Source organism: Arvicanthis niloticus, chromosome 17 (assembly GCF_011762505.2).
Source record: "Arvicanthis niloticus isolate mArvNil1 chromosome 17, mArvNil1.pat.X, whole genome shotgun sequence".
Lineage (NCBI taxonomy): Eukaryota > Metazoa > Chordata > Mammalia > Rodentia > Muridae > Arvicanthis > Arvicanthis niloticus.
In genome coordinates, this window is record NC_047674.1 from 51,192,388 (window position 1) to 51,336,566 (window position 144,179).

General features: G+C 43.4%; 1 protein-coding gene across 1 annotated transcript; it reads left to right on the forward strand.

Annotated features, from left to right (window-relative positions):
* The first annotated feature begins 17,214 nt into the window (after positions 1–17,214).
* Positions 17,215–89,134, forward strand: Tnfrsf21 (TNF receptor superfamily member 21). The gene is made up of 6 exons (XM_034521679.2): positions 17,215–17,790; positions 38,670–39,318; positions 40,811–41,305; positions 66,392–66,657; positions 85,128–85,356; positions 87,641–89,134. The coding sequence occupies exons 1-6, from the start codon at positions 17,695–17,697 to the stop codon at positions 87,868–87,870; spliced, it is 1,965 nt and encodes a 654-aa protein (XP_034377570.1). The 5' UTR covers positions 17,215–17,694; the 3' UTR covers positions 87,871–89,134.
* The last annotated feature ends 55,045 nt before the right edge of the window (positions 89,135–144,179 follow it).

Genomic DNA, 144,179 nt, shown 5'->3' on the forward strand with positions numbered 1-144,179 from the left:
ACACACACACACACACACACACAGACACACACACAGACACAAACACACACACACAAGCCCCTACACAAATACACACATACACATAAGCACACACACACACACACACACAGACACACACACACACAGACACACACACACACACACACACACACACACACACACATACACACCCCAAAACTATGGTTTGAATTACTTTTGTAAAATCCAGGTCTGAGTTGCTACTCTAAAAGGTATTATTTACTTGTTTTTACTAGCCAGTAGTTCAGTCAGGTAGGGCAGATTTAAAAAGAGAATGTTTCAACAAGGCAAGCTGTCACGGCTTGTGTGAAATTCACATTGAAAGGGAAAACAAAGTAAAACATGGTGGGCCAAAGTCTGTAAGTTCTGACATGTGGTCTTTGTGGTACCTTCTGCTCACGAAAGCATAAAGAGATTTCTGAAACTTTCCCAGACTGGGTTGGATTGTCTCCACAAAGCTGCCTGGGAAAGACCCTGTGGCACTGGGTCAACAGTAGAAACAGTAAGGGAAGAAGGCATGAGTAGACTTCTTCTTTATCTCAGTGCTTCTCTACAGCAGTCCCCAAAGCATGGGACAAGGGGGCTTACCCTTCCAAGCCAACAGGTCAAACTATTTTTCTCTTACCCAACTGTAACCTGGGATGCTTCCAACTTTATTTTATTATTATTATTTTGGTTTTTTGAGACAGAGTTTCTCTGTATAGCCTTGGCTGTCCTGGAACTCACTCTGTAGACCAGGCTGTCCTTGAACTCAGAAATCCGCCTGCCTCTGCCTCCCAAGAGCTGGGATTAAAGGCGTGCACCACCACCGCCCGGCTCCAACTTTATTACTACCCCACACCCAACTCCTAACAATTCTCCAGCTCTCACTTCAAATCCAAGAGAGTGTGGACTGAGTGAGGGTACCAGAGACAGGCGCATCTGGTAGAAAGCTATGCTCAATTAACTAACTAAATGAGTTTGCATGTGGTTTTAATTCCACTGTGCAGCAATTTCCTGAGTAAAAGGAAGAGATTATATCTAGTTTTTGAGTCACTGTAGGAATTAAATAAACTAAGCTCTCAATCAATATTTTCACATTATTATTCCTCGTGGTCCTTGATTTTTTCTTATCCCTGACCATCTGTCCCATCTTGGAACTTCCCCAGCCTTCAGAAGTCCAGCCCCATAATTTACTGTCCAGATTGCAATCTCTCTTCATGGCATGAATTAAGTCTTATCTTAGCAGGAAGTGCTCTTTTCTTTCTTCTGACCCCTCTCTCCCTCTGGCTCTCCTCTCCGTTTCTTCTCTACACTGTTCAGGGAATGAGGTTTTTAGCAAATCCTCATTTAGACACACTGACTAGTGGGCTTTCAGGAAAGTCTCAGTCGTGTGTGGGAGTTCTGCACTGAAAAAGCCAGAAAATGAAGCAAGGTGTCCTGGCCAGGACTGTGAGTGCGGTATACTGTAACAAGTATGTCTGTGTTTCCAGAGTTGCTCCTGTGTCCTGACAGTGCCTACCGAACACAGGCAATGGGAAGTCTTTCTGATATGGTCTTTCCTTTCTCCTTCCCTCATGACAGATTCTTCCTGGGACACGTGGAAAGTACTTTCTGGCATTCAGGGTGGTCCCAGAGCTTCCCTGTGTACAACTGAAAGTGGCTTTAACTCTTCCATGTTCATCCGAGGGGAGCATCAGAGCCCAACACAACATCTCCATTGTCAATAGAGAATCCTGCTCAGCTGACAAGGCCCTTGCTTCTGTGTTGAAGGATAATAGCAATGGCCTCCTGTTTATTGACGTCACTCCTAAACATATGAGGCATGCATATTACAGTTTATTTCTCCTACTTGGCAACTGAAAATACAGAAGTGAGCCACAGGGACTCTGATTGCTCTCATAGTCTGTGTCTATTGCTTAATCAAAAGCTTCCTTGCTACCAACCCATAACTAAATAAGGATGGAGGAAAAGGGATATCCATCCTCCATCCCACACGATGCTGTGTGGAAATGCCTCCTTGCAAGGTTCTTCAGACTTCTCAGTGATTAAGTAGAGAGCATAAGGGTCTTACTTTTCTGGTGCCTAAAGAGGATGGGATGGGATTAGGTCTCAGCAAGAATCTCTCTTCTTATGTGGTCAGTGAAGAGCCCAGAAATCGTAGGCTTTTCCATAAGGATGTCTTCAGGAAGCTTCCTAACCAAGTGACCTGGTTATTACCAAGCTAAGAGAAAAGGGTCATATGACATGAAGTATGAAGGAAAGCCTTCTGTCTCTGGGAGGCTGTTCAGTGGGAAACTGAGGATCTGAGCTGAGATTTCTAGAGCCACGTGAAGTTGGGCACAGAAGTGTTTGCATCCTCAATTCTGGTGCGCCTGTGGGAAGAGAGGGGGTTGAGAGAGGAGAGTCTCCAATAACCGCCCAGCAAGCTAATTGGCATGTGAATTGGAGGAACAAGAGACCCTGCCTCAAACCAGGCAGACATCCAAAGTTGTCCTCTGACCTTTGTTCATGTGTCATGACACGAGCATCCTTGAATCCACATACAAAAGTGAGAAGCATGTGTACACACACAGAGAGAGAGAGAGAGAGAGAGAGAGAGAGAGAGAGAGAGACAGAGACAGAGACAGAGACAGAGACAGAGAGAGACAGAGAGACAGAGAGACAGAGACAGAGAGATTCAGAGAGTGGCTGGAGGGAGAGGGAGACAGAAATAATTTTAAAAAAGGAAAAACATTTAAAACATTTCAGGCCTGCCAAGATGACTCAGTTGCAAGCAGGAAACCCTGAGTTTGGAGTCCCAGAACCATCTAAAGCCAGGTGTAGAGCGTGTTCTAAATCTCAGCACTGGAAGACCTCACCATCTATCGCCAATGGGCTGCAAACCCAATAAGGACTGAAGAAGCCCTGCTTTTCACATAAAATACCTCATAGAGAAAACAAGTGGGAAGGGGAGAGAATCGTGCTTTTGCCAAATCTTGTAGCAGCCCTGCTCTTAGAGGCCTGTGTGACTTCAACTTTTAATTCTACAAAAAAAGTTGGCTTCATCCCATTATTCTCAATCTGGAAACAGTTTGTTTTAACGATGGATGGGTGATATTACACTTAGAACCAAACTGTTAAGCCATGTGGATGAATTTATGGTCACATCATCTGGAAGCACCTCCTCTTCCCCAGTGCACTGGGAAAAGAGGGGCTTCCTGCTTTCCCAGGACAAGGAGCTGTGGGCTCTGCTGGGAAAACAAACACTGAGGGTCTTTCAGTTTCAGCATCCTTCCCAAGAGCATCACTGAACAGCTCTAAGATGCTCAAACAGGACATACATGTCTGTGTGTCTTATGTAAAGCCGTTGTATTCTGGTTATTATGTGGAGGGTACTTGTTTCAATTCAGCTACAAGTTGATTTGTGTACCTAGTATCTGCTGAGCAGCTGCTGGGACCGGCTCTCAGGCCGACCCTCCTTGCTTTCTGAGAGGCAGAGGGTTGGATATCGTGGGGGGCTTTTCTTTCCCTTTTCAGCAGCCATGTTAAAAGATTCATATACATGCAAAGCCACTTTCTGCTCACGTTCCCTGATGGTTTCCCCCAAAATGCACCGGGGAAATTTCAGTAAATAATTCAATTAGTCTCAAGAAATCTACAAACTGTGAAAAACGTTTTGAATCAACTTTTAGAACATTTTTATTACCACAAAAGCTGACGGAAGAGAAGAAAGAGGGAGGGGAAAGGAGAGGAAGAAAGGAAACAAACAAATTCAGTTTCACTTCAGATGGACTATGTTAGAGGGTTGTTTTGTTCTGTTTTTAGAGAGCGGTTCATCTAGTCCTGGCTTGCCTCAAATTCTCCATGTAATGGAGGCTAGCCTATAACTTCTGGTTCTTCTGCCTCTACATGGAATTACAGTTGAGTATCATCATACTTGATTATGTCAGAGGGTTTGTATGTGTGTGTGTGTGTGTGTTTTAATTTGGTAGTGGGTGGAGTGCGAGGTGGGGGTGGATGACCCCAGCAGCTTCCCGAGAGGATCAGCCTTGCAGGCTGTCCCTGGAAGGGCAGTTTTAGAGGATTCCGCATGAAAGCGGCTAGCTACGGCTCTTAGGGAACCTGTTATCTATAGGGAAGGTTTCTCAGCTTTGGTAACATTAGCTAATTTGTTGTCATGGGGACCTGCCATGTGCACTGTGCACGTGTGGGGTATTTACAGGCATCCCTTGGCCTCTCCCTGTAGTTGCCCAAACCATCTGTAGATATAGATAAAGATCTTCTGGGGCTAGGAGATATTCCCGAATTGAGAACCATGGATCAGCACTCTCTCTATCATGACTGCAAACAAGTTGAAAACTTGAACAATTAAACAAACATTAAGACTATAAGAAACTCAGAAAACACCTTGATAGTATTTTCTTTGAGATGGGGTCTCATGAAACACAGAATGGACTTGACCTTGCTATATAGCTGTACTAGCTTTGACAAAAGCTGGAGTTATCACAGAGAAAGGAGCCCCCCTTGAGGAAATGCCTAGGGGGGCCCATTGTGGGTGGTGCCATCCCTGGACTGATAGTCTTGGGTTCTATAAGAAAGCAAGCTGAGCAAGCCATGAGAAGCAAGCCAGTAAGTAACATCCCTCCATGGCCTCTGCATCAGCTCCTGCTTCCTGACCTGCTTGAGTTCCAGTCCTGACTTCCTTTGGTGATGAACAGCAATGTGGAAGTGTAAGCTCAATAAACCTTTTCCTCCCCAACTTGCTTCTTGGTCATGATGTTTGTGCAAGAATAGAAACCCTGATTAAGAGAGTAGCCAGAGATGATGTTGAGCATCTGTTTCTCCTGCTTCCACCTTCCTAGTACTGGAATTACATAAATGAGCTGTCACACTCAGCTTCTATGGTGCTGGGATCAAACCACAAAGGCTTCCTGCATGCAAGGTAGGCATTCTCTCTACTGAGCTACAGCCTCAATTTCAGCAATGTAAAAAAGAGAAAAAGGATGGGGGGAGATATTACATATATTTTAAAGTGTTGTAGTGGTGAGATGTTGGGTTTGTGGTAACCAGGCCCACTGCTATCCTGGTTCTTCAGGCTTTTTGATCTTGAACACCATAGCTCCATTTGGCGAGTCTGTTTCCTCAGTAATTATTGACTATGCCTTAGTCCAGTGCTATCTGCAGAATGAAGAAGGTATCTCTCTCAGTGTACCTTTGGCAAGGGAAGATAGTCTGCCTAGTATCATCACTTGCACTGATTAGGCGTTTCCTCTGTGACAAGTAGTCCGGTAAATGCATTATTTCTTATTGCACCCTCATGGCAATCCTACCAAATGTTAAAAATTATTATTATTATTACTATTATTATTTTTTTTGGTTTTTTGAGACAGGGTTTCTCTGTGTAGTCCTGACTGTCCTGGAACTCATTCTGTAGATTAGGCTGTCCTCGAACTCAGAAATTCACCTGCCTTTGCCTCCAAAGTGCTAGGGTTAAAGGCATGCACCACCACTGCCCAGCTAAAAATTATTTTCAAATTGTAGATAAGAAAACCAAGACTTTGATACATTAAACGACTGTCTTAGTTAGGATTTTGTTGCTGTGAAGAGACACCATGACCAAGGCAACTCTTATAAAAGGTAAACATTTCATTGTTTCTTTAAGCACTACTGTCTTCTAGGATTCTACCAGAATGGCCCTTTCTGTTCTGCATACAGCACTCAAATGATTTTTTTAGTACAAAGTTCCAAGGTCTTTCACATTCTTTCAAAAAGCCACACAATCAGGTTCTTCACAGCAATGGCCATTCTTTAATATCAATTTCTGTATTAGTTAATCTTCTGTTGCTGCAATAAAATACCATGGCAATTTACAGAAGGAAGAGTTTATTTGGGCTTATGGTTACAGAGGAATAAGGGTCTATCATGGTAGGAAGATACGAAGACAGTGGGGCCTGACGGCTAGGGCAGGAAGCAGAAAGATCACATCCTTATTATGAGCAGGAATCAGAGACAGCAAACAGAAAGTGGGTTCAAGCTAAGAAGAGAACTCTCAAATCCAACCACCAGTGATGTGTTTCCTTCAGCAAAGACACTAGCTCTTCAACAGCACCACCATCTGGGGACTAAGTGTTCAAACGCATGAGCCTGTGAGAAATATGCTTGACCATAACCAAGCTAGGGAAATGTGTAGAACCCTATACACAGCTGGAAGGGGGAAAGGGTTGACAGGTAGTTCAAAGTCTCTTCTCTCCTTGAAAAAGTTTCTAAAAAATTATATAACACACTCATATCTTCTTAGGTGTTACAATTATACCCTTATCTTTAGTCACATTGTTTCTGTGTATTTGTTTGTTTGAGATTTTATTTATTATTATTATTATTATTATTATTATTATTATTATTATTATTATTTTGGTTTTTCGAGACAGGGTTTCTCTGTGTAGTCCTGGCTGTCCTGGAACTCACTTTGTAGACCAGGCTGGCCTCGAACTCAGAAATCCTCTGCCTCCCAAGTGAGATTTTATTTTTAATTATGTGTGCATCTGTATGTGGCCTTGAGCACATGAGTGTAGAGCCCATGGGGGCCACAAGGTGGCATCAGATCATCTGGAGCTGGAGTGAAAGGCCTTTGTCAGCCTACTGAGTGCTGGAAACCAAACTCCCCATTCCACTGTAAGAGTGACAAACACTCTTAAAGCCTGAGCCATTGCTACTGTGGTTTTGTTTGTTTTGTTTTGTTTTTCTTCTTTTGTTTTGAGACAGGGTCTTATACAGCCCATGATGGACTCAACCTTGCCATGTAGCTGAAGATGGTCTTGAACATTTGATCCTGCTCGACTTCTCTCCCATTGCTGGCATTGCAGGCATCCAGACCCACACTTAGTTTTATACATCCTAGGCAAGCACTCAACCCAACGATGAACTCTTCTAGCTGCACATACTGCCGTTAAAGTTAAAAAGGATATGTGGGAAAGCAGAGCCAGAGGCAGGGACATCTGGCAGAGATTAGAGTGGATATGGCCAGACAGAGCTAGGCCATGTGGGGAGACTGGGAGAGAAAGGGAGAGGAGGGAGAGGGGGACCAGGTGTGGCAGCCAAGAGAGCAAAAATAAGACACACACACACACACACACACACACACACACACACACACACACACTGAAATCATCTGATACACAAATAGACCATGCAAAAATCAAGTCAGGGTGATTGGCATTTCCAGCTGTTAAAAGTTTTTAGCACTTGTTAGTATTGTGAGCCCTCCCCCCACCTCCGAATTCTACCACTTTCCAAAAATACAGTAAGTTGTTTTGGGGATGTTGGTGCATTCTTTAATCCCAGTGATGCAGAGGCAGGCAGATCTCTGTGAGTTGCAGGCCATCCTGGCCTAATATAGTGAGTTCTGGGCTAGCTAGGGCTACCAGTGAGATTGTCTCAAAAAAAAAAAAAAAAAAAGTCAGTAGTTATCCTCCTGTATTGTTTATTCCTTCTCTCTGCCTTCCCCTTTTTCTACACGTGTCTTCTCCTTCATTGGTCAATGTATATGAGTCCATGGAAATAAGCCTGTTAATTTGTTTGAGCAGACATGTGCCAATATCACTTGGAGAAAAGGTGGTTCACTCATAACACACGCATCAAACATGATTAGGACCAGTTTGAAAGCAGCAGTCTTGTGTCTTCCTAATCCAGACCTGACTGTCAGGACTCTACATTGTTTTCTTAGCTAACTTGCTCTTCCTGTCTCTCCACCTCTTCCCCACACTGACACACATATACACACAAAAGATACACACACACACACACACACACACACACACACACACACAGACATACACAGAGTGAGGGGGTGATAACTACAGTATATGTCTTTAACCATCTGTCTCTCCTTAGTTCTGAATGCAGGTGAGTCTAATCTTAATCCCTTCCTATCATTATTAAACTCATGGAATCCTAATGGCCAGAGTGTCTAGATGCTGTCTTAGGAAATTCAACTCTCATACAAAATTCAAAGTATCAGTTTCAGAGAAAGTTATTTGAAAAAGACTGGAGCTGAAAGCACTTGAGGTTTATTCTGCTTCTCTTACTCTGTGTGTGTGTACACATGTGTTCATGTGCGTGTGGTATGTGCACGTGTGTATGTGTGGGGAGTGTGTATGTGTGGTGTATGTGTGTATGCATGCATGTGTGCATAGGGTATATATGTATGTGTGTGTTCGTGTTTGTGTGGTATGTGCATATGTGTGAGGTATGTATATGTGTGTGCGGTGTTTGTATGTGTGTATGTATACATGTGTGCATGTATATTTGTGTGCATGTGTGTGTATGTGCACAAGTGTGTATGTGTGTGTGTGTGTGTGTAGTTCATTCAGAGACAGAATGTGCTGAAATACAGACATCAACTACCAGTAGATCTTCAGCTGGGGGTAGTAGCTTGTGACCCTCTTCCCTCTGCATGCTGAAATGCATGCTGAAATGTTGACTGGCTTGATCTTGTGAAGGTCTTGTGCAGGCAACCACAGCTGCTGAGAGTTCATGCATGCAGTAGTTCTCAGTTTTAATGTAGTTCTACCCAACTCTGGTTCTTATCATCTTTCTTTCCAGTCTTTGATGTTCTCTGGGTCTTGCAGGACAGACCATAATGCAGATATCGAGTTTTATTGATGCCACTGATCACTGTGGTAGCAGCATTACTGACTCTGGGATAGATGCTGTTAAATCAATGACAGTGGCTTTGTAAGTTATACCCAAAGGTCAGATAGGAATAGAAAACTCAGAAATAGCACTAAGGCTTACCTCTGTGTTTTCTATTTTAAAATACTGTGTGTACATGAGTATGTTGTATGCAGGCATGGTTATGCACACGGATTTGTGTGGTTGTGTGATCTTGTGTCAGAGGTACTTGGATGTCCTCCTTTGTTACTACCTATATTATTTCTTTGGAGCAGGGTGTCTCTCTGGACATGGGCTTCCATTGTAGCTGGATATCTTCCCACTACATTTGTATAAAGCTTGGTGATTGGGCTGTATGAGGGGTAGGTGGAGTGAGAGGAAGAAGGAAAGGAAGAGGAAGGAAAGGAAGAGGAGGAACTAGGGAGAGGAGAGAGGTAGCAACCATGGAGAACTATGGATGGATCAAGAGCAGCCCTGGGTAACAATGTATATCTAAGGTTAGGTATTGGGTAGCAACTCTAATTGTGTGGGCATCTTGTTAGTTGAGCATTTCTAAATATATGAGCCAATTGGATACCTTTGAGCTTTGAAAGTCTTCATTCTACAGGCATGGGAGGTATTGTCTGGGGTTCAGTTGGGCTTTAAGGAGACAGTGTGGTGGATTGGTGGGGCCCCTCTTGACCTCTGACCTCTTCTAGTTGGGAAAATGGCGGCTGCTTAAGAACAAGCCAGACTGGGCATTAGTTTTTTTTTTTTTTTTTTTTAAATTGTACCTGCAACATTCATTTCTGTTTGCCAGGAAGTCAGCAAGCTCCAGGGATCCTCCTGTCTCTTCCTCCTTAACTTCTGGGCTCATGTAAGCATGATCAAAACCACACCTGGCTTATTAGCTGGACACTGGGATCTGAACCCTTGATCGCATGGTCACACAGCAAGTGTTTTTAACTGATGAGCTCCTGAATTTTTTTGTTTTATATTATGCTATTTTATATTGTATTATATTATTTTGGTGTGTGTGTGTGTATCGTGTACACTGGCTTGTACCATGGAGTATGTGTCAGTTAGAAGACAACTTTTGGGAGATAGTGCCTTTTACCCATTGAACCATTTTTCTGCCCAACACAAATTCTTTAGATTAAAAATAGTAAGAGGTTTTTTTTTTTCGCTTAATGAAACAAAACCTTTATTTTTTCATATTTAAAATATAGAAGACTATTTCAAAATTTCAAAAATCAGTCCCTTGAGTTAACATCCAAGTACCTGCTTCTTCACATCTCTCTCTTCTTTTGATGTAAGTACTTATATTGATCTAAACTCACTTCTTAAAAACTCTGAGCATCTAACAGGCTTCGCTATGTTGCCTCTCCACTTCCATTTGCCTCAAGATAACTCTTAATTTCTCTTTTAATTATTTCATTATCCTATTGGTTATTGAGGAGCATGTAAAATTTCCTGGGTTTCGTGGTTTTTTTCCCCCCAAGATTTTGAAAGAATATATATACTGCAAATGACAACCAAGTCTCTTGAAATATATTAATTTCTTTATGCGTATGTATATTTTGAATTTATTTTTGTTGTTTTGCTCAGGGTTTGTCATTGTTCTAGTTTCCTTTTTGTTGCTGTGATAAAACACTCTCATCAAAAGCAACTCTGAGGAAAAAAGGACTTGTTTAGTTTGCTCTTCTGGGTCACAGTACATAACTGAAAGAAGTCAAGGTAAGAACTCTAGTCCAGATGCAGGAGCCATGAAGGAATGTTGCTTGCTGGCTGACCTTATATAGTTCAGACCCATTTGCTTAGGGGTGGTGCCGCCCACAGTGGGCTGGGTCCTCCTATATCAGTCAGTCATGACATTCTCTATGAGACATGGCCACAGGCCAATAGAATTGAAGAGATCTCTCAGTTGAAAATGGAAACTTCCTCCTCAGGTGACTCTAGGTTGTGTCAAGTTGACAACTTGTAGAATAGTACTAAGTAGGGTAATCATCTTTAATCAGAGAGATGAAAAGTATAAATTCTCTTACTGTATGGGTTTGTGTTGAGACACCTATGACGACAGACAGATTAAGTCTTCCTGCATCTGCTCAGAGCCGCTGTTCAAACAGTTCTTTCTTTACTCTTGTCTCTCCTCCTTCTTCAGGCACGATTCATAACCAGGAGAAAACATTCATAGGATGGTTTCCAGTTAGTGTTCTAGAATTTCAGTAGTAGAAAGGATATTAAAAAATGACTTAGGATCAGGAAGTACTCAGTGGCAGAGTGCTTGCATGGCATGCATGAAGCCTTGGGTTGATCACCATCCCCACCCCACCCCACCACACACACACACACACACACACACACACACACACATATACCTACACACACACTTAATCCATATTTATCATTTTGTATTTAAGGAAGCTTAAAATACCAGAGGACTGGAGAGATGGCTCATTGATAAAGAGTACTTGTTGCTCTTGCAGAGCACCAGAGTTTGGTTTCTAGCACCTACAAAGTGGCTCACAACCAGCAGTAACTCTAGTCCAGGGTATTTGACATCTTCTTCTGGCCTCTGAGGGTACCAGGGACACATACAGGGCACATACATACATTCAGGCCAAACATAAAAGTAAAAATAGTCTAAAAGCTATCTCAAATAGGAATAGGAAAGTGCAGATATTTATCTTAAATCACACCTTTGGTTAATGTGAAAGTCAAGTTAAGATAGATAGATAGATAGATAGATAGATAGATAGATAGATAGATAGATAGATGATAGAGGGTTGAAGAGATGGCTCAACTATTTAGGGTGCCTGCAGCTAAGATGCATGTATGGTTTCCAGGGGATTGAGAGCATGGGGGAGACCTTACAACATGCTACAGGGAATTGGATGCTCTCTTCTGGCCTGTAAGGGTACCTATACACAGAACACACACACACACACACACACACACACACACACACACACACACACACATTAAAATTAAAATAAATATTGTCCTATCTGTGCATACCTTTAGTTTCATCACTAGGGAAGAAGACAGATCTCTGTAAGTTAAGGGCCAACCTGATCTACAAATCATGTTCTAGGTCAAGGAAGGCTATGTTTATGAGACCCTGTCTCAGAAAAACAAAACAAACAACAATACCCCCCCCCCCCCCAATCTTATGTAAAATGAAAAGTTACAGGTAGGATTCCTAAGAGCACATGGGATGGGTATTTCCAGGCAAGCATCTTTGTGCAGTGTTGTATCTACTGTTGACCAGTATTCTTTTAGGAAATGTTAGGCATAATAACCCCCACTGTTCCAAGGAACAAAACAGAGGTGTCATACCTTCTGGTTAGACTAGCCATTTTACTTTTCAAATCATTCCGTCCTTATCATCAAAGAGATAAGGAAGCCTCTGGAACAATGCTGAATCTGCAATCCTATTCCCACTTGATCTTATCCAAGGCTGCTGTCTTTGTTGCAGTAGTCACGGAGACCTGATCAAACTCACGCATGGGCACTTGATCTTGTGATGTGCCACTGAAGGATGGATATTCTACCTGAGACCAAAGAACAGGAGGCTGTTCAGTGAGTTGTTGGAGAAAATCAGAGCCATTGAGAAGTTGTTTAATCTGAGTCCAGGACTGAGCAGGACATTGGTATACCCTAGATGAAAGCTTTTCTGTTTCTACACAGCTTGGAATGTTTAAGTCTTGGAAAAGCCCGGCGTAACCCATGTGTTAACTACTCCATTGCTGCCAACCTTTCGAAGCCGTTTCGCTTAACAAATATTCATTGAGTGAGGCTATTACCTCCAATTTTGACTATGGAGATTCAAAAATTAAGGCATGTACTCTGCCTTCAAGGACCTCAAAGGCTAGGATAAGCACACAGGTAAACTGGCTGTAGGATAATATCACACATAACACTTCTGAGCCCTGTGAGGGGAAACTAGAAAAGGGTCGGTTTCTTCTCCAGTAAATGTAGAGCATGTTCTGTAGGTAAAGTGCCATTTGATGTGGCTCTTGAAACTTCCCAAAGATCTTATTTTTTTTTTAAGCACATGAAGAATTGATTTATTGAAGGGCTGAGAGACCACAGAAAAACTAGCAGGAGGGATAGCAACCATCCAGGAAAGAGGCTTGACTGAGCAGAAGGGTCAGACTCCAGGAGATAGAAGTCAATTTGAACTAAGATGGGATTAGCCAGTCTCAGAGATGCCATATGTATGAGTTGATGGTAACTCACTCAGCCTTAGCCAGTGGGAACTTTTCTAGAAGGAATGAGCATACAGTTCTGATTGGACAGATCTTTAGTCACATGCAGTACCGGGGTAGAAAATGCATCCTCTTATTCTGGACAACCACACTGCCAGCTGAAAACAGGGTGTGTTGTTATCACGGGGACAATGTCGGTCCCTAGCATCCATACCTACCTATGCTATAGATACACTGCTTGACTTACACACATTCTCTCTGTGTCCTTCCCTCCACCCTTCTCTTCCTCTCCCTCTTTCTCCCTCTCCCTCTTCTCTCCCCCTGTCTCCCTCTCCCTACCTCTGTCTTCTTTTGCAGAGGTGGGGATTGAACCCTGGACCTCAAATATTATGACAGACAGGCATTTATCCCTGGTGCTACTCTGTGCTCTTAATGATTCTTATCCCTTTCCTCTGGAGAGGAGATGGTGGAGTTTTCAAAGGAAAGAAAGATTCTTATTGGATCCATGGCACCCAGCAGTGCTGTGTACATGTACATACAGAGATATGCAGGGCTTGTGGGAACAGAACACCTTCACACCTGCTCAGACAGCTTTGCATGTTCTTTCTCCCTTTGAACATGGCTTCATACACATTTTGGTGCTCAACCTTAGTCTTGTTAAATCCACTTCACCCTTGCTCAGCCTAGTCACAGGCTTCTGAATAGATTTACAGGACTAGACACAAATTTTCTTCTACATCCCATCAGAAAGCAGTTGGTTACCCCCCAAACAGCCGTATGGACCGCCATTTTTTTTTTTTTAAATAGACTTATTGGTTTTATGTATGTGAGTGTTTTGCTTGTATGCAGACATGGATACCATGTGCATGCCTGGTGTCCATAGAGGTCAGAAGAGGGTGTTTGTTGGATCTCCTGGAACTGGAGTTATAGAGGATTCTGAACTGCTATGTGGGTGCTGGGAACCAAATCCAGATTCTCTGCAAGAGCAGCAAGTGCTCTTTTAAAAAAAGAATATTCATACACGAATACTGTACTTACCTCATTTCCACTCTTCTCATCCTGACTCCTCCCCCAACCAGTTCCTTCCAAATTTTATGACCTTTTCTTTTCTGAGACATTTATTCATTTTTATGTGCATACGTCTCTTGATTGCTTCTATCTGTGCACCCCTTGCATGGCTGGTGCACAAAGAGGCCAGCAGAGGGCGTCAGATCCTTTGGAACTGGAGTTACAGATGGCTGTGGCTTTTTACCCTTTTTACCATGAGACCTAGTCCTCAGAGAGGCTTCCAGGTCAGTTCGCGTTTGATTCCTCCAAGTCCCGTGTCCAAAGTGTGTGTTATCTTTAGCCATACGGTTTTAACATCAAGTTCTGGGAGGCAACAAAAAGAAGCAGCAGAAACCTCTTGAACTTTTCTGACCAACACCTCAGAAGTTTTTCATACCTGGAACTAGAAAGTTTATGGCTCTTGCAGGGATCATTATAACCCAAGTTGGTGTAATGCTATTTTAAAGCACACATATGCAATACATGCATATACTTATCTATCTATCTATCTATCTATGCATATACTTATCTATCTATCTATCTATGCGTATACTTATCTATCTATCTATCCACGTACACACACATAATACATGTATTCTTTTTAGAGTTTTATTATATGTGTATGTTTTGTTCGCATGCATGTACATGCAGGACATGTGTGTCTGATGCCTGAGAAAGTTAGAAGAGGGCATCAGGTCCCTTGGAATTGGATTTACAGACAGTTGTGAGCTGCCATATGAGTGATGGAGACAGCCTGTGGACTCTACAAGAGCAGTTTAATGCTTTTAACCACTTAGCCATGCCCCGTTATGTGTATATTTTTAAGTAAACAAGAAATACCATTTCCTTTGGCCTTTTCAAACACACTTAGTCTTATTTATACCTCTTCCCTCCTCTCCCTCTGTTTTATTCTTTCCCCTCCCATTAAAGTCCCGCCCCTGTTTTACCCTGCGCCCGCCCCCCCAGCCCCCCTCTTCACAGTAAGCGCTCTTAACTGTAGAGCCGGCTCTCCAGCGCCCCCGCCCACCCCCCACACTTTCTAGAACTGAAAATTTCCTATAGCATCTGAAAGAAGGAATTAGGATAGAGTTTAGAAATATGACAAACAGAGAAGAAGATGGCAAAACTGCTACCGCCTTCAGCACACGGGTTTTAACTAGAAAAGGGGTGGGGAGAATGGAAACATCGAAAACTGCATTGATTGGCATTATATCAAGGAAATAAGATGAGGAGCTTGAGGCTAGGGAAGCAGATTTCTACAGCATTGGAAGAAGTGTGCAAACTTTCAGTTCGGCTGGCGGTCAGAGGCAGTTATTTTATAGCAAGGATAGGACTGGTCTTGTCCAGCTTGGCCTCATTTGTGCCTCTTCATTTTAGCTGTCATGCTTTATTCATACTTACCTTCTCTTTCTTTGGAGCTTGGGCAGAAAATCCATTACTTATGGTTAAATATTCACCGTTTATAAGTAAGTAAGGACATCTGCATGGCCATATTGAATATGTGGCTGCGAAGTAATTAAAGCATTTTACAGTGTAAAATGAAAGACATTTCTCTATTTTAAACATGCAATAGAGAAATACATTTTATATTCTAACTAGATTCAATAGGTTTTTTTTTTGTTTGTTTGTGACGAATAACGAGGAGTTTTTTTTTTTTCTTAATTGGCAGTAAGCAAGATGAACGGAATATATTGCATCAAGAGGCATAATGATTGCTTGGTTAAAATTCATATGGGGGTTGAAGGAGGATGGCCATGCACTGGAGGCTAACCTGAGCTACACAGCAAGACCTTGTCTAAATCAAAACAAAAAAGCAGTGAGCCAATCAAACCAAACTCAAACCCAGGCCGGGCGGTGGTGGCGCACGCCTTTAATCCCAGCACTTGGGAGGCAGAGGCAGGCGAATTTCTGAGTTCAAGGCCAGCCTGGTCTACAGAGTGAGTTCCAGGACAGCCAAGGCTATACAGAGAAATACTGTCTCGAAAAAAACCAACCAACCAACCAAACAAAAAAAGACCTATGATCGTAGTGGCCAATAATTTGAATTTTTGAAAAATTAATTGGCCCTATTATATATGAAGACATAGTAACCTTCCCCTCCACCTCACTTTTGGAAGCCTCGGAGAAAGCTTGAGAATTTCAAGGTGAAATATCACTCCCCCTTCCCCAAATTCTGTATTTAAGGATAGTATTTTTCAGAACTTTTAAATTTACTGGAAATTCAATATTATAGCTTTCTCCTTAAGGGTTTATGGTCAAGCTTTTTTTTTTTTTTTTTTTTTTTTTAAACTGGCAGATGTTTGAAAGATGAGAGTAAGATTAATCCTCATATTAATTTTAAATACATCTCTTTCTTCCAAAGAATGAGGAGAAAATGAACCAACTCTCAATGTACTAACCGGCAAGGCAGGATATAGGACCTCTATCATGGCAGCTTCCTTTCAGGGCTGCTTAACGTTGTCTCTGTACAGGTTCTTCACTGCTGAGATCAAATACCCAACAAAAGCAAACCGAGAGAGGGGAGGTTTGTTCTGGCTCACAGTTTCAGGAATACAGGTATTGCAGGAGAGGAGGCAGCTGGTCACATCGGATCTGTAGTCAGGAAGCAGGCAGGGGGAGCCACACGTAAATGCAGAGACTACACTTGCTTTTTCCTCTTGGTCCAGTGTGAGACTCCAGGACACCCCAAAAACACAGCAGAGTTTGGGAACCAACACACAAATCTCTTTGTGTCTGACAGTTGATGTAAGCGCCATGATTCTTGTTTTTTTTTCCTAGACTGTTTAATTAATTAATTAATTTTTGAGACTGAACTTTGCTCTGTAAGCCAGGCTTGTATAGAACTCCAACTTTGGCTGGCCTGGAATTGGAGAATTTCATCTCAACCTACAGAATGCATTAATGACAACATTATACTCAGGTCATTCATTCATTCATTCATTCATTCATTCATCCATTCATTCACGTTTATGCATTAGATAGGAGTTCTCTGTGTAGCTCAGACATTTCCTCCAACTCCAAATTCTTCTCCTTCAGCTTTCCTGGCAATGAAAATACAGGCATGCACCATTATGCTCAAGTTATGTTGGCTGTTGTTAATATTTATGTTAGGAAAAGAAAATAGTCTCTGCTTTACATACACTCTCATGGAATCTTTTTTTTTAAAGTTAAGTCAGGGTGAGGGCTGTGTGCAAGACTCGCAGGCTAACACGCAAACGCAATTCCTCCGGCTAACGCCAAGGGGCACCCTCTCCTTCCCCTCGGTCTCCGGAGCTCCTGGAGTTCTTTCCATCTGCACAAAGAGCCCGGCCTCCTCCCGGGTGACATCACAAAGGGTCGTTCTCCGCCCCTTCGGCGCCACCACGTGTGTCCCCGAGCTGAGTGGCCATCCGACTCAGTCCCTCGCCGGCCGGTCTGGGCAGCGGAGGAGGCGAGTGGTTGGTAGTGGCTGGAAGCTTCGCTATGGGAAGTCGCTCTTTAGCACTGTCGCGGCTAGCCCTGCTCCCTGGTTCTCCGCAGCCGCTGTCGCTGGAGAGTACCGGGAGGCGCGGGTTGCAAGCGCGCCTGCTTCTCCCCGCCCGGGCGCCCGAGCCCCTGGGCAGGTGCTGAGCGCCTTTCCGAACCTCCCTTGCTGCCTCCGTCTTCCGCCTGGCCGCCTGGTTGCTGCAGTGCACATGGGCTGCTGGAGGTAGATGGGCTCACCGCCCGTGAGGCGGCGGTGGATGCGGCGCTGGGCAGAAACAGCCACCGATTCCAGCTGCCGTGGGGCCGAGCGCCCTGGGTGCCGCTGTGAGCCCCGGGCTCAGCCATGGGGACCTCGGCAAGCGGCATCACCGCCCTCGCCTCCTGCAGCCGCATCGCCGGCAAAGTCGGAGCCACGATGGTCGCCGGCTCTCTTCTCCTGGTGAGCGATCGGAGGGGACCCTAGGGTGGCGGCTGTGTTAGAGCCTGTGTCCCGGAGCCGGGCGGGTCCTCGGGCCCGTAGTGCGGGAGGCACGCGGTGGGATCAGCCGGGTTGGAAGGGTTGGTTACAAGGCAATAGCCAAACGGAGGAGGACTCCTACTAGATCATCTTTTTTGTGGGGTGAGCTGAGACTAGGGAGTGTTAAAGAATTGTTTTTCTTGCAATCTGGCTGATTGGAGGAGGCGCGAGAGGTGGCCGCCCCGTCGTCCTGCACATTTCAGGGCTTTTGCCCCTGACTTGGCCTATCTCGCACCCCAACACCCAGCCTCACCCCAATATTATTCGCCGCTAGACCCTCAGCGCGGTGCGAGGCCCAAGTAGTACTGTCAGTTGCCAGCTACCAGTTGTGGCCGCTGCTTTGTCGCTACTGCAATGTCATGTCCGGATGCTACCGCAATAGAGACAGCGCGACCGGTGCGCTCCGGACGCGAGCAACTGCTGCATGCTTCCGCGCGCGAGGCATTCCGGAGAAGGGCGCAGGCCACCCTTTGCTTCAGCTTCCTTGCTTCTCTCCTCCCTCTTGGCTCAGATGGGTCCTGATTTCTGCACGCCAAAAGAAGAAGAAGAAGGGGCGGGAGGAGAAGAAGGACCCAGAGACCCAGGCGCCTCTAAAGTACCGGCTTGGAGCCAACCGGCGCTGTGGCTCTCAGTAGAGGGGGATGGGAAAGAGCGACATAAAGGAGGATTAATTTTCTCCATCCTTTTCTTATTTCTCCTTGTCTGTGTTTAGACATGTCACCACGCAAGATGATGCAGGCTCTCTCAGTACCCAAATCTGGGGCGTGCCCGGATCGCAGTCCTCCATCACTTTATCTGATCAAAGCCTGACATCATCCCTTAACCAAAACTTACCCCCAGCTGGCCCTTTATTTCCAATATTGGGGCCAAGTGGGGAATTAGGTGGAAGAAAATTTGAATTCAAACCCTTGAGACGCCATAAACCAGCCATGTCTTTTATCCCTGCAGGGAGGATGAAGATCGTTAACTAAAAACTAAACAAAAACAAAAAAGAGCTTGTTTTCATGGTTGGGCTGTGTAAGGGAAGGCAGGCCTCTTGTCTCCTTCTCCTAAAGGGCTTACTGCCTGGCCAGCCAAGATCCACTGCTTCCATCTCAAGGCATTACAGTTGCTATGGCCTGGGAATTCATTCTACAGACACTCTGGTTCCTCTCTATGTTTAGGAGAGTAGGAGAGAGAGAGAGAGAGAGAGAGAGAGAGAGAGAGAGAGAGAGAGAGAGAGGGAGGGAGGGAGGGAGGGAGGGAGGGAGTGAGGGAGGGAGGGAGGGAGGGAGTGAGAGAGAGAGAGAGAGAGAGAGAGAAGCTAAAGAAAGTTTGTTGTTCTTAGCATTTATGAGGTAAATCTCAGTGTCCCTTGGGAGACTCTTTTCTGTCCTTTTTGTAACAATGGCAAAGTTCAGGTCCTTTACACAGTGTGAATAGTAAACAATCCTTGGGACAGTGGACTTGAATTGACAGTCTCAGATTGAGAGAGTTGATGAGGACGCTGATCTTAATAATCAGAGAGCTAGGTCCCTTGCTGAGTTCCTTCTAAACGCCTCAGACCAGCACACACTGCTGTGTGCCCCTGCCCCACACAAATACAATTCTTGAAGATTAGTCCACTCACACATTCAATCTGAAGTTACTGCTCAATGTATAGTGATTTGGATTTTTTGTTTTTATCTTTTAGTATGAAATAGGTACTTGAAGGTCTCAGTATAATGAAAACGTATGTTTTAATTAACCAGGAAAGGACCCAGCTCCTTTTATTAAGTGATCAAACTCAATGTACCCACAAATTGTACCCAGATTTGCAACTGATGACCTGACAGTGCAAGCTTGACCGTTAAATGAAGTTTACGAAGGGCTTTTAGAGACAATCTCAAGGTGATGACACTACAGGGTCTCTTGGATCTCCTGGTAACTATGGCAAAAAGGCTTCATTTAAAATTGACGGAGTAGGAGGAGGGTGAGCCTATCATCTTGAAGTGTGGGGATATGCCAGGAAGCATGGGGAGCTATGTGACGACAGTCCAGTCATCAGGACAGGCTCTGTTTCTGTGTACAACAGTGATCTGGTGACTTTGTTCTCAGGAGAATTTGTCCCATTAGTAATCTTGGCTGCATTAATGGCAGACACCAGGTAGGATAGCTCAGGTAAACATGGTGTGAGGGACAGTGTGTACATGAGGTACATGGTGTGAAGAACAATGGGGAATACAGGAAGTTAATGCTATGCATATACAGTGTCTTTAGACAACAGTGCCAGCGAATCATCTCACAGTGGCTTTCAATGACCCTTCTCCCATTTTTTTTTCATAACAGTCTTTTTTATTTTTGTGGCTTTTTTTTTTATTATCAAGGATGAGCTAGCTATACAAAAGCTTACTATAGGCTCTGATATGTATAAATATTGTATGAACTTGTTGAGAGAGCAGCAAGGTAATTTATACAGAGTATCTCACCATCCCTGTCAAACAGGTGTCCCCTCCATTCTACGGGTGAGAAAATAGTCTCCAATAATCTTACTGGTCTGTTGTAGAATGTGGTGCCTCTGGGTTGGAACTCCTTGGCTCCTACGCTTTCTCACCCGGGTACCATACTGCCCATTTTACAACTTCAAGTTGCTTGATGGATGTAAGGACAGAGAAGGACCTCTGGCAGAGAGCTGAGGTGTTGGCTTGATTAACTGGAGAATATAAGTGAGACATACACAAGGACCTTTGGAATGAGTCGTTCTCATTGCTTGCATTTCTGTTGCTGATGCATTGATGTGACCATATCAAGTTTGGAAGTTACTCACAGACTGAAACGCAGCATCCACGTTCCAGGCCAAAGTTCTGTAAATGAGACATTGAGATTTGTGGTGGTTTAGGAATTGTCCTAGAAAGACTTGCTTGCTGTAACGCTGGATGCAGTTGGAGGTGCCTCTTGCCGTTAGGGAGCTTGTTTTGACTATACAGATGGACTGATTGCAAGGGCCGGTCAAGGGAGAAAAGCAGCCTTCTTGGTAAAGACACTGGATTTGAAGCGTTGGAAACCATCATTATCCACAGACTGAGAATTCCTGCACCAAAGGCACAGGGAACATAGCAGAAGAAGGAGTGGAGAGATTCTAAAAGCCAGAGGAACAGAAATCTACTGTAAGATTGTGTCTCCTGAATATGTCAGGGAAGCTTCACACATGAAGTCTCAACAACATGGCTGCCTAAACAGGACCTGAACAGAGATAACACCAGTAGATGGGCTAACACAGAAGGGAGCAACCTCATAGGGCCTCAGCCCTAGACAAAAAATGAGAAATGTGGGCAACTAAGAAATATATATATATATATATATATATATATATATATATATATATATGTGTGTGTGTGTGTGTGTGTGTGTGTGTGTGTGTGTGTGTAATATATATACACAAAACACACATATACAAACAAATACATACACATGTGTGTGAATATATTACATATGTATTACACACACACACACACATATGTAATCTATGTAACAGCAATTGAAAATAACACCATGAATTTGAGTTGTGCAAGGTTGGTACATGAGAGAGAGGTTGGAGAGAGGAAAGGGAAGGGGGAAAAGAATTCCAGATACAGGGGACATTTACTTAGTAGGTTGTCTAGATGTTTGGCCATCCCTTTTCTAGGCAGCTGGCATCTCACCATTTCTGGTCACCTAAAGAAAAAGACCTTATTTATTATTATTTTTTTCTTTTGCTTGTGGGAAATAGCCAGACACATCATCAGACTATCTGCCTAGAGAGTCCCAAGTGTTATTGTTGGCTACTGCTACTGAGTTCTACCTTCTGACTTTCACGTACCACAATACATGGCTATCTGCCTAGGCAGGAGTGTGTGTGTGTGTGAGGTCATCTGGGTTGGGGTGGGGTGCTCAAGTCCAAGGCTTGGTGACAAATTCAATTAGAACATGAAATCAGAGCTGGCATATGTACAGAGGGCTTTCTCCCTTTTATATACTGTAATGTCGCATCTTAGACTGTAGAAGCTGTAAGGGAACCTAAGCCGTTACTGATCTAACACCCCACACAGTTTGGCTGAGGGAAAGACCAGCCTACACTGAGGAAGTGACTATTTTTCATTTTACCAAATCTACATGGTGCAGAGGCGGCATCCTAGGCAGTGGAAGCCCAGTGATGAAGTGGGATTAGAAGCTTGGCATGAAGCTAGTTTCTGTGAGTATAAAACATGTGGCAGGTGTCAATGGGTCAACGGGTGAGCATGCTAGACCGCAAGAGAGACACAGATGTGATGTTCACATCTTCAAAATAGGAAATCTGTCAGAGGAGGGAAACACTTCTATTTTGGAAAACTTTCCAATCTTGGAATAATGTCTTTTAGTTGACTTATGGAAAATTGGTAATGAGGAAGAAGAAGCAACCCAGAGCTTCTACTGCAATGAAAAACTTCTGGTTTTACCCCATACGTTATCCTCACCATCAAAGTGTAGGATAGGGTCAGGCTTTCTCCTGTGGACTAACGGTATATGTCTGGCTCTCAGGTCCAGTCACAGGCAGACAGACAGGCAGGCAGGCAGGCAGACAGACAGACAGACAGACAGATAGACAGACACACAGACAAACAGACACACAGACAGACAGACAGGCAGGCAGACAGACAGACAGACAGACAGACAGACAGACAGACAGACACACAGACAGACAGAGCCTCCAGCACCATTAAGCAATTAAGCTGAATCTACAAGAAAACTATTTTTTTTCGAATAAGATGTACACTTAGTATGAAAAACAAAAGCTTCTGTAATTACATAGACACAGGTCTGCTGACTTTATACATTTGGACGCTGTCTATCAGTTAGGTAAAACCAGCATAGTAAATGCCATATGTTGGGGGTAGTTTGCTTTACCCTTCTCTGGTGGTCAGGGGTGGGTTTGGCTTCTGGGCTGGGTCTGGTGAGTAGCTGGTATCTTCTCTTTATTGGAGGTTGGAATTTGAGGACATCACACCTTGACTTTGCACTTGACTCAATCTTGAGGTGAGGCAAAGCTTCTTGGGAAGCTTGGTAGAAAAGCTGCAAATTGGCTTTGTGCTTACTCAGCCAGAATATAAACCGTAATTGGCTTACGTAAAGTTCACTATTATTATTATTTTCTTTTGGTGACGGGAAACAGTAAGATGCATCATCAGACTATTCAAGGGCCAGGATAAATTGAGTGACTTTTCCTTGCGTAAACAGCTCTGCCTATTTTCCAGAAAGCACTAATACTCTGTTGGCTTGCTTCCCCCCTGCACAGGCCTGGCAAACTGCGGTAATGCCAGGTCACCACCAGCAACTTCTTGGCAAGCTCAGGTGCTTCTCTCCTGTGACTAGAAGAACCCAGATTAACTCATAGCTTTGGTGGGTGTCCGGTGGTCATTTGGAGTTGAATCCGTTTGGAGCATGAGATGGCAGATATTTTGGACAGATAGAATGACAACTGAGGCCATTAGCAGGAGCAGCTTGGTCCACTGAGTGTCAGCAGGAAGCTGGACTTCGTTGCTTCTGTATTAGAGGCCACTGAGCTTGTGTTCTTTAGGAATAGGGGTGGGAGGAGATCGTGTTTAAACACTGGTTTCCCCCAGTGTTTATATTTGTCAAATACCTAAAAATCAACAGGATCATAAATTGGCTTGAAGGCTGCCACCTGGTTGGCCAGTGATTATTAACCTAGAGGAGGCTAGCAGATGTCCAGAAATATGGGTGGGGCCTCTGCCTATGGAGAGAGGTTTTGATGACCGTGCTGCTGACTGACAGCAGATGCGCAATCAACACCCACTAAGAGTGCCGAAGTTGGGGTCCTGTGTGTCCTGGCTGGAGACAACATGTCTGTAGTGTTGGGAAAGTTGTGCTCAGTGGGTTCTCCGAAAGGTGTGGGATGCAGCCGGAGCTGGATAAGCTGGCAGGATGCTACCCCATGTCCTTTCATCCTCTCTTCAGAATAGTTGCAGACTATGCATGACACGTCCCTGGTCTAAGACAAATAAAAAGAATGGAGAGGCACATGGCTATCCAAATCAGACTAGTCTAGATATGAGATATGTCTATATAATTTTCCATTTGTTGCTCTGCAGCCAGGACCACAGTGGTGGCTCTGTAGCTTGGCACCATTTGAGAACTCTGTTTGGAGGGAAAAGGAACACGGGCTTATAGAGTTAGATGAGAACAGGGAGGGTGGCCATGTGTCCTGGGCTCAAGAGAGCAACTGTCAGTCAATAGAGCTCCCGTGCTAGTGGCCTTTGGAGGAGGGCCAAGCAAATGGCTGGTAACCATTTATATTGGGATATTACTTAATTTATATATCATACAAAGTATTATGTACTATCCTCACTTATATAAACGGTCCTCATTTAGTGAGTACTTATTACTGCATCTAATATCTTCTGTAAAGCACTACAGTATACAGGTCCCAGAGGTCATAGCTTATTCCCATTTTATAGATTTCAGAATAAGGTTTGAGAGTGTTTTGACTCTTCTGCCCATTATTAAGTTCTGGATAGAGGAATGAAACTAGCTCAGCGTAGTTTCCAACACTTAGCTCTCTCTGCCAAGTTCTGGGTACGGGATGGTTCACTTCAGTTTCCCATACATTTGTTTCCTCTAAAAGGGATTGGTTTTACCCAAGAGTTGAACATGCTTGTTTTATTTTCTGAGTGTCATGGTGGTGCCTGGATGGTTTGCCAAAACTCATGGTGTGTGGGAGTTGAAAGGGGAGGGCGTGGAGACATGGTCGAGCATTTTCCTATGGTGTGACTCTGACGGACCATGGTGCCACGGTTGAGATGGAAAGACACTCCAGCAAATTGAAATGTTATAAATAGGGAATGGGCGGGCGTGTTGCTCTCCTGCAGCCCTGGATCACTTTGAAAAATATTTGCTTAATGAGTAATAGTGTGGTGTGGGTTCCACTTTGCTGGGTAGTTAGTTTCTGCTCCCTTATTCTGAGCACCTGAGGACCTGCTGGGGTCTTCCTTGCTGCCAGCCTGACTATTTGTTTAGGATAAGTTAATAGCTCACACCAGCTATGAGTAGCATTTGTTCACTTCTTATTCTAGTTCTCTGGGAGGTGGATTTAATTCTATGATTTGAGTGGTTCGTACTATGAATGTAATGGATAGGTGGCCACAGTTTTTGGAGGCACCTTCACAAGCAAGCTGTTAGAGAAAAAAATTGAGAGCTTCATACATGCAGATGATATGTTTCAATCAAATCCACAGCCCTTCACTCCCTCCCCTTCCAGCTTCTCCCAACTGCCCCCCCCCCCCAACCCCAACCTTTCTCTCCCAATTTCTTGTGCTCTTTCTCTAAACCCACTGAGGCCATGCCCCTGTAGGTACATGAGTGTAGGACTATCTACTGGGCCATAGACAGCCTTTCAGGAGTCCCATGCCCAAAGAAAATGGAGTCTCCCTTCCCAAACAGCTATCAATTCCCAATAGCGCCTCAGCTAGGGGTGGAACTCTGTGGCTCCCTCTCCTGCTCGCGTATGCTTTTGGTTGGCTTGTTCTTGTACAGGTCTTGTGCATGTAGTTCCAACCACTATGAGTTCATGTGTGCAGAGGCCTGGCATTTCTAGCAAATACTGTTTCACTATAGTCATACGATCCTTTTGGATCTTAAAAGTGTTCTCCCCTCTTCTGTGAGATCCCCGAGCCTTGTGGGGAGGGGCTGTGATACAGCTGTCCCATTGAGCACTAAGCATCTACAATATTCTATTCTCTGTCCATTGACCAGGCATAGGTCTCTTTATTGATTCCCATCTTCTACACTGTTGGAAGGGGAGGGAGCTAGCTAATTAAATGAGCTTCGAGATCTGTTGAAATACCTGCTTGTAGCCTTAGCAGACCAGAGAAAGACAAAGCCAGGACAGAAATGACTTGATTTTATTAGTCCCAGAAAAGAGATCGGAATTCCGGTCTTCCAAGAATTTTTGTGACAATACCACCATCTGATTTTACTACAAACTTGGCAAGCACTGTTCAGCGGATCAGAGAGGCAGGAGGGTACAAGACAAGAAAACTTACAGGCAAAGGTGACAGGTTTCCAGAACAGTCCAACTAGTGTGTTTGTGCTTTTTTTTGTCCCTCTTTTCTTTCTGTAATTATTTCCCTTTCTTCTACAGGGGTATAATGTGTGTTCTTCATCAACTTACTAAAGCATAAGGACTATCTATTAAGTAACAGGCATGATTAGGGTGTGCGACTATAGACGTGACAGGTTATCTATGGCCTCCCTTTGGAGTTCACAGAAAAGCTGATGTTTCATGGTAATCATCAGAAAGCAGAAGGGAGTGGATTTCAGTGGAAGGGAACCGTATGTGGAATAGACCCAGTGCAGGACAGAGTCTGTGTCCTGATCTGGGATCACTATGGCTGGGAAGAAGCAGTGGGATTGTGTGTTGTATGGAACCCTTAAAGGTATGAAGACATCATTCAGTGCAGAAGAGGGTAATAACATGGCTTGAAGCATAAAAACAAACAAACAAACAAAAAACACCCCACTATGTATTCATTTGGGGGGGGGAGGGGAAGGTGGCCTCTGAGGCCATCACATCTCCACCAGAATCAAGTTCCTAGCAGTCTTGAGACACTAATGTAGATTCTGGGAACCAAATTCCAGTCCTCTATAAGAGAGCAAGTGCTTAACCACTGAACGTCACTCCCACCTGCAAATATTTAAAAAAAAAAAGGTTTTAATTACTCCTTAGAGAATTTTATTTATTGTATTTTGATTCTATTGCTTCCTCCTGAAGCTCCGTCCAGATCCCCGCCCCCTCTTTCTTCCTCTCCCTCCCTCTCCTTTTTGCATTGAGTACAGTTTGTGTTCGCTGTGAAGATGAATTTTCGAGAATTTACTGGCGGCGAGATGAGAAGAGGCGGGTGATGTCAAAGGAGGCGGACTCCTAGGTTCCTAAATTGAAGTCTGTGATTGGAAGGATGGGCTGGGGGCGTGGTGGATAGGATGGGAGCCCTAAGGCTCTGATGTTTAGTGAGTAAGTTTGAGGTGTCTATGACGAGCATCTGCTTGGACTTTTATTTTGCCATTTAAAAATAGCAGACTCTCTGCATGTCCAAGGTGCACTGAGCCATTGCGACTGTCACCAGGCACTCGGGCTGCCGTCCTTCCTCCGTAGTATCCAGCAGCACAGACATCTGTGTGCACAGCAATGCGCTGTCCGCTTTTAGATGGTTTCCTCCGACTGCATTCCCTAAAGTGGCATTGCCAGGTCAGAGGAAACGAATGAGTGGTTTTTATGGCGTTCGCTGCAGATTGCCAGATTGTCTTTTAGGAAGACAATCAATTCAGAATGCCACCCGCCACCTATAAATGTGCTTTCTAGCCCATGAACCTGCCAGGACTGGACTGTCACATTTCAAGTTACTTATCCTCTTTTAAATTCAGAGATGTAAGGACCTTTGGTGGTCTCCGTCACAGTTAGGTCATTTCTAGGGACATAATAAACTTACTTGCATGATGCTTGCCTTTTAATGATTCATGATCTCACCATCGAGTAGAAGTTATGCTAACCTTTTTTATTAATCCTATTTATCGTTCTGTTTTAGGTTCTTATTAGCTATATATGGCATTACTTTACATTCTAATGGCTTTTTATGATTACATTTCTGTATTTGCGTTGTGTGTGTGTATGCATGTGGTCATCTTTGTGTCACAGTACATGGGTGGAGTCAGAGACAATTTATGGAGTCTGCGGGTCCTGGGGATCAAACTTTCTACCTGTAAGGCTCAGTGTTAAACCCTGTTGCCCACCGATCCATTTCACCAGCACTGTATCCTATTCTTAATATTACTAAAATAACACGAAAAGTTAGGATTGTGTTATTAAACCTTTTCCTTTTTGGGTCTGAAATATTCTTTTCTTTTTTTCTTTTTTTCCTTCCCCATTTTGTTAGGAATCCATCCTTTGACAGGTAGTTACAAAGAATCCTGATTGCTTCGGATTTTGTAATGTATTGGTTGACTGTTGAATTTGTTGATGTTTCTGGATATTGGTGTCCCAGCTGTGGTGCGAACCCCCTCGGTGTGTTCTGAAGGATATCTGTACACGTGTATGCGTGTAATGGGTTTTGTGGGTAAACACACAGGGGAGTGGGGGCAGCTGATTCGCCACTTCAAGCTGTTCTTCCATGGAGTCTCCTGGAACTGGTGATAGTTGATATATTAATTGTACCCATCCTGGAGAAGATATACAGACTATTTTCTGAACTCTAGACTAGGGGGTCAGTAAACTGTTTCTGTAAAGTGCTGGGCAGTACGTTTATCTTATGATATCTGTGGTAACTACTTAATTCCACCTTTATTGCAGACATAGGATCACCTGTGTTCGAAACATCTGCAGACAATGTCTCAAAGAGTGAGCCTGGCTGTGTTCCAATAAAATTTTATTTGTAGATACTGAAATGTGAATTTCACATAGTTTTCACCAGTACTACATCACTATTGTTTTCACTCCCCCTCACTTCCCAGCTATTAGGAATAGACAGCAATCGAGTCCAGCCTGCTTCGAGACCAGGGTATTAATATTGTGTGAGACCAAATTAAGAAAACTCACTTTGGAAAAACCTTACTTACTTGTGCTCTGGACATTTAAAGTGAGATTATTAATTGTAAATCCTTTCTCTTTTATGTTTTTTTTTTTTTTTTTGTTATAAACCAAGGTTTATTTCATTTTAATTAATTAACTAACTTTTTTTGAGATAGAGTCTCAGGTTGACTAGGCTGACCCAAGGCTAACCTTGAGCTGCCTCCATTTGAAGTGCTGGGATTACAGTGTATGCTGATCGTGGAACTCGGGGCTTTGAACATACCAGACAGGCACTCTAATAGCTGAGCAAGCAACACCCTCAGAATCTCAAGAGTTTGGGTGTTTGTTTGTTTAATATATTTTGAAAAGTAGCCTTGCTTTTTCTTGCCTTTACCTTGACATCTACTTTCAAAACAAACCTCTACAGTGTGTTCTGTGTTCAGGGGAGTGAGTTTCAGGATTATAATCTTTTATTAAATTAAAAGAAATAACCAAATTTTTGGTGTTTGAGAACGAATCTCCCTAGGCAAATCAGTCTGGACAGGGAGTCAGTGTCTAGCTGGTCTTGAGTTTTGTGATGCTCCGGCCTTTTCATCCTAAGTGCTGGGGTCATAAGCATGAACCACCATGTACATGGGCATGTACCATGTACCACCATGTATGTAGGCATGTACCATGTACCACCATGTATGTAGGCATGTACCTAGCTGGAAGTTTTTGTTTTATTTGCTTGTTCTGAGCCAGTTTTGATGAGGATCCCTGCCTCACTTTGAATATACTATGAGTATCAATCTGTCCTCGAACTCACTAAGTACACAAGCCAGACCTGAACTTGGGATGTTCCTTGTGCCTTTGTCCCCAGAGTGCAGGAACTACAGCGGGTGCCACTCTGCTGGAGTTGGATTACACCTTTAAACAAACAAACAAACAAACAAACAAACAAAAAATCTAGAACTTGGGGGCTGGAAATGTAATCTGCCTAGCACACACACAACCTTTGATTTAATTGTAGAACAACAACAACAAAAAAAATACGCAAATAAAAAAGAAAGGAAAAAATTCTCAAATTTTTGTTATGTATCTCAGGAGTAATATATGTAAGATATAATTGAGATGTCTTAAAAGATTGTCTAATCTCAAGGAAATAAACTGAAAGAATGGTAAAATAATAAATTGGTGGGGTGATAATTTCCTAAATTAATATTTTTTTCAGCAATTATCGTGTCAGACATGTTCTCCATGCTCTTTCTGTGTAACCCATTAATTATCAAAACAGCTTAGAATGGCAGTTATTATTGCTGTGGTCATTTATTAAGTGAGAAGGTAGAGGCTCGGAAGTTGGGCCATTCCCAGGCTAGAAGGAGGGAAGAAAGGTAATTTGCCTGCTCTCAGCCCAGAAACCAGATTCATCAGCTGACACTCGAAGGGTATCCTCAATGCATTCCTGACCCTATTTGATTGGAGATAGCTACAGGTTGGAAGGCTAGATTCCACAAGACTGACTTCTGACTTCAGATATCAATAGCAAAATTCAGGTTGCTAGTCACCTGTGCTTTCTGCTGTCTGACTACAAGTCAGAGTTCCCCGGGGCTCTGTGGGGTTCAGTTAACTTGTAAGCATGGCCTCACATATCTCAGAGAAACACTTTGTGAATATGACTCTCTTCTATATAAAGGAGATGGACAATAAAGTATGCAGAGGAAGGCATGCTTAGGGCAGCCGTATAGGAAGCACCGTGGAGCTGCTGTGTCTGCTCTGGACACACCACCCTCCAGGTCTTTGCACCCATTCATTTAGTGGTGAGCTCTTTGAACTTTGTCCTTTCAGGGTTTTATGGAGGCATCATGTCGTAGGCATAACTGACTATATCATTAGCCATTGGTGACTAACTTAACCTTCAACCCCTCTCCTCATCCCAGAGGTTGAGGTGGAACTGAAAATAGCAAGCTGTCCGTAAAAACCTTGTGTTTTCTGACCACTGGTCTCCATCTTGGTGGTACCCTCCCAGAGCCTCTATCCCCTGTCATCTCATCACCACAAAGAAGACCCTAATCACACTGGCTTTGAACGCTCCTACTTTGTGATGGGAGCCATGGGAAGAGACCACATCTGTGTTCCTTACTGTCACAGTATCATGCCCAGCAGGTACCTGGTAGAGCAGGGCCTATGTGGTACATTCTAGGCTTAAATGGGTTTTCCTTATACTTTGAAGCCTTCGAAGCATTGGCCTGTGTTTGTATGCTCTTCGGGACATGCCCAGTCAGCATGAAATCACGTCCTTCCATCTTCTACTGTTTTCTATGTGATACTACTTCAATTATTACTCCTTGGCCATCCTATCGGCGTTTCTCAGTAAGCAGAGGACAAAGAAATAGCTACTGTGGTGGAGGGAGCCGGTGCTGTGGTCCAGTGACTGATTGCTGTACACACTTTCTCTCCTGCATTGCGGGTTCTTGAGAAAACAGCTTCTAGGTGAAATCTTCCCTGTTTTTTTCCTCTCCAGTGTCCCCAGAGCTTGCTTCCTTCTGTTTCTACAGTCAGCACATTCTGGCTCTGGCATTCTCTACAGTCACCAGCTTTAAAAACAGTCCCTGCTTCTTTTGTGTTGACAATAGGAGACTGCCCTCCCATCCCTCCCAACCCTCCCATCCTTCCCTTCCTCCATCCCTCCCTCCCATTCCTCTCATCCCTCCATCCCTCTCTCCCTTCCTTTCTTCTTTCCTCTCTCCCTTCCATCCTTTCTTCCCTTTTTCCTTCCTTTCTTCATTCTTTTTTCCTTCCTTCCTTCCTTCCTATCAGAGAAGGCAGTAAAAGAAATGAGAGAGCCAACCAAGTTTATATAACGCAACTGGAAATATTCTGTCTGTGGTTTGTGGAACCTTTATCCTTGAGCCGTTTGTTTTTATGCATCCCACCTCCTCCCCAGCTTTGAATCTGGAAAATTCTAGCCATCCAGTGTGTTTATATTACAAATTAAAAAATGATGCCCCAGATAAAATGGCCAACAATTCTGAGGGCTGATCAGCTCTCTCCATGGTTGTTAACCTTTGTCATCAACTATCATATTTAATAGTTATCCTTACAGGCAAACTTGATAATCCTACAATTCTACAGTAAATATATGTTTGAAAAAATTCTATATCAAACTTCAGAGCAATTTTCTTGCTTCTTACTAAGGAAAAGCAGATCCACCTCTGCCTTGAGTTTGCTTATTTCACAGTGAAATGTTATTAGAACTTGATAAGAAATGAAAGTGATGCAAGCCAGGCACAGGGATGATGGATGGCTCAGTGGCTAAGATGCTAGCTTGCAAGTGTGAAGAGACCTGAGTTTGAATCCTAGGCACTCATGTAAAAACCTGGATGTGGCCTTGTTAGCACCTGTGACCCCAACACTGTGGAAGCTGGAGACAAGAAGGCTTCCTGGAGCTTGCTGGCTGCCAGTCTTGTTGAAATGGCAAGCTCCAAGTTCAGTGAGAGAGCCCTGTCTCAAGGCAATGAAGCGGAGAGCGATGGAGTAGGACACTCTGCATCCTCCTCCAGCCTCCTCATGGGCACGTGCACCTGTGTACACATGCGCATACACCACACACACATACAAACAACAACGGCAGTGGCACAGATCTGTGGTAACCTTTAAGCTACCAAGGGATCTCTTGTTTTTCTGAAGGATGAGGTCATGGAGACGGAATTGCTGAACAACAACTAGATGTCCACCTTCTGACGTGTATTCACACATCCGGGTGCTTCTTGTCTTCAGTCAGGCCCATCTGTGCTATAAAATACAGATGACACATCATAGGTGTGCTGCAGGCCACCTGGATGCACAGTGAGACCCTGGAAGCCCTCACAGCCAGTCATGTGAGCCAAGTATTGCTTCCCACTTCATCTCCGTTTCTCCCGTTTAAGCTTCTAATTCATTCAATAAACACTTGTAATGGTTTTCATTTTTTTTTAAACCGATGTGTAATTTGAGACAGCATGCCGGTAGTTACCACGTCTATCCGTTGTTGTTGGCAGAGTTCTTGGATAAATGGAATTTTCATATTAACTGCAATTTAAATACAGAGAATCTAAGCTTCTTATACTGCTTATCATCTTAAGCACAAAGTGTAACTTTCTCCTTTTTTCTTTCTTTTAAATGAGAGGGGGAAATGTGAACCCTTTAATATATCAATTTCTTATTTTGAGTATCATGAAGAAATTAATACTTAGAAGCCAATTGAAGTTCTGTTAAGAGAGAGAGAGAGAGAGTAATGGGGGCTGGAGAGGTGGCTCAGAGGTTAAGAGCACCGACTACTCTTCTAGAGGTCCTGAGTTCAATTCCCAGCATCCACACAGTGGCTCACAAACATCTGTAATAGAATCTGATGCCCTCTTCTGGTGTGTCTGAAGACAGTGACAGTGCACTCATATACATTAAATAAATAAATAAATAAATAAATAAATAAATCTTTTAGGAAGAGAAAGTAACATCTTTAGGGTCTTTGAAGGTGAACAAATGCTTTGCTTTCATGCTGAAGGGAACCAGGGTTCCTTAATTTAGATTTTCAGTTACTATCGTGGCACCATTGTGGAGGTTTTGGTGTTTCTCACTCCCAGCAACCTCCTTCAACACTACGGTTTAACTTACTAATTCTAATTATCCGTGGTCTGCAAATTCATCCTTTTAGTCAACAAGTCCTTGTCAGGTAGTCCATGAGCTGGTCCTTGAGGATTTAGATAATATCAGCGGGTCTCATCAACTCATCCCTTCTCTTTACGAAGGGAAAAGAGGGTGTGTGGTCCAGTCAATGGGTACTGAGTCTACACGCTGTCCTGCATTATCGAGTCCAGGGAAGACACACAGAGTATACATATGTAAGTAGAAAATGAAGACAGCCATATAGGGAAAAGAAGAGACAGAGGAGTGCTTTTCAGTTGGGGATGGAAGGTAGGGATGGCATCCAGGAGGAAGTCTTGTCTCTCCGGATGATTTTGACTTAAGTGAGAGTTTTAAGCTGAGTGTGAAGAGACCAGATTGAACGTGTGAGTTAGAGTGGGTGTAGAAAGAGAGAGGAGAGAGAGAGAGAGAGAGAGAGAGAGAGAGAGAGAGAGAGAGAGAGAGAGAACATTCTGTCTGCTCATAAAGAAACTCATAAGAAAGGCCTGGGGGTTTCTTTGAGCTTCTGGTCTCTGTATTGTTTGTATTTCTTTAGATGCCCATGCTGGGAGTTGGCAGACTTCGTCTGTAAAGGGCCAAAGGATAACAATAGGCTACTGAGGTTTTGGGGCAGAACGGTCTCTGTCGTAGTTTTGCAGCTTTACCACAGCAGCATGAAAGCAGTCGTGAGCGCTAGCTACATCAGTGTCTGGATTCTAGGAAGCTTGTTTATAAGACCGGCCGGTATGTTGGCATTCCTTCGCTGGCCCCTGGCTTGAAGGATGGTTTGCTTATTATTTTCCTAGTCTTCATTAGGTAGTTGAGCAAGTGAGGAAATGTAGTCTGTGTGGCAGTCCCTGGCCTTGAGCTGCTTGTGAGCATCAAGGGAAGATAAGTGTATACACTTACGGGGCTGCCAACCAACATTATGAGACACTATGTAATTAGACGCTGATAGTATGGACAGAAACAGGAAATGTGATGGGCCTCTTGCTCATCTGCTCGGCATCTGGCTGTTTAGAAAGAGTTTTGAAGGCTACATAAGGATGGCAGGACTTGGCAAAATCACAACACACAGGAGATCAGAGTTGATTGAATACTGCTGCTGAATTCAACCTGTTCATTTCCTAAGTGAGCAAACCAGGCTCCTGTTGACTTTCAGACAGGTTGGGTAAGGATGCGGCTCCTCTTTTCAGAATCTTTGTCCAATTCTTTTTCTGACTTTTTCTGCTTGATCCACCCAGAAGTGCCTATAGGTATACATACATGTTGTTTTTTGTATGTATGTTTGTGTATATGTTTTGTATTGCTAGGGGTGAGAGGATTGGAGTAGCTTCAGATTATCGATTGCATTTTGGATTCCAAAAGACTGGGACCAGGGTGGTTGTGTCTGCTACTTGGATTGAGGTGGAGAGAAGAGAAGCTAGGAGAGGGATCTGGGAGAGAAGCAGCAGTTATGCACAATAGAAAAGTGCACACTGACCTATACACAAGAAAGCAGTCAACGAAGCCTTGGTGGGAAGACCCTCTAAAGTAAGGCATACCGATTCTATTGTTTGTGAGCCTAGCCTTTAACAGGTGAGTCCAGCTCTTTAAAATGGACTCATTCTGTTGAAAAACTCATGAGAGTTTGTATGTTAAAACAGACAGATCGTGGTGACGTCATAAAAGAAGTAGTAAAAAAGAAAACACAGAGCAACATGGTTGGGCTTTTTTTCCCCTTTGCATACATAAAATCAACTCAAAGAAGAGAACGGGGAAGTTGAGAATCTGTAGTTCCAAACTGGTAGGATTACTACAAGAATGTTTATTTGGGGGGATGAAATGTTAATATTGAGCTAATTAAAAATGCCACATTAGGTAGTGACGGAGCGAGTGACCCTGATAGTGGGATCGGACTGTGTCAAATGTGGCTCAGGATCAAAGAATTTGAGAGCCAGAGGGATCCTGGTTTAGTGTTAGCAGCTCAAAAGTTAGTTGGATGCCAGAAACACACAGATTGCTTAAGGGCAAGAAAACCCACAGCCAAACAGAATGAGTTCTTCACCCTGTTGTAGACTCACAATGATCTTAGAGATGAGACAAGGTATATGAAGAAGGTATTTTCAAAATCATCTCAGACAGTATTATTTTTTTCTTTTTCCATTTGTGTGTGTGTGTGTGTGTGTGTGTGTGTGTGTGTGTGTTTGCAGGTGTCTGGGCACTCATGTGTGGGTCCATGTGCACATGGAGGCCCGAGGTTGACATTGAGAGTCATTCTTAATTGCTCTTCCTCCCTATTCAGCAAAAGTGCTTAAGCCAAACCCAGAGCTCACTGATACGGGCGGGTAGTCTCTCTTGCCCATTTCTTCTAGGGATCCCCTGACTTCTGTGCTGAAATTACAGGTAGACTGCTGTACCCACTTGCTATATACATGAGTTGTAAGAATCTGAACTGTTTTCCAGTTATGTGATAAACACTTTAACTACTGAGCCACCGCCCTACTCTTCCCAGGCAATTTTAGCACTATATTCAAAGGCCTGAAACTGTGATAGACTTCCCTGACCTGTCTTAGCCATGTCTATACACATGGGGGCTCAAGGGTTTTAATTGGAAGGACCCAGCCTCACTTTCTTGCTGTCACTATCTCTCACCGATCAATGACCTTGTCTCCCCATTCCACTGTTTGTTTTTCCCTCCAGTGTTAGCCTTAGCTATAATCAATTTATATTGTGTAGGGGCCATCTTTAAATATGGTCTTTCACTTGATCCATTTCTGCCCATAGCCACAGGGTTAGAGGGAAAAGCTAGTGTGTGGGGTGCGCACATACTTGTGCACACACGTGTATTTGTGTGTGTGTGCACACACGTGTGCACTATTTATTTACTTATTTAGAGGCATGTTCTCAGGTAGCTCAAGCGAGTCTCAAACTTGACATGTAGCCAAGGATAGCCTTGAACTCCTGATCCCCCCCCCCTCCCAGCCTCTCAAGTGTATTTACAAACATGTGCCATCACAAGGAGATTTTGTTTTGTTTTGAGACAAAGTCTCTTTATGTAGCCCAGACTGGTCTGGATCCTGTGGTCCTCTCCTCTGAGTCTCCCTAGTACTGGGATTACACGCAAGTCCTTCCACATCTGGGTAAACTCTAGTTTAGATAGAGCTTTTCCTCCTCCTCCTCCTCCTCCTCCTCTTCCTCCTCCTCCTCCTCCTCCTCCTCCTCCTCTTCTTCTTCTTCTTCTTCTTCTTCTTCTTCTTCTTCTTCTTCTTCTTCTTCTTCTTCAAATAGCACATTGGGATTATCAATTGGCTCTGGAATTGGAAGAGACTTTAGAGGCCCCAGTAGTCCTTGCTTGAGTAATAAGCTCTGCTTTCAACAGACCTACCCTCTGAGCAGGCTTTGCAAAGCAGAGCTGCTCTGTTTGAAAGAGAAATGAGGGCTTAGAGCCTGTCTCCCATTGCTCTGTGGCCAAGAGGCAGCCCTGTGATCTTTGTCCACTTCAGTGCTTGCTTCTGACCCACAGGTTTCTTCCTCCATCCTCTTCACTAAACACAGTAAATTCACACTCTCCTTTATTCTGTTTGTAGGAGATAGATTAAGTAATTTTATAGGTCAATATTATAGTCCCTTAAGAACTGACAAATTACCCAGGCATGGTTGTGCATACCTATAATCCCAGCTCTTGAGATTCTGAGGCAGTAAGATTGCAACTTTGACACCAGCCTGGGCTGTATACTGAGACTCTGTATCAACCAAATAAACTGAAGGGAAAAAAAAAAAAAAAAAGCAAAACAGATTAGCCCACCTCTGTGGCTCATACCTGTAATCCCAGCAACTGGGGAGTCTGAGTCAGGATTTCCACAAGTTTGAGGCCAGCCTGGGTTATAAAATAAGGGCTTTGGCTCAAAATAAAATATCTTCAAAATAATCTGGTAACCCCTTTTTACCCCCAAGAAATTAAGAAGTTCAAATAGAGCAAGCACGGGATAGAATGTAGAGGATGTGGGGTTGCTGGGTGGGGTTGCTGGGTGGGGTTGCTGGGTGGGGTTTGTACACAGCTAAGTGACCCCTGACATGTCAGACATCAGGAAAGAACCTACCGTCTCGGTCTTAGAAGGTCTTAGAAGGAAAAAACTGAATCCTTGCCTAGCCTGGTGGGTGTAGTCAACCACAGGCACACTCAGGGTGGCTCCATGGATCAGAAGCCCTGGGTGGGGGAGGCTGGTGTCCAGGCTTGTTTCCTGGAGCTTTGTGTATCTCCCCAGGGTGCACACTCCTGAGTCTACAATGGGGGTGGGGCATGACATTAATCTTGTGCTCAGGCTCCACTGGACAGATGGTTTCCTCCACCCAGGGCATCTGCTGAGCTCAGTAGAGGGTGTCTGGGCTCGTTGTGCAATTAGAAGGAGCAGGAAAAGGAAGGGCTTAGCCAAACCCTGAGAGGGAAGACACAGAACTTATCACCAACTAGCAGGCTCTTTTCCGTCTCAACTTCTAATATAAAGTTAAGTTTCTCATCAAGAAAGCCAACCACTGTTCACCCCTGACCGCCTCCGCCCCCACTTTCAGGCTTAGACTGAAGAAAAACTAAGTATATCGTAAGCTCTAAAAGGAGGAAAACTCAGGATCGGGTGAGAGACAAGGAAGTACCCTGGCCTCCCGTAACCATAGGGTTGGGAAAGAATAGACTCCGGGTCAAGTTTCAAGATGCCAAGAAGACAAACCCTTGATCACCTGGCAAACGGTTTTTTTGCTTTGTTCTTTCAGTTACCAGTACAGCTGTAAATCTAGAAGGAATTTGTTCTGTAGCTGGTAGCTTGGGACAGCCATGATTTTTATACAAATGTCTCCATCTCACTGAAGATGGAAAAGATTGTCATGGCCTCTCCATTTCTGTGGCCCCAGGGAAGCAGTCTCTCTAGTCTTGGCTTCCTGCTTCTCTTTCTCTGCTCCTCTGTCTCAGGACTTGGGATCCCCCAGGTTTTTTTTTTTTTTCTTTTTTTTTGTGTGTGTGTGTGTGTGTGTGTGTGTGTGTGTGTGCGTGTGTCGAGACAGGGTGTCCCTGTGTAGCTCTGGCTGTACTAGAACTCTCTGTAGACCAGATTAGCTCCAAACTCCGGTTGCCCCTGCCTCCCAAGTGCTGGAATTAAAGGCGTGCACCATCACGCCCAACAGGTCTTCCAAGTTTTTATTCTGGAAGTTGGTGTAACTCTGACCTGCTGGGTGAAGTTTTTATTTTAGAGCATGACTACTAAGTTATTCTTGCTGGACCCAGCTCAATACGTAGATTCCTCAGCGGGTGTCTGCGGGGGTATGATATCGGCTGTGGCCTTCAGAGACTGGACAAACTGGGTTTGAATCTAAAACCATCGTCAGCTCTATTGTTTAGTGCACATAGCAGGAATGCCAAAAGTCTGCCTGTTTGTTGAAACAAAAGAAAACAACAGTTTATCATCAACGTGCAGGTGCTATGGAAGTGACAACCTTGGCACACGCCTCCCTGTTTCTGATGTAGAGCTGAAGTGGTACCCACCGGATCCTGAACAGTGGTGATGAGCATGTTGTCGTTGCTGATGTTCTGTCTTCCTCCGCTCCTATCTGACAGCTCTCTTATTTCTTTCAGCTTGGATTCCTCAGCACCGTCACAGCTCAACCAGAACAAAAGACTCTCAGTCTCACTGGCACGTACCGCCATGTTGACCGTACCACTGGCCAGGTGCTAACCTGTGACAAGTGTCCGGCAGGAACGTATGTCTCCGAGCACTGTACCAACACGAGCCTGCGAGTCTGCAGCAGCTGCCCTGTGGGGACCTTTACCAGGCATGAGAATGGCATAGAGAGATGCCATGACTGTAGTCAGCCATGTCCGTGGCCGATGATTGAGAGATTACCTTGTGCTGCCTTGACTGACCGAGAGTGCATCTGCCCACCCGGAATGTATCAATCTAATGGTACCTGCGTTCCCCATACAGTGTGCCCCGTGGGCTGGGGTGTGCGGAAGAAAGGGACAGAGAATGAAGATGTACGGTGTAAGCAGTGTGCTCGGGGTACCTTCTCTGACGTGCCTTCCAGTGTGATGAAGTGTAAAGTCCACACAGACTGTCTGGGTCAGAACCTGGTGTTGGTCAAGCAGGGGACCAAAGAGACAGACAATATCTGTGGCGTGCACCTGTTCTCCAGCACAACCCCACCTTCTCCTGCCACAGCTATCTTTTCTCACCCTGAGCACATGGGCTCCTACGATGTCCCTTCCTCCACCGATGAGCCCCAAGGTAACTCCACCTCACAAATTACTTGCTTGAGGAAGGCTTTGAGCCCAGTAGAGCGGGCTTCTAACCAAAGATGTTCTCTCCACTTTGCTAAATCCAAAAATCATCCCTTGGAGGAGGGAGCCTTCATTTTTTTTTTTTTTTTTTTTTTTTTTTTTTTTTTTTTTTTTTTTTTTGTGGCTAATTAAATTTGGCTTCTTTGGACTTAATAGAAATATTGCAACTCCGAAGGTTTCTATTAGGAGACAGCAGATATCTAGAAACTAGGTTACAGCAAACTGGCAGATAAGAACTGCAAGAAATAAGGACAGTGTGTGACCTTGTGTAAATCACTTAACCCATTCAGTGCTGGGCCCGAATGAGTGAATTGAGTGATTTTAGATGTTTAAGGGGTTCCTTTCAGAGTAAAAAATATTATGCAAAATGGAGCTAATCGTGGGTAGATGGAGCCAGAAGGAGAGACAGCAAGGAAGAGTCTGTCATTACATCTGGAAGGAAGGGGGAGTGTTGACACCAAGATAGGACAAAAAAAGGTAGAAGTTTAAATCTGAGTAAAGATGACCAGCCTTCACATCTGAAAAAAAAATGACTTAATGTTTTTTTTTTTTTTTCAGTTTGAGTTTATGGCCTTTATCCCCGTTTGCCTACCATATGCCAGTCAACACTCAGGCAGAAGTTCAAAATTTGCCAGATCCTCTTTCATCTCATTTAGTTCCCATGAGATATAGCCAACTTAAATTGTGCCTACTAGTATACTGTTGTGTGTGACAGTGTCTGGCCTTCAACTCCAGGGAACGCTTTCTCGTGCCCGCCATTTTGAAATGAAGAGACAGGTATGAGTAGCTCTGGTGGCTGACACAAGCCAGGTTCTGTCTCAGATTCCATCCCTCACACCCTTTCCTGAGGACTGATTGTGGCATTGTCACCGAAAGAAGTTCACAAAGCCAGCCCTAACCCTGTGTGATCTTGGAGATGGCTCCTAGGAGAGTCCAGCCTTACTCTGTTTACTGACCTGTTGCACAGGGTTGGCTTTGAGCCTGAGCTCTTTTCTTTATCTTAGTCATGGGTTCCGTTTCATCATTGAGTCAGGAAAGGTGAGGGAAGAGGAGAACGAGGAAAGGAATTTAATTGAAATGAGTTCTCTGCACAATCAGATCAATAAAGGGTTGACGAGTGGCAGGTAGACATTTATCCACGTAAAACTTGAAATCAAAGAGAAGCTGTCTAGAAGAGTCTAGGAGAGCTCAAATATTGGTTTCCCCAAAGACTCCTATGTTCTGGGCACAGAAACAGAGTTTATTCATATTTTTATCTTTTACATAAAGATGCTGTTTGGACCTTTAGGAAAATGTGCAAAATAATATTTGATCTATGTTCCAACAGTCATCTCTTTTTTGATTATTTGCCCTCACTTGGAGATGACAAGGGACAGGAGAGAATGTGTAGATGCCCAAATATGGAAAAGCTCTTCCCCCTCCTTACTCTTTTTTTCTAGGCATGAACTCAACAAATTCCAACTCTACTGCCTCTGTTAGAACTAAGGTACCAAGTGGCATCGAGGAAGGGATAGTACCTGACAATACAAGCTCAGCAAGTGGGAAGGAAGGCACGAACAGGACCCTGCCAAGCCCACCACAAGTTACCCACCAGCAAGGCCCTCACCACAGACACATTCTGAAGCTGCTGCCGTCATCCATGGAGGCCACCGGTGAGAAGTCCAGCACAGCCATCAAGGCCCCCAAGAGGGGCCATCCCAGACAGAACCCACACAAGCACTTCGACATCAACGAGCATTTGCCTTGGATGATCGTGCTCTTCCTCCTGCTGGTCCTGGTGCTGATAGTGGTGTGTAGTATCCGAAAGAGCTCCAGGACTCTCAAAAAGGGGCCCCGGCAGGATCCCAGTGCCATAGTGGAAAAGGCAGGACTGAAGAAGTCCTTGACTCCAACCCAGAACCGGGAGAAATGGATCTACTACCGCAATGGCCACGGTGAGCTTCTTCTGGTTCCTCCATGCACGTCAAGTGCTCTGCCTCACTTATGCTTTCTAAAGGGGTGGGAAATCTGTAGGGTATGGAGTCCCCTTTCCTCATAAAGTGCTTTTCTTGATCTAGTGAGTTCTAGAACATGATTCTGACCGTCTATTACAAATAGTGCATTCAGAGAGAATCACCTCTTTCCGTTTCCCTCCCTTGCACTATTGGAACTGGGAAATGTTGCAGAATCACAGAAAGAGACCTGCAAGTCACTGTGAGGGGCTTCTATATTCCAGCTGTGTTCTCTAGCAAATGAACAAATCTAATTCAGAGACGTTTCACTCACACAAGAGACTAATTGTTCAGGATTCATGGCGCCAGACTTCACATCTCTTCCTACTGCAGCCCTTCCTTCTTTCTGTTTAAAAAGAAAATTCCAAACGCATACTATTTGTGTGGGGGTTATGGGGTGCATGTGAGTGTGTGCATGTATGCATGCATGCATGCTCGAACATGCTATCATGTGGAGGTCAGAGGACAACTTTCGGGAGTCAGTTCTCTTCTCTGGCTGTGGGCTTCAGGGATCAAACTCAGGCTTGTGTAGCAAAAAGCTTTTAGCACACAGAGCAGTCTTGCCAGCCCACACTTTCTCTTTTCTGTCACAGGGTTGAGAAAAAAAATAAAGGGAGTTCAAAACTAAATTTCTATAAGTTAGCTGGGCTGCAGTGTTTAGATGTGAACCTTACTTTTGGCTGTGTGTCTTCATATTCTTTACACACACACACACACACACACACACACACACACGCACACACATCTCCTTCCAAAATGTTTAGGATCTCACTCAATCCATGGAACAGAAATATCTGTTAGGTGGTGGATACTCACAGCATAAGAGGTTTGTCTTCATCTGAGGCCGTGTCTCTCACTTAGTAGCCTCTATGTGTTGATAGAGGCGGGAATGTTTTGGTCTTTTCTCTTTTAAGGGCAAAAATAGTTTACAGTACTTATTTGTCTCTACGCTCTGTCTCGCACGAAGGCAGCAATTTTGTACCCCGCTGTGGTAGTAACTTCCTTTCCTGAGTGAAAGCAGGCTCTGGAAATCCCATTCAGATGTTTCCTTTCCCATTTACAGATAAAGGTGTGTGCTCACCTTCCGACAAACTGGTTATAAAAGTGCTTATCCTTTTTGGTATAGTAATTCTATTTTGGGACTCTGTCACTGAGGTATAAACAGAAGTATTTTTTTTTTTTTTTTAAGTAAGCGCAGTGAACATAAATGTGCTTTTGTTGGGAGAGAAGATGGGATCTTCCTTTGCAGCCAGGCAGGTCTTGAACTTGTGATTCTCCGGTGTCAGCCTCTTTAGTGTTGAGATTAGAAGTATGAAACGACAAGCCTGCTATCCTTATAGCTATTAACTTAGCCTTGTAAGTCACGTACATTGCAAACAAATTCCAGGGAAATAGCTGAGCAGCTGCTGAAGTGTACACGTATAATGGAGTGTCTTCACCCAGCCCAAAGAGTCGTTTATATTGGGTAAAAGGAACAGACAGAACTACATAGTTCACAATTGTCCCGACTCTTAAACCTTCAGGGGTTGGAAGGAAAGATGACGGCATGAAGAATGGTCCCAGTGTGATAGGATTTTGTCCTCTTTCACCTCTTACTGTTAGTACCTCACAGGTAGTACAGGTTTTGTATAATGAAAACTTTACAGGAAGTTGGAGAGGAATGTTAAAACCCAACTTATTTTGCCTCCCTTAATGACTTGGAAGAGACTTCTCAGTGGGATGCTGGGGCAGCACTCTGCCTGGTACAGACTCCCAGGGCTGTCCAACTTTCTGACATTGCAGCCTCAAGTTGTCACCTCTGAGTGTGTTGGGCTGTCTTCATAGCTGTCCCAGGATGCCTGCGGCCCTTGGGTTTCTGGTTGGACTCTCTGTCTGAGAGTCTGTGCAAACCCTCTGGAATCGTCTGGAAACCTGGTGGCTGGAAAAGCCTGGCCAGCAACCTTCTGCCTTTCTAATAAAAACTTTTTCAAAGCTTCCCATGGATGCACAATTCTAACTTAGGAGAAGCTGTGAGGAGAGGGCAAAGAACACTTATATTCCTGGTGTCGGGTTGGTCTTAATTCTTATTGTTGCTGTGGTTGTTCTGAGATAGTGTCTCAAGTAGCCCAGGCTGCCCTCAAATTCACCATGTAGCCAAAGCTGCCATTGAATTCCTTATCCTGACTCCCCAATGCTAGAATTAAACACGTCCCCCTTAAGACTTGCTGTCATCTATTCTTTGCTTCTGAAGCCATATACTGTTTACACAATAGAGTATGTATTACATAATAACGCTTTATATTTAGTGATGTGTACAATACATGCCACATTTATATACGCAATTTCTCAATAGACAAATGTCCCAAATTATTGCATGGGCTTTTATTCTTCAATAAATTAGTATATTTCCTAACAATAAAGATATTCTCTTTGTAAAATAGTTTGCAGTTTCCAACCCCAGTAAACTGAAAGTTGGAACAATACTTTGTTGTACATGTTGCTCTTTTTGTTGGCCTGGTTTCCAAGTTTGCTTTCTGTTGTTATAATAAGCAAAAGAAACCCGGAGGTGGGGCTCATTTGGCTTACACTTCCATGTCGTAGTTCATCATGGAGGGAAGTTAGGGCATGAACTCAAGTAGGAACCTGGAGGCAGGAACTCATGCATGGAGGAACACTGCTTACTGGCTCGCTCCCTAAGGCTCTCCTGCTTGATTTTTTTTGGTACAGCCTGCTCAGAGGTAACACCATCCACAAAGGCCTGGGCCCTCCCCTATCAGTTAATCAGTTAATCAAGAATGCCTCACAGACTTTTCTATGGGCCAATTCAATGAAGACATTTTTTTCTTAAGTGAGGTTCCCTCTTGGTAAGTGACTCTAGCTTGTGTCAAGTTGACAAAGAAACAACAACAACAACAACAACTCCACTAAAATACCCTCAAGAAACAAACAACTAACATATCCAGTTCAACTCTTGACAGAAAGAACATTTGGGTTGTTTTTTTTTCTTTTATTTGATGTGTGTGTATTTCTGTGTAGGCGGGTCCATGTATGGGCATGTGCATGCACATGTGTGCTCATGGGTGTGGAGGCCAGATGTTGATATCATGTGTCTTCTGAGATCTCTCTCCATTCTCTTTCCTGATCAGGGGTCTCTCACTGATGCCTGAGCTCAGTCCAGCTCCTCAGCTTTCACTCCGAAATCTTCTGTCGCTGCCACCTAAGATTACAAGTGGGCCTTGCATCAACTGGCTTTCATATAGATGCTGGCCATGCATATTCTGCTCCTCGTGTTTGCATGGCAAGCACTTTAGCACTGGGCACTTTCTTTCCTTAGAAAGTCCAGCTTTTCCCTTGAGTATCAGATCCAGTTAGGATCAAATTTTGTATTCGGCTGCCCCTGGTATTACCTGTACTCTGAGTCTACCTTGTTAGTAGAACATGTGACTCTCCTTTTAAGATTATGTAACTCTAAAGTTATCTGCTTGTCATGATTCTATTAGTCAATAGTTGGCTATTATAGTTTGTGATCAGATACATTTATAGATATGCTTTGGGGGCATAATTTTTAAAGTTCTCCGAACACAGCAAGTTGGAATAATAAAGACTGGCCCAGGAGCAGAAAGCAATAGAGGGCAATGAGCTTAAGTGTTCTTTTAAAAAATGAATTACACGATCGATTATTTGATTACTTATGTAGTGTGTTGGGGTGCGTACACGCCATGGTGCACGTGTAAAGGTTAGAAGACTACTTGCAGGGGTCAGGTCTTTTCTACCATTATGTGGACCCCAGGGATAGAACCCAGGTCTTAAGGCTTGATGCCAAGGGCCTTTGCCCTCCGAGCCAGCTCACCGTGAGCTTGACCTTCAACATTCTTACAGCTCATTTTACCTCATGATACGTCATGCGTCCTTACAACAACGTTCTGTTTTATATAAAAGGGATAGAAGTGGGAAAATCAAACTCAACCCAGTCACACACTTCGGTCCCTTCAACGGGTCATTTTTCAGTCTTCTCTGTCAGGTGTAAGTAGCCCTTCCCATAGTTCAGCCTTCCCTGGGTTTCTGCCTTGGGATATTTCTGTTTGAAGTGTTTCTCTAAGAAAGGCTTTTCCTTTCCATATTTCTAGGTTCAAGGGTGCAAGCAGGTGAAATCCTATTACAAAGAGAGGTTCTGTTCAGTGAGAGCCACGGCAGGTGCACTAGGCTCTATGAACAATGCCTTGTTGATCTGACTGCATTGTGCTCAGGCAGCAGATTATCCAGACTCACCAGATCTCTTCCTGGTTCTTGTTCATTCATACTGAATGGCTTATGAGAACGAGGACTGAATACCCAGGAGTCTTCTATCAAAGGTCCTGGGAAATCTCCTTTATTTACCCCCACCCGCTGTATCCAGGGACGTGCCGGGCTGTTCTTTACAAAATTATTATTATTGCATGATGGTTTCATACGTACACACAATACACTCTGGTTATATTCTCCAGCCATTAGCTCTGGTATCCGTCTTCCTTTCTCTCTGAATGCTTTCTTCTATCTAACTAGCCTCCTACTTGCTTTCCCATTAAAGAAAATGATACCCTGCCCCACAGCATCCAATAGTGGTCCATAAACAGATCTTCAGGAACAGAGTGGGTGTTCATGTCACTTCCTATTCCTGTGATGTAACCTTGAAGGACTCGATGTTGAGCAGGTACCAATCCCATTGCTGCTGTGTGTCATGGGTGCAATGGTTGTTCTGTGTCTCAGTGACCTGCGGGATCTTGTTTGCCTTGTCAGACCTCAGCACTCTGAAGCTCTTGTCCTCTTACACATCTCTGTCTGCCACTGATGTACAGTTTCTAAAGGTGATGTTTCAAGCACCGCAGTTCTGCTCTCCCAGAGTCCTATGATTAGACCCAGCAGCTGCACCTTTGGAAGCTACATGCGTTGGCACTCCATAACTTCCTTCTTTTCTAGAGTCAGAAGAGTTTAAAAGGTTGAGAGGGTTGGAAGAAGCTGTGGTTTCTTGTAATATACCCACTTTAGCATTGGGATAATAAGCAAGTCCCTCTAGAATTTTTATCTATGAAACCTATTTAAAGATTTTGTTATTAGGTTAAGCTGTCATAATGATGTGAGCCTATTGTTTGGGCTCTAATTGCCATCCTTTGTCATCGTTGTAGAAATAGATTTCTTTTTGTATTATAACCCCAAGGTAATGGGGTCAGTGTGGGTGGGTGTACAAAAGTTCCATTTGATTTAAAATGAAAATGAAGGGGCTGGAGGGATGGCTCAGTAGTTAGAAGCTCAAGCTGTTCTTCCAGAGAATCTAGAGTGGCTTATAACAGTCTATATGTAATGCCAGCTCCAAGGGATCTAACATCTCTGCTCTCCGCGGGCACCTGCTCTCATGTGCACACACTGCACATACATAGAATTTAAACAAATAAACATTTTCTAAAGATGATCTGTGCAAAAGCTAGGCATAGAGGCTCATGTCTATAATCCCAGCATTTGATAGGTGGAGCCAGGGATGCTGCTACATGTTCTAGGACAGCAAAATGAGTTGCAGGTTAGCATCGCTACACAGTGAGTCAAAAGACAGACAAATAAATAAAGTGAAATAAATGTAGGCTACACAGAAAATATTATTTTTTATTTTATCTGTTTTCACACACACACACACACACACACACACACACACACACACACACAATCTAATTAATAATGATAGTAAAACTTAGTCTTCCCACAACTTCACTGAGGAAGTACGGGAAGATCCCCCAAAGTCATTTTGTTCTCTTCCTTATGTCTGCAGAAGGTACTAAGCCCTGGTCCAGCCCCATTGGCAGCAGGGTGACTGAGAATAGGAACCAATTGTGTGTTCTCACAAATGTTTCTAACTGGTGCCATTGCAGTTTCTTTTCCTTCAATTATTTACCGTTCCTCATGTCTTCCTTCTCCATTCGTTGCATTTGCAAAAGGGCCTGAAGTTGAAACCAGGCAACCTGTTTTTCTAGAAACTCTAAGGGGAAAGTTTTTTTGGAAATCGGGCTAGCACAATGTTAGTGTCCATTACGTACTTACGTACTGACGTACTGACGGAGGAAGTCTATGGGAAAGTGCAGAGGGAAACACGACCCTGTTGTGACTGTGTTGGATCGTGTTTCCTTTTGCTCTTAGGTTTTAGACTATGAGTTAAAATTAGAGGTAGAAAAGGGAGTGAGAAAGGGGAACTGATTTACCTAGCTTAGAGTGTGTTTAGTTTCTGTCTGGCCCGGTTGTTCAGTGGTCTGCCTTAGGTGGCTAGCGTGCATTTGACAGTGTATCAGTGTAACACATGTGACCTATGGAGACAGCATGTTCCTTAAGTGGACAGCAGCAAACATTGTGAGGTTTCTGGAACTCTCTTAGATGTGGACCACTGTGCTTCAGTGGCCAAAAGGGAGAGAGGCCATTCTCGGTACTTGGTTTATTTTAATTTTTACTTTTAAAGAGGGTTTAATGTAGCCTGGGCTGGCTCTAAACTTGTTGCATGGAAGAGGATGACCTTAAGCTTTTAATCACTCAGCTTCCACTTCCTGAGTCCTGGGATGGCTGGAATCATAGGCATGCCTCACCTGGCTTATGATTCGGTGGGCTGAACCCAGGGTTTTGTGTATGCAGACAAATACTCTGTCAACTTTACGTCTCTAATATTCTATATAGCAATCTATTCTAAGATACTCTTTCTGAATTTCTAGTTCTTTTCATCTGTCACCATAGCTACCATGCCTAATCTCCTCTCATAGCCTGTAAATTTTAGAGGAGAGACACTAGCTTTTACACTTGGCATGTGCCTTGGAGCTCAAATGTCCTATGCCTGAGCTGTTTCCAGTGGTAGCTACATGCCTTGAGGTATTTAAGCTAAAAGTTAACTAAAAAGCAAAATTCAGCTTCTTGGTTGCACCAATGATAACCTGAATGCCTAATAGGCATACATAACTCATACCTGCCTGACCACATTGGGACAGACGGAACATTTCCATTGTCTAGAACATTCTGCAGGGTAGCCGTGGTCTAGAACATCCAAGGACTAATCTACTTCTTCTGTCAAGGTTGTAAGGTGATTGTTTAAATTTAAAGCCATTGAACCATTGAGTTTGTCCCTGTTGGCTTACAATGATGTTGTATTAGGAAATCAAACAAAGATTTTGTTTTCAAGATTTCTTTTCTTTTTAATTATGGGAGTCTGTGTGGGGGTATATGCACACCGTGGGTGCTGCAAGAGCAGTATGCACTCTTAGTCACTGAGCCATCTCAGTCCTCTTAGGGTAGGTCGGTTGTAGTGATTATTTGTAGACTCTAGCACAGATTAATTTTGAGCCCTATAGGAAGTCTCTATAACTGCAGGACGTAACTGTAGAGTTTGTGTTGGAACCATTCGGCTCTGTCTTTGTAGTGTCAAAAGAGCCCACAGTCAGTGTATAAATTATACGAGGGGTTATAGTCTAACAACACTTGATCTGTAGGATCCCATGGCGGTGCTGGGCCACGGCTGCCAGAATGTGAAGTCTACCATACGTTTGCCGTTTCTCTCTCACCTTCTGTTAACTGGAGCAGCTTAGATAAGTGGATCCACTCCTCTTGGAGCCCTCCCTGAGCTTAAGTGTACTCAATCTTACCTTTAGGGGTACCCATTTCTGACTCTGCTACACGGATGCATGACAGAGCTGAATGACTAAAATGTTTATAATATGTAATAGCTGTCCTCGTCCCTTCAAAAACGATTCCCAAATCCCTCCATCTCCTCCCAACATGTCTTGGCGTTTACCCAGAGATTGCCATCTTACGTGTGGGCCTACCTCACAAGTGGACCTTCACAGACCGGCTACAGCTTGTCTCTTAGGCAAAGCAGAGCCATAGAGGAGGGCACAGTGGTTTGGGTTCTAACCTTGACTTCCAGTACACTTCGAATGGGGGAATGAGCCTAAGAAAAATAATGGACAGATGCCTAGGGATTTGGAACTCGGACTCCACTCTGTGTGTCTGAAGGGTAAAATGGAGAGGATTGATCGTCTCAAATCAGTATTCACCGAGGTACGTGTGGGCTGGGAGGAAAGATGTGCAAGATTATCCAGGCAAGAGCCATCTGTAATGCAAGTGCTTAAAACGTAAGAGAGTGAAGGCATGGATTCATTTCCCAAAGGTTTGCTTATTAGTTCTGAAGAGCAGCCACAGGCTGCAGAAATGGCATATAACCAGGACAGTGGACATCTAGATCTGCCCACCTACTGAAAAAAGCCTGTGAGTGATCCTGGGCCAGTCATGTACTCTTTTTTGGAGGTGAGGTTTTTTAGTAAAATGAGGACACCTAAGAGCGTAGGTCCCAGAGTTCAACGTTGAAGAGGATTAATGTGATGATTTTTTTTTTTTTTTTTTTTTTTTTGCCTTAGCTCGGTGCATTTCATGTCACCCTGATATTTGATAGGACAAATGTAGGCCATGTGGGTCCTGCATATATTGTAGTATGGGAGAGCAGTATGTAGCTACTCAGAGAGGGGAAGCCAGCCTAATCTCAGCTTTATGTTACAGAAGGATCCCATGTTCACTGTAACACCAAAGACTACTCTGCAGCTGATGACAGAGTGACAGGAGGGTAGTAAATGCTTCTACTTATGTGTGTCACATGTGGCTGGGCCAGGCTGAGACTGCACGGGCGCTCCGTGCTTATGTGGGCTATAGGGGATCCTTTGGTATTGAGAGAGCTTCAACAACTGCTTCAGAACTAATGTTTGGAGACAATTTTTTCAATGTGTCACACCAGTCCAACATGCATGTTGATCACAGAACAATGGGGAAGCCATGACCAAGGCTCTCATTCATTTCTGAACTAGAACACTAAGAGACCTTGGTGTCATGGCAGAACCCCAGCTACAACTCCTGAGCTTCTGGAAGCTTGCTCGTCCCCCATGCCAGCTGTGAAGAGTTCAGAAGCTCCTATATATCTGTAAAGAACAGGACTGGGGATGGACATGTCTCAATGTTCCTCCAGTGACTACTTGCTATCCACAAATAAAGTTTAGGCTAGCTTGAAGCCTTTTTAAATTTTACACATTCTAGCTGTGGCATGTTAGTGTGAGCATAAGTCTCTCTAATAAAAGGATTCCTAAGTTACATGTTTACCACAGGCTAGTGCTTGTCTGTAATTCATCGCAACTATGAATTTAAGTTCTGTAGGATAATCCAAAGTGGTCCATGGGGGTGGAAGAAACTGTTACTCATATAGAGTTAGACAACTCAAGTTCCAGAAATGAGTTACTTCCCATTGCAGACCTGGTTTTGCCTGTGAGGTAAGTGCCTTGAAGAAGGTGACTCTCCAGAGACCCAGGCAAAGTTCTTGTTTGTCGGGGACATCTTTAGCCATGACAACCGTAGCTTTCTTCAGGGACAAATGAAGCAAGGGATGTTAGGCTAGAGGGAGATTCTACTCTCTGTCTTAGTTGTTCCCTGTTCCCTCTTTGCCTTGCTTCTTGCTGGAGTCCCTCTCACCTGGGAATCATTGTTAACTGTATGTGAACTGTTAAACCTGAGGAGAAGCTGAATATCCAGCCTGCTATTCAGGCTGAATTACTTGTTTGGGTAATACAGGAAAGCAAGCATGACAGGTGCATTGTCCTGGCCTATTCTCAGACAATAGGGGAAATATGGGAGAGATTGGTAGCCAGCATCACATTTAAGGAATCCTAAGGTAAAGAAAGCATTGGTGTTTTTTTGTTTGTTTGTTTGTTTTGTTTTTTTTAACATTGATTTTTAAGGGTGGTGGTGAGTGGGGACATCCTTGTGGAGACAGGGTGTCAGGAAGGAGGTATGGAATGTGGAACAGCAGTTAGAGGTTGGAGTGTTAGAGGGGAATAAAATTTGGAGTTTAAAATAAATAAATAGATGAATTTTAAAAAGATCGATTTTTTTAATTTGTTTTTCAGTGGTGTTTTTATTTATGTGAATTTGACCATTGAGATCGAGACTCTGTCTTAGCAAACTAGGGCTTGGTAATGTGAGGAGTGTTTGTGTCTTGTTTTTGGAAAACCTAGAGGTGATGAGATCACAGGGGTGTGGATGGAGGAAGAGGGGAAGGGAGAGGGAGAGGCAGAGAAGGGGTGAACTCCTGTTGTCTAATGTTCACGTTATACATATGGTAGAACTGAGCACAGGACGTGATCTGGTCAAGCCGTGACACTTCAGTCGGGGGAGAGTTAAGACCTCCTCTTCCGGCTTCCCAGATAGCAGTTCTTATATTGTCCATGTTGCCTTTCCAGCCAAAGGATGGCATGATTTTGCCCATGGGTAAAAGAAACACTGTGGTTTGAAAATTACTCACAGCTCCGGAGTAAGACAACAGAGAGGTCACTTGCTTTGGAGGACCCTGGGGGTCTTCAGTAGTGGCCAATGAGTAGATGAAGATGAGGGAGGTAGATACGTGGCCTGTCCCAGACTAGGGGCACCCTTTGAACTCTCCCAAGATCATCCCAATGTGAAGGATGATGGTCTGTGGATATTAATAGTCAGAGGAGGGAGCTGGTGTGTCTCTTCTTTTGTTGACTACCCTAGCTAGATGATGCCAGGGTGTGGGAGACAAAGACCTGATCTGAAATGGATGTCTCGGTCTCAAAAGGAATAGACTTAGATTGTTAAAGTCTTGTAACGTACACAAAGCCTTCCACCTTTGAAGAACAAAGGAAGTCCAATTCCCCTTTTCTTTCAAACCAACAACCTGTCCCTCATAGAATGGAACACTTTGGACTGTTCCTGACTCAGTTTCTCTTGGAAATTCTCTTGTCTAAGGAAAATTTATCAGGTAGTCTGTCTGTCTGTCTGTCTGTCTGTCTGTCTGTCTGTGTCTTCCTCCCTATCCCTTTTCCCCTTCCTTCCTCTCTCCCTCTCTCTATATACATATGTGTGAATGTATGTGAGTGTGAGCTTGTGTGAGCCTGTGTGAGTGTGTTCGTGTGCACTTGTGTGTGTGTGTGTGTAGGTCAGAGAACAACCTTTACCATCAGTGTTCGTTTTCCACCTTGTTTGGACCCAGTATCTCTTGTTCCTTGCTGTATACGTCTGCCAAGCTGATCTGCCACCATCTAGAGATTCTCCTATCTCTGCCTCCCAGGTCTGGAGAGAGCACCAGGATTACAGATGCTCGCTGATGCATCTGGCTTCCAAGGATTCAAACTCATGTGCTCATACTGTGTCACAAGGAGTTTACCCACTGAACCATTTCCCCAGCCCAGTTTAGAAAAACACTTTATTATTAAGGCTGGTTTGGGAGGCGAAAAAAAAATTATAGTTCACTGTGAAATATATCTGCAGGTTTTCATTTAATTCTCAGGAAAACTCTATGGTTTGAATATTGTGCCTATTTTTGCCTATCAGGAACAGAGGCATAGGAAGATCCAGTACCGTGAGTTCATACCCAGTTGGTAGCAGGCCTGGACCAGCACTGAGGTACCTGCCCTTGGACTATATAGCTGGTTATAAAATACACTGCTTCTTTCTTCTGTCCTTTATGGAGAAGGAGGGTTGTGATGTGGACAGACAGTTGAAGGAAGCCAGACCATCACAACTGTACTATTACAACAATTTCCCTTACCAGTCTGTCTTTTCATGGCCCTGGGTAGGGAATGAGCAGTTATGGGGGAGTCCCATTAACAATACTTATGTTAAAAAGACAGGTGCTGAAGGAATGGCTTAGTCAGTACAGTGCTTGCCTTGCGAGATTAAAGACCTGAGTTCGATTCCTAGAACCCATGTAAAAATGACACACATGTGTACACACACACACATACACAAAGACACATTCAAGACTTGTAAAGATGTACTAGGGAATCACTGGCCCCCAGGAAGCTGCATGCTGCAGTGACAGAAGAAGGCCACGAGTCAACCTCACTGAGGATTGACATCTGCAACACACTCCTGAGTCTCTCAGTTTCTCATCTGTGTTATGGGCATGGCTCCTTTCTCATGGGCTTCCTCTCATGGGCTGAATGAGATCATTCATGAGATTGATAGATCTGCTAGCCTGGCTCAATGTTCCTGACAAAGACAACGCCCATCAGCTGCATCGAGGCATTCATGGAGAGCCGAGCTCGGGGACAGAGACCCAATGTTTTTAACCCAGTTAGAAATTCTTATGGGTCAAATTAAATGAGTCACGTGTAGCAAGAGAAATGACTACAGAGGAAAAAAATATTTACCCAAGGAACTTTGGCTGTAAAATGCCACAGAGTCTAATTGTCCATTGTAAAAGGAGCTGGAATAGTAAGTTGAGTATTGCCCGGCTTTCAGATTCTAATCCTTTTAGAGGCCGGAAGCTAAGACCTTTCTTCTGGTTGCCTGTACTGGTAGTGAGGGAAACTCTTCCTAGGGTGCTGGTATAGTCTAGGGATGTGAGAGAAGGGACCACTCGAGGCACAGGCAGACATGATACCTGATCTTGTAGATCTTGTAGGAGGTGTAGAAGAGGCAGCTCTAGCTTGGCTCTTGTGGAGAAGCAAATGGAAGAATGTTGTGAGACCAGTATCATGAAGGTTCAAATAACTTCAGTATCTCTTTCTTAAAATCCCGTTCTTCGTGATGTAGAAGTTGAATGGGGAACTGGAGGTATGCTGGCCCATACCTGTAATTATTCTAGCTCCTAGAAGGTGAGGCAGGAGAATCACTGTGAGTTTGAAGCCAGCTTTGTGTGTGTGTGTGTGTGTGTGTGTGTGTGTGTGTATCTCGCGCCCCCCACTTGACCAGCAAGGAAAGACACGAGCAACTGGATCCTTCTCAACACTTTTATTGAAGCGTTTTATTTATCATTTACCCGGGGGACCTTGAACACCCGGATCGAGCTGTTTATATGTTCAGCCCTGGGTGCGGGGGGGGGGGGGGGGGGGGGATGTACGTGGAGGTGTGCGATTGGTCAGAATTGCAGTGTTTCATTAGCATATCCCACTCGGGAGGGGTTGGTGCCAAACTGAGTTGCTCCAAGGGTGATGCATGCGCAGTGCACTTGTTTACCAGTAGATCATACCGGAAGCCAGCGCCATCTTGACCAGCCGAGTTGGGGCGGCGGCCTACACATATACACATACACATACACATACACATACACATATACATATACACATACACATACACATACATATATATATTAAGTTCCATGCCAATCCCTGGCTACAGAGTGAGATCCTGTCTCAGAAAACCGAGAGCCCCAACTTACAACCAAATCCCTCCCATACACAGTTGAAACACAAAAGGTAAAGTTAAAGAAGTAACTGGCTGGCTTGGTGGCCAGTTTCTTATTGGCGTGATGCTTATGACCCAATGCTATGTAAAATTGGCTATGGGCAGCAGCATTCTCATAGAAGGGTCACCCAATTTACTTAGCATTTGTATTTAAAAGGTTTAGACCCTGCTGCTGAAGTGAGCTGAGGTTTCAGTCTTGAAACTTTGGAGATAACATTTGTCATTTCTTCCATTCTGACCCTTTCTCAAACTCACTGTCTAAGCAAATGAAAACGTACCGGCGTCTCACCTTACCTGGCATGCAGGGACCAATGGCTTGTTTCTCGTGGCCTCATTCGCTGGCTTAAAGGTTTCCTTTGGTCTCCAAGTGTTGTTTTTCAGGACTGGTCTGTGAGATGACTGTGAAGGAAGCACACCCTTTGGATGCTTTCTTCCTCCTTCTAGAGAGAGCAGTAGATCTACTCCAATTGTGGACTTGCTATACAAGGCAGTGCCATTCTGGGTATGGGACCGTGTTTGTGTTTCACATGTAAATATTTCTCAGAGGTTTTGCAGTATCGGTGGGTAGACAGGTTGTGTGCCCTGGGTATATGGGGGAAAAAATAGTGAGCCCAGGACTCAGGAGCACTTTAAGGAACCATTTCAGCATCCCTGTTAATAAACTTACTATGTGCAGAGCTCAGAAGGGAAGAGACAATCGAGTGTCAGGGATTGGCGATGAAGTTAGTGCTTCTCCATCCCTTTTTTTGTTTAAAGTTAGGTAGTGGGATGTTTGCCATTAAGGATCCAAAGATGATGTCAGGATGCTGACTTGAAGATGTCTACTAAAATAGATTTTCCTTTTCATTTGTGTGTGTGTGTGTGTGTGTGTGTGTGGGCATGTTTTGTGCACACATGAAGGTCAAAGGGTAACTGCTGGAGATTAGTGTTCTCCTTCCACTGCCTGGGTCCCAAGGGGTCGATTTAGGATCTCAGGTTTGATGATAAACACCTTTATCCACAAAGCTGGTCCCTAAAAATAAGCTTTCCAAAGCTTCTGAAAAGGGTTTATTAGCTACCTTTCTTGTTGCCGTGGCTGAATATCTGTCAGAAGCAACATGAGAAAAGTGGTTTGATTTGGCTCATAGTAGGAGGGACAGCCATACACTATGCATGTGAGGTGTGCATTCGAGGTGGCTCGTCATGTACCTTGTATGCAGCCAGGAGACAGAGAGAGATTAATGTTCCTTTCCTTCCTCTTTGTTTTAATTCAGTCTGCGACCATGGTGGGTGGAATAATGAATGAACTCACTTGCAGAGTGGGTTTTATCTCTTCAGTTAAATTTCTCTGGAAACACCTCACAGTCACACCCGGGTGCTTCCAAATCCGGACAAGTTTATGGTAAAGATTTACCACATAGGGTTTTTGCTCCCATTAAACATTCATGATTATGTTCCCTGCAGAGTTCCAGGATGGCCTTAAACTCATTACATAGCCCAACGCTCTCCTTAAGGTCTAGATTCTCTTGCTTTGGCCTTCTGAGTGCTGGGATATACAAGCAATACACCCCGGGCTGTCATTACCAACTTTTTCTAATGCTCTAACACTGAGCCAACCCACCTTCAAAGTCATATAGCTAGAGGGTGGCAATGCCAGGTTTTACACTGAAGGCTCTGACGTTAAGGATAGCTCTCTACCTATTGTGTGACATTTAACATTCCTAAGTTATTGTAGCAATTATTATTATCATTATTATTCTTTGTGCTGGGGATTAAAGGGGCTTGCCCATGCTAGCCAGGCAAGCATTCTATCATTGGTCTGTGCCCCACAACTCCCTGTAGCTGATATCTTAAAACATGCTCACCATGGCAACTGTATTTCCCTGAGCAGAACACAGTTTGTTGTGAAGTAAAACACCTGTGGTTTATCGTAAACAAACAATGAACTTTCTCCTCTTAGAATTTGCCCCGGTTTCCTGATTTTCTGTGAGTGGCAAACTTAAAAGCAACAACAACAACAAAATGAATAAAGAGAGAGTGTTTGACAGATCTACAAAGCTATTTGGAAAAGCGAGACTTGTTTGTGGTGTCAGAGGTGACAGCGTCCTGCTGGTCCAGTTCATTTGCCTGTGTGGCTTGATGCTGTCTCAACACCAGTCAGCTTGAACACTCCTCACCCTCCCTTGTCTGGGAGACTCCTTGACCCAGAATCCCAGACGGTCACCCTGTCAGTCAGCCCAGATTTCCTATGGGAAGTAGACTTGAAGTGTAAACACCAGGAGGCCTGGCTGAAAGGCAACAACTTATTCCATTTCAGAAGATAGAGGCTGCTGTGTAGCCACTCCAGTCCAGGACTTCCACCACTACAGGGTGGAAATAGTTGGTCTCCACCCCAGATCCCCACCTCACAGCCCACATTTGCTCTCAGGAATGCCATTTTCCTGTAGACAGTACCATCCTGTTTGAAAATTCTCAGGTCTGTGTGCTGCTACTCCATTCCCCACCCTGTCTCCTCTAGGGCTTGTCCATGTTATGTAAGCATTCTATCTCTGAGCTATAACCCCAGTAACTTCAGCTTCTTCCATACACTTAATCTGTTAGGTTATTAGAGTTTATTCTACTGTGTGTGTGTGTGTGTGTGTGTGTGTGTGTGTGTGTGTGTGTGTGTGCACTCTCTCCTGCACAGTGTGTTTGTGTGCATGTAGAGACCAAAAGACTACCTCAGATTTTATTCCTCAAGTATCATCTACTTTGCTCCTGACCCCTCCTGTTTTGTTTTGTTTTGTTTTGTTTTGTTTTGTTTTTGAGACAGGCTTCCTCTATGTATCGGTGGTTTTCCTGGAACCCTTTCTGTAGACCAGGCTGGCCTGGGCTACAGAACTCAGAGATCTGCCAGCTTCTGCCTCCCAAATGCTAGACTAAAGGCATGCATCACCATGCTTGGCTCCTGCCTTGTTAGTTTTGAGACAGGGTAACTCTCCATTGGCCTGGAGATGGCCAGCACGCTAGGCTAGCTGGCCCATGAGCTCTGGGGATACACACCTTTCCATTCTCCTAGTACTGGGATCACAAGAGCATGTTTTGTTACCACACCTGGATTTCCCTGCCATGCACTCTGGGGATCAAAAGCAGATCCTCATTGTTTGCAATGCAAGAACTTTACCAACCTATTGGAGGACTTTGAAGTACACAGAACTGCTGGAGGAGCAAGTCTCTTCCAGTTACAGCCTTGAGCAATCATTATAGCAAGTGCATGGAGTAACCCAGTGGCAAGAGGCATCTGAGGCAACAGTGCTCTATAGGCCGGCCAGCCAGGCAGCCAGCCTTGAGTTCTGCCTCTAGGCCTTGGGGGAAAGGAATTTACTATTATAATATAAAATATAATATAATACATATTATATAGTATATAGTTAGTATATAGTATATAGTATAATATAGTATAATTTTTAGGAGTTTACCCAACTGTCTTCCATTGTAAGCTCTTTGAGGCGGTGAAAAACAAGTTAGCATTTTCCAGAGAAAGGACCTGAATAAAATAGAAGAAATAAAAAATATCCCTAATGTGTATCATTAAATGAGCCTGGTCAGGTATGACATAAGCAACTTTTACAAAGGAAAAAGGCTTTCTGGAATTGTGCTGAAAGGTCTTCATAAATCATTGGTGTGTTAACACTGCAGCCAACGTATATAATTCAATGTATTTGGTTTGTGGATTACATCAGACTTGAAGATGGTTAAAAGCAATACCTGATGATGTAATAGAAGGTGGTATTGGATCAAACCTGAGACACTACCGATTGTGAGACATATCAGTATTTTTAGATACCTGTAAGGGGTGGGTAAAACAAACCCATAACCGATGTAACTAAGCCATGGAAAGGCATTGGTTTTCATATGCATTTGTGCGGTCAGAGAGGTAAAACGGGGCAGGATTTTAGACACACGTTTGCTGTGTGCACACAATCCTACTGTGGTTCTCTGTCTTTCTCTGCTTGGCCTGCAGCATCGTTTAGCGGTCATGTCCCACTTCCCTGATACACCTTTCCCCCTCTACAGACTCCTGTTCTCCTCCTGTATTGCTGGCTGTTTCCTCCCGCTCTCCTTGGCTGGTTCTTTCTTCCTCTCTGGGACTTCTACATAGTGCTGGTCCCTGGGCTTCACCCTGGGATCACTTTTTGTATGTGCACACTCTTCCTATATCAGAGATCCAAGGTGGCTTTAGTTTGTGTCAAGTTGACAAAGACTAACCGATATACTCATAGTTCTGTCTGTTGTGTGGCTATAGCCAGCCTTCGTTTCTCCTGACTCATGACTTCCTCTCTTCCAAGGAAGGTTTCCACATATGTCCTTTCTGGTGGCAATTATTTCAGATGTTTATGTCTCCAAAGACAAAAGAACTTCAACCCTTCTTCCAATTGGGAAAACTCATAATGTAAATGAATCGTAAATATCTGATATGCAGTCAGGGCAACAAGACTCCTTGAGGTGAGAGAATGTCACAAGCAACATTGAAAAAGCAATGTTGGATTCAATGTCTCTGTGCCAGCCCGTTAGTGGGTTGAGGGTCTTGATAATTTTCAATGTAAGTACAAGGAGAGTGGACCTTCTATAAAGTTGAAGGAAGCAGATCTGTTCTGTGTTTTAGGATTCAGAAATTGACTTGGATAGAGGCCAAGGAGTGATCTGTTTCTTTTGCTGTTGTTTCATTTATAGACTAATGGAGTGGGATCGTTCACTGTCTTCACTAAAATACCTGTCAATATGTATATGCTCTGTGTGTATAGCTAGTTATCAACTCTTTAAATAACTGTAGCCCGTGGCCATATCAACCTCACTACCTGTTTCTAAAGATCAAATTGGGTGAGAACCTTGGTACACTCATTTGTGTTGAGAGAGGTTGTTTTCTTACTACGGTAGTATTGAGGAATCATGTGACAAAGACTGTCACACTCTCAAAGCCTCAGATACTTTTGCTGGTGCAGAGTTTGTAGAACCCTCTGCTGTGGTTAAGGTTTAATTTTGAAGAAAAGATATAAAGTGTCTAATCTCAGAGCAAATTGTCCTAACATCAGGGTGGTAAGTACTAATAGTCCAGGAAGAAGCATACACGCCATGGCCAGGCTGGAATGTGCTCACATCAACACCAGATGGCCATGTTCAGTGATAAGCAGAGTTACAGGGGCTGATCACATTACTCTCCTATGTCACACTCCCAATTAAAGACAGCAGAAGCGAAGTGGCCTTGTATTGGTCCCAACATCTCTACATGAGATTATCAATACTATGAAAGGCTTTTAACACATGTTTCTAAGGTTAACATGCATCTATATGTCATAAGCACAATGGTCTTTCCATATTGTTTGAGTTAGGGTTTCTATTGCTGTGATAAAGCACCATGGCCAAAAGCAAGTTGGCAAGGAAAGGGTTGGTTGAGCTTGTGACTGTCAGGTCATGCTCTGTCAGTGAGAGAAAGAAGGGAAGGAACACACAGAGGGCAGAAACAGAGAGTCAGGAACTTAAGCCACAGAGGAGTGCTGCTTATGGGCTTGCCTCTCAAGTTCAGCCTGCTTTCTTATAGGACCCAGAACCACTTGCCCAGGGATACTATAGCCCACAGTGAGTTGGGCCTTTCCTACATCAATCACCAATCAAGAAAATTTCACACAGGTTTGCCCACAGGCCAGTCTAGTAGAGGCATTTTCTCAATTGAAGTTTCCAAACAACTCTAGCTTGTGTCAAAATGATATAAAACTAGCCAGCACAGATATTCATATACATATTTGATGCTATACTGGTCTCTCAGTGTCCACAAATACATATATGTCAGCTGTACAGTGATTTTTCAGTATTCATACCTGTTTATGACACATATATTAATTAGACTTTTAACATCCACAGGAAACTGGTCTCAGGGCTATTTATATCATATGTACTGTGGTCTTTTGGTATCCAAGGGAGACTGTTCTGAGGACCTGTTTAAGTGTGCCAAAGTCTGAAGCGACTTAAGTCCTATATATAAGGTGGCGTAGTACTTGCATATATAATCTATACACACCCCCTGGATACCTTAAATCCTCTCTTAAATACATCATGTAATTTGAATACTTTGTAAATAGTTTTTCTGCTATATCATTCAGAGTAGTCATCATCAAAGATGCCTGTACATGTTCAGCATAAATGCAGATTTCAAGAAACCATGCTGGAGATGGGTGTGGAGGTGCACATCCTTTTTGGGAGCTAGACACAGGGCAATCATGAATTGAAGGCAGCCTTCAGTCCTTTTTAAAAAATTATTTTTTTTTTAAAAAAATTATGTATGTGGGTTTGCCTAAGTGTGAGGATATACGAGCCAGTGCAGTGGATTGAGGAAGTCAGAAGAGCGGAGCCCCTGGGCCCTTGTGAGCTACCTGACATGGTGCTGAGAATCAACTCTCTGTCCTCTGTGAGAGCAGTGTGCTTGTAGAATGGCCGCTCCATTTCTCCGCCTTTCCAGAATCAGTCTCACAGGGAGTTTGAAGCCAGCTTGGCCACATGAGGTCCAAGAAGACAAGACAAAACAAAAAACAAACAAACAAATAAAAAAGCAAAGAAACCAAAGAATTAAGCAAGGCCCTATCTATCTATCTATCTATCTATCCATCATCTATCTATCTATCTATCTATCATCTGTCTATCATCTGTCTGTCTGTCCATCCATCTGTTTTTTTGATCTAGAGTTGTTTAAACTCACAGATACAGAACTCATTTATATGAAGAGTAACTTATGTGTTTGATATTCATATGTTGTGAATACATTTAGAAGGGAATAATAAGTGTGAAGCAACAAGGAGAGAGGAATCTGAATAACCATCTTTGGAGTCTTTCTGGGCACATCGCTCATCCTTTCCGATTTGGCTTTTCATTCTAATGCTTCTCTCTATAGTTTTATTGCTTCTCCCTAATCCCTTTTCTCTGCGTGTATCTCTCTGTGTGTGCTGTGCTGACAAATCCAGGGGAGTGCTCACTTGTCTGTGTGTGCATCTGGAAGGCCAAGGCAGATGTGCGGAGCCTCCTCCATCACTCTCCCGCGTTACCCACCGAAGCAGGGTCTCTCTGGTGAACCCGTTGATTCAGCTAGGCTGGCTGCCACCTTGCTCCGGCTATCCCCTCTCTTCAAATCCTAAGAGCTGAAATTACAGGAGGCTCACCAAGTCTGGTTCTCCAACGCTTCTAGAAAGAAAGAAAGAAAGAAAGAAAGAAAGAAAGAAAGAAAGAAAGAAAGAAAGAAAGACACACACACAGAGAGAGAGAGAGAGAGAGAGAGAGAGAGAGAGAGAGAGAGAAGACTGTTCAAAGTCTGTTTTTTGTTTCCATGATATCGATCCACTTTTTTGTTAATAAATGTCTCTGCCTTCATATTTCCGAAAGTGTGATGCTCACGAATTAGCCTGACACAGTGACTGCTCCTTAGGTAGCTACGAAATATTCCATAGGTCTCTTTCCCCTGGTGGTGATGGAGTGGGCGGGACCAGGGACTAGTTCTGACTGGTTTTCTCCCTGGAGTTTGGTGACAATAGCTGAAAGACTACTGTCTCCTGGGAGAGCCATTGTCTACTCTATCTTTAAATTATCAAATCCAGAATGGGAGTGGGCAGTAGCCAAGGGCACCACTGGCACAGGCGCTTTGTGGAGCCGACTCCTCATTCACAATAGAAGCGTCTCACAAGGGAAGAGCGCAAGGTGAAACCCAACTCTCGGAGGTTTTTAATTTGGTTTGAAGTTCATTTGAGTTGAAGGAAGGTATCATTGTCCCCGTTCTTCTTCTTCTTTTTTTTTTCCCCATTTCTTCCTATTTCCTTTCTCTCTCTCTCTCTTTTTTTTTTTTGTGACTCAAAATAAATAAATAAATAAATAAATAAATAAATAAATAAATTCTGGACTGTTGGATGAGGGAGATTCTTAAGGCTTTTAGAGTCTGTAATTACCCTGTAAAGTATTTGCATGCATTGAGCCTCAAGTTTCTATGCTCAGCATATATAAAGCATTTAAAATCATGTAGCTATTTTTTGTTTGTGTGTTTGTTTCTTTTTTTGAGACAGGGTTTCTCTGTGTAACAGCCCTGGCTGTCCTGGAACTCATTCTGTAGATCAGGCTGTTCTCGAACTCAGAGATCCACCTGCCTCTGCCACCTCAGTGCAGGGATTAAAGGCGCGTGCCACCACCGCCAGCTCTTGTAGCTAATTTTTAAAACTAATTAACTTCATAGGGAGTGTTGATTGCCAGGGATGACAGTGAGCCTCTCCATTGTAAGTTGAGGAAATGCACATGACAATTTGTGGTTTGCCCAAAGCCACACTGTCTTGGGCATCAAGCGGATGGAAACAATGGCCCTACTTATAAGCAAAAGCACCCGTGTTTTCATGTAAGACACCATGGGCCTTAGCCAAACTGACCTAAATTAAGAATCAGGGACTAACAAGCCTTTTGGTGTTTGGAAGAGCCTACCACATCAAACCACATTAACCACAAAGAGCTGGTTTGCTTCTTCAAGTTACCTGCAGAAGTTTTAAATAGGCCTTGGGTTTTTTTTTTTTTTTTTTTTTTTTTTTTTTTTTTTTTTTTTTTGACTTGTTTGCTTGAGATCAAAAGCTGTACATCTGGCTAAACATTGCTAGGAAAACTGAGAAGCAGCTGTCTGAGGCTCACCATGAGTAGGACAGCAGTGTCTCAGTCTCTCTCTCTCTCTTTGTCTGTCTGTCTGTCTGTCTGTCTCTCTCTCTCTCTCTTTCTCTCTCTCTCCTGTAGCATTCTAGTTTTCTAGAATTCTGGACAAGAAAGGAGCCTCCTATTAGAATCTGATTAGAAGCTTTGGTTTTAAAAAGTTTTTAGGGCCTGACCTGGCCTGTATGTATACATGGTCTCCCAATACATCTACCCCTAGAGAACTGAGTGGCAAGGCGAGAACTTATGGTGAGTGCCAAGTCCCCCGCTTTCAGAGAGATTTCCGTAGTTATTATTGTTCCTCACCAGCATTTGCTAGCTCACTTCACAAATATTTTCACCAAAAACTAAAGGTTTTTAAAAAGGGTTTAAAAGTTTTAAAAAGTGTTTTTTTTTTTTTTTTAATTCTCCTTTCTTCTTCCCTAAACCTCACTTGGAAACTTGACCTCATCTGAAAAGAAGTAAATAATAAAGAGCTCCTTTAAAGCCATCACTATCACTAACAGTAGGGAATCGCTCACACTCCTATTGACATAAAACACGGCATATAAATCCAAGCTAAAGCAACTTGCCATGACGAGGTCGGAGACACCAGACACCCTTGCCTGACAGAGGCTTCCGCCAGGTGCTTATCTAAGTGTATGAATCTGGAGCTTTAATTCCACCCTAGAGCCATCGGATTCAGGGACTAACACATGTGAGATGACAAGTTACTAATAGCTTGATGACCACAGAATAATCTCCACTTTTACCACAGGTGCATTCTGGGCGGAGAAACGTGGTAAAGTCTCCTCAGCATCCAGTTCGTTCTAACCAGAAGTCTCCATCCCTCTACCCACTCTGCTCACACGGTGCAGGCTACCTTCTCAGTAACCACACAGTGGCTAGCTGTCTTAGTTAATAGGTTAAGATAATTATTTTGCTTAGTGGTGCTCTTCAACTGCTAAAGTAAGAAGGCCAGCTGTTTGAATAAATCAAAAGGAAGCCATGAAGTACTTCCTTTAAGTGAAAGGGCAGGCATTCTCAACTTAAAGAAACTCCTATAACTGAGGATGTATCCCACCCCCACACCCCACACCCCACATCCCCACAACCTCACACCTTCATACCCCCCAGCCTTCTGAGTACTGAGGTTGCAGGCACACTTGGTCATGCCCTGTTAAGTTAGATGTTCTCAAGGAATGATTATCTTGGGCTGAAATAGTTGGGTATGTGGTCTGTTGACACAGTAAAAGTAAACCCTCTATTCAATTGTGAAGGAAAAAGGAATACATATTGGTTTTTTCTTGTACCTCAAATTAAAAGGTATGAACTACAGTATGTGTTAAGTACCAATTAGATGGGAGAGGCATCAGATGACAAAGTTAGGCACTCAATGTTTTTAAGCATCTATGGAGAGTCCTGGATTATATTCTGTGGATGAGGGGGACTAGTGGATATTAAATCTTGGGGCAGGGTAAAGATATCTTATAGAATAATCAGCCTTGATTCTTTACTCAAAAACATTTTCCTCTCTTGGAAGGTAGCATGTATTCACATGTTTAATGGTGATTACTTCTATGGGAGTTCTTACGTGTAACCTGGTACGTGGACTAGTGTCCCCACCACCTACCTTTGCTATCCTTTGGTGGTGGGAGCCTAACTTTTCTTACGTTTTTTTCCCTCTTTTTTTTGTTTTTTGGTTTTTTTGTTTGTTTGTTTGTTTTTCGAGACAGGGTTTCTCTGTGTAGCCCTGGCTGTCCTGGAACTCACTCTGTAGACCAGGCTAACCTCGAACTCAGAAATCCGCCTGTCTCTGCCTCCCAAGTGCTGGGATTAAAGGCGTGTGCCACCACCGCCCGGCCTTTCCTCTTCTTCTAAGTGTGCAGTTGGAATATTAGTGTCTTTTGGAGATGTTCCGTGAGCTAAATGCCTTAGCATGAAACCTGGAAGATAGCAACTGCTATTAGTATGATGTTGTCATTGGGGCCATTGTCTGCATTGTAACTTACAAGTCAACATAGAGGACTGAATAACAGGGCAGAAAACTGCTCATTGAGCATGGAGTCATTGGAGAAGATAGATGGTCTTTTTGTCTTTTCCTTTTTGAGACAGGTTCTCACCATGTATCTTAGGCCGCCTTCAAACGGACCCTTCTGCCTTTAGATGCCTGGCTTAGGAATTATAGACACGTGCTGCTATGGCCCACTATGGTAGATGTTTATTTTTAAAAAGTTGTTTTATGTTTAATTCCCTGTCTCTGTCTGTCTGTTTGTCTCTGTGTGTATTGGCTGTAGGGGGTGCAATGTGTACATGGGTGCAGTGCCCTCTAAGGACAGAAGAAGATGTAAGATCCTTGGAGCTGAAGTTACAGGTGATTTTGAGCCCCTGGACATGGGTGCTGGAACTTGAGTCTTCTGCAAGAGCAGTTTGAACTCTTAACTGCTGAACCAATTCCCTAGCTTCCTAGCTACATGTTCTTAAACAATGATACCATTGGGCTGGAATAGTTGGATGTGTGGTCAGTTGACATAGAAGACACTGGTTCTAGAATCTGCATATTACTTAGCCAAGACTGTGTCAAGTCCACTAACATCTTCATTTGTGGTTTCTGGTTTTCCAAATTGCAGGAAGCCATCACGTGGTGTGTGTGGAGTTCTGATTTATTTTATTGCAGTTGTATTTGGTAGTGACAATGATTGATTGGTTTGCTTTGGTTGCCTTGCTTTCAAAAGCAGTTCTTGTGGGGTAATTTGTTGTACCACAGATATCAACCTTTCTTCTGCTGTGTATTCAGGAAGCTAACCTATTGTCAAAAGACTCATTTGTTTGCTTGTTTTTATTCTCTCTCTCTCTCTCTCTCTCTCTCTCTCTCTCTCTCTCTCTCTCTCTCTCTGTGTGTGTGTGTGTGTTGCTGGGAATCTAATCCAGCACCTCATGCCTGCTAGGCCAGTGTTCTGCCAGTGATCCATATCTCTCCTCCACAAAATAGAGTTTATACTGGTTTCCAGCTCTCCCCATGGTGGGCCGTGTATGTCAAGTACTTATGGATGGAAGATGACACATTGACCTGACCCAGCATAACAGAAAAGCTTCCTTCTAGAACATGCTCCCATATACTTTTATTTCTTCTCATCCCTGGCACAGGTATTGACATCTTGAAGCTTGTAGCAGCCCAGGTGGGAAGCCAGTGGAAGGACATTTATCAGTTTCTTTGCAACGCCAGTGAAAGGGAGGTGGCTGCCTTCTCCAATGGATACACCGCAGACCATGAACGGGCCTATGCGGCTCTGCAGCACTGGACCATCCGTGGCCCTGAGGCCAGTCTTGCCCAGCTCATCAGCGCCTTGCGCCAGCACCGACGCAATGATGTTGTGGAGAAGATTCGTGGGCTGATGGAAGATACTACGCAGGTAATGTGAGCCCTCTGTGGTTGTGCTTGGCCTAATCTATTTGTCCTTGAACCTCACACTTCAGCAGGTACGCTTGCAAGACAAAACAGCTGATATTTGGGGTTTGAGTGAGCATGGGCGAGCATGCACACACCACACACACTAAAAGCACACCTCTGCTCTCTAGGGTGGAGTTGTTCGGTGGCTGTGTTTTACAGTCATCATGGGACTTCTGACATTGTTTGATGCTTGGAACAGCGCTGCGCACCTGCCAAACAGAATCCCTAAGGGAGGGCATTGTGAATCATCCATTTTTTAAGCTTCCTAGGTGACTTATCCAGAACCATTCTCTGTTAAAACTCATTTTGCATTGCATGTTTTGAACACAGTCAAATAGGGAACCTTTTTTCTTCCAGAGGGTGTGTGCATATTCGTGTGAGTTTTCTGGCTTAGTTACATTCAGTTTTTCTGATTCTGATCACATTTGCAAGTCTTCTTTGCAGGCTGTCTTAGTTAGGGTTTTACTGCTGTAAACAGACACCATGACCAATGCAAGTCTTAAAAAGACAACATTTAATTGGGGCTGGTTTACAGGTTCAGAGGTTCAGTCCATTATCTTCAAGGCGGGAGCACAACAGCGTCCAGACAGGCATGGTGCAGACAGAGCTAAGAGTTCTATATCTTTTTCTGAGGGCTGCTAGCAGAATACTCATTTCCAGGCTTCTAGGAGTAGGGTCTTAAAGCCCATGACCACAATGACACACCTGCTCCAACAAGGCCACACCTACTCCAACAGGACCACACCTCCAAACAGTGCCACTCCCTGGGACAAGCATATACAAACCATCACACAGTCATTAATATCAACAGTATGAACATGGAGTATCAGGTGCCTGAGTTACTGATTTTACTCTAGCATGGAGATTTCTATCATCATGTAACTCATTCCACTTAGCCATTCTCTATTGAATAGTTTCCCCGCAAAACATGAATTAAGTAGAAAATTTGGTTTTAGATCATGTATCAAATAAACTTTGGTTAAAGTTTTGCAATGTGTTTTACCGGTGAGACTTGATAAAACCCACTTGAAGTTAAAGGCATGTGTTATGTGTGCTGAGGCCAGTATCCACTATTTATAAGAGCTTAGTGGAGAGTAATTCACTACCTTAGCTCAAGCTATGACCATTAGCACCAAATTCTGTACAACAAGGGACTCAGGGTTCCCCAATGGAGGAGTTAGAGAAAGGACTGAAGGAGCTGGAGGGGTTTGCAACCCCTTAGGAACAACAACAATATCAACCAACCAGACCCCACCCCCACCCTCAGAGCTCCCGGGGACTAAACCAACAACCAAAGAGTGCAAAAGTGCCACATGGCTCCAGCTGCATATGTAGCAGAGGATGGCCTTGTCAGGCATCAATGAGAGGAGAGACTCTTGGTCCTGTGAAGGCTTGATGCCCCATTATAAGGGAATGTGGGGGCTGGGAGGTGGGAGTGGGTGGGTGGAGGAACACCCTCATAGAAGCAGGGGGAGGGGGATGTAGTAGGGGTTGGGGGGACTGGGAAAGGGGATAACATTTGAAATGTAAATAAAGAAAAAAATGGGACTCAGGGTTATGTATCTTTTATCTGTAGTACCTCTTCATTAGTAGTGTGAACATGGGTCAAGTGAGTTTTATTTTTAATGGTGGTGTTAGGATGAAAATGGGTAGGTGTTGGCTGACTTTGAAGGTAGCCTTCAAAGTTCTTAGTCTTTTTTTTTTTTTTTTAACCTTTTTGAAATGTGGAATTTTGGGAAAAATTACTAATAAGCCAGTTACAAACATTAAAGGCACAAACTGATGTGTGGCAATTTTTTTAAAAAGAGTTTTTAATGTGTGTCTTAGTTAGGGTTTTACATCTGTGAACAGACACCATAACCAAGACAACTCTTACAAGGACAATATTTAGTTGGGGCTGGTTTACAGGTTCAGAAGTTCAGTCCATTATCATCAAGGCAAGAACATGGCAGCATCCAGGCAGGTACGATGCAGGAGAACCTGAGAGTTCTACATCTTCATCTGAAGGCTGTTAGGAGAATACTGACTTCCAGGCAGCTAGGAAAAGGGTTTTAAAGCCCACGCCCACAGTGACACACCTATTCCAACAAGGTTACACTTCCTAATAGTGCGACTCCCTGGGCCAAACATATACAAATCATCACAATGTGTACATGTATTTTATCTGCATGTTATGTGTGTACACCATGTACATGCCTATTACCTTCAGAGGCCAGAAAACAGTGTAGGGTCCCTGGAACTGGAGTCACAAATGGTTGTTAGCCTCTATGTGGGTGCTGGGAGCCAAACCCAGGTCCTTTGCAGGAGCAGCTAATGCTTTTAACCACTAAGCCACCTCTTGAGCCTCTGTGTTGTGAATTTTTAAGAGTTAATTTTGAGGACCAATATACACAGCTACAGCTAAGCTTTTAAATAGTTGGGTTTGGAAAAGCAAGAGGAATATCTATACTCCATTTAAATAAGATGCTTGCAGTTGAAATAGAGGGAGTGCAGAAGAAGTGTATTATGCTTTAATGATTATTGGTTTTAGGGGGAGGAACTGGTCAACAGCAGACTGAAGATGGATTCAGCTGTTTAGGGATAAACTGCCTGGTCTCCTTGACAACACTGCGAAGAAAGATAATGCAAGTTAGGCCACATTAGAACTTGGTTATTCCAAACCTGTAATGGTCCCTAAAGGATAAGAGGTGACTGTAGCCAGACATGGTGGTGCATGTCTTTGTTCCATCCCAGCACTCTTGAGGCTGAGGCAGACGGGTCTCTGTGAGTTTGAGACCAGCTAGGTCTACAGAGTGAGTTCCAGGACAGGGCTACATAGTGAGACCCTGTCTCAAAAACAAACAAACAAACAAAAAAACCCAAAAACAAACAAACAAACAAAACAAAAAACCCACACCAAACAAACAAACAGCCCAAACTAACTAACTAAAATAAAATAAATAATAAAAGGTGACTGGTACGTAATGGAAATTAATAACCTAAGAGGCATCAGAAATTTATGAGTGAGTTAAAACTCACAGTACCTCTTCCAGCATGCTAAAATCTTATGCACACTTCTTTCTCTCATCTCTTCTCTAAAAAAGAAAAAAAGAAAAAAGAAAATCTAACCACCCCTTTCTTCCTCTCTCTCTCTCCTTCCCTCCCTCCCTCCCGTTCTTCTTTTTTGTATTTTGAGAGTCCATGTTCTGCAAGCATCCTGTAGCTCCTAGCTTGTTTTTCCCATAGCCTGGGTATTACCATGCATGCTGAGAGGGCAAAACTAAACTCCTTATTGCGTGTTTCAGTAATGTGCCGCATTGTATTGCAACATTCTGGGTCTTGTTCTTAACTCTAATTTTAGGAGCCAACAAGCCTGATTTCTGGCTGCCAGTTCTTAACAACTGCACAGTATGGAGCAACCCGCCATCCATAGCTTCTCTCCGAGATTTGCCGAGTCAAGCTAGAGACTCAGAAAGCAGGGGGCATAATTAAGACTCGCTCTTCACATTTTCTGGTGGAATTGCTTTTCCTGTGTTTTGTGGCACTACTGAGGACTTGGGATTTGGCCCCAGGAGTTAATGGATTCTTAATGTGTAAAAATGACTCATTTTTAATGGCTAATGTTTCTTCCCTCTTGTGGGGCTGAGAACACCTACATTATGCTGCTATTCAAAGGGTTGGCATTGGTGTGGCTTTTAGTTACTGTTCTCCAGACCAGCTGTTCCAGTATTAACCATGTGGTCATTGTTAAGGCCCTCCTGAGCCTGGCTCTTTCTTCCTCCGAGATGTGAAACGCATTACAAGAACTCTCTTCTTCTAAGGTTAATGTCTGAGCTGAACCCTTGTCCTTCAAAATCCCGTCCTTTCTTCCAGTCATGTGCATCTGGGAGAAGGGGGATGATAGCTGGAGGTGAATGGGTGGGATGTGTGTGTGTGTGTGTGTGTCTTCACCCAAGAAACCAAAATTATAGAAAGTCAGAAGCTGCCCAACATTGGTGCTGGCAACTGAACTCCAGTCCTCTGGAAGGTCAACAAGTGTCTCTTCCTCTATTACCTCTCCCACAAACAAAGCTATTTTAAAAACAAACAAAAGGGAATTTAATACTCTTTCTCTCTCACACACACAAACAACACACACACACACACCTGGATACCATGAGGACTATAGCATCCACACTTAGGCTACAAGGTATATTATGAATGTGTACTTTTCACCTGGTGTCAGAAGATGTTAATCCTATTTATCTCTCTCTTGTGTTTTGCTTTCATTGTCAAGATTTTAGGGGGCTGGGGATGTAGCTCAGTGGGTAGAACAATTGCATAGTATTCGGGAAGCCCTGGGTTCCATCTCCAGCCCTATATACATCAGGCAGAGTAGCACATGTTTTGTAACCGCAGAACTCCAGAGTTAGAGGCAGGGGGATCAGGAATTCAAGATCGTCCTCGGTTATAGGAAGAGTTTGTGAGGCCAGCCTGGGATATTGTATCTAAAAAAAAATTAGTAACCATAAAATAAAAATAATTTTCATGCTATATATACATGTACTGCCCTGAAAAACCACATTGAGTAAGTACTTGCATAGAATCAGGCTTTGGGTTGATCTCCTGGCCCTTTGTCTTTCTGCTGTTTTTCCTTCAGACCCCACAACTACCTGGGTCATTCTTCTTTGTTTAAACACCACCTTTCAGTTTGGAGTCGCACAGCACCAGATAAATAAGCAAATAACTCATAAAAGAAAAATATTGTTTTACTGTAGTGTTGAGGGGTAGCTAGGAATTAGAAGGTTGGCATCCTGGTTACTTTCTTTCGGTATCTTTAATGCTTGAGTTTCTATTTCGCCTCCTGGAACGGCCAAGCAGATGGAGTGGGTGATAGGTTTAAATCTCCATTCTGTGAGAATTTATGAGTACAGTATGATGCCAAGCACTTTGGGCCCTGCAGATGTGTGAGGCACAGTGAACGAAGTCAAAGGGAGCTTACAGTTGAGTTATGGAAGCAACTCCACACTTGTGTAATCCAAGAAAGTGGGTCCAGAAGGTTGGAGGACTAACGTCCTGGCTGTTCTTGAAAGCAGCCAGTAAGACTCCAGTGGGAACAGGAGAATGGAGATTGACAAGCTGCCATATACTCAGTTTGAAGATCCTGGGTACACCACTGTGCTTCTCTGCCTCAGTTTCCTTGCGACAAAACATGATGCTCGTGGGTTGCTTTGGGGACCAATGTGGCGTGGCCGCCAGGAAGCAGTTCGTGTATGTTTGTATGTTTATTTCTCTTTTTTTTTTGGATGTAATGACTTCTCGGCTTGTTCCTAGCCAGCTCCAACTTACACACATAATGGACCTTTTAAATCCTGAAGGCTGGGGTCACATAGTTGTGGATGGGAAGGCCCACCAGGTTTCCAAGCTGCTGGAAGTAGATGGTCTGTCAAGGCGGAGACTTGCCTGGGTTCAGTGCCCAAGAACTAGAAAATCCAGCTGACTGTAAATATTTATTCCTTCCTGCTTGAGCAGAGTGCTGGCTGGAATGTTTTCCTTTGCAAGAAAACAAAGGTGTGTGTGAAGATAATGCTTTCTCCCAGCTACTGGCTCTCAAGAGAAATGACATTGGCTAGCTGAATTTCTAGGTTTTCTTTTTTAACTTACTTTTTCTTCTTTTCCCTACTTTGACTTCTAACCCTTTGTGAATGCAGATAAGCTTCGTGAGTGCAGTATCTGTTTTCTATTCTTTTATTTACAACCCCTTTCTTTTGGGTGGGGTAAGAAGATGGCTTTGAATTCCCATGCATGTTGGACAGGCTTCTCGAAAGCCCTGGACATCCAAGGTCTTAATTATTCTCACCTTGTAAAATGGTTATCGGAACTGACCAAGACATTACCTTGTCACGCTCTGAGATACATAAAACAAGGTTTGAGAGCTATGGCTAGTGGTGAGTGGTGAGGTTCTGGAACAATCTGACAACCTGGTTTGAGCATCAGCACCTTTTATTTCACTTTTTTTTTTTTTTAAAAAACTGTGTCTCACCATGTTACTCTGGCTGTCCTAGAACTTAGAAGATAGAAGCAGGCAGATCTCTGAGATTGAGGCCAGCCTGGTCTACATATTGAATTCCAGGACAGTCAGGGCTATATAGACAGACCCTGTTTTAAAACAACAATGATAGTTGTTTTTTTTTGTTTTTTTTTTTTTTAACTAAGGGGTTGGAGAGTTGTCTTAGCAATTATTAATAGCCCCTGCTGCTTTTGTAGAGAATCCAGGTTCAGTTCTCAGCACCCCATTCAAGCTTACTCTAACTCCTGTTTAAGAGGTGTCTGATGCCCTCTTTTGGAACCTTTGGGCACAAGGCATTCATACATACATACATACATACATACATACACACATACATACATGAAGGCAAATGTTCTTACCCATGAAATGACACTAAGTGGATATAACACAAAGTTAAGTGTAGTTGAACACCCCCACGATCCTTAGAGGGTTAATGCAGGAGGGCTGCAAATTTGAGGGTAACCTGGGCTAACACAGCAATATTCTGTAGAAAGAGGAAATAAGGAAGGGGGGAAGAGGAGAGATATGAAGAGGGAGAGAAAGGAGGAGGAAAGAGAGAGAGAGAGAAGCAGTAGAATTTTCATTGACCGTAGCTGCTTGCCGTGAGTGGTGTGGGTACAGGGCAGTTCAGTGTGGCCCCTCACCCTCATGTTCTCTGCCCAGTGAGATAAGGTAGGTGAGGCTACACTATCATTTAATAGCCTCAGAACTCAGCAGTTTCGTTGTTCTTTACTTGAGTGTTTCCTTGTCTTTAGGGAATTTTCAGCCTTTGTAGAACTACAGAGGAGACACACCCCTTTCAGAATGGGCGTGTTTGGCCACGATTATGTTGTCTCTCTTCCTCTTTCCTTCAACCTCCCTCCATCCCTCCTCTCAGTCTTGTATAGTAGCCTTTGTGTTAGGTACTGGGTGGCGTTGCTCTAGCAGCTGGGAAAATCCCAAGTGCTAGCAATGGAGTGGGCTTCTCTTTGCTGAGGTCATTGCTGCTCTGGTTGTTGAGGCAGCATAGTTCCTGGCTTTTTTGCCACCAAGCTGCAGGATACAGCAGCTGTCCATATCTCTGGGTCCGACTGGGACTAGCAACTTTCAGAACTGTTGTGAAATCGAGTTGGGATAAATACCAGTTGTACACTGCAGTTGGCTTTTTGGTGATTCAAGTGAGGTTTGTTTTTATGTTGTTGTTAATTTTCTAGAAAATAAACCCTATTATCCCCAGGCCTAAGGACCTGAGACTTTTAGCCAAACATGCATGAATCTGGCCCCTGTTCTTTGCAGTGTCACTATGGCATAGAGGGTCATTTAAGGATATGTTACTTGATCACAGGGCATGACTGTGGGCACTGGGGAACTTCCAGGGTAGTAAGAGGAGGACAGTTGCTGAGGGATTGTTGACATCTTCAGGCTTAGGTATGTTTCATGTTGCTGGTTACAGGGTACAAAGGAGCCATATGTGTGAATAGACTTAAGACATTTGGTGGTATTTCAGGCTGATTTACTTATTACTGTATCCCAAAATCTCAGCTGAAGATGGTGGCACACCCGTACTACCAGCACAAGATGCTGAAACAGGGGGATTGCTAGAGTTTGAGACCAGCTTGGGCTACAAAGTTCAACCAGGGTGCACAGTAAGAATCTGACAAGCAAACAAACAAACAAACAAACCAAGAACCAAAGATGGTCTATAAAGTTTCAGTTACTTGCAGTGACCCAGTGATGTACTGGCTGCTTGCCTAGTACTAGACAAAGAAGAAAAGTGTTCCCTGCCTCTCAAAGCATCTATCTCCAGGATGAAGGATTGATAATTACAATTCATAGACACGAGCAGATGTTCTGTTAAAATGTGTATGAGAGCTTACAGCATCGGGGGTTATTCTTAGTGTAGACATGCCCAGAACACTAAAGCTGCTGCATGCATGTGCGTTCTAAAGGACAAGATCATCATCGTTCACACTCAGAACGGCACTTTGGTTTTCTTCTCTGTTGTTTGCAATAGGCAGCCGTACCTGCCTGTGTGCAGTAGGGCCTTCTCAACCCTGCACCTTTGAGAACAATGAGTATTTTCTCACATCCTGTTTTACTTGGCTCAGTAGTAACATTTACACTTTACAGAAACTTTGGACTGGTCTGTGGTAAGAAAGACACAAGACTGAGGTTCTAATGTCCCTTCCACATCAAATGCAGGGCTTCAGACTTTGAATAACAGATGTTGGGGATTACAGATTTGGGCTTTCTCCTGGTCAGAGTTGAATTTTGTTTTCTCCACTCCCCGTGTGAATGTGGGCAAGCCCAGTTCTGTCCCCGTGCCTCCATTTCTTCCAGACAGCTTTGTAAAGGTCTTCTGAACTAAAAGGGTCTATGTACCCAGTCCTGTGCTTCATGTGGATCTTGGTGATGTGGATCCTAGTGGCATGAATCTTAGTGGCTCTGCTGTTTTCTTTTAGGCCAGTGGTTCTCAACTTGTGGGTCACACCCCCTTTGGGGACGCTGAATGACTCCTTGTGTTGAATGACCCCTTTACAAGGGTCACCTAAGACCATCTACTAATTAGATATTTACATTACGGTTTGTAACAGTAGCAAAATTATAGTTATGAAGTAGTAACAAATATAATTTTATGGTTGGGAGGGTCACCACAATATAAAAAATTATATTATTAGTATTTTATTATATGTTATATTAAAATATTATAATATTAATAATAGAAAATAATGTTATGTGTAATATAAATGTTATTAATTATAAAACTGATATAATATAATACATTAGTATTAAATATAAAGATTAAATTTATAATATAATTGTTATCATTAATGGGTCACAGCATTAGGAAGGCTGAAAACCACTGTTTTAGCGGAATGAACTAATAACCATGAAAGAAGGGAGAGTAGACCAGCGTCTGCTAAGAATCCATCTACCGTATTTAGAACTTTTTTTTTTCAAGACAGAGGTTCTTTGTGTAGCCTTGGCTGTCCTGGAATTAGCTCTGTAAACGAGGCTAGCCTCAAACTCACAGGGATTCACCAGCCTTCCAACTTCTGGGATTAAAGGCATGCACTAATGGCTCAGAAATAGTCTTGATATATTATATGCCTCACACTCTGGTGTGTGTATGAGAACACACACACACTCTTTATAACCACTGTAATTATTTTATGGTTATCACTGTTGCAAAGGGCAGGATGGTTTTACACAGGCACTTTATTTAGCAAACATTAATCCCATGTTCCTTATGTGTTGAGCCCCACCACTGGCACTGAGACACGGCCTAGAAGGCAGCAAAGGACAAACCAGGGGGTTATCCCCGGGTACTGTCATGTTTCTAAGAAGGTCAGGTATGCAGAACAAAGTTTTTGAAATATATTCTGTGAAGCTGCTATGAAGAGATTGAAATGGACTTTTAAAAATCCCACCCCCTTAAAAAAAAAAAAAAAAAAAAAAAAAAACTCTGGAGACACTGACTCAATATTCCAAACGGGCTAAGCCTATTGTTGATAGCATTTTTCATCCTTTTAATGCATAGCCTTACTTGCTTTCTCCAAAAGCGAGAAAATTAGAATCTATGTGTGTGTGTGTGTGTGTGTGGGGGGGTGGTGGCTTTTTTCTCCATCAATTACCAAAACTGGAAAATACATTTTAGTCTACTGTTTTAAAACTCAAACACATGTGGGGATAATCTGACGGTTTCCAGCTTGGCCAGGCCTCTCCATCCTGTGTGACTGTCCCCCTAGTCTGTCATTACCTCATGTCACTAACCAGTCACTAGCTCATGAGTAAATCACGACCTATCTGCTGGTCGTTTTGCAGCTGTTTTAATTTCAACATTTTTCCTTGAAGGACAGACAAACAACGCTTTTGATTTTTCTATTAAAAATCGTCACAAGGGAAACATCCTCTTACCTCCAGTTGGAGTGAGTCAGGAAGGGTGGAATCACCTATCTTAAGTAAATCATTACCTAAAACATGGTGGGGGTGTGTGTATTTATAATTCCATCTTTGGTGAGGTGCTCCTGAAAATGGCAAAGACCGTGGAAGATGTACACAAGTCTCTGTAAAAGTCTAATCCTGGGTCACTGGCATACACTTCAGTGAGATCTGCCAGACCCCCGCCCACCCCCCCCCCCCAATAGAGAAATGGGTACAGTGTGCGATGTTCTAACTTGAACAGATAAACATAGCTAGGGTAGACTGTCTACAGCCCAGGATTAATTTCCTCAAAACAATAATTTATAGAAAGTAAGAAAGAGTCAGTTGGTATGAGACAGGAAACTGAGGACTTGTGACACGCCTTTATCTTTGGCCTCAGACTGGCAGACAGGAAAGGGCACGACACCGTGCCTTCTGCTTTCAGAAATGTTTCCCTGCTACACACTTATACATCCAGAGAGATGCAAACCCTGGGAGACTCACTACCTGTGTACTTGCTATCACAACAGTAGAAGCCACAAGAATGCCAGAGCAGGTAAGTGTTTACACGCTTATCAGAGAAGTTATCACTAACCTTTCGAACGGCATGGGTGGAGACTGTTTGTCTCTGCTTATTGGTACTGTGTACAGACGAACTTGAGGAACAGTGCACAGGAAATTGCTCACACACTGGATAGCCTCTGTGGGAATGGGGCCTGAGTGACTGAAACCTTGAAGTCTGAGAGGGGTACCGTCAGGGTTGAAACCAGGTGTGTTGAGGTTATAACAGTACAAATTCAATGAATTTATTAAGCAATACTAACTTTAATCTAATCTGTCAGGCTCAAAAAAACCTAATTTGAGGGCCTCTGAAGTGCCTCAGTGGGTAAAGGCATCTGCTGTCAAACCTGGCTTCCTGTGTTCTAGCCATACATGGTGAAAGGAGAAATCCAACTTCACCTAAGTGTCTTCTGACCTCCGTGTGATCACTGTTAGATGCAAGTATACATCACACACATACAGCACACACACACACACACACACACACACACACACACACACACTAGATAGATAGATAGATAGATAGATAGATGTGATATGTTTTAAACAATAAAATATAAGGAGAAATCTTCTTTAAAAAAATTACTTGAGCCAAGCACGGTGGCTTATATCTTTAATCTCAGCACTCAGAAGGCAGACAGGTCTCTTTGAGTTCAGGACCTGCCTGGTACATACACATAACGAGGTCCAGGACAGCAAGCAAGGACTTTATAGAATGTCTCTTTCTCGAGAAACAAAGCAAAACAAAACGAAACAAAAGCTTACTAACAAAGACTAACTTGAGTCTTTTTATGTCAAAGCATTATTTCCTGTGAAATCGCTTTCCATTCTTCAGGTCCTCGGGCAAGCTTTTAAAAAGTTTATGCAAAGTGTTTTCGTGGTTAAAACTGTCTAGACTGCATTGAGGAGAACCCGGGTTTCTAAACAGCATGATCTCCCAGGATCCCGATGGTGCTGAGCTTGGCTATAATATTCTAAGATGTGAGTGGGTTCCTGCTCCGAACCGAGAAAGCCCGCTTACTCTCCTCACTTCCTTTATTTTTTTTTGAGAAAGCTCGCCCAGTGAGTCAGCCCGGGCTGCAGAGGCAGTAGCACTGCTGTCAGCAGCCTGGACAGCTTGCAGACACCCGCCCCAGCAGCTGGGCGGGGCACTCCCTCCCGCCCTCCGGAGCCAGCTGGTTCTTACCAGCTTTGGCTGCTCTGTTCTCCTCTTGTGGCTTCCCGCAGCTTTCCATCTGCGCACCCCGGAAATGAAGAGTTCTTTTGCTTGGGGCAAAAATTGACGGTTCACACTTGGGCTTAGCTAATCTTTGGGATCTTCCCCCTCCCACCACCACCCCCCCCCCCCGCTTTTTTTTTTTTTTTTTTTGAAAACTAACTCTTAGGAATGAATGGTTAGAACTCATGGATTCCATAGAGAGGCAACATTACAGTAACTCCCTTGATACTGAATTAGGAGTTTTAAGATGCGATCTATCATGACTAATTAACCCCTTGGCTAACTTAGGCAGAGTCTTCAGAAAGACTTCATTTGTAGTAAAATCCTAACTGGTTGTCAGGGCCTCAACTAATCAGAGTGGGAGGAAGTGACTCTTCAGATAATTTCCCAGTGGCTTCAGGCATGGGCTAGCCAGGTTAGCATTGAGTTTCTTTCCATGATGGATAAATTCATGTTGGGCTTAGCTCTGGCTCCCAGATTCCCTGTTCATTCATTTATGTTTCTTCTGCGGCTTGGCCCACGAGTTCCCAGGGAGGTCCATCTTGGCGTCTGTTGCTGCGCCTACTTCCATCCCATGACCTTCAGTGACCCTAACGAGGGTTAGACAGTAGAGGGCCTGTGCTGTCTGTCTGCCTGCTAATTGGTGATTTAGACTGGAAGTGTTAGTGAGCACAGTTCCTTCCTTATGCAATAAACACACCTCTTCGCATGTCTCCTGAGGTCTGGGCCAGGTTGGTGTGGAGGAAAGAAGAAAAGAAACGGCTTGTCAAGAATTATTTTTATTTCAACATACTTGCTTTATCTCTCTGTATTTGTGGCTATTTCCAACGCATGGTCCTATATCTGTGACTCCAAATATTGAGTACCAGAAAAGGTCTGGGAATCAACTTCGTGCCATTCTATGTACTTTTTGTATGGAAAAAACAAATGCTAGGAGGCTGTAGCTCTGGCAGTGCCTCACGCTCTCCCTTAACCCCAGCACTCAGCAGGCAAAGACAGGCAGATCTCTGAGTTCGAGGCCAGCCTGCTCTACAGTGCGAGTTCCTGGATAGCCAGTGCTGTGCAGAGCAACTGTTTTGTTTTTGTTTTGTTTTTTAATTGTTTAGGACTCTTTGTTCTGAGTTGGATACAACAAGAATTCACACTTCAGAAGGATAATTTAAAAGTCAGTGTCAGGGCTGGAGAGATGGCTCCGTGCAGCTGGAGGGTAAACCACTGCGTTCCAAGTTCCGTGCCCTGGCAGCCCCTACTGAGCAACCCTTCCACTGCCCAGAGGCCAGGGCAGCTTCTTGTCCTTGTGAACTGTTTGTGATGAGTTTATGGAGTTCAGCCTCTCTAAGCGCTGTGGGGTTCTCGTTCCTCAGCAATGGGTTGCAGACAGCTTGGGCAGAATCATCTTGGCATTCTGCGACTGCCAGCTTTTCTTCTTTCTTCGCCATCTCCTACTCTTTTCAAAGATCAGGTCTTTCAGTTCAGGCTCTTCTTAAGCTTGCCTTTGAACCACTTACCCTCCTGCCTCCACCTGGTGGCATGTGCCACCATGTCCAGTTTTATGTGACGCTGAGTATGAACTCAGGGGCTGGGTGCATGCTAGACAAGTATACTACCAACTGAGGAAGATCTCAAGCCCTGGGTATGACTTAAAGTCCCTACTTATTTATGGGATCCAGTATGGGATCTAGGTGGCAAGCTATTCAACTCATGGGATAACCATTAGTTTCCGTTAGGATCAGCTCTTGAAACCATTAATTAAATGACAGTTTTTTTTTTTTTTCACAAGCAAGCTGAAAACTTCCCTTCCTTCTTGGTGTTAAATGAGATATAGAAGGACCCTTAAGTGGAAAAGGTGGCTTTTGTGTGTGAGGAACTTCCTTAGAGGTCACCAGGCATCAGTGGCTATATCCTAGGGAAGAGAGCATGGTGATATCCATTTGGTGAATGCCAGGGGCTAAGGGGTTAGGCTGACCCATTTTAACAGGCTGGCAAGGAGCATCCAAGCTCCATCATTAATACTTCGTTTCAGTGGATCACTGATAAATCAGTCGTTAGTTTGTTTTGTGAAGACAGATTGTGTAACCACAGGGAGATCGTAATTGGGTGGTAACTGACAATAACTCTGGTAAACCTTCACTGAATGAACCAATTGGGGATAACTTGGCAAAGAGGGATAAAGGGGTGTGTGTGTGTGTGTGTGTGTGTGTGTGTGTGTGTGTGTGTGTCCCAACCTATGCTTTTTAGTTTAGAAATAAACATGGAAGCTGGTCTGAAAAAGGAAGTGGTTTTTCTAAGAGCACACAGCTGGTAAATGAGACTTGTGATTTCTCCGGGACTTTGGAGATTTTTAATTTTATTTAATTTCTTGAAAATGCATCCTGAGGAAGTAACTAGGGAGGTTAGGACAGGGGCAAAGGACACTCAGGGCTGCTGCCAGGTTGCAAAGCAGACAAGTCAAAATCTTGCTTGATTTCAACACCACACTTGTGGAAAGATGTTCATGGCTCGCCATCCCCAGAAGCCAAGAGACACTGCACCATCCCAGTCTGCCTTCTCTGGAAAGGCCAGCCATGATTTTCCAGTGTCATCATAGCAGTGGAGGTTTCCAGTTGAGTTGAGGACCCAGAGTGGGCCCTTCGGCTTAGAACTGGGAGGGTTGACAAGGACTCAGTAGAAATGGGACAACAAGGTGGCCACCCTGTTCCAAGGTAGCTTAGATGCACTGTCACCGTCCCCAGAACCCAGAGATACTCAGGCCCTGACTTTGCTGTGTTTATCAAATTCATTTAGATAACTCTTTGTCTTCCTGATAGTCTGAAAGACAATCACAACAGCCATGGGGCTAGAGGACTGACTCAGCTGTAAGGTGAGGGAGGCTGTTTATCTACCATCCCTGCCACTTTAGATTAATAAGCACCCGGAAGTACTAAGTGTACCTGTTTGGAGACTAATCAGGGAGAGCACCAGGGACTCTTTGGGCCAAAGAAAATAGCAGGTTCTGGAAGTGCACTCAGTAGAACTGTTGTGGTTTGAGCTGCCTAGGGAGCCTTTCTTCTCTTTGCTCTGTGTCTCCTCTTTCCAGTTGTCTCTCTGCCTCTCCCTTTTTTCTCTCATTGGCTCATGCTTCTCTCTTCTCACAGCCTTCAAGCAAAAAGAACCACAGTTTTCTAGTCTTTCTGGAGGTGCAGCAAGCATCTGGAGGATTCATTTCCTTTCAGGACGAGTTTTCCCAGATTCCTTTCTTCTAGGTCTTAGAATGTTCCTCTCTTCTATAAGCGAAAGGTGTTTGAGCAGTCTGGGTCTGTGAACACTTCACCACGAAAGTTCAGAGTATCTGAGCTGCCGAGACACACTGCCAGCAGTCCTGTTCTCTAGCCCAATATAAATACAAGTTACTGCAGCCACAATAGCTTCAAATTAGCAGGAGGGAAATACACTTATCAGTGGGATGCTTTTTTAAAATAACATGCTTTGTTTTTCTATTAGAAAATTAATATGTCCCCACAGAGAATTTGGACAGCTCAAAGATGCTTACGGGATGAATTAAATTACTCTGTTTTGTGGTTATTTTTTTACCAAGTTTGTACATTTTTTTTAAGAAAGATGAGACTCTCTGCTGAGGAAATCTGGCTTTCTAGTTCTGGTGTCTTCTCTGGCTGGGAATGTGGCTCATTTGGCAGAGTGGTTGTCTAATACTCACAAAGTCATGTGTTTGATACCCATCACTGTTTAATACAGAACGTAGACTCAAGAGGGTTAGGAGTTCAAGGTCATTCTTGGCTGCAAAGTGAGTTAGAAGCCAGCCTAGGATATATAAGATTGTGTCTTACAAACAGCAAACAAACAAACAAACACAAGTATCTTCTCTTTTAAATAATATTGTCATCTTAATATTGATGTTCTTTATTGCTATAAATTCAGAATGCCAAATCATGAACTTTCATAATTGATAGAGCAATTATTTTATTCCACAGAGCCTGATGATCCAATTTACTGTTACAGATATTCCAGGAGACACACCTGAAACAGGGTTGCAAAGCAGCTCTGGGAGCTCTTGAAAATATTAGGTTAAAAGGAGGAAAGACATTTCTATGAGCTTACAAGGAAAATGCAAATAACTTTCAGATAGATTCAGAATGCAGCCAGGCACCCAAAGCAAGAGAGTAGATTTTTATAAAGATGCTTGTCACGCAGTCTCTACTTTTAGCCTTACTAACTAGGTAGCTCCAATGCTGAGATATTCTCTAGGATACTGCCATAGTCACCTGGCTTTAACTATGGGGGCATCAGCTCAACACCTTGTGCAATTTTGCTGGAAATCTGGTACTTACTTCCCTACTTCTAGCAAAGTTTCTGGAAAAAAATAAAGATCAAAAGTTTTAAATGAGCACTGGAAGTGGGTGGGTGGGACTTCTTTGTTGGCATGAATTTGTGGGTGGAAAGTTTTTTTTTTCTTTCTCCCAAGAACAGTGTGCTATATTGATGGACCATGTCAACCAGTGTAATGTCCCTGAGAATCAGAATGTAGACAAGTACTCTTTGTCAACTGGGGGCACAAAGGAGGATGTTGGAATGAATGAGTGACTGCATGCATTTTCAAGGCATTTAATTTATTATGTCCTATGCCAGTGCATGTTGAATTAAAACTCAAAGCATATGCATAATTCTTATCTGGGGATCAGAAGGGCCCCTCTGGGGGATGCATGTTAACCAGTTCTGGAACCTACTCTGGATTCACAGCCAGCTGTGGGTGGTCATTTACGGCAACATCCAGCTAGAATGTCATCAGTGTGCAGGAATCGGTGGCCTTTGCAGCTCTCCAATCACTTGCAAAAATGTCCCAGTCATTTAGGAGTTGCAAAAGAGGCAGGCATGTCTGTCTTACATGACTTTGTAATGAGATCATTTAAAATCTGAGTCAATGTTTTGTCTGGAGAGGTTGACAGTCACTCAGTTGAAGGGCTTGCAAGAATGACGGGCGTTCTCAAGGTGGTCATCAATAGCTTCGGGAGAGTGTATGTGATCTTCTCAGCGGTGTGACTGGTCATCTGCTTCCTGAATACTCACCATGCTGGGTGTATTAGTTGTTTTTTCCTCATTGCTATGACCAAATACCTGGCAAGAAACAATATAAGACCCCCTTACAGTTCAAGGGGATCCAGACCAGTAATGGCATCAGCTGGTCACACCACCGCTGTAGCAAGAAAACAGAGAAATGGATGTTAGCACGCGGCTTCTTTTAAAAAGTATTTTTTTATTTGAATTTATGTCTATGTGTGAATACATGCATACCACATGTAGGTGGGCCAGAGGAGGACATTGGATCCTTGGAGCTGGAGTTTTTAGGCATTTGTGTGTACCAGGGACTGAACTGTGGTCTTCTGCAAGGACAGCAAGTGTTCTTAACGGCTGAGCCATCTCACTAGCCCCATGGTCTCCTTTTTCTTTGGCCTGGTATTCCAGCTAGCAATGGAATAGCTCCTACATTTCGGATGAGTCTTTCCACCCTGACAAGCATTCCCAGAGGTTTGTCTGCTAGGTGATGATAGAGCTGGTCAACCATAGTGCCTAGGAAGCCAGAAACAGCGTAAGGTCAATGGGTTACAGGATGATGTAAGCGCATGATGTAATTCTGAAGCATTTTTTAAAAGAAAGGGCAGAGTGGAGAGATCAAACAGACTTGACATGAACTCTGGCTTTCTCGCTTCCCCCCATTCCCCTCTCATCTATCTTTCTTTCAAAGAGGAGCGGGGCCACAATCACATGGGGGCAGTCTGAAACCCACCAGACCAGCCCTCAACTCCCAGGCAGGCTGCTTGGAGACCTGTCTTAATTATAGGCAGGACCACTCCCAAGGCAGGGGCCCAGGACTGCATAATGAAAACCACCATTAGAATTTTTGCATTCCGTGTTCTCTACTTGTCGACTTTGGGTGCCATGTGACCAACTCCCTGAAGCTCCTGCTACTCTGAATCTCCCAGCAGGACAGACTGTGTGCCTTGAACCGTGAGCTGAACTGGGAAAAGGCCTTTCTCCCTCAAGTTGCTTACATCGGAGTATCTTATCACATCAATGAGGAAAATCACTAAATAAATGCATACATATCTCCTTTAGTTTTTGCTTATAATTTTTTAGAGAGGTGCCTTGCCGTGTTGCTTAAGTTGGCATCAAATCTGCCATTTACAGAGTAGCTGAGATTACAGGTGTACATTGCCTTACAGGTTTCCTAATTTTTAATATTACAGCATGTGCTCTCATGTGTGTTTTGTGTGTGTGTGTGTGTGTGTGTGTGTGTGTGTGTGTGTGTGTGTGTGTGGTTTTTTTCTCTTTTTTTTTGGAGATAAAAATCTTGTTAACCCAGGCTATCTTCAAACCCAAAATTGGTCTGTCACCACACCTGGCTTCACATGGACTCTGAAAAGGTTTAAGAATGAATTGAAGCAGGGTATGATGGTACACACCCTTATCTTCCCAGTACTCAGGAGGTAAAGGCAGGTGGAATTCTCTGAGTTCAAAGCTAGCTTGAGCTACATAGTAAGACACTGTTTAAAAGCGTATATGTGTTTAGTAATGTCAGAAAAAAAAATAAGAAATACTCACAAACGGAAGAATCAAAAAAATATTAAATGAAACAAAAAAAATGTTAAGGGAAGAGGCTTTAATTTCAATTTATTTCTATGTGATTTCGATTTAATATAATAAAATTATTATTTTTTTCTTTCCACAGTTGGAAACCGACAAACTGGCTCTCCCCATGAGCCCCAGTCCACTTAGCCCAGGCCCCGTTCCCAGTCCTAACGTGAAACTTGAGAATTCCACTCTCCTGACAGTGGAGCCCTCACCCCTGGACAAGAACAAGGGCTTCTTCGTGGACGAGTCGGAGCCCCTTCTGCGCTGTGACTCCACATCCAGTGGCTCTTCCGCACTGAGCAGGAATGGCTCCTTTATTACCAAAGGTACCCACATCTGCGAGGCCTGGGGCTATCTCCCTGGCCACTTCCATAGCCGGGTTATAGCTGAGCCGACTGAATGACCTGTCCAGGAAGACCTCCAAGATAAAAGTGTCCTCAAGGGAGCCACATCACTAATGAACATGAACACACCTAGAAAATCTTGACAACTTGTCCCATCCGGAGCCAGCTTGTATCCTTGGGATGCTATCAAAATGTGTGCTTAAGGGGACATCTGATAAAAGTCAGTGTAGCTGATTTGGAGAATTAGGTACCACACTTGCCAAGTCTAAGGATGAAGATTATAACCCATTTGGGGAGTCAGAAGTAGTTTTAGTGTTTAGAATTGATCTTAAAATTCACTCTAAGCTAGATTGCACATATTTTCAGCATAACAGAGTAGGGGGTAGGGCTCACTTGGTAAGGTGCTTGCCTAGGAGGCATGATGCCCCAGCAGACACAAAAACAAGGTGTGGTGGCCCTCGGTTGGTATTTTTAGCACTTGAGAAACTAAGAAATTTAAAGTTAGCTAGGTATGGTGGTAGACTCCTTTAATCTCAGCACTCAAGCAAAAGAGGCAAGCTCTCTGTGAGTTCGAGGCCAGCCTGGGGCTACATAATGAGATTGTCTCAAAAAAAAAAAAAACAAAAAAAAACAAAAAACAAAGAAAAACTCAGCCATCCTCAGCTACAGAGTGAGTTTGAGGATAGCCTGAAGTATATAAGCTATTTTTTTAAAAAAACATATATTCAAATAATTATAAATTTGTAAATAATCTGTCAGCTTTGTTTTAAGACAGGGTTTTCTAATGTATCCTTGGCTAGCCTGGGAATTATGTATACCAGTTTGGCCTGGAATTTGCTATTATCCTCCTGCCTCTGCCTCCCCTGAATGCTGGGAAAAACAAAGAACAAAGAAAAACTCAAAAAAAAAAAAAAAACAAAGAATTCTAAGTGGGTCACCTCACACAGCCTTGATAGAAAGATAGTGAATTTGATTCCACACTGTATCGATGACAGGATCTTGTCAGAAGTTTCCTGGCTTTTAGGAAACTCTTAATCACATCTCAGTGAGGAGTGTTACAGATTTGTTTTATATTTCATTTTTAAGATACTTCCTGTTTTATAGACTTTACACATTTAGAGTAATTCATTTTATATAAAAAGATTCCTATTGTAATGTATGTTATAAAAAAATTTGATTTATTTTAAAGGAAACGCTTAGTGAGTTTAATAGATGTTTCCCTGCACTTCACAGTGTGACCCCAAGGAACTCCATTTTCTCATTTCAAGGGCCTTTAGTCTTCTAGTGCTCAGCTTTTGAAGCACTGCATCGCCAGGGCTGGAGACACACGCAGTGGGTAAAGGTTCTAACTGCTAACACAGAGGACCTGGGTTTAGTTCCCAGCACCCACAAGGTGGCTCAAAAACCTCCTGTAACTCCAGAGGATTTTGCAGCTGCTTCTGGTCTCCTTGGACACTACTTGTATATATGACACACATAAACCCACTCAGGCACAAACACATATACTTATAAATTTAACAACCTTTAAAATACATATTTTTTTAAGTGTGATGATGCAGCTGTAAGGAGAGAAAAGCGGAGTACATTGGCTTGGGACTTTTGTTCATAAGCGTGGCAACACTTCTGAGTTTCAGAAGAATTTAGAAGCCATTAAAGACATGACAAGTGTCACATTATTAATACGTTAAGAATCTATTCTAGTGTACTGGAGAGATAGCTCAGAGGTTAAGAGCACAGACTGATTTTGCAGAGGACCTGATTCCCAGACCCCGCGTGTGGTGACTTACAAGCACTTTTAACTCCAGATCTAGGGGATCTGATGCCTCTGGCATCAAACAAACCTACATTCATGTGCACACACAGATACAGAATATGCACATCATTTCAAAATAAGAATAAAATCAAAAGAATCCATTCAAGTAGTTTCTTGTTTCATTTCTATTAAGCAGATCTTTTTCTGCTGGGCTTTTTTGTTTTATGAGCCAGGGTCTCATGTAGCCCAGGTTGGAAGATGAACCCTTGAACACCTGATCTTCTTGCCTCTACCCTTAAGTTCTGGGATTGCAGAATTGGGCCACCACATCCCTGAAACTCCCGTTTTCTGTTTTTATGTGCCACACAAATAAAGAGGATGTGTTATTTAAAATATACCAGGTAACTACCTCACGTTGGAGGAAACTAACTAGGCTCAGAATGCAGGCAGCTTCTCAACTGCTCCTCCAATCCCCCTCATCTCTCTTTCCTTCTTTTTCCCTGTTCCCCGCAGAAAAGAAGGACACAGTGTTGCGGCAGGTCCGCCTGGACCCCTGTGACTTGCAGCCCATTTTTGATGACATGCTGCACATCCTGAATCCCGAGGAGCTGCGGGTAATTGAAGAGATTCCCCAGGCTGAGGACAAACTGGACCGTCTCTTCGAGATCATTGGGGTCAAGAGCCAAGAGGCCAGCCAGACCCTCTTGGACTCTGTGTACAGCCATCTTCCTGACCTATTGTAGAACACGGGGGCACTGCATTCTGGAAATCAACCTACTGGCAGGGTGATTTAATTTCATTTCTGACTTTTGTGTTTTGGTGTGTGCGTGTATGTATGTGTTTAACAGTATAGCCGGTGCTTAAGTTTGGGGTTCTTTCTCTTCCTTCCTTCCTCCCTCCTTCCCTCCCTCCCTTCTTCTCTTTCTTTCTTTCTTTCTTTCTTTCTTTCTTTCTTTCTTTCTTTCTTTCTTTCTTTCTTTCTTTCTTCTTGAAAGTGAATGTATAAAGCCTTTCCAATGTATAACTGTTGGAAAATACCCACCACTAAAGTTTTCTTTTTTTAAAGTTACATATATTCTCCATTTTTGCCTTTATATATTTTCAACACTATTCTGTGCACTTTAAAAACTTAACATAAACACAGTATGGCTTTTCCCTTATGCTGGGTTTCGAGACTCAACTTCTTAAAAGCATCCTAATGGCATCTTGTGACTTCTATAAGTAGACATACGTCTTTTCATAAGACTCCACACCTACTTTTTCTGTTTTAATTATTATTGCTATTTGTCTTATTGTTTGTCCTTTACAAGCGCTCTTAAGGATGGAGGGAGTCTACGACCCTGTTGATGACTGTAACTCTATTCGACTTTGAGTTGTCTTCTTCATGTCTTGTTATATAATTCATATTCACGGCTGAAACTTGACCACACTCTATCGCTGATTGTATGGTTTTTGTCTGGACACTGTACACTGCTTGATAACTTGTGCTCCTCTTGACGCTCCTCTGCTCTGGGCTGGAGAATGAAACCCTTAAGTCACCAGGACTTGCTGTTGCCGTGGCTTGACACCTGGGCCACCAAAGAACTCGATCTCCATCTTTTAGGAACACCTCCGCTGCACCTTGGAAAGCCAACCTTGAGTGCCCGTGGCACCTATGCCCAGCTTGCTTTCAAAGATATCTGTCTTGGTTTTTTATTCTTCTTTCTTTCTTTTTTTTTTTTTTTTAAACACACATAGTCAATAGATCCAGTCTGCCCTCAAGGCCTTGCTGGGTTTTCTTCGTCATCCAGTCACTTTCATTAGGAATGGCTGCAGCTGTAAGAACTCTTGTCTGATACATTTGCAACTATACTCTCATTTATCAGCCTGCCCTCTGACAGTTGTCAGACTCTAATGCAAAGGTGGATGACGACCACCTTTGCGCGGGCAGACTTAGTGGTGAGGAGCCGATATCAGAAAAATGCCTTCAAGTATACTAATTTATTAATAAATATTAGGTGTTTGTTACTTGCGTAGTTTTGGTGTATTTACTACTTAACCTTCCCCTTTGCCTCTGCTCAGGTTCTAGCCCTGGTCAACTCTTGGGGAAGGATGTGTGTTCTGACATCCTCTTCCTGTCCAGATAATATTCATAATCTGTAAATTATGAATATTAGCAAAAGTCACATTTGGAGACGTACAGCGTACAAGGCTGTGATAAGAATTGCTAAGCTTTTCCTAGCCTTTTGAGTTAAACCTTAGGCTTTTATTTCCTCCGGGTAATTTGTTACCTGTAGGATGATCTGCACACATCCACAGGCTTCTAGTCAAAACCTCAGTGTCCCTGACAGACTCTCTCAGAGGGTTTTCTCAGCAGGGAAGCGGGTGTGGTCTTGTGTTAGTAGGATATCTCAAGCTCACTGCAGGTTTCCCTTAGCTTGTGCCCCACCTCTACAGAATTGCAATGACCAAATTTTAACTTCCTCTTTTGGTGAGAACCTGGAAGTGGATACTGTGTGCACTGTGACGCCCATGTCAGCAACTCGGGAGTGGCTTCCCTTTTCACTCATCTCCATGTGGCAGTTTTCAAGAAGAACATCCCGGTTTCCCTTCCCTCTTGTTGGTGAAAGATAAGAACTCTGAGGCCAGGCAGTGGTGGTCCATGCCTTTAATCCATTGGAGGAGAGAGGCAGGAGTATCTCTGAGTTTGAGGCCAGCCGGGAGTTTCAGGACAGCCAGGGCTACTCTGTCTCAAAGAGAGAGAGAGGGAGCGAGTGAGAGAGAGAGAGAGAGAGAGAGAGAGAGAGAGAGAGAGAGAGAATATTATGGCACACACAGAAACAAGAACAAGCAAGAACGGGTCAGTAATGATGGGAGAGGAAACAGATTTTGTCAGGTTTTCACTGTGTCAGAAGATTTAGGACTGAGACATACAATTCATTCATTAATTACTAGTATGTTAAGTTTATAGTTTATTAGTAATTTGGGAATGTTTTTTTATTAATAACCCAAATTTGTGGTTTTATATTTTATAAAGTGTAAAATACAAAGTTTTATTACTTTATTGGATCTTTATATTCGTCTCATAAAACGGGTTTCCATTATTGTGCCCATTTTACAGATGAAAATAGGCTTGTAAAGCTAAGTATATGAGACAGTTTCTTAACACTAGGACAGAGTAGCTGAAAGGGAAAAATCTCTTTAAGGGAGGAAAATTTTTATCTTAACTCATGGTTTCCGAGGTTTTAAGCCCACGGTCGGCTGGCTCTGTTGCCTTCAGTTTTTGGTGAGGCAGAAACATGGTGAGAAGACATGATAGTGGAAGGTTGCTTGCCTCCTGTCATCCAGCAAGCAGAGAGATCCAGAAAGAGTCTTGGGACAGGATAACTCTTCAGTGGCACAGTCCAGTGACCTTTTTCTAGCCAGGACCCTTTACCTTATAGTCTATTCAGCCATGAACTCATCCATGGCCAAATATACCAGCAGCTGAAGCCCAAACCTCCAATAGATGAACCTTTGTGGGGGACATTTAATATTCAAAGCATAACACCAAGGAATGTGTTTAAGACCTCACTGAGAAGCTTAAAAGGTTAGGCTTGAATCCATGGTGTATGTGTGTTTTGGGGAAAAGAGTCAAGCGAGTGGCTGTAATCTAAGACCGTTCATTCTCTTTAAGACAATTAGCCAGAAATCCATTGCCAGCTATAACACTGGGCAGAATCATGGCGGTGAAATTCATCTGGTTCATGAGTAAAGTTCAAATGCAAGTTAATGTAAGTGGTTCAAACAGGCACTCAGACTAAACAGAAGCATTATATTGTGATCACATGATGCATAGCTTTTCTAGAAGACAATGCACCATCAGCTACTTCATTAAAGTATCCGGAGTCAAGTGTGATGGCACATACCTGGAACCCAGCACTCAGTTGCAGGCTGGAAGACCAAGGCCTTACGGTCAGCCTGGGGTGAGAGCTCAGTCAGTAAACCATTTGCCACACAAGCCTGAGGACTTGAGTTTGAATAATTGAATACCCGGCACAGTAAAGTACCAGGCTCCACATGGAGCACGCCTACAATCGCAGTGTTGGGCAAAGACAGGAGGATCCCTGGGGCTTGCTGGCTGGCCAGCCTAGCTGAACTGGCAAGCACCAGGTTCAGCCAAGTCACTCCATCTCAAAAACTAAGGTGTAAAATGGTTCAAGAAGTCATCCAACATCCAACTGCAGCCTCTGCAAGGAGGAGGAAAAAGCAGAGGAGGAGGAGGAAGAAGAGGAGGAAGAAGAGTTCAAAGATAGTTTGGGCTATATAGTAAGACCCTGTCTCAAAACATCAGTATAGCTATTGGGGCTTGTGGAGAGCCGCTCCCAGAAGATGGCGCCTGGCAGGCAGCCAGGCAAATGCTTGTACCTGTAAAAAAAAAACAAGCCTTATTAGGAATATATAAACAATATGCAGCTTTCGCTAGTAGACTGCCCATAGTATTATGCCACGTGGCGGAGAATTGTTGGCTGGCCTTAAGGGGATATAAGCCGGACGCAGAAGGGGAGAGGGTGCTATTTTTGTATCAAAAGCCTGAATAAACTGCTTGGAGAAGAACTCGGAGTTGTGCTTTCTTTCTGCTGGTCAGAGAGGAGCAACAGCGACAGGGGCTAGCCTTGTAGAGCGCTTGCCTTGTATGCTTGAAGCCTTGAGGTTTGAGCAACAGTACTGCAGAAACTGGGTGTGCCATTGCACGCCTCCAAACCCTATCCACTCCAGAGGTGAAGGCAGTAAGGATAAGAAGTTCAAAGTCATTTGTGGCTGTATAGCAAGTTGGAGGCCAGCCTGGGACACACGAGACGCTGTAAAAAACAAACGAAAACAACTGAAACAAAACAACAACAACAACAACAACAACATAAAATACTAAATGATGCAACTCTCTGATCAAAGCTAGTGATAACACCATTTGTACCACAGAAAAGTCTTCTCTGGTTTAGGCTTCTTCCTCTGAGAAGTAGAGACAGCTGAACGGGAAGGCTGCCAGTGTGAGGGTGGAGGACGGAGGAGGGTAACCAGGAGAATAAGATGTAGAAGCAAGTGTTGGGAGATTCAAGCCAGAAGACTGTCATGCAGGCAAGAGAAGGACTCTGTTCAGAAATTTGAAAGACTAAGGAGGAGACTGTTTTGGACTTTGTGACTGTTAGTTGTTAGAAGTCCGACCGCAGTTCAGAACAGACCACTCCGGACCACACGGTTCCAAGGGGGAGAAGGTTTATTCAGGGGATAGAGCAAAGATGGGGAGAAGAAGGTGGAAGGATAAGAGAGAAGAGAAGTAGAGGCCGGCCATGACCATGTGGAGAGAGAGGAAGAGGGGGGAGGGGACAGAGAGGCAAGAGAGTAAGAAAGGGAGAGAGAGGGTAAGAGAGTAAGAGACTAAGAGTAAGAGGAGGGGGCAAGCAGACCCTTTTATAGTGGACCAGGCCTACCTGGTGGTTGCCAGGTAACTGTGGGGAGGAGCATACCTGGCTATTGCCAGGTAACTGTGGAGGTGGAGTTTAGACAGAATACTAACAGTGACCCCTGGGAAAAGACCACAGACTCAATCCAATTATAATGAAAAGATTTCTTGATCAGCTGCTAGCAGGATGAACAATCTTTGAGCCAACTTCGAGATTGCAGTGCAGAAGGGATATGGGGAAGGACTTTAAAAGGGGAAAACCACACAAAGACCTTCAATATCTATGCAAGCAAGTAAAAACTTCAGTACTGCCAAATTAAGTGGTTGAGGCAACTCAAAACAATCTTGGGTTATCTACGTAAGCAAGTTACAGAAACAAGAAAAAAAAAAAAAACTTAGCCATAACAAGTGTATATGGTATTGGGGGAGGGGTGGTTACTGAGTCAGGGTTACTGGGAATTTATGTTCCAGGGACTGGAGTTAAAGACAAATGACTGGTGGGTATGAAAATGGATGCCTAGCATAAAAACGAAGCTTCTTTAACCTTAACAAGACTATTTCGTTTTCTTCAGAGAGTGATACAGTTCCTATGGGCTGCTTTAGGCTGAACTCAATTAGATGGAGCTGCTTTTCAAGGACAGATTGCTTCAAGGAGAGGAGCTGGGCAGGCATGTGTGGTTCTCCAACTTCCATGTAAATAAGTCACCCGGGAATGAGCAGCCTGATGTCTTTTGAAAGGCTGATTCCCACAATCTGATTGGAGAGGTTTGTGGTGAAATTCAAAATGAAGCCCTTGCAGGTTTTTTGGACCACACTTAGAAAACTATCTTTAGAGAATTTCCAGTAAGGGCAAAAACAGCTAAGGGGAGCTGGTTAGACCTGCATCCTCTGAGGCCTCCTGTCTGTCCTTCTAATGTGCAAATGAGACACCTGGAGGTCCTGCTCAAAGTTTTCTGGGGAAAGAGCAGGCAGCATCCTGTGTTTCTGCCAAGCTCTTGGGTAATATAGACACTGCTGTTTTTTGTTGTTGTTGTTTTTGTTTTTGTTTTTTTCCCCATGAAACTGGGTAGCCTGAGATGATGTCTTCCTTTCAGGAAAGGGGCAGAACAAACATGGGAGTTGATTACACCCATTTTACAAGAGGGAAGAAAACAAATTTTGATGAACTGAAGAAACATCCAGAACCAAGCAAATCTGGTTAAAACATGTAACTGGTTGGGGCTGGGCTTGGTAAAAAGTGCCTGCAGCACAATCGTGAGGACAGGAGTTCGGATCCCCAGTACCCACTTTAGAAAATAAGTCGGGTACAGTGGTGCATGCCTCATGCTCCCAGTGCTGGGGAAGCAGGGACAGCAGGATCTCAGGGGTTTGTTGGCTTGCCAGATCCAGGGTCCATGAGAGTCTGTGCCTAAACAATAAGGTAGAAAGGTGGTCAAGAAAGACATAGAATTTTGGACACACACACACACACACACACACACACACACACACACACACAAAGGCCATACTTCCTCCAGCAGGATTATATAACAGCATCAACAGTTACAGAAAGAAAGGATATTCCTTGAAGCCCAACTATTTGGCATTTGTGCAGGGATCTCTAGGGATGTCCCTTTCAAGGGTGGGCTTCTCCATGGTACAGTTGTCTTTGGGTTCACCACACTTGTATAAGTAACCACAATCAACTCACCTGGACTTGAGAAGCGTCATTTCTTTGTTCTATGGTCGGTGTCCTATCTGAGGCAAACAGGCATTTGCTGGGTCTCACCAAGAAAAGTCACACAACACACAGTGAGGCTGCCTGGCAGAGGAAGCCTGTTTACCTTGTAGTGAACCAGAATAAAAGAGACAAGAAAGGCCAGAATCTCAATATACCCTAGAAGAGTATTTCCCCTAATTAACTGACTTCCCTCCACTAGGCTGCACCTATTAAAGTGTATAATAAACTGGTCATAAAGATTAAACACATACCCTTTGGGGCTCACTTCCAAACTGTAGCACTGGGCTATGAATTGGTTACTTTCTTGCTGCTATGACAAAATACCATGACCAAAGGCAAGCTAAGGAAAAAGGATTTGAGCTTCCAGTTCTGGTGGGAGAGTCCAGTCCCTAAAGACAGCAAAGGCGTGGCAGCAGGTAGCTGAAACAGGAAGCGGAGAGATCACCTCTTCATCGGCAATCAAGAAGCAGAGAAGGTGAACTGGAAGTGGGTGAGGCTGTAAGTTTTCAAAGTGATGTGCTTCCTCCAGCAAGGTTGTGTTGTGGATGGCCCTGGTGCTGCCTGTAATTTGATGTTAATCATGCTTTCTCAGGAGGGGCTGTCTGGAAGGAGGAATGAGTGACTCAGTGAACTTCTTGTGAACCTTCCCCAAAGAATAAAGGGACCAATCAGTGGGTGAGTAGGCAGGACTTCAAGGTTGGACAGGAAAGAGAGGAAGCAGGAGAGAGATAGGGCCTTTTTGAAAAGGACAAGATGTAGCTACTAGCGTCTCCTGGTTTCAATGGCGGATCAGCCAGGATTCGTCACTGGAGGATTTAGATCTAATATGGCTTACAAGATTAGGATTCTAGTTTTTGCGCCCAGTGATTGAATTACCATTGTTTCTGAACTAAGTTTGTGTGGTGTTTTCCTTCATGAGATGGTTCGACTGGGTTCCAGAGAGAAAGGTATGGTGGCAAAGCATTGGTTTGCCAGATGTGCACCACAAAAGGATGTGGGGGTTTTGAAGCATGGGGCTGACGTGGTAGTGACCCACTAGTGGGAATTTAGCAAGCTGGGTGGAGAGATTTTGGAGCTCAGGGTCAGAGAGTCTCCACTAGATAAGAGCAGGCCAGCCATTGCCCACCAGTGCATGGCCGGCCAGCCGCAGGGGCAGAGAGTAGCTGGGTGTAGCATGGGAATTTACAGTTATTATTATTATTATTATTTCAAGACAGGGTTTCTCTGTGTACTCCTGGCTATCCTGGAACTTACTCTGTAGACCAGGCTGGCCTTGAACTCAGAAATCCGCCTTTCTCTGCCTCCCAAGTTCTGGGATTAAAGGCGTGCGCCACCACTGCCCGGCGGTTATTTTTTTTTTAAATACTTCCTGAAACAAGGTTGTACCTTCCTCCTCATCAAACAGAGCTACCTAGGGACCAGGCATTCAAATACTTGATCCTGTCTTGGTTGCTTCTCTATTGTTGTGAAGTGGCACCATGACCAAGGCAGCTTATAAAAAGAACATTTAATTGATCAATTTATAAACAGTGTAAAAGGGTTGGAGAGGTGGCTTTGTGGTTAAGAGTACTGGCTGCTTTTCCAGAGGCTGTGAGTTCAATTCCCAGCACCCACATGGCAGCTCACAACAATGTGTAATGGGATCTGTTACCTTCTTTCAGCCTTCAGGCATCCATGAAGACAGAGCCCTCATATACATTAAATAAATTTTATGAACAGCTTATAAAAGAAAGGTAGAAAATAATAATTTCAGAGTTAGTCCATGATTACTGTGGTGGGAAAGCCTGGTGGTGGCAGGCAGGCACAGCCGTGGAGCAGTAGGTGAGAGCTTACATTGTGTCTGAAAGATGGAGCCAGATGAAGTGTGAGGCTGGGCTTTTGAAAACGAAAAGCACACTCCCTGTAATGCACCTCCTACAACAGGGCCACATTTCCTAATCCTTCCCCCCAAACAGTTCCACCAATTAGGGATCAAGAATTCAAACATGTGAAGCTGTAGGATCCGTGCTTATTCAAACCACCACAGAGCCTACAAGGCTCTCATTCAAAGCACCACAATCCAGCAAGACCTATATGAATCATACCCGAAGTGACAGCTGTCGCTTTGTGAGAAACGTTTTGGGACTCTTTCTAAGGAGCCAGCTTTGCTCTGTCTCTTACAAGTAGCTGTCTCCCCAAGCTCTCTAGGCCCTTTCTAGAGATTAGACTTTCTCCCCAACAAACACAAACGGAAGTCCAAACGGAGACGGTTCAAACTCAACATTTGAAAAACTGAGTCACAGTAATTATGTTGGGACCTAAATATCTATTTCTTAGGGCAAAAATCCCTCATGTTTAATGTCTTTGGGAGGGAAAACATGAAAGATTTCTGGAGTTGCTGTACACACACACACACACATAATATAATATAATAAATATATAAATATATTTTACACATTATACATAAATATGCTCAAATATTGTATATTTAAAATATGTATTACATCACGTGCAGTCCTCTAACCCTCCACTGGAGATGCACCTGCTGCGTGTTAGTTAGTATTCTCCAGCTCAGTCACTCTCTGCCTCATCCACTGCGTAACGTCAAATGGGAAATCTCACAGGGAAGGAACATGGGACAGCAAGTTCATTTTCAAGATCACATGACAGCTATTTCCATAGTATAGAAGAGTGGATTTCACATCTCATTTCGTCCTTGTGTTTGAATGCAGCACACCCATCTACAGAAACACAGGTGCATTCCTCCAGTGGGCAGCTTGAGACATCTGAACAGCTACTAGGCTCTGAACTAGGGGCTAGATATTCGAAGAATTTGATGGAGCATTGAAGCCTCTGATAAGGAAAGAGAAGCTCTCAGTTCACGGCTCCATCTTGGACATCGAGAGCAACGTATAGGACATGCGCTCAGGCTATAGGCTGAATAACCAAGTGAATGCAAGCTCCTGACTTCCAAAAGTTCACAACGAGCAAGAGACACTAAAAGAGACATCTTATAATGATGGAAAATGCTGAGACATATGGACACAATAATTAATTATATCCCAATACAATGGTTATATTCCATAGAAGTAGTTAAAGAGCCAGCCACCAAATATAAGTCAAGGAAAAGGAATACAAAAATTTTTAGTGTACGCCTAGTAAAATTTCAAAGAAAACCATGTCAAAAGTCAAGAGCCGACCGGGTGAAATCCCACCCACCTCTGATTAAAAAAAAAATCACCACGATTAAAAAAAGTCTGAGGCTGTTTAAACTTTAGACTGTAAAGCAGTGGTTCCCGACCTTCTTAGTGCTGTCATCCTTTCACACAGTTCCTCATGTTGGGCTGATCCCCAGCCATAAAATTACTTTGTTGCTAATTCATAAGTAATTTTGCTACTATTATAAATCATAAAGTAAATATTGATACGCAATCCTCCAAGGGGGTCGTGACCCACAGGTTGAGAACCATTTCTCTAACGTGACAAGCAGCTGTGCTGTGGGCTGCATTACATAAGCAAGAATGTCATAGATTTTCTACTCTGGCTGTTCCCCTATTTCCAGGCTTATTATTAACCATCATCAGGAGATACAAGACCCAGTCGTGTGGCAGCTTTGCAGAAGACAGGCCATGTGCAGCCCCCTTGTGGAACTCATTCTCTGAGAGAATGTTCAAAGGCTTTGGGTGTCTTCATTGCTCAGTCTTACTTTGAAGCTTATGCTATAGGGAGCAGGCACTATTTCCACTCAGTTGATGAGGAATCTGAGACATGGATTGTGACTGCCCCGGCATTATACAGCTAGTACAGGGTGGAGCCAGGAAGGACATCTGCAGAACTGAGTGACTCAAGGTCATAAAATGGCAAATGGCAAGTGAGGTGACTTGACTCTTCCCTGCCTGGAGCATTTTGTCTAGACTCAACCAAAACCCCTCTTATTGATTTTTTTTTAAAGTATCTTTCAAAAATGTATATGTGCATTGTACTGGCTGGTTTTGTGTGTCAATTTGACACAGGCTGGAGTTATCGCAGAGAAAGGAGCCTCAGTTCAGGAAATACCTTCATGAGACCCAGCTCTAAGGCATTTTCTCAATTAGTGATCAAGGGGGGATGGCCCATTGTGGGTGGTGTCATTCATAGGCTGGTAGTCCTGGGTTCTATAAGATAGCAAGCTGAGCAAGCCAGTAAGTAACATCCCTCCATGGCCTCTGCATCAGCTCCTGCTTCCTGACCTGCTTGAGTTCCAGTCCTGACTTCCTTTGGTGATGAACAGCAATGTGGAAGTGTAAGCTGAATAAACCTCCCCCCCCCCCCAACTTGCTTCTTGGTCATGATGTTTTGTGCAGGAACAGAAACCCTGACTAAGACAGATGTGTATGTGCCTACATGAGTTTATGTGCGCCATGTGTTTGCAGGAGCCTGTGGAGATCAAAAGAGAGCTTCTCAAGGGATCCTCTGGAACGGTGTGGTCTGTGGGTGCCGGAAACTGAACCCCTGTCCTCCGAAAGAGCAACAAGCATTCTTAACTGCCAGACAATGTCTCCAGACCTTTTCGAACCACTAGAATATCTCTCCAGCCCTTCCCTATTGACATATTTTTAAAATGTAAAGTACATTTGTTATCTATGTGTGTGCAAATGAATGTGCCACAAAAAGTATGTGGAAATCATAGACAACATTGAAGAGTTGGCTCTTTCCCCACCCAAGGATCAAACCCAGGCTGTCAATGACTGGGCTTGCTGGCCACTTAGTTAAAGAAAAATTGACACAAGGTATATCTTGCTCTAGAGCTAAGGAAGGCTGAACTAATGAGCTTTCTGACTCAACCTTCCCAATGATACACTATAGACACACATCCTCATGTCTGACATTGATTGTTGGATTCTTTTTTAAATTTTGAAACAAGTTATGACCCATTAAGTTTAACAATACCATAATGTTTACGTTTTCTTTTTATCTAGTTTCCCCCAAGTAAGTTAGCCTTAGACATAATCAAAACCAGGAGATTGACCTTATTATATTACCAAGCAAACACAGATGCTATGTGGTTCAGACCACTCGTTTTTGCACATACTTTTCTGGTGCATTTTAAACCTTATCAGATGTACTGATTCCTGTGCCCACCACTACAATCAGGAAATAGCACTACGAAATGTCCTCAAGGACACTCTTGTTCACAACTGTACCTTCCCTTTCACTGCCAGACATGGCAACTCTTCTACATAGTTGTCACTTATGAAATCTTACGTAAATGAGACTTGGGGAGAATGTGCCATCCACACAAACACCAGAACCAGAGTTTGGTTCCAGGAACCCATGAGAAAAAGCATGCTGTGGTGGCACACACTTGTAGTTCCAGCCCTGGGGAGACAGAAACAGTGGCCCACCGGGACTCGTAGCAGGCCAATACTACTTTTTCTCGAATTTAGCCCTACTTGGTGAGCTTAGGCCAGTGAGAGATTCTGTCTCAAGAAGTAAGGTGTGCACCATGTGAGGAAGGGTGCCCAAGGTCTCCTCTGGTCTCCACATGCACACATGTACAGGCTAATGCACACCCACACATAAACTTGCTCCTCCATTTGCCCACACATTCAGGAGTGTTTAGAACTGGGATCATAGATCCTGTAACCTCCAGAGACTGTTTTTTTTTTTCTCATTGATATGAATGTACCATAGTTTGCTTAGGCGTCCTCACCTTAAAGGGCTCTTGAGTCATCTTTAACTGAAGCTATGACACATAACATTGCTATGACCACTTAAGAACAGTTTTGTCTAGACATGAATTTTTATTTCATTGACAAATATCCAGGAGCAGGATATTGCAACGCACACGTGCACACACAAATCAACGTTTGGAAGGGTTTATTTAGAGCTTATAAAGGAATGAGCCCATCACCATCGTGGTGAGGAAGCATGGCAGGAGGCGGGCATGGTGGCTGGAATAGCACCTGAGCGCTCATGTCTTGAACAATAAACAGGAAGCAGAGAGAACAAATTTGAAATGGCACAAATCTTCTCGAGGTCCCAAAGCCCATCCCCAGTGGTGTATTTCCTCCAGCAAGGTCACACCTCCTAAGCCTCCCCATACACCCAACAATTGGGGACCAAGTATTTAACTGCTCAGACCAAGGGAGACACCTTATTCAAACCACTACACTGGATAAGGGTAAGTTTAATTTACAATAGGCTGTTGTTCTAAGTTAAATGAGAAATGTCCCCAACAGGCTCAGGCATTGTACACTTGGTCCCCAATTGTGGATGCTATTTGGGAAGGTTTGGGAGGTATGGTCCTGCTATAGGAAGTGTGTCACTGAGGGGAGGGCTTTCAGAATATATAACCTCACCCCACTTACCATTTGCTCTCTCTGCTGCTTGTCTGTGGTTAGAGACGTAGTCGGTCTTTTGGCTTTCTGCTCCTGCCACCACACCTGTCCCTTGCTGAAGGACTCTTAACCTTCTAGACCTAAAATTTAAAATAAAATTTTTGTTCCACAAGTTGCTGTGTCATGATATTTTGTCTCTGCAACTGGAAAGTAACAAATAAACCCCTCTCTCCCCAAGGTTATATAAACAGTAAGGACTTCTGGGGAGACAGGATTCTCTCCAGTCTGTTGTGTTGTCTGCAAGTCATGCAGAGAGCTCTGGGGATACAGCCTTCATGACTCATCACCTATATTCAGGGTTTTTGAGTAATACAGTATTGTATTCATATTGTCCAATGTTCCTGTAAGTAAATCCTCGCCCATAATTCTGTAAGTAATTCGGATAAACACATTGGTTTTGAATGCACATTTTGGTAGGACAGTTTCTTTGGTTTGTCACTGGTGCTCTATCTGGGTTGAATAGATGTTTGTATGAAGTCTACCCTCACACAAAACTTAAAATAGTCCTGTTCTCATTTCATTTCTGTTGCTGTGATAAAACACCTTGACCAAACACAACTTGGGGAAGGAAAGGGATTTTGTTGTGGCTTACAGTTCCAGGTTGTGGTCAGTTGATGAGAAGGCAAAGTAAAAACACAAGCATTGTCATATCACATGAATAGTAAAGGACAGAGAGAAATGAATGGGTGCATGCTGCCTGCTTGCTGGATGACTGCTAGTTTCTCTCCTGCCATAAATAGTTTAGGACCTTCTGCATAGAGAATGGTGCCGCCCACAGTGGACTGGGTCCTCTTACATCAATCAACAATCAAGACAGTCTCCCACAGACATACTCACAGGCCAACCTGATCTAGGCAATTTCTCAACTGAGGCTCTCTTCTCAGGTGATTTTGGGTTGTGATGAGTTGACAGTTAAGGCTAACCATCACAATGTATAGTAGAACTTATTTTTTCTCGTGTAACTGAAACTTAATAATTCCCCATGAGTCCTTAGCTCTACCTGAAAGGAGCTATCTTTGTACACTTTATTGCTACAAATTGACTACATGTTTTGATACCTCATATAAAATGACAGGTGTGGGCATTTGTCTTTCTATGACAGAGTTATTTATTTTGCATGTCATTAAAGTTTAATTATTGTTGTCATATATTATAGAAACATATTCCTAATGTTTAAAGCTGAATAATTTTCACTTTCATGTGTACAGACATACATACACACTTTCTTTGTTCATTTGTTAGGAGGAATCATACAGGTTTTTCCATGAGTTGGCTATTATGAATAGAGCTACCATGAATACGGAGTGCAAATATCTGTTTTTGAGATTTTGACTGGTTCTTTTGGGTAAAATTCTTTTGAATACTAGATAACATGAGAGTTCAATTTTTAATTGTTTAAAAATACTTATTTTTATTTTGTGTGTACGGTGCTTTGTTAGCACGCACGTGTATAGTACCCACCTGCAGAGGCCAGAAGAGGGTGTTAGATCCCCTAGAACTGGAATTATAGGTCATGCCTTAAGGGTGCTGGAAACCAAAAGTGGGTCCTCTAGAAGAGCAAACAGTGCTCTTAACCACTGAGTCAGCATCTTCTGGCTCCATAGATTTTTATTTTACTTTTGAGGACCTTCTATACTCTTCTGCCATGGCATATCATTTTACATTCTGTCAGTCGTACAAAAAGCTTGGAGTTTCTCCATATCCTTGCCAAAATTGGTTTATCATCATCATCATCATCATCATTATCATTATCAACATCAACATCAACAACAACAACAACAACTTTATTTTCATAATGGTAGTCCTGATGGATGTGAAGCAATATTTCATGTTGGCTTTGATTTGCATCTTTCTGATGTCGGTGACTATATACTTGTGGCCCACTCATATGAGTTCTTTGTAGAAATACTTTTGTGATTATTTTACCCCCTATTCCTCCTTCCCCTCTGTTTTTCATAGTAATGAGGGTTGAACCCAGGGCCTCCTCATAGGTGGCAGACAAGAACATTACCGCTGAGCTGCACCGGCCAGCTCTATTCAGTTCTTTAGCCTCTTTTAATATCAGGATAATAAATGCTTTTTTTTGTTGCTGTTTGTGAAGTTTAGGGGTTTTGTTACATTGTGGGAGTTCCTTATAAACTTTGATAATCAACCCCTTAGTGGCTGGATGGTTTGTAATATTTTCATCCTTTTTCCTGAGTTGTCTCTCTCTCTCTCTCTCTTTTTTTTCTGTTAATGTTTTCTTTCCTTATGTGATGCTATATTGGTCTGAATGAGCAGTGTCCCCCACAGGCTTGGGGATTTGTACACTTAGTCTCCAGTTAGTGGTGCAATTTGGGGAGGTTTGGATAGCACAAGCTTGCTGGAGAAAATATATCACTGGGGGGTAGACTTTGAGAATAGTTAGTTTCACATATGTCTAGTTTATACCTGCTGCTTTGTGTTTGTGGTCCAAGACATGGCTCTCAGATTTCTGTTCCTTTCACCTTGCCTGACTGCTGCCGTGCCTCTCAGCGTGATGAACTCTTTGTTGTTGTTTTGTTTGTTTGTTTTGGTTTTTGGGTTTTTTTTTTTTTTTTTTTTTTTTTTTTTTTTTTTTTTTTTTTTTTTTGAGACAGGGTTTCTCTGTGTAGCCCTGGCTCTCCTGGAACTCACTCTGTAGACCAGGCTGGCCTCGAACTCAGAAATCCGCCTGTCTCTGCCTCCCAAGTGCTGGGATTAAAGGCGTGCGCCACCACTGCCCGGCCGAGTGATGAACCCTTATCCCTCTGAAATTGTGAGCCAAATAAAATCTTCTTCCTATAAGTTGCCTTGGACTTGGTATTTTATCACAGCAATAGAAACATAGCTATACAGATGGGGTCCCCCTTGCCTACTTTTGTGTCTGTCGCCTGTGTTTTTGGTGGTGTATTCATGAAATCGTAGCCAAGAACAAGGGCAAAGCTCTTTCCCTCTGTTTTCTTCTAGAGTTTTATTGTTTGGGGTGTTACCTTTAAGTCTCTAATTCATTTAGAGTTTGCTTCTGAGCATAACTCTTTCCCGTGATGAAGCACTGCTGAGACCTGAACCCACAGCCCGTACATCCCAGGTAGGTGCTATTTTATTTAGTGTTTAGAGAGGCCCCAAACAATGCCCCAATCCAACTCTCCTTCTCAGGCAAGGTTCTGTTAATGGATGCAGCTCCAGTTTGGTATCAGAGAATGAAATTTAACACAGCATCTTTTACATGGTGTTTTCAGAGAATGTCTTGTGAAATATGCAGTGTACCCCAAGAAAAGCATCCATGGGCCAATATACTTGAAAAAGCAACTACACTCCTGACTGCCTCTGCCAACCTGTGGCTGGTATTTTATTTATGATAATTGGAGGTAGGGTGTGTGCACACCACAGCACATGTGTAGAGGCCAGAGGTCAGCTTTGTGAGTCAGATCTCTCTTACCTTTACTTAGGCTCTCGGCAGTAAGCTCAAGGCTTAGGGCTTGTGTACAAGTATTTTATTTGCTGACGCACCTCACCACCCTTCATTACCAACATCTTAATGTTCCCCAGATGTATATTAAAGGACCCAGAAATCTATAATGCAGTAACCTGTTTAACATCACTGACACAGACCTTATTAAATTTGCATGACAATGTAAAACATACTGATTAGTCTATAATTTGATTTAAAAATATCTTAATTTGCTTGCTTTTATGAATGCAATTTGTTAAATTGCCTCGTGGAAGAGCTATTTTCTTCAGAGGCAAATAAAAGAGACACTAAAATAGGTAATCCTGCTTCCCCCAGGAAAAGCACCAGTCTTAGTCAGGAATCCAGGACCTCCATCACTGTTGGGTAAGTCTTTACATTTAAGCCTAGTTCAGAGTAAGAGAATATCCCAGGATCTGAGGAGGCTTTGAGGGTTCTGAGGCCCCAAAGGTCATGTGACAGACATGGTTCCTATTGTCAGGTCAATTCTGGTTAGAAATCAGAGTCTGGAGATAGAGTAGATACCAATGAGAAGCAGTTAGAAGGTACTAATATGACACTGACAACCCAGCCAAGGCTTGGGCAGAGGTAGACATGAATATTTGCTTTCTCTTGTATTCACTGAGCAATGAGCCTGGCTAAGCTGTAAAGCAGACAGAGTCTGAAGGTCTGTGTGGAACCACAGCTGGAAACCCATGGGGGCAGACTCCAGGGCCATGTGTCTCAGGGATACAGCACTTGGAGGTTGCAAGGACCAATTTCAAGGTCTCACAGTTTAAAAACCTAAAGTCCAAGCACAGGTGAGAGCCCAGCCTGGGCCCAGAGAGCAGACGCAAATAGAGAGCATGTGAATAGCCTATGTTGGACAGTCAAACCTGACTGTGTAAGACAAAAACTCCATAGTGAGAGACTGAGGGAAGGGAGAGGTTAAAGACAGGGAATCTAGGCTCTAAGTTATCCCTGTAACAGCTCTCCCCTTGTAAGATTGGATCTAATCCCAGGATAAGGGACACAACTGAACTTCCAGTTGAGAAAGAGTGGGGAGAAGAGTCATCAAGCAAGACAATATAATTAGAACCCCCAAACCAATGAGCCATCCATCCAGCCAACCAATCAACCGACTAACCAACCAACCAACCAACTAGCCAGCCAACCAACCAACCAAACAACCAAACAAACAAAACCAAAACCAAAAAACTACCACCACCACCACCACCACCACCACCACCACCACCACCAACAACAACAACAAAAACATGGGCTACAAGGAGAAGCACAGTTCTGTGAACCCCTGGCTCAAATAAAGGTATAGATAGAAATTAAATATTGTCTAGATGGAAGGGGACCTGGAGAAATCCCAGTTCTGTGTCTCGAATGAAGACTCTTGTTGATCCTTGAAACTATGTCTTACAAGCCCAGATGAAGTTATGAATTTAAATCTTGTCAAATGGGAAACTAGATCCAACAGTCAAAAGCCTCCCTCCACCAGCCAAACGATCCATTTTAACCTGTGGATTAAATTTTAGTTTAATTTTAGGCCAGAAAAAAGTTTTACTTGCTATAAATTTAAGTGCTTTAGATATCCATGACATGAAGACTGGATTATTATGTAAAGGGAGGCACATTCGGGGTCATTTAATGACAAGTGTCACTTCAGAGCTCTGTATCACATGGTTCACAGCAATTCAAAGTCATGACTCCTGAAACTAAAAACATTACCCATCAGCCTTTGAACTCTCAAATCAGTCAGATGTAACAAGTCCAGAGCAAAGTACAGGATTTTTAGTGGCTAAGCACAGGCAGTGAATAGACCAGATCAGTTGTAGTGAGTACACATACTGCCCTGACTCAGTACTGGCTGGTTTTGTGTCAGCTTGACACAAGCTGGAGTTATCACAGAGAAAGGAATCTTAGCTGAGAAAATGCTTCTGTGAGATTCAGCTATAAGGCATTTTCTCAACTAGTGATCAAGCGGGGAGGGCCCATTGTGGGTGGTGGTCTTAGGCTGGGCTGGTAGTCTTAGGTTCTATAAGAAAGTAAACTGAGCAAGCCAGTAGGTAACATCCCTCCATGGCCTCTGCATCAGCTCCTGCTTCCTTCCCTGCTTGAGTTCCAGTCCTGACTTCCTTTGGTGATGAACAGCAATGTGGAAGTGTAAGCTGAATAAACCCTTTCCTCCCCAACTTGCTTCTTGGTCATGGTGTTTTGTGCAGGAATAGAAACCCTGATTAAGACAGTGGGTATTCAGTTAGCCTAGATTCCATTTTGGTTCCTACTGGTCTGTCCTCAAAAATCTCAGCTAAGTGACTTGACAACCCTTGTGCTAGGACATGAAGCATTCTAAATATATTTCCACAGGTGTGCTGCAAATCACCGTCAACCTGATATAAACAATCCCTACAATAAAGTGAGTTATTTATACCAACACTCTCCCATGTTGTTGTACTGATGAAACAAATAAGAATAATGTCTGGGCTCACTTCTGTTTTGAAAACATTTTCTGGGAAAGCAGGTGTTTGCAGACTAAACAGAAATGCATGCCATGGGCAATAAGTCTTAGATGCCAGCTTAGTTCTTCACGGAGGACAGCTCTTTGGAGGACACTGTGATTCTGGTCAGGGAAGAATATATTCTGGTAGGAGATGGTGTCTAAGATGAAAACATCTTGGAGAACCCAGGTGGTCCAGGAGTTTCTCATGGCTATTTCTTACAGGATGAATGGTTTTCTTCCAGCTCTGTCCAGCTCCCAAAGTCCAATCAGTATTGAGACTGAAGTTATTTAAAGCGCCACTATCTGCACCTCTATCCACTCCAATGTATTGAGCCAGCTAGATAGGATTTTTTTTTTCTGTTCCCCAATAACCCTAAATCAAACATCAGAGATATTTCCTTTGTCCTAGATGTCTTTCATCCACCAAGTGCTTCTGTCCCCTCCTGTACTGGCTAATTCTTTCCTCCCTTCCAAGACTCATCACACCACCCTGCTCTCTGGGATGGCTTCTCTAAGTCCTCACTCATCTACTGAGAGGTGCTCCCATCCTCACTTGCTTGCTAGGTGCTCCCATTTCACCTCCGCATGCCAGGGGCTAAGAAAAGGAAGTTAGAGTGTTACTAGAGATTTGTTTGGAAGGAAGACAGGGCACTGAGATGGAAAGATGAGGGGGTGGCAAACCTTATGGAGCCACATGGAGTCCAGGGTTGTGTGTAGTAAGGGGAGAAAAATGGATCTTGCTATCCCAATGCAAGGGAGTTCATAAGACAAACCCAAGAGAGACCATTAATGCTGCCAGGTACAGGACAATATCTACAACAATGATAATACAGGATAAACCGGGACCCGGAGAGATGGTCGAGTGGATAAAGCGTTTGCAAAGCAAACCAAAGGACTGGAAATCAGAGCCTCAGCATCATGTACGTTCTGGGTGAGCATGGCAGCCCTCCAATAATACCAATACTAAGTAGGCAGTAGCAGGGGATCTCCAGGGGAAGTGGCTTGCTGAACTAGTAAAATCAGAGAGCTCCAGATTCAGCCAGAGACCCTGTTTCAGTGAATAAAATGAAAACAATAACCCAATGCCAGTCTCTCTTTCCCACACCCATATTTGCTTGGGCATGCAGAAGTATCTACACACATCCACATACATGCATACACACCCCACACACATACACATGTGGGAGAAAAAAAGAGGAAAGAATAAAGTAGGTAAAGATGACATTGAGAAGCAATTGAAGTAGAGTGGAAGTGTTTTCTGTCCATTCCAGGAAACAGGTGTTTTCCTTTTTCCTAAGTTCCACTGTTCATGAGGGAAAAGTTTAATTTACGAAAACTTTTCATTTCTTCTTCAGATATCCTCACCTTGAGATGATGTCGTTACTAGAGTTTTGTGCACCAATATCTCAGGGTTTAGAGTGGGGTATGGGTGTCACTGGGCACATGTGAAACAAACCTCACTGTGCACTGATTTTCGTAGGGCCTGGGTGACAAGTGCACAGGATTTATGAGGTACTCCTACTTTTAGGGAGACATGACAATTATTCACAGCAGGACTACAAAACAGTTCATCAGGAACTATGATGTCTTCTCAAATGGAGGGCACTAAATATTAAATGAATGTATACACATGCATTTAAGATGGAATGTGCACATGCACTGTATAAGATACTCTGAGAAGGCACTGGGTATATAAGATGCTGAACACAGATTTTCCTAAGCTCTTGGCTTCATCCCAAATTCTGAGTTTCCTGGACTGTGGCACTGTGCAGGGAAGATTTATCTGAGGGCAAGATGGTGATGAGTCTCAAAGGCCCACAACCTAGTTCTGTCTCCTCCTGTGATCACTGAAGGCCTCTTAGATCCAACAGCCACCAGTTCTGAGAGGTCCTACCATGACCAAGGCCATACCCCCCTTCTTATGTTCAGAGATGAAAAACAAGGATAATCAAAATGCTAAACTCACAGGGTTCTTAGAAGAGTAAATGTGTTAAGGCTTAGTCCAGCAAGTTGTTAGTGTCCGACATCTGTGTTTTACTGTCAGAGTTAGTGTTTGCGTTGGAGTTAGTGTTATAAGTCAATAGTTACTGGGTAGCTAGAATCGCACTTGGAGGCATATGGATACACATACTATGATGGCTAGGTAGTTTATAAACAGAGAGAAGACATGGTTTTCTGAATATAAGAAGGGGGAGGGTACCAGAGCTAGGAATGAGCAGAGAAAGTATTTGAGGATGCAGTTGTGTATAATTTAGGCAGGGCATGTGGGGGAGGGGAGAAATGTGAACCAGGGCTGGATGGATGATGGTGAGCCTGGCATGGGGCAGCAAAGTTGAGACTTGAAGCAGGAGGCCCTGTGGAGCCAGGGAGTGACCTGGTCCAGGGAGGGGTGAGATAAAAGCATACTTCAGGAGGATTAGGCTGGCACGAGATATAAAGTGTCTTGGTTTTGGGCAGGTTCAGACCAAGGGCTGAAAAGTCCCTATGGAGCTGGAAAGTTCTAGGCTTCCTCCAGCCCCGGGATCCAAGCTGCACTTTTTGCCAGGCTGGATGGGAATCCTGGAGTTTCCTAAGGGACCCAACAATTCATCTCTGTGTCTCCTATCACCACCCCCTTTGTTTCTGTGCTGTGGCATTATGTAACACTTCCAGGTCGTGTTAGCCCAAGCAAGTTTTCAGAGATTAAACTCTAGAAACTACCCGGCCTTGGGTGGCCTCTCCTAAAGCAAAAAGAGAACTTCTTTTTCCCCTTTTGACCAGGGATCCTTGTCTACAAATGGCCCTAGCTGACCCTTCCTTCTCTTTGGTTCACATCACAATACCCCTTTCCTCTCTGTAGCCCTTCCCTGACCTGTTTAGGCACAGGGCTTACATAAACCTTCTCCACTCCCCTCTGTTTCTTCAAGTGGAACATTGAAGAAAAAAAAATTGTTACTAGGCCAAGGAGCAAGGTTTGGAAAGACACTGTGTGCTGCCAAGCCCAGGAATGCAAGTTAATGAGAAGGTGAGACTCTGTCTACCCACTTTCTTTCATTGGTGGAAATTTTAGGTAACAGCTCCAGACAGGTGTCTGTGCCCTACTCTCAGGCTGAGCAGGAGCTGGGCCTGAGCTGCAGGTCCTACTCAGCCATCTCAGTGACTTCATCTCTGCATCATCTCCAGGTCCAGTTGCACATCAGTGATTCAGGGCCTTCCTTCTCTAAGTCCTTTTGAGCTCTTGCCTTCCAGGATGTCCTTCTAAGGGTCAGTGTGTTGGCCTGGTTGAGGCCTACAGAACTACTCAGAGAGGGAAGATAAAGAAAGAAGAATTAGCTGTCCTAACAGCAAGAGTAGAAGTACTCACACACTCATGTACACTCACATGGAAGTATACACATAAGCAACATGCACTCATGAGGGCACACGTGCGCGCGCGCGTGCACACACACACACACACACACACACACACAGAGGTAAAACATGCATGCACATAAAAATAAAGCTTATAAAACAAAACAAAAAAAAAACAACAACAAGAAACAAGGAAGCAAGAAAGACCTATGGTGTTTATACATCTGTTTTGGGATTGGCAGTGATGGTGGTTTTGTTATGTTTTGAATGTTCGGTTTGAGACAGGGTCTCATTATGGAGCCCTGGCTGACCTGGAACTCATAAAGGATAGCCTGCCTCTGCCTCCCAGAGTGCTGGGATCAAAGGCATGTGCCACCATGCCCAGCTGCCGTGGATTTTACAGGTGGTCGATAGGTGGGATTTGGTTATGAGTTGACACGCAAAACGCCTTTGAGAACAGAATATGAATGAGGGACTGCTTTGCTACTGAGGGGTTGGACATCGGTTTGCTAAGGACTGAAGTTTGCTTTCTGTTGCCTTCATTGCTCTGAGCACAATTGCTTGACTAGATAAAGGTGGTCTTTCACCACGTTCCCTGTGGGCGTTTACAAGCTGAGATTGGCAGGTGCATTGAGGAGGCGGGCAAAAGGAGGAGCGACAGCACAATGCTGTTTCTCTATTGGTGCTAAGTTCTGTTCGCGTTTAATAAATGAGGTATTAAGCCGGAAGAAGGGGGATTGAAGTGTACTGAAAACACTACACAGTCCCCTAATTGTGGACTCTTACCAACCAAATCAGGAGTAGCATCTGGTCTCTGTTCTAGCAACAGGGTGCTTGGGAGTCAGTGTCCCTGGGGCTCCTTGACTGTCTTTTCCCTTAAGTTCAATGTTTCTTCATAACCTTTGCATCCATTGACTTCTGATAACAACAATGACCATGGGGCATCCATCTTACATGTGAAGGATCCCTGTGGGCATGAGTAGTTGTATATTAACTGTAAGTACTATCAAAAGGCCGGGCTGTGGTGGCGCACGCCTTTAATCCCAGCACTTGGGAGGCAGAGGCAGGCGGATTTCTGAGTTCGAGGCCAGCCTGGTCTACAGAGTGAGTTCCAGTGACAGCCAGGGCTACACAGAGAAACCCTGTTTCCAAAAACAAAAATAAATAAATAAATAAATAAAGTACTATCCAAAGGCCATCATGTGGACAGCTTGTCCGGCAGGGATGACTACAGTCTAAGGCTGAAATGCTGAGACCCTTTAATACAGTTTCTCCTATTGTGGTGACCCCCCCACTATGTTTTTGCTGCTTCATACCTGCAATTGTGCTACTGTTATGAATCATAATGTAAATATATGTTTTTGATAGTCTTATGAAAGAGTTGTTTGATGCCCCAAAGGGGTCAGGTCCCACAGGTTGAGAACCAGTGTTCTAAAGTCATTTATGACCCCTCTTTGGCTATCAGGCTTTTAAAAGAATTGCCCTAGGAATCCTTAGCGGGGAGAAGAAATAGCCAAAGCCCCAGGGACATCCAGAGGAGGACCTTATCTTCTGTGAAGAATTTTGCAACTTATTAGATGACTTTGTAGAGACTGGGAGCTGAGATGGTAGTGGGCAGAGGCCACACCTTGTCTGAACTGTTTCATTATACACGTCTTTCCTTTCTTCTGTACCCTTATCTATGGACCTTGAAATCTGGTTTGGATGGAGTGGTCACTGTATTTTCTTTGTCCTTTTTTCCATTGTGGCCACTTTGAATAAGTCTCCATTTTTTTTCTGCCTCTCACTATTAATTTGGCTCTTTTAATTGGCTTGTTCAGGATAGGTGGCCAAATCTGGCTAGTTGGGGCATAGGTTGAAACCCTAATCTGGTAACAATAGCAGATGTCCTGAGTCTGGACCTGTGCAGCCATGCTCAGTAATGAAGAACAAGAAGCATATCCCATCTCTCCTAAGGGGCTGAATCTCACCCTTGCTACATAAGCAATAACTGATCAAACAAGGACTAACTGCATGCTTTTTATGCTTCTCGGTATTCAGGAGCAGCCTCCTCTTTTTTCAGTACCCTAAATTCTCATTCTGACTTGAGTTTAGAGTTGTATTTAGTCCAGACTCACATGGTTTCCCTTCATTATTATTGTGTGCTTCTCCCTCCGAAGCTGAAGAAATAGCTGGTCCCTATGTGCTTGTGGAATAAGCAAAGACGTCACATTACCAGATCAGTACAAAAACATATTATGTTTTGCTGTTGTCCAGTGAGTTTGAAGTAGTGGATATTTTTACTTTTAAATGTACAATTCATGTTTAGAGAAAGAAACTGAACAATGTATCAGTTGCTTGGATATTTACTGTCAAGGTAGCAGAAATGAACATTTAGGCATATTACTTCTGAATTTCCTTCTTTCATGAAGAAATGGACCTTTACACTTATTTCCATCTCTACTGTGAAAACTAGGACTGAGCTGAGCCAGCCCTGTGCTTGGTGTTTCAAATATATCGTTGAGGACTGGGGAGACTGCTCAGTGGTAAAGTGTTTATTCTGCCAGTATGAGATTTTCTGTTTGGATCCCCAAAACAACATCTAAAAATATCTAGAGGTGGCCGTGCCTGCCTGTAACCCCAGCAGGGGTAGGAAGGAAACAAGTAAATCTTTTTTTTTTTAAATTATTTATTTATTTATTTTACATATATGGCAAGTACACTGTAGCTGTCTTCAGACACACCAGAAGAGGGCATTGGGTCCCATTACAGATGGTTGTGAGCCACCATGTGGTTGCTGGGAATTGAACTCAGGACCTTTAGAAGAGCAGTCAGTGCTCTTAACCGCTGAGCCATCTCTCCAGCCCACAAGTAAATCTTTAGGGCTGTCTGATCAGCTGCTTCAAGGAATCAGTGAGGTCCATCATGAGTGAGAGAACCTGCCTCAGGAAGTAAAGGGAGAAGGCTGGAGCAAAAGCTTAGTGGTTAAAAGCTATTCACCAACCAGTTCTCTGGCTGGTTCTCCAGAGAACCTGGGTTTGATCTACACAGTGGTTCACAACCCTCTGTAACTGTGCTCCTAGGGGATGTGATGTGCTCTTCCAGCCTGCAAGGAGACTTCATGCATGTGTGCATATGGTGCACAGACACACATGCAAGTATATACCCATGCACAAATTAATGATGATGATGATGACAATGTAGATAGATAGGTGACAGATAGAGATAGATAGATAGATAGATAGATAGATAGATAGATAGATAGGTGACTGATAGGTGATACATGATAGATAACAGAGATAAATAGATAGATAGATAGATAGATAGATAGATAGATAGATAGATGATAGATAGAAATAGATGATAGATAGATAGATAGATAGATAGATAGACAGGTGACTGATAGGTGATAAATGATATATAATAGAGATAGATAGATGGATAGACAGGTAGATAGATAGATAGATAGATAGATAGATAGATAGATAGATAGATGATAGATAGAGATAGGTAGATATAGTATAGTGAGATAGACAGATAGACAGATATGGGTGTGGTAGCACATCTGGGAGGCAGAGACAGGTGAGTTTGAAGCCAGCCTGGATTCCACAGCAAATTCCAAGGCTACACAGTAAGAAGTCATCTTTAAGAATGTGTATATAAAATAAAGCAGAAGCAAGAGCCAGGCAAGCACCGCACGTTGACCTTTGTCCTCCACATACGTGTACACACTCTTACATGTGCACACATATGACCATGGCCCTGCAGAATACAACACACACAAAGTCGAAGGCTCGAAGGCCAATGAGATGGCTCAATGGGTAAGGGCACTTGCTGCCAAGCTTGGTGACCTGAGGTTGAACCTTGGAAATGGGAAAGGTGGCTCACACAGATTTTCCTTTGATCTCCGTGTGCATGCAAGTGTGTGTATGAACATACACGCATGCTTGCCTGTGTGCATGCATGATACGGTGTGGGGATGGGTCTTTTTGACCATTGTCATCAATGTCTTCGAATCAGTCATATCGGGTACTTAGAACTTGTCCCTGTCATATACTTCCTTAGAAATCCCTTGGTTCAATGTCACTTTTCTGATTTGGACTTCTTAGCAAGTCCCTGGACTGTTCTCTAGAAAGACAGATGTGTGAATAATTAACCCAGCCTCATTAATCAGTTGCAACTCCAGGTTCTAAGCTTCAAAGCTGAGTCACTTGCCCTTGAAGCATAAAATTGGTTTATAGATGGAGTATGCATTCATGTATGCTAAAGGAAAATTATCTGATTTATAGAACTAAGAATATGCAAAGTATATGAAAAGTAGTGAAAAAATTAAAAAGATAAAGCTGACTTTTAGCAAATTCAAAGAGTTTAAAGTTTTATCGTAGATACTGTTTTTAATTTTTTTCATCTATTGCTATTGTGTTTGTGTGTGATTGTGTGTGTAGGCATGTGTGGATCTGTTCATGTGCATGTTCCACAGTGTGTATGTGGAGGTCAGAGGGCAAGCCTTTGGAGTTCATGTTTCACTGTGTGATCAGAGGCTCAAATTCAGGTAGTCAGGTGAGCACAGCAAGCATCTTTCCACACTGAGGGTTCTTGCAAGCCCAAGTGTCATATCAACACTATTAAAAGTCATTGTCTTCAAGGGCAGGTGATGTCATAAAAAGCTTGTGCTTAAGTCAGCCAGACAGAGAGCAGCCTGCAGAGTTCCGTCCAGCTGACACAGTGCTCAATGCACTTAGGCTGGAACTATGGCAGGCTTACAGATTACTAATACCAGACAGTTCCCTGAACTCTGTAGCCAAGGAGACGGGTGCACACAGCTAAACAGACCACAAGCCAGCAAAGCAGATGCTGTGACAGTCACTTAAAGGACATGCTATGAGTGAGACTAGAGAGCTGGGAGTAGGTGCCTAGACAGCAAAATTCCTTGTGCTTACCAAACGGTCCATCCTCACTGTGGGATTGCAGGGACATGTAAGACACCATGGTGGTCTTTGATTTGGTCACGAAGGATGAAGAGACTTCAACAGGAAGAGAAAATGGGGGTGAAGACGTAGGCAGTGGAGGGAAAGGAGAAAGTGAGGAGTCTAATCCGGGCTGAACAGATAACTGTAGGACGTAGTGTCCTCAGGTTGATATTTTCATTGAGATTAGTCAACAGTTCAGTCTTCAGTGCATCAGCCCCCACCCCTACACACACACATCCCCCTACCCCTACACACACACATCCCCCCAACCCCTACACACACACATACCCCACCCCTACACACACACATCCCCCCACCCCTACACACACACATTCCCCCCACCTATTTTTGAGGCAGTCTCATGTGTTCCAGGCTAGCCTCAAACTTACCATGAGGTTGAGGATGACCTTGAACTTTTTGTTTGTTTGTTTGTTTTGTTTTTTGTTTGTTTGTTTGTTTTTCGAGACAGGGTTTCTCTGTGAAGCCCTGGCTGTCCTGGAACTCACTCTGTAGACCAGGCTGGCCTCGAACTCAGAAATCCGCCTGCCTCTGCCTCCCAAGTGCTGGGATTAAAGGTGTGCGACACCACTGCCCGGCGACCTTGAACTTTTGATTCTCCTGCCTGTACTTTCTCAGTGCTGGGATGAGAGGCATGCACTACCATGGCTCAGGCGTGTACTGCCATGGCTCAGGTGTGCTTATGCTATTACTAGAGATGGAACCCAAGGCAAGCACATCCCCAGCCCTTGTCCACTCTTGCCTCTTTCCTCCATGATCTAGTCTTGGTCCTCACAACCTGCTCAGAGGGAGTGGTCATTGATGACTTCTCCACTGTTTACCTTGATGGACACTCCTTAGTCCCTCCTTCTTTGGCCTCTTGCCAATGTCATTTGTCCTGTCAGCCTCAATGTCAATGACAACACTGACATTCTGGTCCATTGCAGTCTTCATCTGTAACATTCTGTCCCTCGCTGGTTTCTTTTATCAATGTTCAGTTGCCTTTTCTCTGTCAGTTCTTTCTTATCTTTAATCTTTATGACCATGTCTCCTGCCATCTTAAGGACATGCCCTCTCCCACACCATGCCTGAATGATTCTTATCCAACTTTCAGCAACTTTCAGATCTCATCTCAGTTATTACTCCCCTTATGAACATTTTCCCCAAACTTTGCCTTTGTCCAGTTATGATACCCAGCTGTCTTCCTAGATTAACACATGTCACTCTTTATTTCCTTTGTTTGCATAACCCAATTATAAATATGGGAGACACGTTTACCATAATATTCCCAGCACTTAGCACGGTGTCAGGCTAATCAATATCAAGTACTTAATTAATATTCAGTGAGTAAATCTGTTATTAAGGCAACATCAAGAAAGCTGGATTGAATAAATAGGGTTATATAAGAAGAAACAAAAGAAGAAATAGGCTCGATGAAGAATCTTAGCTTTCGTAAAAAACATTAAAACATTTCAGGCTATTCTACAGATAAAACTGCTATTCAAAGTTGTGGCCCAGTCTTCCAGTAGTAATATGCTTTGTTAGCTGGAATAGTGTAACTGGTAAGACAGTTCAGTTAAGGGTTGACAGAGTAAAACACACAACAACTGTACAAACAGCAAGAGAGAAAGATTGAACAGGGATGGTACCCAAGGGAATGTTGGGAGTTGATGGAGAGGCAAGGCCCCAGAGTAACTCAATATCCTTTTATCATTCACTAGGAGAAAGGAGTGCTGAAGGAAAGCCAGGTTTAGAAGGAAGAGAGAGGCAGAGAGCTCATTTCCTGATACAGCTTGAGCTGGCAGGATATTAGTCTGTAGCTCAGGGGCTCTTTGAGCAGGAGGTGTGGATCTGATAGACATTTGGAAAGAACCAGTAGATGAAGATGTGAAGGTTGTCAAGGAGAGTAGACAAAGGGAAGTGGAGAGCTAGCTCTGTGTATGAACTCAAACAACAACAACAACCCCCACATAAACATGGAGGACCACATGGCCAGAAGGACAAAAGAAACATTTTTTTAAAAAACTAAATTAAAGAAACGATCATGTTTAAATACTGTGCTTAAAATCTTCAGGATGTGAAAGGTGACTTGGGAGTTGGCACAGAGCTGAGACAAAGAGAGCGGATGCCACAGGTGGGCTTAGTGGGTAGAAGGTAACATAGGGACAATCAGAAAGCAACTGAAGTGGAGTAGATGTGGTGACATCTTTTTTCTTCAGACACAGATGAGCATGTTTTGTGAAGAGACTCCACAAAGGACTCAGGCATGCTTCGTAGGGGGGTTAGAAGCTTGGTTAGGTAGAAAGTTAGGTTTCCACGTGTCCAGGGAGTGGGAAGGAGAAGAATGTGTTCAGGGCAAAGATCCAACATGAAAGCTTATGGCCAACAGAATGAGGGCTCTTAGCTACAGAGGAAACACTTCATCAGTCTGTAAAATTTCACTATGTCAAACTAACCTGACACGACAGCTGACGTCATCGGGACATGAGAGGACGGTTCCAAGCAGAGCTGATTGTATTTCCTCAATATAATGATTAACTAGTCACTGTTTTAGCTCATTCATGTTGGGAAGTCTGCCCTGCCCCCACCTTACTACCGATCTGTATGGACACTTCTTTCTACAAAAGAAGTGTGCTCATTCCAAATAATAACATTGTCCAAATCATCAGTTTTTACACTTGGTTTTCATATGTTATGGGTTAAGTGGGGAGCTATTAAAATACAAAGCATCTGGAATGGACCCTGGCAACCGACTCGATCCCAGTCTTAGCCGACATTTTCTAGCCACAGCATTGGAAGACTTACTTAATCGCTCTTAGGCCAAACCACATTATTGTATATTTCAGCTTATTCTGATTTTCTTCTCTCAGGCTTCTCAGTGTGTACTCAGTACTTGAACGTTTTCATTAACCAAAAAAAAAAAAAAAAAAAAAAAAAAAAAAAAAAAAAAAAAAGAAAGAAAGAAAAGAAAAAAGAAAAAAAGAAAAAAAAAAAAACCCCAAATCAAAAAACTTCCGTAAGATTTGCTATGTGTCAGCTACTGAAGGAACACAATGTTTAAGACCCAGGTTCCTCTCACGAGTTCCAAGCTCGATTTAGCAGGCAGTGACAGAAGGGCAAACTGACCCATCAGTCTAGATAAACTTTGGAGAGCAACTGTGTTCCTGGGAAGTCCTCCTTAGACACTGTGACCCTTGAGTTCAGCCTTAGAGAAGGAATCCAAGTCAACTGTAGGCATGGAGGGTTGTGTTTTGACAGAGGGGACAGGCAAGGGACAAGAAGGCACTGAGTTCAAGGGCACGATGTATTCTAAGTGCCAGCTGCCAGTGGCTGAACACAGAGGAGGGAAAGAGATTAGAGAGGGCAAGCTCAAAGGCCAGACTCTGCAAAGGTCACGTGTGCTGACACTATAGCTATGTCACAGCATTCAAATTTTCTGTTACCTCTGAGTGAGTGGTTGTTCTTGGGCAAGGGACATAACTTCATATGTTTTAGCTTCTCCAGCTGTAAAGTGGAATTGAAACTGGTGTGGCATATTGACCTCACATAGAAGTATTCAAAACAGTGTCTAGGGCACGGCCATGGTTATGGAAGCCTCTTGAAGGACTCAAGCAGGCAGAAATGGGCTCAGATTTGAGTTGTAGGCAGAGACATGTGGAGCGTGGTTCGGAGAGCCATGGAAACGGGAGTGGAAAGAGGACGGAAAGCAAATACGGTCAGTACTCAGGAGAGGGTACTGAGATGCAGGTGGAGGAGACAGTGGATGTCAGTCTTGACAGCCCATCAGATGAAGATAGGATGAGAATTAATTAACTCTCCGAGTTCTAGTTCAAACACAGTTTTCTGTTTGTACCCTAACTACACACACCTACACCTACACCTACACACACACACACACACACACACATGCACACACACACACATGCACGGGGGGGTGGTGGGAATAATGACTATGTCATAGGCTTTGGGGTCAGGGACAGGTGGGTCTAGGTACAAAAATCCTAACTTTTATTGATTTTTGATATTTTCCTCCCCTCAAAAAGAAGCTGACAAACGTAGCCTGGCGGAACTGTGAGAACTGAACTGAGGCCGAGTGGGAAACGTGTCCTGCATGGTGCTTGACTCTCATACTGTAGACACTCAGGGAACTGGGGAAACAGGGCTGGATTGGGACCTGAGAGTACTGAATTCCATGGAAGACCCCCTGTTCACAAAATATCTCCCCAAACCCACAAAAGCATCACAAACTGTGTTCCTCCCAGCACCCACAGGGGCTACACCTAGAGCACAGGTGCTTCCCAGTTGCTCTTATCTTTACTGTCCTATTTCTAGGAGCCCAGGACTCTCACTTTGTTTGAACTCCAGGGCGTTTAAGAATTCCCTGATAAGACAAAGCCAGGTGGAGGTTCCAGGATGAACAAGAACTGCTACTCTCAAGAGAGGGACAGGTGCCCAGAAGACTAATGGCTCAATAGAAAACCTGTCTCTGTCTGCAGATAAGCCAGGTGACACATTAGCCTCCTCCGCAGCTGTCCCCTCTCCTCCGCAGAGGCCCGTTGAGCAGCCAGATCTTGATTGACATTCTGAATCTCACTCTGAAATGTTCAAAGGATGCTCCCCGCTTAGCTGCTGAGACAGGGAAGACAAACAGTAAGCCTTATAAGAATGGGTTGCCTGCTGCTGTTTAGAAGGGTTCCGGGCTGTAGCCTTCCCAAGTGAAGAAACTCACTTCCCAGGCTGCCAGTCCAGGCCCAGCAACAAGCTTGTTTGTTAACTTGAACTTGCGGTGACACACAACACACACCGAGTCCATTTCCAGTTTGCGCTCCAGGGCAAGTCCTGGACTACACAAAGGGTGAGACAGTTGGGGAATTTGTGGACTGTCCAGTTAATCAGATAAAACCTGAGAGAGTCAGAAAGGCGACTTCTCAGACTTCTCTCGGAAGATATCATAGTTTTGCTGCAAACAGCTGAAGCGCTGGCAGCTAATCCCCTTTCCTTCCACACCCCCGCCCCGCCCTGCCCCTAACCCCTCTGAAGTTTGCCTTCTGTAAACCCCACCTACTTCTCTCACTTGTCTCTGAAGGACAAAGGGAGTCTTCATCTGAATTCTAGGCAAGAAAAGATCTGACTCCTAGCACGAATGAGCTGGATTGTAACAGGGGACGAACTGATGGATTCCCCCCTTCTTCATCTCAATGTACACACTATGTAGCCAAACCAAGCCTGATCAACAACACTCAATTATAAAGTAGATTCAAACTGAGGCCCAGCTGAGGCCTGCTAGACCTCCACAATGCACTCTGTCATCCGCTTCTTACATGTCACCACATTTAATTATATTAATCTTTGCCACAAGTAATGGAGGGGGTTATTACAAACCTTGGTCTAGCTACTGGGTTCAAGGTCACTTAGCTAATATGTAACTCTAAATGTTACAAGTTTCGAAGCCAAGGATATGTCTTTTTCTCAGACCGATGCCCTTCTGCTGGCCTTCTAAAATGTTAGTTCTCTGCCTTTCCTTCTGTGGCTACCTCAGTGCCCCACCCCCACTCTCCCTTCTGCCCTCCCACCCCCAAATTATCCTGATCACATTTACATTCCGGGTTTCCCCTTCTTCTGGTCCTGCATGCTTACCTCAGCTAGAAATTATATGCAGGACTTTAAAAGAGTTTTTTCATAGTACTGCCTTTTTGCACATATATATGTATACACATATTCATACATATGCATGCAAATATATCTAAAGAATTTGTTTTGTTTTTTTCCAAGACAGGGTTTCTCTGTATAATAGCTTTGGCTATCCTGGAACTCACTATAGACCAGTCTGGCCTTGAACTCACAGACATCCTCCTGCCTCTGCCTGTCCTACCGAGTCCTGAGATTAAAGCATGCACCACCACACTCAGCTGCTTTTATATTTGTATTAATTAAAAAAACATTGTGTGGTGTGTGTTGTTGTTGTGTTTTATAAAATAGCTGTGGTATAATGCATGGGGAGGGGGGAGCATCTCAGCAGGCCCATGCCAAGGCGTCTCCCTTGAGGAATCAGCCATACCACAGGCTTAGTATAAAAGGGGTAGAAAGACTGGAAAAGGGTAGAGACAGAGAAAGTGGGGGACTAGGAAAGACAGAAAGAGAGAGAAGAGAGCGATGAAGAGATGAAGAGGCCAGCTGGGGACATGTTGGGAAGAGATAGAGAGGTGGGAAGGGAAGGAGAAAAAGAAAGACAGAGAGACAGAGACAGAGACAGAGAGACAGAGAGACAGACATGCACGTGCACACACACACACACACACACACACACACACACACACACAGAGAGAGAGAGAGAGAGACAGACAGAGAGAGAGAGAGGGAGAGAGAGAGAGAGAGAGAGAGAGAGAGAGAGAGAGAGAGAGAGAGAGAAGCCAAGCAGTCCTTTCAGGCTGACTCACACCTGGCAAGCCCCGAGCTGTTGCTAGGTAGCTGTTGGGTGGAGCCTAGAGGAACTGCCAACAGTGTGCGCACATGTCGAATGTATCTGTGAGAGCTCATGTGCAAGCATGCAGAGGCCAAAGATATTGTTTTATATGGTTCTTTACCTTCCTCTCTTAAGACAGTGTCTCTCCGGAGCTTGAAGCCAGTCATTTCATCCAGGCTGGCTGGCCAGCAAACTTTTGGTCTCTGTCCTACAAAGATGTGGTTACAGGCATATGGTAATGCCTGTCAATGCCTGATTTTTTATGGGGATTTGAACCCAGCTCCTCCTGCTTGCACAGCAAGTGCTCTTACCTACTGAGCCATCACCTTGAATTCATCTTATAGTTTTAGTGTCGCTGTATTGTGTGCACAAACATATGCATGAATGTAACAAAGGAAGAAAAGATTATTTTAGCATCTAATGATCCAGGCACAGTGGGGTGAGGTGATTAGCAAAATCACTCAGATCTGATATGTGTTTATTCTTGTCTTCTTATCTCAGTTTTGGAAGAGCAAACAGCGTGAGAAAGAACAGTAAGTAGCTTGCTTCACAGCCACGAAGCTTGGCAACTCCCAGCTGGGTATGGTGACCCATGCCTGTACTCCTATCACTTAGGAGGCTGAAGCAGAGGGCTCCTGAGATCGAAGCTAGCCTGGGCTTTCTAGTAAATTCCCGGGTAAGCCTGGGTTGTGTATTGAGTTCTTGTTTTGAAAAACTCAGGTAGGAAGGGATCCAGAGTGATAGCTCTGAGGTTAAATGTACTTTCTGTAAAATCACAACGATGGGAGTTCACATCCCAGAACCCGTGTAGCAAGCTGACATACTGTGAAAACCTGTAACCCCAACTCTGGGGGTGGGGGGAGGTGGAGGCAGGAGGATTGCTGGAGTTGGTTGGCCTCCAGCCCAGACAGGAAAACTTGAGCCTCAGTTCAGAATGAGATTCATCCTCAAAGGAAAAGACAGAGCGTGATGGAGGTTAACCTGCTTCTCAGTAGGCACGTGCACGGTTTGTTTGTGTGCACAGAGGATTGCATATATCATACTTTTTGTTTTGTTTTGTTGAGACAGGGTTTCTCTGTATAGCCCTGGCTGTGCTGGAACCCTGTGGACCAGGCTGGCCTCAAACTTACAGAGATCCACCTCCCTCTGCCTCCAGAGTGCTGGCATTAAAGGAATATGCCATCACCCTCTGGCAAATATACCATACTTTTACAAACACAGGTATATTCACAAATTTTCAAATTGCATTTGTTTGTTTTTGTGTTTAGTGCACCTGGTACAGAGCATCCTTCACATGTCATAAATGAAGATTTATTATAATTGGTTATCAATCAAACTAACCCATAAAAAAGAAAGTTGCCTTTCACCTGCTCAAACAAGGAGCAAAAATTCATCCTTAACTGATCTGTGCACCTTGCACAATCCATCCAAATATTTTTATAGAACCAAACATTTAGTTGTACGAGTCATATATTGCAGAATCAAACACCAGGATGCAGCTCTGACAAGATTCATCCTCAGGGATGCTGAAATGACCTGGTGTTCTAGCTCCCTGCCTGATCCCGACTCACAGTTTCCAGATACTCGCTCCCAGAACAGCTTCAGTGATGGCTGCTGATTCCCAATGACACTGTTTCATCCAGCCTTTCAGACAGATCCAGTAAGGCTTCAGTTAAACCGTGAGCATTTTAAGCATGCAGGGACTGTATAACAAATGCCAAAGCTAGCTTTCTTAAGTTTAACCAAGTTTTCTAATTTTCCTACCCCTCCCCACTCCCCTAAAAAAATTCTTTGCCCCAATTCAGCAGGAAGAATTTGTGGAGAGTCATCATCTTGATTCCTTGATTTGGGGTGTCTGGTTATTATTATTTTATAAATTGTAGATATTTTAACATATTAAGGGATATTTGGAAATGGCCATAATTTGGACAGGGAGGAAACTAGAGAGGTTAGTCTTGGGGATTTCTGTCTTTTCTTTCATTTTCTCTATCCTTTTTTCTTAGATAAAAGGAAAAGGGCTGACAAGAAAAGGGGAATAGAATAATGTTATAGGAAATTAGATATATGGGATGGATTTCTAAATTTACTCTTAAAACATTTTATAGTCATAATTACACTGGTAGAAGTCTTTATATTTTGATGCAAATTGAAGTTATATTTTGTTACATTGGTACAGAATTTATATATTGACACGGGTTTAAAGTTTTCATTAATATAAATCTTTGTTTATTAGTAAAAGAAATTTAAAATTAATTTTGTTACTCATTTAAAAATACAAGGCTTAGACCCAGTCCTTCTAATAGCTAGTATTACAAACTGTTAAGGATGACAAAGTAATGCAAGTTAAGGGTCAGCTAGTAAACTCATGGTCGTATTAGATTCTGATTTAATTACGATAAAGCGTTTTCAAGATTATTCAAATAGTAAATAGCTAGGCGTAATCAATGTTTAATAATTCAGTAATATTACATATAGGTAGATGGTCTTCAAAGTTATCAGAGATCCACAAATTATGGCATTTAAAATAATTTCATTATTAGTAAATCTTTTGACTGGGAGACATATCTGCTCCTGACAGTGCCCCCATCCCACTTCAAAGAAGATATTGAACATCGTTGTCTTCAATTGGAGTTGCTTCAATTGTGACAAGCTAGCCACTGGGTAAGAAATAACCAATTTTATCTGCAGACAAAATACTGTCCAGAAAGAACAAACAGATGCAGGATAGTTGATTGCTATGCTCTGCCAAGACAGGGTAAGCGTCATAATTACTGCTTCACTTCACTTAAGGTCTAACAAATTGTTCTGGGCCAGAAGGCTGAAGACAGATGCTACAACATCATAAGGAATACTGGGGACTATCTAGGCAGTCAGCTGTTCCTACAAACTGTGTAAGTTTTGGAAGCTCTGTCTTTGTGCTTCCTACATAGTCAGCTAATTTTAAATTCCTTCTCAGATCTCTGATGGGGTTGAAGATTAGTTATAGTTTCAGAATTAAACTTAAGTTGTTTGGCATTAAAGATGTTCTAGATTTGAAAGGATGTTTTTCTGATGGTAATTAAAGTTAAAAGCAAACATAATTGAGATACAGATTTGTAAACTTTTTAAGTTAGGACAGATGACAGAGTACTTTATCTAAAGTGCCAAATATGATGGACTGGATATTATAAGTGTATATTATACCTTACAATTTACATACTTGTTATAATTGTGTTTAATGTATATTTGAGAGAAAAGAGCCTTTATAATTGGACAAAAAGGGGGAAATGTAGCTGCTTGTATTCTAATGCTAATTATGTTCCCCCCAAAACTGTTTGCATGAGAAGGTCTGCATGTGGCTTCTAGGAATCTGCTCTCAGTTAATTCTGATTGGTAAATAAAGGTCCCAGCAGCTAATCGCTGGGGAGAAGAGAAAGAGGCAGGGTTTAGATTTTGTGGGCTTGGGACTTCAAGGAGGAGAGAAGGAAGAGAAACTTGATGCCTGAGGAGTGTAGGACAGAGAGGTAGGGCTGCCATGTCAAGGGGCCAGGAAAGAGTGGCCAAAAAAGCTACTCAATTGGGTCAGGAGTTGTCAAGATGGAACATAGAAATTAGTAAATAGCAACTTGGAATTATCAGCAGGAGGTAGATTCTTTCAGCACGGAGGCTAGGCAGATGGCCAGCTATTGTGCTGTTTAAGGCATAGTAAAATATAAAGGCTGTGTGTGTGTGTGTGTGTGTGTGTTTCATTCAGAAATATAAACCTTTGAGGCAGGAAGTAACCCTGTGCTGGGATTTATTAAAATATTAATACTACACTTGTGAAAATCACAGGACAGACAACTTGAAGGAATAGATTCTCTCCTTCTACCATGTGGGTCTAGGGAATTAAAATTCAAGGTAGTTTACTGCCTTGATGGCAAGCAACTTTAAGCCAGCCCCAATTAAATAGTTTTAATTAAAGTTGTCCTCTGAGGCACAAAACCAAAGGGCTGAACACAGTCAGGATTCCTGCCACTCCCTCTTCTAGAGCTTCGCCCTGAAGCTTTGTTCTGCTTTGCATTTGGTATATTTTATCTCAGTCTCTGTAAATCAGTCCCAGGGATGGGTGTGGTCAGTGCACCAGAAGTTGGTCTGTATAATCAGAAATGTGATTATAACTACTCAGCCTTTCCAAAGTAGAAGCTCCATCACATCGCATTCTGCTTTTATGTGAGACTCAAAAATACATACATACATACATACATACATACACACATACATGCAGTTAACACATACAGACACATATAATTTAGGTGACTTTTTGTCCCTATGTTTGGTTTCGTTGAAAACCTGCTGCTATATCTTATACAGTGTTTTGAGACCATCTTCTTTCTTTCCTTTTCCCACATAATATATCCTAATTACAATTTCCACTCCCTCTAGTCCTCCTTGTTCCTTCCCTCCCATTCAGAGCCATCTCTTTTCTCTCTCTCATTAGAAAATAAACGTCTAAGGCATAATGATAAAATAAAATAGATTATAATAAGACAAAACCAAAACTAATACATCTGAATAGGACAAAACAAAAAGGCAGAAAGAAAAGAGCCCAAAAGAAGGCACAAGAAACAGATCCATCTGTTCACACACTGAGGAATTCCATATGAACACTAAAATGGATCCATAATATATGTGTAAAAGACCTTTGGGGTAAAGAGAGAGAAGAAAACTGCATAAATAAAATAAAATAAAATAAAATAAAATAAATACTAAAGGAAAATCCCTGACACAACACTGTAAGACAGGGAAGCTCCAAACATGCTGTTGAGTTTATTTTGTGTTGGCCATCTAGTTGTGGGCACATAGCCTATCCTTAAGAGTAGTTTGTTTCCCCAGTGTGACTGTCTTGGAGGAAACTAAATTTCCATTTGAAAGTGGTTATCAATTGGAATTGTTTCTGGGTTAGGCCAGGAGGCTGTGTCTACTTTCCTCTCAGCTCTAGGGTCCCATCTTGTACAGACCTCTGCGCGTCCATGTATGCTGCCTCAGTCTGAGTTCATACATGTGTCAGCCATATTGATTTAGAGGGCCTTGTTTCCTTGGTGTCCTCCATCCCTTCTGGCTCTTAGACTCTTTTTTGCCTCCTTTACCCTGAACCCTAAAGGAAGGGATTTGATGGAGGTATTCCATTTAGGGCTGAGTGTTTTAAGGTCTCTCTCTTCTCTCTCTTCTCTCTCTTCTCTCTCTTCTCTCTCTTCTCTCTCTCTTCTCTCTCCTCTCTCTCTCTCTCTCTCTCTCTCGATGTCTGCCTGTGGGTCTCTGTATTCCCATCTGCTAAGGGAGGAAGTTTCTCTAATGATGGCTGACAAGGCACTGATCTATGAGTACGCCATTAGGAGTCATTTACTGTTATGTTTCTGTTTAAAAATAGTAATATTTGGTTCTATCCTAGGTCCCTGGACTGGCTAGTCTCAGGCACCCAAGCAGTCATCTAAGCAGTGTCAGGTATGGGTTTTATCTCATGGATAGGGTCTTAAATCAAATCAGATACTAGTTGGTTACTCCCATAAAATTTGTGACATCATTGCCCTAATATATTTTGCAGGCAGGGCATCATTGTAGATCAAAGGGTTTGTGGCTAGGTTGGGGGTTTACCCTTCTCCCTTGGTAGTATGCAGTGTACCTTCCTGTACCAAGGACTCTGTGGATAGGGGTGAAGACTATGTAGGCACCAGCTCGATTTGTTCATGTTCAATGGATTGTATAGGTGTTGTCTTCAGCAATTTTTAGGGTCACTCTCATATCCTCTGCAAATAAACGTACTTTTACTTCTTCCCTTCTGATTTGTAGCCCATCAATCGTCTTTAGTTGTTTTATTGCTCTAGCTGAGACTTCAAGTACTATATTGAGAAGGTACAGAGAGTGTATAACCTTGTTTTGTTCCTAAATTTTAGTGGAATTGCTTTGGGTTTCTTTCCATTTAAGCTGTGGTCTTGCTGTAAACTGCCTTTATCAAGTTGATGTATAACCCTTGTATCCCGAATCACTCCAGGCCTTTTATCATGAAGGAGTGTTGGATTGTGTCAAAGACTTTTTCTGCATCTAACACGTGGTTTTGTCTTTTAGATTGTTAATATGGTGCATTACATTTACTGATTTCCATATGGTGAACGGTCCCTGCATCTCTGAAATGAAGCCTACTTGATCACAGTGGATTATCTTTTTGATGTATTTTTAGATTCATTTGCAAGTATTTGATTGAGAATTTTTGCATTTATGTTCTGTATAAAACTAGGGAAATTGGTCTGTAGTTTTCTTTCCTTATTGAGTCTTTATGTGGTTTGAGTATCAGGGTAATTGTGGCCTCATAAAACAAATCAGGCAGTGTCCCTTCTATTTCTATTTTGTAGAATAATTTGAGGAGTGTTGGCATTAACTCTTCTTTGAAAGTCTGGTAGAATTCTGCACTAAAACCCTGTGGCCCTGGGATTTTTTTGGTTGGGAGACCTTTAATGACTGCTTCTATAGATCTCTTTAAACTGCTTATCTAATCTTGATTTGCTCACATAGATTTCTCTATACACATCACTCCAATAAGTGGTATGTGTGTATAGAGAAATCTATGTGAGCTGGAGAGATGGCTCAGCAGTTAAGAGAGTTTGCTGTTCCTCTGCAAGACCTGAGTTTGGTTCTTAGAACCCAGATTGGGTATCTGATAGCTGTCTGCAACTGCAGTTCCAGGAGTTATAATACCCTATTCTCGCCTTCTTGGACACTGTACATTACACACACACACACACACACACACACACACACACACACAAGCATGCACACATATGAAAAAAAGGTGAATACAAATTAAATGGTAGATAATGGTATGAGTGCTTCAGAGCTTGAGGTAAGTGATGGTTAGTTTACTTGATACAACAGAGTCACCTGGAAAGCAAGTCTTAGGTAAGGATCACTAGGTTAGGCTAGCTTATGGGCAAGGCTCTGAGGGATTGTATTAGTTGAGTTAGTTGAGGTAAGAAGACCTATTCTAATTGTGGGTGGCACCACCTCACAGTCTCGGCCATGGGCGGAATAAAAAAGAGAAAGTGAGCCGAGCCCAGCATGCATGCATTAATTCTTGGCTCTCTGCTCTTGACTGTGGTTATGATGTGACTAGTTGTGTCAAGTTCCTGCTGCCTCGACTGCCCAGGAGTGATGGCCCTAACCTAGAACTGTGAGCCACACAAATTCCCTTTCTCTTAAGTTGTTTTTTATTTTCAGGATGGGGGGGGGGGCTGTGTTTCTTTGTGTCCTGGCTATCCTAGAACTTGTTCTGTAGACCAGGCTGGTCTTGATTTCAGAGATCTGCCTGCTTCTGTCTCCTAAGTTCTGAGAATCAAGGTGTGTACCAGCACTGCCTGGCTCTTAAATTGCTTTTTCATCATAGCAACAGGAAACAGAATTGAGCAACACTGAAATGAATTTAAATGTTACACGTGGAAATGAGCAGATGCTTAGGCAGGTACTACATTGAGCACAGTAGAGGTGCCTATAGTGGAAATTAAGAAGTATACTCTATGCTTCTTCAGTGTTGCTGTAGGTTTGAATAGTTCTATAATAATATGTTGGGAGGAAAGCAAAGATATGGATACCTTCCAGACAAGCAGCTCCTCAAGCCAGGAAGGCTCAAGCACATTGGCTCCCGGGTCCACAGCGCTCAGCATCTGTATTTTAGGAAGAGTTCCTGGATCTTCTGTGAGGGCTGTAAGAAGAAGATGAGGTGTTGGTGCAAAACCACAGCTCTCACCTTAAAGCAGGTAACAGTTTATTCTGAAGCCAAATATGAGTCCCCATGGCCTAGAAACACAGATTTAGGTTACCGGGCATTCTGTGTCCCAATGTGCTAAGATTTGATAAAGTTTTTTTTATGGAAGCAGAAGAAATTTATTAAAAACCCAGGTACTTGTCAAATACATTGGTGGAGAGGCATGAGGTAGGTGGATCATAGCAAAGCAGGAACAACTTTACTTGAGGCTCAGATGCTGACAGTATTTCATAGCCCATTGGCTGGCCGGAAAGTAAGAGTTTGCAGGGGCTGGAGAGATGGCTCAGTGGTTAAGAGCACTGACTGCTCTTCCAGAGGTCCTGAGTTCAATCCCCAGCAACCACATGGTGGCTCACAACCATCTGCAATTAGATTTGACGTCCTCTTCTGGCTTGCCTGAAGACAACTACAGTGTACTCATATATGTAAAATAAATAAATAGAATCTTTAAAAATAAATAAATAAATAAAAATGTAAAAAAAAAAAAAAGAGTTTGCAAGTTCCATGGAATTTACCTAATGGAGCACAGAAGGGCAATAAATGCTATTTAGTATCCTACAGATGCCCCAAGACAATTTGGCTCTGGGCTTGCAACATCCTAACTGCTCTACATCGTTGACATTCTAATCACTTCCATCACCCTTTCCAGGGCTCAGGGAAAGGCAAGGTTCTCAGAACTTTCCTTCACAGAGGTCTACGGTGGAAAAACAGCAACAAAAAAGATGTGTGGAGGATGGGAAGCAGAAGCAGACTGTCCCCAGGCACTTGAGGAATAGCTGTTACTTGAACACCACGCATCCAGGGCTGCAGAGGAAACATAAAACTCTGATCTGTGGTTACTAGACCTCGTGTGAAATCATGAAATTACAGCTATTTCGAACTCTGGACCATCTTGTGGAGGCGTGCGAACGAGGCTGAATTTCCCACATGTCTCTGGACAGATGTTCGTGATGCTAACTCCGGTTTTTGTAATGTAATTGTTTTCTTCTGTGAAGTGACAACGAATTTGACACAGCTTCAAAGAATCCCTGACTCTCTGATTCTGTCTCTGTCATCTCTCTCTTCAGATTAGAGGTTTAGTAGTTTTAGGCACAGGGCTGCTACATGAGTCTTTGATAGCCTCGCAGGCATGTGTGCTTAGTGTGATCCTTAGTATGTTGAAGGAAGGAGGGAATGAGGGAGGGAGGGAGGAAGGGAGGGAGGAGAAAGTGGGATGCAGGAGGGTGGGAGGAGGAAAAGAGGAAGGAAGGAACTCAGTTACAGAACAAAGAGTTTTCAGGTTTATATACACATAGATGATTGCAGACATAGCCTGGCAGCCTAAGGACACATAAAGACCGTCTCTTGGCCACAGGCTGCTAAGGGTGTGTAGGAAGTCTGCAGAAGGAAGCCAGAAATCAGTAAGTCACAGACTGAACATTGAGCGAAGGACCACATCATTAGCCACTCAGTGCTGGTGTTTATTTGTCTTTCTCTTTTGTTTGTATAAATGGAAGTGCTCTCTAGGGTTTCTGTTTAATTAAAAAAAAAAAAAAACCCCGAGCATATTAAATATAAATAACAAAACTGGTTTAACCAGGAAACTGAACATGAAGCCCATTCACAAAACGTATGATCTGACTGGGGGAAAGAGAAATGTGCTACCCACACGGATCCTGGCTGGACATGTGCCTAAGCTGAGGTCACTGCCTGGGTCAGTCAGTACCCAGGGAAGGTAGTAAACAACCTTTGCCATGTGATTGGATAGGGCCAGCCTCACGTCTGGGTTTCTAACTGCAGACCACCTACATGGATGCGTATCTCAGGTTAGGTTATGGGTGGCAAGGTCCTACTGCTGTACTCTATATAGGGTTCAGGGCTCTTCTTGCACATCTCTGTGTTTATAACAAGAGATGCTTCTGGGTGGATGAATTCCAAAAAAGTGCCGCTTCTTTGGGGTAGCACAGACTAGGGGAGAGGGTTCCTCCCTATAATATCTTTGTCAAGGATACACAGTATAACCTTCCATGGTGGTTAGCTTAACTACCATGGGTGGGTGCCCTATTCACCAATGAGGAAGGCAAGCCTCAGAAGACTATTTCCTAAATATGGTCCTTTCTTAGGAGGCATGCCATTTCCTAATCAGCCATCACATGTGATATACAAAGAGAGGTACCAGGGTCTGGGCTCCATGGATGTCTACATGTTTCTCATCTGTTGTTGGGGATGGTACAGCATGCCCTGGGCTGCCTGAGCCACTGCAGGAATGAGGAGGACTCACAGGGAGGAGGGACCAATTTCCTTCTTTGGTACAATCAGAGAGCTGCAAAGGTGAGATTTGAACTGTGCAAAGAGTGGGCAGGGCTTAGATGTAGAAAATTTTGAATCCTGACCTGGGGTTTCTATCCCACTTTTGACCCTTTAGTTCCCAGATAAAAGACAAACATCAGCCTTTATATTTACAATAAACCAGCACAAGAGCTGGGCGGATACCTACCCTCTAGTTATTAGAATCTACTTTCCTATTGATAACCTCGAATTATTTTTTATGTGAAAATCTTTATTGAATATTTTATTTACATTTCAGATGCCACCCCATTTCCCCATTTCCCCATTTTCCCTCCCTAGAAAACTCCTATCCCATCCCCACTTCTCTTTTTTGCTTTTATACAATTTTTTAAATGTTAATCAAAGGCTTTATACATTTGGTAATGCTCAATAACAAGATGCCCAAACAATCAGAAGTGTAACCCAATGCCCAACCTAGATATGTCAACTATCTTTGACTGGCGGGGACATGCAAACATCCACCTCCATGTCCCCCCCCCCTTTGTCACCTAGCTCCTCCTCTCCTCCTCTCCTTATTCATCTTCCTCTCCTTACTCCTCCCACCTTAGCTCCTCCTACATATCACCCTTCCTGTTAAAATAAAACCTTTCTCTTAGAATACAATTAGAGCATAACTATACCTATTTGTGTCAGTAAGGTGCAAGATAGACCTAATACCCAGTCCATCATTTTGTTGACTAACCAGAACCTCTGTCATCTCTTCTAACTAAAACACTTAGTTCTGAACCTGGCTTTTTTTCTTGGCTTTAGAATGAATGTCAGCTGAAAACCATCTTCTCAAATCTTTTCTCTCAAAGTAAATAGCTGGGATTGGCTATGAGACTAGAAGTCTTCAACCCCATCAGAAATCCAGAATGACTGAGTTAACTGAAATTATGGGAAGCACAAAGCATAGCTTCTAAAACTTAGCCAAATTATAGAGACCACTGAGCACCTGGACAGTCCCTATACTACAAAACATTGGAGCATCCAATCTTTAGCCTTCTGGCCCATGATCATCTGACAGACCTAGTGATGCAGAATTATTAAGGGCTGATTACTCTGTCTTGGCAGACATAATCAGTTGACTGTTCCGCAAGTGTGTCCTTTTCTGGACAGTGATTTGTCTGTAGATGAAAAGAGGCAATTCTTGCCTAGTGGCTATCTCACCACAACTGGAGTAACTACAAAGATGCTCAATTTCTTCTTAGAATCTAAGACAGGAAGCTGTCAGGAACAGACAGGTCTCTAATAAAAATGGACATTAATACAGAAATGTTTGTAACTTCAATTCTGTGGACTTCTGATGTTTTGAAAACCAACTATCCATGTAAGGTAACGTGGACTGTTGTCTGTTAATTCCTCTCAGCTAAATAAAATATAGAAAACACCCTAACAAACTCCGAGCCATGAATCTGCTATAGGCCTTTAACTCACAGTCTAACCATCTCAAATCAGTTTTAAAAGTTAAAGAAGAACTGGGTCTAAGCCTTGTATTCCTAAATGTGTTATACAGGCACAATGCCTATGAGAGTAACAATATTAATCTCACTTTTATATCAATAAGAAGCTCATACCAATAAAAACCTTAAATTTGAAATCAAAGTAAATTTTGTATCATTTAAGAAATTATAACTTCATCTTAATAACAATTATACATATTTCTACGAATAGGTTATGGCTATGCAGTAAATCTTAGCTAATCCTCCCTGTACCAACAAAACCACTACTTTCCCCTAGAAAGACAGCCCAATATTAACCACCTCAGACCCCAAGCCCAGGGAATAGGGGCGCCGACTCTTCATTAATTTCTTCAAGCTGATTGTGGGCATTGAGATATTAGAAGAGGGGCAGGGAGAAGAGTGAATTGATAAGCCTCTGATGCTGGTCTTCACTGCATCCAGCTGCAATTCCAGGACATCAGAGGTTCGAGCAGGTCTGCTCAGCTCACTTGATGAGTAGATACACCGAGGCTATGTATTCTGCAATATACAATTCTCAAAACAAATTTTAGTATCAAGATAATTGTTTGTTTGAATTCTGAAATCTAGTCTTCCGGCGGCCTGCCTCTTTCATGTCTAATCCATATAATTCTGGGAGTTTCTATGAGGGTGTGCTCCCACCATCCTCCCATTCCCACCTCCCTGCTCTTGAGATTCCCCAACACTAGGGAATCCAAACTTTCAGGCACCAAGGCTGTCCACTTCCACTGATTCCTGGCAAGGCCACCCTCAGCTACCTATACAGGTGGAGCCATGAGTCCCTCCCTTTGTGTTCTCGGGCTGGAGATTTTAGAATGGCTACTCCAGCTTTGATAACCCGAAATTATTACTTACTATGTTTCATCAGGGCTGCTCTTAACTCCAATTGGCCAGCCCTCAGGGCCGCATTTTATGACTCCTAACCCATGGGGCTTTCTCCTTCTCCCTCCCATACCTTCTAGTTCTCCTTGTGGTTCTCCTCTGACCAATTAGGTCACTCCAAACCCACCTACCTCTAATCCCTCCAGCAATTGGCTGTAGCCAATTTCATTTAACAGATAGCTTTAAAATCAAGGAACAAGGTTTGCACAACAAAAGCTTGTAAATGTGAGAAGTCATTTGTAGGTCTAGACCTTTGGCTATAGAATTTAGCATTACAATACATAGCAATAGACCAAATCTTAACCTTTAGAAACCCAGTAAGGGATAATGTGAGCAAGGAATTGGAGTAAGGGTCCCCTCGGGTACTCCATGATTACCTGTTCCCTATTAACCACAGGCCTTTGGGGATTCTGCAGACCTTCACTCCTGCCACCCCCAGCAGCAGCTGGAGGCACCCATCCCATACCCCCTTGAGTGTGTATCCAAGCTTTGCAATTCTGAAGTCCTATGAGACAATGTGAGTGGTGTGTTGGTGTAAGGACCCATGTGCATTGTAGACATGGGATTTAATGAAGACTTACTGGTCCTGTTGTCAAAAGTGTTTCTAAAATGTATGGGATTGCATTAGAGCATAAAGATCTCGAATTTATGAGTTGCTAGATACCCTTCCAACTTAGTAGCCTTATTTATTTATTTTTAATTAATTAATTAATTAATTAATTGTTTTTATTTTTGATTGTGTGCAGACTCCTGCAGTGCATGAGGAAGATCAAAGGACAGAGCCGGGCTGGAGAGATGGCTCAGCCGTTAAAGGCTAGGCTCACAACCAAAAATATAAGGACAGAGCCGTGGAGTCATTTCTCATATTCTACCTTTACGTGGGTCCCAGAGCTCATACTCGGGTTGATAGGAGTGTGAGGGAAGTGTTCTACCCACTGATCTATCCTGCTGACCCTTTAGCCAATTTAAATAGCAACAATTTATGATGTCATTTGGCATCTGAGGATTAGGAATTCAGGAGTTCCTTAGCTGAGTGGGCCTGGCCCCAGTCTCTCAAAAGGCAGCATGCACATATTGGCCAAGGCTATGTCACTTGCTGTTGAGAGACCAAATTCTTTGGGTTCACATTCCATCTTAGAAAAACTGACCTAAGTAAACTAAGAGGCCGGTACCTAACTCCAGTGTCCAGGTTACCCCCCAACAAAGCCTGAGCCTAGCTCCAGTTTCCAGGCTACGCCTAACAAGACAGTTTATTCTTCAGTTTATTCTCCCCTAACAAATTCAGTGTCTAGTACCAGTTTCCAGTTTAATCCCCAACAAATCCGCACCTCCAGGTTACAAGCCCGCCCCTGCCTAACAACCACCAATTAGGAGGAGAGCAGATGTTAGGTTTCCGGTTTGGCTCCCAACACCAGCCAATTACGCTAAAGGCCACAGTAGCCCTCCAATTAGATGCTTGCCAGGCTAGAACACTCATTCCTCACTTGTCATTTCCTATAAAACTTTGTCCCCATGAGTGTTCGAGGCTTTTCTTCTACCGGAACACTCCTATGGGTCGGTGGTGAGTTAGGCCCAAGCTCAGGCTTGTGACTAAAGACCCTGGTGTGATTGCATCAAATTCTCAAATTCGGCTTTTTGGTGGTCTTTTGGAGTTCGCGAGCATTTCGGCACAACATTATTTAACTGGCATGGAGATTCTTATGATGGGCATCTGTTCTTCAAATGGTGTATCTCCGTGTAAATGAGTGTCTCTAGGGCATGACAGTTGGTCGCTTTCATAGAAGAGAAAACAGATAAACAGGTTCTTTTGTGCCTTAGTCTCTGACAAGCCATCATTTCGCTGTATCTTATTGGCCACTCTGAGCATCCTTGATTCGACGCAGAAGAGGGTATATAAACAAGTACATACCAGAGGATGTGCACCAATGAGAAATATGGTCAAAGTCACCTTTGAATTTATATTCTGGAAAGATTAGAGATTTTAAAGCATGAGTTGAGCACATGCCTATAATCTCAGCACTCAGAAGGCTGAGCAGATGGTTCATTACCAATCTGAGTTATACGAGTCGGTTAAGGTTATCCTGGGCTACATGACACCCTGTCTCACAACAACCAAATATACATGCATGCCAGAGATGATGTAGTGAACTAGACAAACCTAAAAGTTTCACCCTTAACATTGAAAAATACTGAATAAAACATTTTAAAGGTTTATTTTGATTTTTAAAGTTTACCTCTGTGTGTATGTGTCTGAGTGTATGCCACATGCATGCAATACCCACAGAGGACAGACGATGGTGCCAGAACCGTAGAACTGGAGTTACAGCTATGAGCCACCATGTGGATTCGGGGAGCCAAACCCTGATCCTCGGCAAGAGCAACACAAGCTCTTAGTCACTGAGCCATCTCTCTAGCCCTAAGAGTTAATAAGCATTCACATACACACACACACACACACACACACACACACACACACACACACCACATTTAAATCTTTAAAAACTGTCCTCATTGTACTACCAGGAGAATAACAGGTAAAACAAACACAGGAGGAAGTGTGGATTGAGACTTACGCAATTTCAGGTTTTCCAGCCGTGCCCCAATTCCCAATAGTTTATAATTCATTAACAATGCTTATAGCCTTTTGCTAGGCTTGTTCCTCAACTGACTTGTAACTTATTTAACCTGTTTACATTATTCTATGTCTGCCACATGGCTGGCTCCCTCTCAGTTTCATACAGCCGACCTCCTCAGAGTGCAGGTGTTGAATCTCCCAGAGTTCCGATCTACCGGAACACACCCAGTTTCCACTTCCTGTCTTTTGCAAAGACACCACATGATAACTTTTTTTTACATCTTGACTTAGAAAACCTAAAGTGTTTATTATTTAGCCCTTTATTTTAAAAATGGCAATAAAATAGGCCATCGGCTTTTTATTGACAGATGATGCTTCCACACAGTACCCAAGAAATTATCCCTACAGACATTAGTGAGTGCTTAAGATGGAGGCTCCTCTAGGCACATCCCTCCACCACCAAGTGTCAGGGAAGCTTGGTCAGTGGCTACAAACAAGGCACCACAGCTAGCAAGCAGGATGTGAAGGCTGTAGGGGCCAGAGCACAGACCCTTCTAGAAACTGCCTCAAATCTCAAGTGATATTTCTCAGCGATAGTTTACATCAGTCATTTCTTAATTCCCTTTCCTCATGCAAGGAGATAAAACCTTTCCTGTTTCTACAGTAGCTCTGATGTCCAGGGCAAGTCAGGAATTATAAGCAGAGGCTGGGTTTATATGGGCTTGTAGCCACAATCACCTCAGCATGAGTTACAAAAACCTGGCTGACAATCTGTTTGGAAATGTGACCCAGCATGGGGAGTGTTCCAGTCTAGAAACAGACAGAAGTCCTGTTGAAGGAACCACTGCTAAGACTCCCGGGCAGACACTTGCTAACAGTGCCAAAGACTCCCAGGCAGACACTTGCTTTGACCAGCACTGAGTAAAATAAGAAAGAATCACAACACACTGGAGGAAGGAAGACATCGTGAGAAGGAATCAGTCAGAGCAGCAGATTCTGAATGGAGGTTGACAAGCACTTCAGATGGTGGGTGACTGATTATGAAATAAACCTAAGCATTACAGTTTTTTGCATTTATATGACTTATTTATTTTTATTATTTTTATGTGTGTGCCACAGTGGTACTTGTAGAGATCAGAAGACACCTTTAGGGAGGTCATGCTCCTCTTCTGCCATGTGGAATTTGAAGATGGAACACAGGTTATCAGGCTTTGGCAGCAAGCCCCTTAAGCGGCGAAGCCATCTCATTGGCCCAAAGTTAAACATTTTTGTATGCTAAACATGGAAAAGACAGTACCAACTGAATTACTAAAGAATGAGAGATAGGAAATGTCTATTTTTTTTAACCAAACAGAACCCTTACAAATTAAAACAAAAATACTACATTAAAACCTTTCTGCCTAAGATGCATATCTCAGGCTGACTTCAAATTTCAGATCCCTCTGCCTCCATCCATCTCTGGCATGCCAGGATGACAAACCATATACTACCATGTTCAGCTAAAAATTATGCATATTCTTTTAGCAAAATTAAATATTTGTTTGTTTATTGTGTTTGTGCAATCCCATGGTGGGGTATGAAAGGGGGTGTGTGCACATGTCACAGTACACGTGCGAAGTCAGAGGAGAGCTTTCAGGAGTCCTTCCTTTTGTCTACTCACCACGTGGGTCCTGTGACCAATCTCAGGCCATCAGGCATGGCAGCAGACACCCGGGTCATCTCAGCACGTGATGATGTCTTTGGTTTTGCCCCTTCACTTAGAAAGCCTAAAGTGATTATTATCTGGCCCTTTATTTTTTTTAATAAATGTCAATAATAGTTGCAGAAATACCTTCATAGAAGCTCCCAGTTTGCCTACGGTTGAAATATAGGCAAGAGGCATACATCAAGCTACCCTTGTGCAGCGGAGTGAGCTGAATAAAAGAGACAGAGGCAGGAGAAAGCTTGGTTAGATACAGTCTTGGGTTTGGTAAAAAAAAAAAGGGGGGGGCATGTATGTATTATGTACAGTTAACTGAGTACCTGAAATAGCCCAAATTTGCTTCTAAGCACTGGGAGCTTAATGGGTGACCATAAGGAACCTGGGGAGGAAGATTGGTCTGAGCGGGTAGTTACTACTCAATCATGAATGGAGTTCTGCAAACAGAGAAAATTAAGAGGAACAGAGAACGGAGAATTCGTTTTTGAATAATAGCTCTCTGCCTCGTGTACCCAGGTGCTCTGATCCCCAAATATATCCAAGCTGCTTTGTCACCCAGTCTGTGCCAGAATGGGCTTGCACAATGCTTCTGAGCACCAAGTGCTAACACATTCTTCAGAGAGCAGCAGGGGAGAGTTGGAGCTGGTGGCAGTGAGCTGCAATGATTGCTCCAGGCTGGTGGCAGCAGTACAAGCCAATTAGGGGAGTGATTTGGAGAAAGGAAGGCAAGAGGCACCCAGAGCCTCGGGGGCTCTTGTTTGAAAATGGAAGACACACCTGGCTTTTTCCAGTTCTCCATCAGCCCTGGTCAGCTGCTCTCCTGACTGAGTCAGCAAGAATTGGGTTGTAAAATTAGGGGCTGGGTGATGAGTTGGCAACTTCTGAGTGTCTATAATATGCATGTCTTTGTGCATTTATCAAGGCCCTTAAATCACCCTCACAGAACAGATATTGGCCCTTTGTTTTGCAAATAGAAAAACAGAGGCCCAGAGAGAGAGGTATTAAGAGTACAAAGGGAGATGTCACCCCAAAACCCTATTCTTTCTTCATCTCCAAGCAATTCTAGCCAAGAACCACATGGGTGTGTGGGTGGGCTCAGCCCAGCTCTCCTGCTAAGAACAAGAAGGACTTATGACTTCCTCTCCCCATTCCTCTGTGAGAATTTATAGGATCAGCTCACAAGGCCCAGACCTTCCTGAGAATTGACAGGCAGTTAATGGTAGCTGAGGGTGGGAGGAGACATTTTCTTTAGTTGTGTGACTGACCACTGGTAAGTGGCTCCTGCTCCTATAAATAACCCCTCACCTCTGCAAAACCACTTCTGTAAGAACCCCAAATTAAACTCACTGGGTAACACACACGAGGTGGGGGGCATGAAAAATAGAGAAGAAGGGAGGGGATCAGGAGTGGGAGGGGGACAAGAGAGGGGAGCGATGGATGAATATGATGTATACAGGTATAGAAATGTCATGATAAACCCATTATTATATATAATTGAAAAAAGCTTTTACAAAAATAGAACAGGAAGAAAAGCTGAGAAGCAAGCCCTACTGCACAAACTCACAATCACAAATGGGTAAAATAAAAACAGCAAAAAAAAATCTTTCTCAGAACGTCGCTATGGAGATAGCCACGCGCTGCGTAAGTGGAGACCTCAGGTTTTTCTATTTGTCGAGACGCATTGAGTAGCTACAGTCAGGGGAAGCCAGGAGACCCTAACTCTGATGCCAGAAAGCCTATGCAGAGCTGAGAACAGAAAGAAGGTTCTGAGGAACACAGAGTGGATGTAGAAGGGCAGTCTGGAGGCCAGTATATGGAGACAGATGTCATGCCTGGACCTCCTGGCTACTTTGCCAAGTTCACTTTCTTCCAGCAGGAGAAAAATGTGTGAAGATACCTGAGATGGATACAGCAAAGCAAGAAGAGCGCTGTCATGGTTGGTTGTATGTGCTGACTTGATCGGGCTACAGGGTGCTCAGGTATTTAGAAAAGCATTAGTGATGGCTGTGTCTGGAATGGTGCCTTTTGATGTGTGCTACCGTGAACTGGCAGACAGAGTGACGTGTATATCACTCTCCCTGGACCTCATCCAACTTATTGGATGCCTGTGTGGTACAAAATGGCAGAGGTAGGGAAGGTCCTCTCTCTGCCTATTTTTGAGCTTTGAACATGAATGCTCGTGTCTTTGGAGTAAGATATAGGCTGGACCTTACCTGTGTTAGACTTTTCTGCTTCTTGGGTTAGGAACTGGACTAGAACTTATCACTATTCTGGGTTTGCAGTTCTGACCCACATAGGTCACCATGCTCCTCAGCCTCCATATCACTGTGAGCCAATTAGTTATAGGAACTCCTGGAGTTGGAGATATGGTTCAGAAGTGAAGAATGCTTCCTGCTCTCTCAGAGGACCGGAGTCCAGCTCTCAGCATCCCCATCACGTAACTTAACAAGCACCTGTACCTCCAGCTCCAAGGGATCAAGTGCCTCTTCTCGTCTCTGTGGGCACCCAGACATGTGCATAAACACACACAGATATACACATAGATAAAAAATAAAATAAAATAAAATAACATGAATCTTAAAAGAAGAAACCCAGTCAATTGCTCCTGATCCCCTCCCTTCTTCTCAACTAGGCCCCCTCTCTTTTTCATGTCCCCCTGTGTGTATTACCCAGTGACTTTAATTTAAGGTTGTTACAGAAGCAGTTTTGCAGAGGTGAGGGGTTATTTATAGGAGCAGGAGCCACTTACCGGTGGTCAGTCATACAACTAAAGAAAATGTCTCTTCCCTCCCTCAGCTACCATCCTGCCTCCAATCCTCCTGGCTCTCTTTCTCTGGAGCGACTGGATTGCCACAATAGCATCTTCTTGCTGCCTTCTCTATAAGCCAGGCTAAACAGGGAAGTTTCGGGTGGAGGTGACCTTCAGACAGACCAAGCAGGAGGGAGGAGAGACTCATGGCCTTTAAAGACAATGCAGATGTTGGCAGTTTGGGGATGTAACAGATGAAGGCAGTGGACTCAGGGCCAGATCCGTGTGCACGCGTCCAGGTGTGGTCATAACACCGGCACTGTGCGCTCAGTAGGATCTAGCCACACTTACTTTAATGCTCTGGTGCTACAGAGTTGGAATTTTTAGAAGTTTGAGCAAGGGGTAATGTATTTTGACATTGCACTGGTCCCTGCAGATTGAGTCTAGTCAGTGGTGATGAGCTTGCGGGGCTATGTCCCTTAGAGAAATGGTGACTAGGGTGGGAAGTGACATTTACAACTGTTGCCCTATCAAGGCTAGAGAGTTGCTCCGCCAAATAGCCCCATGTCCTAGTATCGGCCTCAGAGTTCAGGAACTGTTTTGTTTTTTTGTTTTTTGTTTTTTGTTTTTTCTCTCTTCAAATGATTCTGTGAAGATGGAAAGTGTTGATGCAAACTGAAAAAGTTTCCCTGTGAAGTAAGCACCAGCCCATACCAGGCCCTAGGCTGAGTTTCACTTGCTCTTTCGCAACACAAATCTTTGTCCCTAGATCTGACTAAGAGGTTAAGCAATGTGAGAACGGTGGCCAGGCCCTTCCTGTCCTGCGAAGAGAGAAGAGGTCCCCGAGGCAGCAGACGTGAGTCAAGTGCCTTGTGGTAGAGGAAGCCGCTAGAGTAGACCTGGGGAGAGGCTCTGACACTGTAGTTGTGGCTGTTGGGCTGAGATTGATTAGACTAAGCACCAAATACAGAGCTATACACAGCTCTGACTTTCCTCCAGGGAGAATTTCAGGATGGGTGCTCATAGTCTTAAGTTCTCTATGAGTATCTGTAGGCAGCATTAATGGTTGCCCCGGAAAAAGAGATGTTTTCTTCAGTGGTGTAGCCACTAATAAGTTGCCCATGTCCTTGTAAATAGCCCCTCACTCATGCTCCTGAGATTAATTCACTGGGGCACATGACACCACACACACACACACACACACACACACACACACACACACACACACACACGAGACAGACAGAGAGAGACAGAGAGAGAGAGAGAGAGAGAGAGAGAGAGAGAGAATAATAACAAAATTAATAATTTAAAAATCATCTAGTCTTTGTTTAGTAAGGATAATGTATTTGGTGGTTTACTTAAAATTGGTGGCAAAAATCAAGCCAATTAGTAGAGGAGATGGAGGGGTCCAGAGTAAGAGCTATCTGAGGGTTTGTGAAAGTATCAAGACCCTGTAGTTACAGGCAGCCTCAACACAATGTATGGCAAGTCACTGACATTAGTGTCACCCAGGCACATAGCCAGGTCAGGCTGGAATTCCTGGCTGTTTAAGGACAGGTGGAGTGAAAGGTCACACTCAAATGGCATCTTAACAAGTCTCAGGTAAACCAGTGCTAGATAGTTTGTCTCAAACAAACAAACAAACAAACAAGCAACCATGATTTGGACCAATGGCATTGGGCAGGAAGGCTTTGGGCTTCAGATAACAAACTTCAAGAATCAGTTGCTCTAGCCACGGCTGAATATCCAATCTTCTCATCTAACAGGAAGTCTGCAGGAAGTTGCTTCCCAAGTTTACGCAGCATAAGCAGCTCAGAGTCTCCGAACTTGCCGTTTCTTTCACCGTTTCCTCTTAGACCTGAGATGGGAGCCACAGCTTTGGGTGACATAGTCTCATATGTCAGCTTCTCCGGGCAGAGGAGAGAATGATAATGCTAGAGGATTATCTCCACACACACTCTAACAGGAAGAACCATCGCTGCCATGACAACCTGCCTGCAATCATCTCCACTTAGTGGGTAGACCCACAGATGAGCCACTGGCTGAAGAATATAGAGACCATGATTGGCTCACACCACAGTGTTCATGGTTTCCTTTCGCCCCCATTTGCAATCCAACCGGGACTATCAAAGCTAAGTCGAAGGGAAAACTATTCATGTTTTTTTTTTTTTTTAATTTTATTTTAAAGAAAGAAATATGAAGGGCTGGGGAGATGGCTCAGGGTTCACGTGTGTGTTGTACAAACATGAAGGTCAGGGTATGATCCCCAGAAACAAGGTAAAAAACTGGATGTAGCAAGGCCTGTAATCTTGGCACTGGCAGGTAGAGACAGAAGGATTCTGGGGCTTGCTGGTCAATCAGCATATCTAAACTAGAGAGGTCCAGGAATTGTGAGAAATCCTTTCTTAAAAAAATAAAATAAACATATGGCAGAGAGTGATTAAAGAAAGTCACACAGTGCTAATCTCATGTACATACACACAAGCATGCATGCATATTCCCTCATGTGCACGTGCACTCACACAGGTACACACGCGCGCGCGCACACACACACACAAGATCATAATGAGAATAGAGAAAAGTAGAAAGAAAAAGAGTCTATTATTCCTTGTATTAGTGAAAACCTTCACTAAGGGGTAAAATCTATTGTACACCACAGTCTCAGCACTCGGGTGTAGTGGTGTGCAGAGGGAGAAGACTACCTAAGAGTTTGAGCAGCCTTGGTTGCATAATGAATTCCACACTAACCACGGCCACACAGTGGGATCCTATATAAATAAACAAACAAATAAGAAAGCAAGCAAAAGCCTAGAATGGAAGGAAGGATTCTGGGCCAATCAAATAACATTCATCATTTAAAAAAAAAAATTATTTATTTTTACTTACATGAGTACATTGCTGCTGTCTTTAGACACCTATCAGAAGAGTGCATCAGATCCCGTTACAGATGGTTGTGAGCCACCATGTGGTTGCCGGGAATTGAACTCAGGACCTCTGGAAGAGCAGTCAGTGCTCTTAACCACTGAGCCATCTCTCCAGCCTAACATTTACCATCGATGAAGTTTGTTATGTTCATTTTTCAGCACTGTCTCTACTCCTCAATGTTGCCGCCATTTTCCTGTGATCTGGTAAACCTCTTGATTTATTTATTTATTTATTTATTTTTGGTTTTTCAAGACTGGGTTTCTCTGTGTAGTCCTGGCTGTCCTGGAGCTCACTCTGTAGACCAGGCTGGCCTCGAACTCAGAAATCCGCCTGCCTCTGCCTCCCAAGTGCTGGGATTAAAGGCGGTTCTTTACTTCCTTTCAGGATTTTTCACTGGTGTTATTCTCTCTCCTCTCCTCCACTTACCATGAATAATCCTGGAAGAAAACATGTCTGCCTAGAA

Coding starts and splice junctions, on each gene's coding strand:
- Tnfrsf21 (XM_034521679.2), top strand. CDS start 17,695: ATGGGGACCTCGGCAAGCGGCATCACCGCCCTCGCCTCCTGCAGCCGC. Junction 41,306..66,391: donor CTACTACCGCAATGGCCACG/GTGAGCTTCTTC, acceptor TCCCTGGCACAG/GTATTGACATCTTGAAGCTT. Junction 85,357..87,640: donor TGGCTCCTTTATTACCAAAG/GTACCCACATCT, acceptor TGTTCCCCGCAG/AAAAGAAGGACACAGTGTTG.